This window comes from Puccinia triticina, chromosome 2A, assembly GCF_026914185.1.
Source record: "Puccinia triticina chromosome 2A, complete sequence".
In the NCBI taxonomy this organism is placed as follows: Eukaryota; Fungi; Basidiomycota; class Pucciniomycetes; order Pucciniales; family Pucciniaceae; genus Puccinia; species Puccinia triticina.
In genome coordinates, this window is record NC_070559.1 from 6,838,800 (window position 1) to 6,980,690 (window position 141,891).

The following is a 141,891-nucleotide window of genomic DNA, read 5'->3' on the forward strand; positions in this document are numbered from 1 at the left end:
CTCACTCTTGCATAAATTAAGCAATGTGCATGGAAATTGAATCAACCAGTGCATGATTCTTGCATGAGGCACAGCTTGCCTTGAGATCTTGCATCTCAACTGCAAGCAGTTTCTAGAGTTTTTCTTGCAGTGTTTTCTACTTACTGGTGAGTATCTGATTGATACTAAGAGGTTCCAAGTCTCCCGAAGATAACCCTTTCGGCGGGTTTGGTTGATTCTTGTTTACTTTCATGAAAGGGGAATTTGCACAGGTATCAACTCAGTATTTTGGATCCTGTACTCAGTTTTGTGTACCTTAGACTCACTCTTGCATAAATTAAGCAATGTGCATGGAAATTGAATCAACCAGTGCATGATTCTTGCATGAGGCACAGCTTGCCTTGAGATCTTGCATCTCAACTGCAAGCAGTTTCTAGAGTTTTTCTTGCAGTGTTTTCTACTTACTGGTGAGTATCTGATTGATACTAAGAGGTTCCAAGTCTCCCGAAGATAACCCTTTCGGCGGGTTTGGTTGATTCTTGTTTACTTTTTTCGTGTAGTTTAAAAGACGTTAGGACGTGGCACTGATTGTGTAAAAACTCTATTTTGAATCTCTGTAGTTAGACTCATCAACAAAATGGCTATTCCCCGTTCACCTGTCCTCAGCGGTGTGAACGCTAACTGAGGCGGTCGGACTAGCCGTGTTGCCCCTCCTCCTCCATTGAACGGACTGGAATATTCTCCAGAGGAGCTCGAATCGCTTGATAACGAGCAATGTCTCTGGATCGCGGAACATCCTTGTTTTTGGATGCCCCGGACCCCTTTTTGTGAGGATTTGGACGATGACTTCCGTGACCCTTTGGAGTCTCCTGCTGGTGGTTCGAATGCCACCAATTTGACAGATGATGGCGACACCACCATGACACACGATGACAGGACAGTGAAGGGGAAGGCCCGTGCGACTGATAACGGCTTGGGTCTCTCTAATATTGCTGGGTTGTCGGTCAACGGTTCCGGCCCCCTTCCTTCTTCTGTTCCGCCATTAACTCTCCCGGCCCCGCGTATGACCGACGATCATAACTCAGCGGCTCTTACTCGTCTCCATGAAGAAACTGTTCGGCGTGCTGCTTTGGCTGGAGCCACTAGCAAGGGCCAGTACGAGACAAATGCTGGCCGAGTCTTCAAGGACTGGTCTTTTATGAATTGCCCCCAATACAATGGTTTGGTCAAAGTTGATGTCAAACGTTGGATTGGGACTCTTCCGGCTGTTTTGGATTCTTGTCAAGCTCCGACATTTGGCACCTTGTTGGTTTTCGTTTACTTGAGCACAAGGCTTTCCTGGATTACGAAGATGCCATCAACTCTGGTGGTCGCCCTGGCAATTGGGCCGCTTTCTGCCGTTGGCTCCTCAAACTTAATCCACTGTGTGTTTCGAAGGACTTGATTCTCAACGACTATGACCGACTCTATCAGCAACCAAATGAGATGGCTCAGTCGTTTTTTCAGCGCTTTCGCCAGTGGCAACACAAGGTGAAGAATTATGGCTTTCATTACGAAGCCAGCTCTGGATTTGTGACCCATTTAAACCGTGGACTCAAGGAAAAAGTTAAGGGGATCGTGGCGATGGAGCGCCGACGTGGGACTCCTCTCAGTTTTGACCAGATTGTGGTCACTGCCTTGGAAGAAGATCAGACCTATTGACTTTGCACCGCCAACTCCATCGCCTCCGGCTCCCGCAACAGCAAACGATCTGCGGATGCTCCTGTCGCCTCATCTTCCAAACGTACTGGCGGATCTGGTGGCAATGACGGTAACTCTCGTTCATGTTACAACTGCAGTAAAGAAGGCCACCTCAGCTTGAAGTGTCCTAAACCAAAGACGGCCAAGCAACTCAAATACAAGGCAAAACGCTCTGGAATTACTGGCAATGGCTCTGGCTCTGGCGCGGGCGGGTCTTTAAATGCTTAGTTGGTGAGGAAATGTCTCTCCCGCCGACTGTTGTATCCTCTTTTGTTTCTGTTGTAAAAAGTTGCAATGTTAATACACTCGTTGAACCAGAAGAAGATGAGCGCCCCCGTGACACTTGTAATGTGTCAAAAACGACTATAGTACCTTTGTCTGATTGCCCAAATATGGGGACAGAACAACTCCCTTGGGAGTTTGTAAGTGTTGACGCATCTTGTGATGTAGTCTTTGATGGTTTGGGTTCTGATCGCCCCTCCATAAATGTCTTGGCTCATGAAAGCAGCCTTCACAATGATTTTCTCCTCCGACTTGAGGGACGCTTAGCTAACGTCCTTTTGGATACAGGTGCCCGCTCATCTTACGTATCTCTCTCTTTTCTCTCTGATCGGGGTCTTAAAACGGTTTCCGCCGATACTCCATTCTCCGTTGCAGGAGCTTTTGGTTACGTAATTCACAGTTAGAAGATGTGTAAATTAAATCTGATCTTATCTGATCATGCATACCCCGTCCTCTGTCGCGCAGCGCCCCTCTCTCAGTATGATGTAATACTGGGTCGAGATTGGATTGCGGCTAACGTTTCTAGGACGAATTGGGTTACCAACAAATGGGTTTTGAAATCACCCGATGGGCAGCTATTCTCCTTTTATCCAAAGTCCTCCGACTGTTCCCCTTCCTCCATTCACACCCTTCAAACTTTCGTCAGCGACCCGGAACTCATTCCGCTCTCCCGACGAGCTTTCCGCCGAGAAATGAAGAAGTCCTCGACTCAGGTGTTTGTTTGCAGTATTGTGGAAGGAAATCTGAATGTCCTTGGTCCTCGGGAGGTCCCCGCGGCTTCTCTCCCGACCGTCTTCAGCTCTTCTGAACCGTTTGGCTCTCGACTTTGCTCTCTGGTATCAACATACAATTCTCTTTTTGCCCCAATCGACTCTGTCTCCCACAAGGAACGAGTAATTGAACATCTTATTGATACTGGCGACGCGAAGCCAGTTTATCAAAATATTAGACAAATGTCTTCATTGCTTCTCCAGGAACTCAAGACTCGGCTTCATAAGTTGCAAAGCACCGGCTTCATCCGGCCTTCGACTTCCGCCTGGTCTTTGCCTATCCTTTTTGCAAAAAAATGCTAGTGGTTCTCTTCGGTTTTGCGTCGACTATTGCGCGCTGAAAAAGTGTTTTGATTCTCTTCAGGGCGCTAAACATTTCTCAAAAATTGATCTTCAGCAAGGGTTTCATCAGATGAAAATTGCCCCGGCTGATGTACCCAAGACGGCATTTGGGACAAAATATGGACACTATGAATGGCTTGTTATGCCGTTTGGACTCGTGAATGCTCCCAGTACTGTAACCCCCCGCCTCCGGGGTGTCACAAGAAGGATCACAGACCGCCATTGACTCCCTACTTAGTCCCTCCAGCCCTGCTCCCTCCTAGCTCAGCAGGGAATTACTGAGACTTCCCCCGAGCTAGGTGAGTAGCATTTCTTCCCCTTCCCTTCCCTTTAATTCTTCAGTTGTATGTAGGAGGGAAGTACTGAGACTTCCCCCGAGCTAGCTCTTCCCCTGCAATATAACAGATAGTGGTTCTAGAAAGCTGCCCCTCGTCCCCTCGCCCCTCAACCTTGTCTAGTGAAGCGCTCCACAGCAAGCTCTTACAAGTACCTTTCAGAGGATGATGACGCATATACTACGTGAGTATATTGATGATTTTGTTCAGGTTTATCTCAATGATATTTTGATCTATTCAACGTCGGAAGCTGATCATGAAATGCATGTGAAAACGGTCCTCTCTGTCTTGCAGGCTGAAGAACTGCAATGCAGTGGACATAAATGTTCCTTTGGCCTTGAGGAAATCCAGTATGTCAGTCATCTTGTTTCTCAAAATGGGATCCGTCCAATGCCGGATAAACTTGAGGCGGTTGATAGTTGGCCGTGTCCATCGAATGTTCACAATGTGCGTAGTTTTCTGGGCTTATGCGGATTCTACAGACGTTATGTAAAGAATTTTGCTAAGATAGCCTCTCCCCTGCACGATTTGACAGCAGGCAATGTTACGAAACGTCAGGTTGTGAAGTGGTTTCCTCTGCATGAGGCCGCTTTCCTGGAATTGAAGAAAGCCTTGGTCACGGCTCCTGTCCTTCTCACGCCGGATCCTTCTAAACCTTACATTATCGAGACGGACGCTTCTGACTTCGCCATTGGCGCGGTTCTCCTGCAACTTGGCCTCAACAACAACAACCATCCTGTTGCTTTCGAATCCAGCAAGCTAAATTCCGCTCAACGGAACTACCCTGCTCAGGAACGCGAACTGCTCACTATCATTCACTCTTTGCACAAATGGCATGTCTATCTGGATGGCGCGGTAGCCACAACCATCGTCTACACAGATCACGCCTCTCTCCAGTATCTTCACTCCCAGAAATTACCTTCTAAACGCCTCTCTCGGTGGATCGAGGAGTTCTTGGAAATGGATATCAAATTTAAATACAAGAAAGGCTCCAAAAATATTGTTCCCAACGCTTTATCTCAACAATCCAATCTTCTCATCATGCAGGAAGTTTCCAACGAGCTCCACCCCTCTGATTGGCCCCTGCTTATCCCTTATATTTTGGACAACACCCCCATCCCTTCTTTTATCTCCGACGCTTTGGTTGAGACGGCTAAGGAAAACATGAAATATTCTTCTTATGATGCCAAAGACAAGACTTTACTCTACATAGGACGTCCCGGAAGAACTGAAAAGTCTTCTTTTATTCCTTTCCTTCATTGTTTGGACTTGCTTACTCAGGTTCATGACTCTCTTGGCCATTGAGGTCGAGACGCAACTGTCAGCCACAGAGTACATGTCACAGTACCTTACACGTACCAAGTATCTGCAATTTTTCACATTACATCTAGTACATTCCCTTACACCTTTTATTACATATGTATATCATTAGATACAAGGTTAAGAATTTACTCTTGTTATACATTACATTATATATAACCATATTTAAATACAGTTACCATAATGTAATGTTGTTATGAGAGTTAATTTACGTGCAAACAGTAAGATTACAATACATGGTAATATTACTGCACATGTGAAATACCCCAAGACAGGTATCACTCATTCATCCCCTGTTACGCCTCAGCACTGCCAGCATATTTGGCTGCGTTGAGTTCATCCCAGTTTAACTGGGATGCACTCAACCAATTTAAACTTGGTTGATCTCAACCAATTTAATATAAAACCAAGGGGGGTACCTTGGATTTATATTTCATCAGTTGAGATTGCCCAAGTTTAAATTGGTTGAGTACATCCCAGTTTAACAATTTTGGTTATAAATCGCGCGACTCATGACTGGGGGTGCTCGGGGTATAACACCTCATTTATATGTGTTTGGGCCGGCCAGTTATATCGTAAAATTCATTACTCGGTATAACGGGAAATTTATTCCCCCAGCCATTCCAGAAATAGAGGTCCCAACCTCTATTTCCGGGAAATGGCTGGCCCATGGCTAAATACATATTTATGTACTGGCCAGTCATCTAGGGAGTACTACACAACCTCCCAATGACCGGTCAACCGGTCATCGAAGAGCACGCATCAACTTCTGGATGGCCGGTTTGACAGGCCATCCAGAGGACACCCTCTCGATGACCATTCAACCGGTCATCGAAGAGGACTTCACCTCTTGATGACCCGATCTGAGTCTTTCCGGCATCCGATCTTGATGGGACGTTGTTGCTTATGAACACCAAGTACGAGTGGTTGAAGTGAAAGCTGAAGGTTCTAATTCTCAACCCTCCAAGAAATTGGCACACGCTCGAAGAGGTCTTGCAGCCCCAACAACCCTGCACATTTCACCTTCTTTGAACTCTGATCACCGCGAGAACAAGTGTTCTACCGGCGAAGTCCCCATCAACATTTCAGCTAAATGGCCCTACGGATCTCTTGATATTAAATGCAAAAACTGCTTTGTTGATTCTGACTTCCAACTCAGCATTGATTGGGCAAGTCGCATAATAAACGCCGGCATCAAATGTATCAACAAACTCATGAAAAGCTTATACCGGGCTGAGCAACAACTTATTGATTGAGAAGGATTCTACACCCTCTCCATGACTGGTTGAAACCAGTCATCAAGAGGGACTCTACACCCTCTCGATTTCCGGTCAACCACTCATCAAGAGGGTGAGTCCCTCTTGATGTCCGGTCAACCACTCATCAAGAGGGTGAGTCCCTCTCGATGACCGGATCAAGGAGTCATCGAGAGGGACCGGTCAAGCAGTCATAGAGGGATTCTACACCCTCTCAATGACTGCTTGACCAGTCATCGAGAGGATGTAGAATCCCACTCGATGACTGCGTGACTGCTTGACCGGTCACCAAGAGGGACTCTACACCCTCTCTAATGGGCAACAAGGAGGAGAAACCAGTGGTCTTGGAGCAGCAAGAAGCTGTGAGTTGACACAAACAGTCTGCGAGACTGAGAGAGACACAAGCACACCTAACACAATGATAGAACAGAGGGTGAGTGAGTGAGAGACAAGTGGAAGTGAATGATACTAGGCATACCTGAGGTCAAACAGATGGAAGGTGTGTATGAGTTTGAATTGATAATGACAATGAGATGAAACAAATAACATAGATGAGTGAATGAAACGATGAACAAACCTTGGAGAAGCAAGAAGCTGTGAGTTGACACAAACAGTCTGCGAGACTGAGAGAGACACAAGCACACCTAACACGATGATAGAACAGAGGGTGAGTGAGTGAGAGACAAGTGGAAGTTAATGATACTAGGCATACCTGAGGTCAAACGGATGGAAGGTGTGTATGAGTTTGAATTGATAATGACAATGAGATGAAACGAATAAGAGCATCTCTAACGGAGCCGCGACTGGGTGTTCGGGGGCGAACTTTGGCCGCCCGGGTTCCTTTCTTGCGCGCTAACGGACCCGCAGAACGACCCTGGGAACATTGCCGGGGGCAGTCAAACCCGCAATCACCTGCTGACTTCTGCGGGTCGCCTCCCAGCCGCAATCGACCAGACACACCTCCATCCACTCGACTTCATTGCCAAAGAAGCTCAACATGGTATCAACAAACGCACCAACTCCTACTCGAAGCTCGCCAAGAAAGAACAAAATATGTATGCAATGATAACCGGGTCTGTTCCGGTCACTGAGAGGAGCAAATACACCTCTCAATTACTGGCTCTCTTGGCCAGTCATCAAGAGCAGCAAACAATCACCTTGATGACCGGTTCTCTCCGGTCATCGAGAGGAGTAAATACTCTCCTCAATGACCGGGCCCGTTCCGGTCATCAAGATACGTGCTGGTCCTCTCCAGTCATCGAGAGGAGTAAACAACTCCGCTCAATGACTGGACGGTTCTCTCCGGCCATTGAGAGGTGTATAATATAAGATAACTCCTCTCAATGACTGGTCCGCTTGGGTCATTGAGAGGAGTATTTCCTTTGTTTGCTCCGGTCATCAAGATACATGCGTCCCAATGACCAGAACGTTCTGGTCATCAAGATACATGCGTCCCAGTGACCAGAACATTCTGGCCATTGATGTACATGCATCCCGATGACCAGAAAGTTCCGGTCATCGAGGGGAGTATGTTATACTCCTATTGATGACCAGAACAAGGGTGGTGGGTGATGCTGGAGGAGTGATCTGCCTGTCTGATTGCGGGTTGAACTGCCAGTCCATAATTGGAGCTGAGCCGCGACTGCTGTGACATGTGCTTGCGGGCCGGGGAACGCAGGCCAACTGCCCCCCGGACCGTTGGAGATGCTCTAACATAGATGAGTAAAACAACAAAGAGAAACAAAGTTGGTTTATATAATCTAGGTTAGGTTTTGGGAGTCTCATCGTTGAAATTCAAACCCGCAACATCTTGAATCCGCAGCACGGTCTATGAGAGAATGACCGGCTGACCTAAGCCTCAATACTCTCAATATCCGGTAAACCACTCATCGAGACAGTGTAGAATCCCTCTCAATCCGGTCATCAAGAGGGACTCACCGTCTCGATGAGTGGTTGACCAGACATTGAGAGGGTGTAGAGTCCCTCTTGATCCGGTCATCGAGAGGGACTCACCCTCTTGATCCGGTCATCAAGAGGGACTCCTTGATTGGGTCATCAAGAGGGACTCCTCGATCCGGTCATCAAGAGGGACTCCTTCATCTGGTCATCGAGAGGGACTCACCCTCTCAATGAGTGGTAAAGATGGCAATTGGTACCCGGGTACCGCCTGTTTTTTGGACTCAGATGAACACCAGGTACCGCACCCGGCACCGCCTGGCGGGTGCAGGCGGTACTTGAGGGGGGTACCAGCGGTACCCGGGAGTGTGCAGTGAAGCCAATGTGTCTCATCCCAGCCATCCTCATCCTCTTCTCTCCCCCTCTACCATGCCACACCTCTCTCGCTACCGGAGGCTCCTCCGCCAACTCGCAACCACCCGGCTTGCTGGAGGACGACCTGCGCTGCAGGGTGTGCCCAGCAGCAGTCCAGCCGGCGCTCGGCTTGGCTTGTAAGACTTGTGTTGCTTGCGGGTGGATCACATGGTCGAGGAGTGGGCTGGTGAGGTGGTGATTGGAAGGGCCCAGAGGGCAGTGATCGGATATGAGTGAGCAAAGAAGGGGAAAACCCCCGGCTCGAGGCCCCCTAGCTCCCTGGGTATAAGGCGGGTACCGCTAGCGGTACCCGGGTACCCGCTGGTTTTGGAGACAAAACAGACACCGGAAACCGCACCCGGCACCGCCCAGCGGGTGTCTGGCTGGTGCAAGCGGTACCCGCCCGCGGGTGCCGGGTACCCCCAAACAGGTACCAAATGCCATCTTTAATGAGTGGTTGACCGGACATCAAGAGGGACTCACCCTCTCAATGAGTGGTTGACCAGACATCAAGAGGGACTCACCCTCTCAATGAGTGGTTGACCGGACATCGAGAGGGTGTAGAGTACCTCTCGATGGAGAGGGTGTAGAATCCCTCTTGATGGAGAGGGTGTAGAATCCCTCTCGATGACTTGTCCGGTTGTTGAGAGGGTGTAGAGTCACTCTTGATGACTGGTTGGGTCATCAGAGGTGAAGTCCCCTTTGATGACCGGTTGAACGGTCATTGAGAGGGTGTCCTCTGGATGGCCTGTCAAACCGGCCATCCAGAAGTTGATGTGTGCTCTTCAATGACTTGGTGGACCGGTCATCAAGAGTGCATGTCCTTCCTCTTTGAGACAGGTTGACCGGTCACCAAGAGGGTGCGTAGTAAGTACTCCTCCAGCCTACATACATATATAGCTCTGCCTGCCTTGGTTTGCCAAACAGTCCTGTTATAAATGGACTCAAATGTATTCTGGAGTGGATGTGCCAAACAGACATGTGATAAATCTGATGATTTTTTGATTGGGTTTATTACAGTTGGATTTCACATTGGGTGTTATGTATTTGATTATGCAATTTATCATATCACACTGGGCGTCCAAACAAGGCCTTATAGTGGTTTCAACCACATTCCAGTTGTGTTCCAGTTGACTTCTGCATGACTTCTAAAGATGGCAAGTGGGTACCCGCCAGCGGGTACTCATTGCTCTGGCGGGTACCCGCTCCACGTGTACCAAGTACGGGTCCGGGTGCCTGTTTTTGCAACATTTTCAGGCGGGTACCCGGGCACCAGGGTTTGATACCCGCCCGCATCATATTGTTAGTACTTGAGATATCCCCAGCTGCGGCTCCACCAGCTGGCCGAAGGGATTCATCTGGGTGAGCTGGTGTATCTGCACCATGAGCCCGCCAAGAGGGATCCCTCTGGACTAGCTGGCACATGTAAACCTGCTCGGAGAAGAATTACGTATACCTGCCCACCAAGAGAAATCCCTCTTGGCGAGCTAGTGCATGTACCTGCTCACCAACAGGGATTCCTCGAGGTGTCGGCGAGCTGGTATTTGTATGGAAAACTGCTCGCCGAGAGGGATTCCTCTTGGCGAGCTGGTGTGTGCATACCAGCCCGCCAAGAGGGATCCCTCTCGGCAAGCTGGTATATGTATACTTGCCACCGAGAGAAATCCCCTCTTGGCGGCAGGTATACACATACCAGCTCGCCGAGGCCCAAGAGGGATCCCTCTTGGTAAAATACATACCTGAAAAAAAAACAGAAAGTACCCGCGGTACCCGCCAAAAAGACCCGGGTACCCGCCGCCGCGTGTCCGGGTATCAAGAAATGGCTGAGAAAGGAGCGGGTACCCGTACTTGTCACGGGTACCCGGGTCTACATGGCCATCTTTAATGACTTCTGGATGGTTTATGCATGAATCCAGGATCAGTTTTGGATCATTTGTGGATTAGTTCCAGAATGTTTCATTAATTCTTAAACTACTTTCATCAAAGCCATATAGCACAGTTACAAAAGGGTACAGTATGGCACTCTCTGGAGAGTGCGTCAAAATCTTCCCTGGTGATCAGTAGAGCAAATTTATCATGTATAAGTCAACCCAAAACCACATTGCCACAAAAGCGGTGAAACCCTGAGGGTTGCACATCATAAATTTGCCCATTTATGACATATAATGGTGCATCAAAATGGGGCCTTATATAAACTGTTTAACAACAATGAGGGGAGAGATACAAAACATTTCAGAGATAAGTTCAAGAGAGAAAAAATCATACGCAAAAAGGCGTAGTATGCAAGTGGACAAGGTAATACAGAACAGGTGAGCCAAAGTTGTTAGCTCCTCCCTTAGTGAGGATGCAATTGTAGCAATAACTGTCTCAGATAATGCGAAGCTCCCTAACCAGTTGAGAATGATAAGCCTGGCAAGCTTCGGTTGAAAAAAGTGCGGATGAAGTTGGTTCCGACTGGAATATATGTTAGAAGTGTGAATCAGTTTTCTCAACCGGGCGGCTCGACGGGCGGCAGTCCTTTCTTCTCCACCTCGACGAGGAACTGGTTCGCGTCGTTCATCCGTACAGCGTCTTCGTGCACCTTATCCAGCCATCTATAACATCGTCCAAACCCAGCCACTCATCTGGCATGAGAATTCACCAAACCCCTCTCTTTTTTTAAAAAAAAAAAAAAAAAAAAAGAATTGAGGAAAAGCAGGACTGGCCTTTGAAGTAAACTGGCGTTGTCGCTTCGCAGATCTTTGATCTTTTGTTCTTGTTGGGTGTACTCTAACTGCAGAGTCGACAACTCATCCTGCAAGATCTGTCAACAAAAACGGGCGACAGAAGCGGAGTCAGTGGGTGTTTTTCTTACTATGTAGGAAAGAGAGAGAGACAAGATCTGCGAATAAGAAGATCAAGAAGACTGTGGATCGAACCTGGACGTTCCGTTCCTTCTCTCGCATGACCTCGGCATGGCTAGCGACCCGCTCCCTGAGTCTAGCAGCCTCGACCCTTAACAATCTAGTTTCCTCAACCTCGGCTCTCGACCGCTCCTCCCGCTCCCTCAACGCCTCGTTCATTACCAACAGCCGCTGCGCGTTCTGCCCCTGGGTCTTATACACGCTCGCTAGCTCGTCGCGTAACGTGCTCAACTGACTCTCTAGCGAGGCGGTGTATGCTCGGGCTACCGAAGAGCTGTCGTTCGCAATCACACAAAATTGGTCGACATCAGATCGCAAAAAAAAAAAAAAATCTGTCGGCATCTTTTTGGGATAAGAAGGCCCTTCTGAGGCCCGCCTGCTGGTGAGTCTTAAAGCACACTCACTCGCCGCCGCCTCCGCCTCCAGAAACCGTCCTCGATCCGCCACCGCCACCGCCGATCGAACCCGCAGCTTTCAAAAGCGCGCCGTTGCGTTCTTTGAGGATAGCTGTTTGAGAAGCGAGGCGACGGTCTGGTACACCCAATGGAATTACAGCATAATCAGTTAACCCACGAGAGAGAATGCGGTGTGTTTTTGAAGTGATGAGTGTGTGCGTGTGTACCCACAATGGTCGATGATCAAGTTGAACGCTTTCTCGTTCGAGTCCCGCGCCACGAGCCCCTGTTGGATAACGTCCTGCCAAGACATGCGGAGTGTCGTCAATAGCTTCTTGAAGTTGTGATCATTCGTCCGACCTTCCGCTTAGGATCGCTCGAAGCTCGTTCGTGTTGGGTGTGAGTGTGCTGGTTTATGTATGCGAACTTAACAACGTCCCTCGAGACTTCGGGGGTGAACTCGCGAAGCGAGCAAACATAAACCCGCCAAGTCCTTATTTTGAGTAGCATCTGGATGACTTCCCATCACATCTGGCACCCTCGCAGTTGCCGATGTAGACCCAAAAAGTTTAGATTTTTCCAGGGAAATCCAGCTGTTGGGTCTCCCTGGAAGGCCCTCAGATCTCGGCGGGAAGTGACCCACTTGGAGGACTTCCCTTCAATCTGGGAACCCTTTCCAGACCTAGATCTGACCCAAATTTTGCAGGGAAATCTAGGCTTTGGGACTCTGGGAGCCTCCCAGATCGCTCGCAGATTGTGACAAGAGGTCCTCCTACCTTCCCGTGCAATCTGGGACCCCCGTAGATGTTGATTTAGACTCTACTTTTTAGGCTCTAGATCACTTGCGGGAGGCCCGCAGATCTTGACAGGAAGTAAGTAGAGGAACTTCCTGTCAATTTTCAATAGATCTGGAATTTCAGATTTCGCAGCTGGGAAATCTGAACTTTGGAACTCTGGATCACTTCGGGGATCTTCTCAAGGAACCTTGGGATGGGCAGGAGTTGAGAACTCAATGTTGCTTTAGTCTAAGTTATCATTAAATAAAGACATTGTACCGAAGGAAATCTTTGTCGTTTCTCATAAAACAAACAGAATCAAAAGAGAAGGTAGTTGATGAATTACACACTAAAGAAAGCCATGGGCAAACGATAAGGAGAGAAACGAGTAGCCAGGAGAGGAGGTTAGAAGCCTTTGACAGGTTTCTTACCAGTTGAGCTTTTAGATTTTTTATTAGGGTGAGGATTCCCCTTAGCTTTGATACCTTTTTTCTTATCACGGATCTGATCCTTACGAGCCTGGATATTTTCGTTGCGCTTCTTTTGTTTGTCTTCCTTAAGTTTCTCGACCACCTTGATCCGTTCGTCCCACTGATGTTTCTTCTTCTTCTTCTCCTTGGTCTGTTTCTTGAGTGCCTTCTCGATTTTTTTCCGATCGTCCATCACTTTCGTCCCCGAAGCTTGTAGATTAGCCTTTTCCCACTTCTTGCTCTCTTCAGCCCTCTCCCGAGCCTCCGGCGTCAGTTTCTCCAGGTAGGCTTCTCTCCTATCTAATGCCGTCTTCGCCTCCTGGGGTTTCTTCGACGTCCATGATGGGTTTTTGTGTCCGTGGGAATGGGCTCCATCAACTGCTGATGACTGTTTCAGATCAAACGATAAGGAGGAGAAAGCCAGATCGGGTTCGTGTGCATGAGCGCTATTCTTAGTCGACGACTTCGATCCTTCTGCCGCTGTAGGACCTGCAGCGTGTTTATCGGCTTTCGAAGGGGACGGATCAGGCTGGTTCGATTTCGATTGTAGAGCTGGGTCTTTCGAAACTTCTTTTTGGGGTTGAACGTCTTCACTAGTCTTTCCACCCTTCTGTCGATTTCCAGAACCGGAGGGAGCGTTAGAGGGTTTAGAAGATGAGCCAGCGGATTTCTTCTTTTTGAGTAAGGTTTGTTCCAGTTTGAGTTGTTTCTCTTTCGAGCGTGCCTCCTTCCTTTCCTTCCGTCTCCGATCGCGCATCTCGCCTCGTTTTTTTCTCTCGAGATTGAGAAGAGCGTCTTTGCCGGTCAGACCGACAGAGTCGGAATTTTCCGGTGACAGGTTGGTTCGCTGAGAAGTTCCTTGAAGGACTTCGATGCGTTTTTGAAGTTTAGCTTGTAGCTCGGCCCGAGACAGTTGAGCGGCGGGCGAGACGGTATCCTTGGTTGCTTCGCTTTCCTCATCGCCATCCGGTAAAGTTTTCGTGGTTTTCTGGCTCGACTGTGACTTGTCGCCAGCGCTCTTATTTAACCCTTGTAGTTGTGGAATCGTAGGAAGTGTGTCGGGGTCATACTATTGGGAAGAGAACGGGCGATCAGCATTTTTGATCGACCCAAATAAGCTCGGATACGAACCTTGGCGCGCTTCTGGAGTCGCTTGGCTTCGGGATCAACAGGCTGATGATATTTCTTATTTTTCTTGCCGGATTTCTGAGTGTTGTTTGGGAAGGTGAGTGAGAACTGCTGCTGGGCGATATAGTATTTCGGCGGGATCATGCGCATCAGTTCTTGAAACTGCTGGTCATGGGCCAGTATTGAAGCCTACAGGAAAGGTGGCCGATAAAAACAACAAAGGCCGGTCAATTGGAGATCAAGTATGAGATTAATATCAAGTTAGAAAAACAAACCCTCAGAGCCTCCAGTCCATTGGCGTTTTCCGATTCCATCGATTATAGACTTCCAATATGTACCGGGTGAAGTTTGATGTTGACACTTGTATGTAGAACTCCGCTGGGTCTTCAGCGTGAGCAGCAGGCAAAACAGATTTCAAGTGTCCGTATTGAATACAGTATTGCATATTGTATATTCATAATTGACCAGTGCACTCCAACTTGATGCCGAAGGTGCGAAGCGCCAGGAAGCGCCCCCACCGGATTCGCGCCTCCAGGTGGTTCACAGTTCCCAGATGAGTTTTACTCGGGAGCTGTCGGCGGTTTGTCTCGTAGGTCTGAAGGACCCGCGGAGACTTTTTCCCTCAACAGTTATGTATATGATTCCGTTAAAACATCAGGTGTGCTCCACCTTGTTTGCCCGGAGCTATTTGGTTGCGTATTTCCCCTATATAATGGAGTCAAGTTCGGGCAGCAAGGACTGAGAGAAAACCATTCATTCATTCACAAAACCTTTGCACAACCAACCCCTACTTTCCCTGATCATCCCAAAAATGCTACCCACACTGTGTATAAGCATTGGGAAGTTAAAAAATGTTATCGCAAACAGCTCATGACAATCAAGCTTCACATCGTAGCTCAACAACCATCTCCTACCCTCTATCTCTCGTAATCTTATTGCTCATAGTTGGGGTAGCTCTGGTTGAAGGGGCCGCACCTTCTCTCGGAGCTTCTGCAAGTCATGCTGCCTCCCACGTCAATCACACAACAGAGGCTAAGGCCCCATTTGGAGCCAATATAAATATAGGTGATGTAATCATTTGTAAATTCAATAAAAAATACAAAACTCAACATAAAGAATCCAATTTTTTTTGTAGGAAACCTACAGTACTGGTCTCATCAACTATGAAGTCAGATTTAACTGATTCAGCCATCTTCAGCACCATAATACCATTATATTGCTTTGTTTTGGTCAAAAGTGATATAATGGTACTACAGTACTGAATATGGCTGAATCAGTTTAATCTGATTTCATAATTGAAGAGACCAGTATTGTAGGTTGCCTAGAAAAAATATTTGGAGGCTTTATGTTGAATTTTGTAGTTTTCATTGAATTAACCAATGATTATATCACCTATATTTATATCGGCTCCAAACGAAGCCTAAATGTGAAGAACAGGCCGGGGTTTTGATTGGACAAATGGGGAAGCCGGACGTTTCTTTTGATAATTTGAATGCACCCATTAAAGACCAAGAAATCCTACAACCTGAAAAACCCAGTTTTGAAGAAACACCTTCCAAGGCCGCTGGACAACCACCAAATGAAAAAATACCCAGCAGATTGACTTGTATAGTTAGATTCTTAAACAAGCAGTTTAACAGACTGATGGAATGGTTTAGGAAGAAATTGGGTCCTTCTAGGGATTCAGGGCAGAAAGGTCAATGTAAGTTTCCAAGACTGTTGATTATTCTAATCTGTGAGAGAAAATCCGGATCATTTCATTTATTTCTCAAACCATTAAACTACCAATTGCTGAGAAAAATCATGTGATGTCTCTTCTGGCTTCTTACTTAACCATCCAATCTAGCTGTCAAAATGGAGAGAGAGAAAAAACACGAGGAAAAACAAACCCCATTCATGCAGCCCAAAGAATTCAATGTTCCCTTGGAAACCCAACATTTCACTCTAACCAATGAGAAGGCAATACCAGAAGAAACCCAGCCATCAGGGCAAACTGAGCAGCAAGATTTGTCTTCCAAAATCACACCTGTCATTATGAAAGATGAACAAATGGGCACAACCATGGCACAAAATAAAATTCCAAATCAATACCAGAGTCCAGTGCAACCTGAAGACCACAATGCTCCCTCAAAGGAAAAAACAATCCCAAGGAAGTCTAAACTCCAATACAGTCCCACCAAAACCAAAACTCTCATTGAAAACAATGAGAAAATGGGTTCTGAAATAGCAAGAAATTCAATACCACCAAATTACCTGACTCTAATTGACTCTGACAGTGAAACCCCAAGTGATCTCTTTGTAACAAAAGATTTCATAAAAAAAGATGAAAACAATGTCTATAGAGCACTTGCCCACCTTAAATACAATAATCAAGAGGAACATCAGCTCATTGCAGAAGATATAGTGAATGCCATCAGTAAAAACCCAATGCATTTTGCAAATTATAAGATATCTCCCCAGAATGAAGATGAATATCTTGATATGATCCAGGTGGATGACATCAATCATGGAAAAATTCGTCAGAGTGGAACCAAGGGTGTCATATTTGATGCCTTTTCATGGTTTCATCAAATTGGATTTAGTGTTGCACCAAGGAAAGCTACTGTGAATGAAGGTCATGCCTTTAGTAAATTCATGATATCCTTCATAATTCTTGCCCTAGAATCCCCAGTAATTCTGATTTGATTGAGCCCTAAATAGTGTATTGATCCCTTGAACACCATTTCATCACACTCTCCATACCATTGCAACCATACCCCTTTATATCCACCCCAAAAATACAGTTTTCTTCATTATTTTTAAAAAATCCACAACTACCATGAAAAAATATCTTTATTTTCACTCACTACAAACTGTCAGCCAATGTCTGTAGATTTACGTTTGGTTGATGATGTGAGATATGCAAGGCTGATGTTCAAACAGTGATTTGGATATTTATTGTGAACAGGCAATCTTGAGACAGTGATTTGAGTATGTATTGGAAGATGAGGAGGAATGATATTATGTGTCTTGTCTTGTCTTTGATTTCTGGGGAACATAGAAAAGAGCAAGGGAAACCTAATATAAAGATGAGGAATGATGTAAATCTATACAAGCACATTATGACTATAATGAAGTGAAGGTAAAGTAACTGAGGAGATAAATATTGCAGACTGTGTAGAAAATATAACATTAACTTACTGGAAGTGTGTTGTATTTACTTGCAGATTGACAGTGACATAAACCATCATTTCAAAATTCACATTTTTATTCTCAAAATAAAAATGTTTTGTGATTCATCTCTTGTATTCTAGTTCAATCTTGGAATCCTAATTCAATGTTCTTTGTTTTGGTTAATTTTTTTGGGATCCCTTTGTATCATGCACACACAATCACAGACTTCAAATTTGGTATATGCATGGATAAATCAACAAGGTGTAAAACATCTTTTGTGGGATTCACTTTGAAAAAAAAAAAACTCAAGAAACTTCTGTCAGTTGACATGCAAGAACCAGGTTTGTACTTTGAAGTTTTGTCCAGCTTCATTTCATCTGGTCTTACATACCAGCTTATGTGCTACTGTGGCCCCAATTTGGTGGATTTCCTACTAAGGAAAATTACCAAAACCTTAGCTACAGTGCCTCAAAATTTTACAGCACTGAGTTAAATAACCTCTTTAAGAATGGCTAGCTTCTAGGAAGTACCCCACCAACAGAAGCTAGTTTTGAGGGGGTGGCGGCTTTTGGACATATCTCCTACTAAGGTACTTATTATCCGGCATATTCATAACTTTTTTTCCCACCACATGCATAAAAATTTAAGAGGACAGAGAATTATGCACAAACTGAACTTCTTGAAATTTTTAGTAATATTGTGTCATCAGAACATGTGATATAAGGGGTGCACGGTGGGCTTACTAGGCAAATGACTCCTAACTGTATACCTTTTTGGTTACAGACCCAAATTTTCTGAGAAATTTCATGAATAATTTAATGTTAAAAATTATGCACACCATGAAATTCTTAACAATGGTACCACCAGGAAAAAAAAAATAGTCACTTGATGGCAAGTGACATGATGCAGCTTTGGTTTCTGCTCCAGAGCTACTCCAGCGCTGCTCCAAGTCTGCTCCACCAGCACTTGTAGAGCTTGCAGGACTGCACCAGAGCACTCAATGTGGCACAGTCAGCTGATCCTAATTTTTTCCCAGGAACAGGTGATGCTCATCATAAGCTGAGCAGTAGGCATTGACTGAGCCTGGGCCAAAGCTGAGCATTGGCTGAGCCTGGGCCACAGCTGAGCATTGGATATTCCAAGCCTGAAACAAATCCAAGTGTCAGCTAGACCAAGAATATTCCAAATCTGAGCATCAGCTTAGCCAACAATGGTCCAAAGCTGAGCATCATCTTGGAAAAGGCTTGTGCAGAGCTTAGGATTAGCTGGGACAATACTGTTCAAAAGATTAACACCAGCTGGGCCAAAATTTTTCAAAAGCTGAGCATTGGCTGAGCCAATGCTGGTACAAAGCTGAGCATTGGCTGAGCCAAGGCTGTTCCAAAGCTGAGTATCAGATTTTTTGAGACTATTCAAAAGATTAATATCACCTGAGCCAAGGCTGTTCCACAGCTGAGAATCAGCTGAGCCAAGGCTGGTCCACAGCTGAGCATCAGCTGAGCCAAGGCTGGTCCACAGCTGAGCATCAGCTGAGCCAAGGCTGGTCCACAGCTGAGCATCAGCTGAGCCAAGGCTGGTCCACAGCTGAGCATCAGCTGAGCCAAGGCTGGTCCACAGCTGAGCATCAGCTGAGCATCAGCTGAGCCAAGGCTGGTCCACAGCTGAGCATCAGCTGAGCCAAGGCTGGTCCACAGCTGAGCATCAGCTGAGCCAAGGCTAGTCCACAGCTGAGCATTGTCTTAGCCAAGTTTGGTCCACAGCTGAGCATCAGCTGAGCCAAGGCTGGTCCACAGATGAGCATAAGCTGTTACAGGAGTGGTCAGACTCAGAATCTGAGCATTGGCTGGGCCGAGATTTATCCAAAGCTGAAAATCAGCTGAGTCAATACTGGTCCAAAGCTGAGCATTGGCTGGGCCAATGATAGTCCTAATCTGAGTCTAAGCTGAGCCATGACTGGAATAAAGCTGAAAATAAGCTGGGCAAGGACTGGTTCTGATCTGGGCAACAAAGCTGAGCATGAGCTGGGCACCAAAGCTGAGCATAAGCTGGAAGCTAAAACTGAGTATCAGCTGACCAGAAATGGGGATCAGTGGTGCCCAGCAAAAACTGAGGATCTCCTGTGGAAATTCTTAAACTGGTTAGATGGTGGGTAGATGGTGGGTAGATGATGGGTAGATGGTGGGTAGATGATGGGTAGATGGTGGGTAGCCCGCTGGAGCTGGAATGATGTCACTTGTCATCAAGTGACTATTTTTCTTTCCTGGTGTATCCCATGTTCTGATACCACACCGGTGTGGTATCAGAACATGGGATATAAGGGATGTGCACTAGTAGGTAATATGACAACTGTGAAAACCTTTTATCTCATTTTCTGACATTCCAATATGGCCAAGAATTTCATGGCACATATAGTATACATAATCATAAGTTGTTCCTATTAACATATCTCACATCTCACCATTGTATTAGCATATTCTAGTTATATTCACAGTTTGCAGTCCGCAGCATACTTTGAAACCTAGTTAATTGTACTTAGTCCAGTCCCCATTTGTGTTACTGTTTCTTCATTCAACTATTGTTTCAAAACCCGTTCACCCTGCTCACTCTTCAACTGCAAACTGTATAGGTCCGTTTCCTAGTTTCACTTTGTCACAGCTCTCAAGTCCTCATTCTCTTTCTTTTATACTCTCCCTTGTTTTTAGTTTTGTCCGTTGTGCTCCTGTCGCTGCCGCTGTCCGCTTGCTTGCTCACAAGCTCCTCAAACCCTTAAGGTTAGTATAAATGAACTTCATTCAACTATTGTTTCAAAACCCGTTTGCCCTGCTCACTCTCCAACTGCAAACTGTATAGGTTTGTCTGTTGTGCTCCTGTCGCCGCCGCTGTCCGCTTGCTTGCTCACAAGCTCCTCAAACCCTTAAGACTTTTTGTCCAATAGTTCTTAGTAATTTTCCTTAGTGGGAAATCCGCCAAATTAAAGCCACAGTAGCACATGGCTTTCCTGGGGTGAGATAATGCTGCGCAGCTCACCATGTTCCCTTCAGAGGTTCTTCTGCATGCTGTAACACTTTGGGGGGTTTGGGCGCTGCAGTGTGGAAATATAAATTTTTCTTTGTTTTTGCCATTTTTTGTGAAGGTAAATTTTGAACTTCCATTCTCATCTGGATAGCGGAATTAATTTTCTGACTCCCAAAATCTCCCTGGACCAATGTTGGGTCCTGATGACCCAGCACGGACGTTGAAATCCGGTCCTCCGGACGTTTGCGGCGTTTTGGGAGTCAGAGAAGGACAAGAGTGTTTGCCTTCTTGAATTGACAATATCTAGCTCGTTGACATCCCCAATTGTACTATCTGGTCTCTGCCTACCTTTGGATCGGATAGCCGAAGCCTGCGGGCGCCCGCTCACGGCCATTACTGATTTTAAGGGGCCGGGCCAATATTAAGATGATCTGCAAAAGTGGTGTCCGCGCGCGGCCCCGGGCGGCCTCCTGGACACTCGGCGCAATTGGCATCCTGAAAAAAACCCCGGTATAAATGCGGAAAAGGGGGTACACTCAAACCAGGGACCCCCTGGATACCAGATTACTTTACCATTAATCAATAAAGAGGCCTCTTACATTACTTGCAATGCCTCCATTTGTGTGTTACTGTTAGCAATAACGACGGCAAAATAGTTACATATACTTTACAAAAATCCATCAGATGTTGCAAAGTAACTGCCCACTAGTGATTCCGGCCTCTCACACCTCATCCTCTATGTTCATCACAACAACCAGTCCAACGGAATGGACATGCTCCCTGACTTATGAGTAGTAGCCAAACAAATTCCCTCAACAAAAGAAAAACAAAAGAGCGGTCTGAAAGAGTAAAGTTTCAAGTTAATTGGGACCAGGAGGGCCGCCGCCGCCGCCGCCGCCGATAAGCGCGAGTTTTTTGTCGCGCCCACGGACCTTGCGGTGTGTGAGTGACTTAGAGTGGTGAGTCCGAGCGCGACCAGACGAGGGTCCTCCTCTCGGGGCGTCTGTTCCGGAAGATCTTGGATGGCCGGACGAGGAGGCAGAGCCGGTGGGGTCGGTCGGGGCGGATGGCCCGGGACGTCCTCCCCGGCCGCGTCTATTGCCGCCCCGGCCCCGCTCTCCTCCTCCTGGACCTCCTCCTCGACCCCTCTCTCTTCCTGCCCGCTCGCCCCGCCCGCGACTGCCGTCTCCACCTGGATCTGCCATCGCCGTTCCGCGGTTATTCGGAGCCTGAAGGGCCGTCTGGAGCCGATACTTCTCCAAGATCTCATCCTTCTGAGGCTGCTCTCACACACACAGAGAAACACAAACAGTCTACAACATGAACAGCCGAACAAAAATAGCAATGCTCGATAGCGAGAGATAGACAGACGTTACGTTCGAACATGGTCTTCCAGGCCTCGATCAGGTCGTCCTGTTTCGTAGACAAGAGCCGGTCTTTGAGCGCGAGTCTGCGCTTGGAGCCCCGGGCGCTGGGCAAGAAGACGGCGGGGTCGTCGAGGTAGACGGCGCAGAGCACGGCCTCGTCGAGGCTTCGCGCGTCCAGTCCGCTGCTCTGCTGCTCCGGAGCAGCAGCTTTTCCCCGCGCTTGTGAGCGTGCGGCGGCCGGGAGAGGGGACGACGGACGCGACGGCTCTTCGGGGTCGGAGAGGTCGTCGCCGTCTTCGTGTCCGACCTTGAAGCGATGATCATCATCTGAGAAAATATCCACGACTTGTTCTAAAACGCGCTTTGTCTTCTCATCTTGCGCGTCTTCTTCATCATCCGAGTATATGACTAGCTCGCTCCGCTCCGCTTCCGCCGCCCTTTCTTCGTCCTCTATCCGCTCTAGTCGCGCCTTGATTTGATTCTTCATCTCCTTCGTCAAATGGCTCTTGTCATTCATAATCTCGTTTTCATCTAACCTGTTGTGTTCGAGATGTTCAGATCAATGAATATATATACATATATATATAGATCTTTTGTGTGCGTGTGTGTGTAGAGTGGAACTTACTTGATTTTTCCTATCCTGAGTAGATTAGGATCCATTCGCTGCTCATCGAAGATATTTCGCCTGTTTGCGGTCGGATCATCAGGGAGTGAAGGGTTGACTAGGGGAGAGTGAGAGGGGATGAATTGGGGGTCACTGAAGCTTCGCTCGATCAGGCGTTGTGCGCCTTGCTGAGCGTCCTGGAACTCAGCATGTTTCTCGATGATCGATCGGAGTGTCTGTGGACTGGCCAGATCGGGGAGGACGGACAAGACCTCATTGACGATCGATGTGAGTTCAGGACGGTCGTTGTTTTTGGTGGGTTGGTGGCCATTGTAGATCTTGAATATCGGATGGTCCTCCGCTGCTGAGAAGAAGGCTGCGAGAGGGTCCTGCTTGGCCTTGGAGTTGTTTGTGCCGGTCAGTTCTTCGAGATCGCGGATTAGGCTGGGATAGTTGAGATAGAGCTCGGTGAGCAGTCTGGTTGACTTGGAGCTGAGTAGGCTGAAGAGTTGCTGTTTGAGTGGGCTTGAGTCGAATGCGACGGTGGCCGATCTGAGCCTGGGGATGATACCGTGCTTGAGGACGTGGATGATGATGAAGAGTAGCTCTCTTCTGATATCATGTGCGTTGTGCTGTTGGCGTTGTTCCTCTTGCTCCTGTTGGGTGATCAGTCTGGTGAGTTCATTGAATGGGTTGATGTCTTCCTGATGGCTTGATGTGTAGTATTCTTTGATTAGGCTGGGATGGGAGAGTGCGATGAGTCGTAGCTGGGTTGCTTGCAGTAGTTCTGGTGGGTTGGCTGCACACAGTCTCTGGGCGAGTAGTTGGATGTGTATGCTGAGTTGCTGTTGGAGTTGCTGGTTTCTGTTTAGGTTGTCGGCGATGATTTTCTGTATGACTGATTGATTTTTTTCGGCATAGCTGCTGATCAGCTGGACTATCAGCTGGGGTGTGAGCTTTTGTTGTAGTCTATTGAGGTTCTCGGCCAGTCTGAGCAGGCTGTTTCTGAGTGCGTCGGCGTGAGTTTTCCGTCTCAGTACGCTGGTCAGCAGTCGTTGGATGTCCTGGCCGAGTGGTTCTTCGACGTGGCTGAGTGCGTCGAGTCGCCGGTTGAGTTGCTGGATGGTTTCGTCCATCGTCGCTCATGGAGTCATCGTGGCTGCTCGAGCCAACGGAGTCGAGCTTGCATCTTCCCCGGGTGGTCATCCCGGGTAGTACATACATACTCCGGCGGATCCTGAGCACAGCATGGTAACAACTGGGTTACTATAGAATTTTAAAAAAACGTTAGAGCTTCACAATAGAATTTTAAAAAAACATTAGAGCCCATTTTAAGGCCTTGATGCAACGGTGCCACACTTAGCTTGATATGAATTTCTGAGATATTACTGCTGAGAATTAGAGAAATCAATGAAGAGTTTGTTGGAATTTGGGTAATCAACAGCGAACCTTTCCCACCTTTCCTAGAGCTTTGGCCTAAAGGTTCTCAATTCTCAGCTCAGTTGGCGATGTGTAACGTTTAAATCAGAGAAATGAAGGGTTTTCAAAGCTGTGGAAACTTGGCATCAAAAAAAACCTGTCCTATTTCTCTTAGAAGCCCACTCAAGGTCCCTCTCAACTCTGAGGGACAATCCTGCCGACATTGTTCACGGGGATGGGGACTTGTTCAGTTCTGCTGAATTTTGGTGCCCGTTGTAATTCCTTTCTTTTTTGTAAAAAAAAAGTATTTTTTCACTAAGCAAACAATTCCCGGGTCGGAAGTTGGAGAGACGATTCGCAAAGAAAGCTCCTTGGTCCTGGCGACCATCTCATACGCTATTGCTTTGTTGCAGGCTCATGATCGTTATAGAATGATAAAGGACGCAGCTAACGAGATGCAATAAGAAACACGACAACGGCTCAAGAAGGAAAAGAAAGTAAAAGCAAGATTTTTTTAGAACTCTAGAACCTGAGTCGTTGATCGATAACCATCAAAGATACAAACCCCATTCGTGGGGACGTACTGGCGCGTGATCAGCTTGATTACTTCCTGAGAAACAAGGCCTCCAGCCATACTCCCAATGTGAGGGAGTTCGCTTCCCGCCGATCTGACCCTTTTTTGAGTAAAGAAAGCCGATGATTGCAACGGAGCAGAAAACACAAATGAGCACCCACCTCCCCCTCCCCCAAAAAAGAACGTAAATTAGATGCTTACATTTCCTTCAATACTTTCTGTAGTTTTTCAGGAACTATCTTATCCTGCGCATCATCCCTCGGGGCAACCCATCTGCGTGACTTTAACCAGTCGAGTGAGTATCTCGTAAGCTGATCCAAGTCGTGGCCTTCCCCGCCTTTGTGCATCCCAGGATATTCACCCCGATAATGATATCGAGATGTGTCCTTGTATTCCGACCTATAAGAGGCCATGGCCTCGAACGCCACATACCAAGTTGCGTGATATTCTTCATTCCCCGGCTGACATTCTCTTCTAAACTGGGGAACTTTTTCGATTGTTTTGGGGATGAGACCAACAACAGCAACAACAGAAAACGGTTTGACGAATTTGAAGGAGCTCACTCAGGTCTTTGGGGTCTTGATCAACTCTGCCTCCCCGGATCACACGTATGTGGGCGGAGTTTTGTGCAAAGCGCTCAACCATCTCGGGAGAGACATCGAACTCGCGGGGGTTAAGCCATTGCTCAAGGTCTTCGGTATACTCCCGTCCCTTGTCTGCATACTCCTCTTGTAGTGATCCTATCACCTCCTTAACGATCTCCTTGAATCTTTCCAGGTCTTGCAACGCTTGCTGGTGATAGATCAATCGCATCTTGATGTTGTTCTTGGTATCGGCCTTCATGTCTGGGAGGGCGCCGGATAAGGGTAGTTGGTGGGTCGGACTTGTTTTAACGAATTCTCGCAAGCTTCGCACAAGTAACCAAAACTTGGAATCAAACCAGGGTATCTCATCACATTGAGGATCATTGAATAATTCTTCAATGTGTCTGGGCACCCAGCAGAAAGCGTTGCCAGTTAAACGATAGCTTTTGAGTTACGATTAAGGCTAGCCGAAGGGGAAGAGAAACAATGCTACAGTCTTTGGTCGGTTGACAAGCTTTCCCAACTAGTCCCACTGCTTCATCAAAGTTCCTTTCGTTAGCATCTCGCTTATCGGCGAAGATCATTTCCTTTAATTCTGCTTGCCCCGCTGAGTTTTGAGGTGACATCCCACAGTGCTGTAATCGAAACCAAAGATAAGGCTCTCTTCTTCGTTCGATCCGAGCAAATTATGAGATATCACTGACTTTAGATTTGAAGAGTTCCAGGAAGTGGATAACAATCACAACGGCCGGGATAAGGAAGTATGCACTCCTCCCGATGACCGGAACGAACCCTTCCCTTGATGACCGGGTCGTTACGGTCATTTGGAGGAGTGCATATTCCCTCGATGACCGGAACGAACTGGTCATCAAGAGGAGTATCTACTCCTCAAGATGACCGGTTCGTTGCGGTCATCTTGAGGAGTACATCTTCCACTCGATGACCAGTTCGTTCCGGTCATCAAGGGAGTATGCACTCCTCCCGATGGCCGGAACGAACCGGTCATCTAGAGGTAGATATGATGACCGGTTTGTTCCGGTCATCTTGATGAGTACACCCTCCTCTCGACCACCGGTTCGTTCCGGTCATCTTGAGGAGTACACCCTCCTCTCGATGACTGGTTCGTTCCGGTCATCGGGAGGAGTGCATACTCCCTTGATGACCGGAACGAACTGGTCATCGAGTGGAGGATGTACTCCTCAAGATGACCGCAACAAACCGGTCATCGAGAGGAGTGGATCCTCCGGTCATCTTGAGGAGTAGATACTCCTCTTGATGACCAGTTCGTTCCGGTCATTGAGGGAATATGCACTCCTCCAAATGACCGTAACGACCCGGTCATCGAGGGAAGTGATTACTCCTGCGGTCATCGAGAGGAGTAATCACTTCCCTGGATGACCGGTTCATTTCGGCCATCTGGAGGAGTAACCTAAGGACATCGAGGGGAGCTCTCGATGATCAAACGGACCTATCATCGAGGGGAATACATTGCTCCCGATGCCCGGTGTGTATTGCTCTGGCTGACCGGTCAGTACCGGTACCAAGGAGTTGATTAATCTGCGGTCCCATGGTACGCATTGTGGACAGCTCGGATTTTGAACTCCGGGAAACCGTGCAGGGAAAATAATCCCAACAAACCGGTATTTTTGGGGGCTCGGAATCCGAGCTCCTGATCCGCGGAAAGCTATGGTACGGGCCCTAAGTCCCTCGATCCGAGGCGCGCGAGCGCTGTCGCGAAGCGACCCTCCGAAGGAGGGACTTACGCCCTACCTCGCAAAACAGTAGGCAGCAGATGTCTGTTTTCAGCCTTTTTTGCTTGTCCCTCCATTGAGGCTACGCAAGGACAGCTGGGGCCAAGTCAGCTGCTTCAAGAGATAGCCAAGAAGCATGGCTCTCTGCTGGTATCTTTCTTTTACCTGTAACACATGAGCTTGATTTTTTTTAAAAAGAATAAGAGCTGCTAGGTTTTGACAGGTGTCAAAAGTATGGCTTTGACCGAGGCCTGTTTGAACAATGCCCTCCCAAAACCCATGAACTCCTTTTTATTTCATTTGGGATTCAAGAGTGTTTTTGGAGGGATCCGACCTCAGGAAGGTGGAAAGTGAAAGGGCAGATGTAGGCGGACAATTCTGTCTGCTCAGATTTTCGATGGCTTTTACTTGAGTTGAGATATCAAGAGTTGAAGATTTTGAAAATTTTCCCCAGCCAAATGGGATTTCTGCTGCCTACTGTTTTGCAAGGTAGGGTGTAAGTCCCTCCTTCGGAGGGTTGCTTTGCGACAGCGCTCGCGCGCCTCTGATCAAGGGACTTAGCTAAGTTTGGGATTATTACCAGGCTTCAATTATTTTACATGGCCGTTGGGGCGAACCTGAATGTACACAGCAGTTGCACATTGCCGCCGAAGCACCCAAAGTTTGGCCGTCAATTTGATGGACGCGCCCCAGCCATTCATGACCGTTCACATGCCGGCCTCCGGTCAACCGTCAAGCGGACCGCCAAACTTGGCGGCACCCCCGCCAATGCGCAATTGGGCAAGCGGCTGGCAAAAGTAAGGGTGGCTCAAACCCAGTGGCAGTTTGCCGTTGAACCCAAGCCCCCCTACAAAATTGATCAGGGCCATTTGCTCACTGTTTGACCACAATTGCCGGCTGATCACATCACCCCGAGCCCAAAACCACGCTCACTTCCAGATCCACTGCTGCTCACAGCTCTCCAATCCCTTTTGGCAGACATACTCGGGTCAACTCACAAGACACGCTCACTTTGGTTTTACGGCCACCTGGGCACTTTTTTTTTTGTTTTTATTGAATTTTACAGTTTTTAATTGCGGCAGTAGACCTTGGTAAAAGCCGGTAAAGCCCTTGTTTTTGAATACTTTCTTGACACAATCCATGCTGTTCTTGTAAAGAAGTTCTCCAACGACTTTACTACACTGGTTTTGCATACGAGTCTTCACAAGGTCGATTGGATACACAGTTGTGGCTCCTACTTATACAGACAATGAGTTTCATAAGACGTTGGAAATGTACAGCCGGTAAGGGAGCGTGCAAGATTAGCCGTCAATCTAATGGTTTCGGCCAATACGACACTGTCGGAATGTAGCTTACAGGCACCAGCAATCCCACCCAGTCCAAAGTTGTAAATCGATTTGCCTAATCCGTGCCAGAAGGTTGTTCGGCGTTCCCACATTGGATCCAAGAGCATGCCGAAGTCAGCAAGCCCAAGACGCGCATTCAATTCGCCCATGCCAGCAAAAGGAAACAATCAGCTCACTCGAATTCTGTGTCTGGTTTTTTCAACAGAGTTTGGAAAACCACGAAATCGTCCCAGGTAACTTTGCCGTTCTTCTTGAGATCGGCAATTTTGAATAAAATCGAATATTGGGATTTATGGATCTTATGAAATGTTTCATTCGAGGGTGCAACTGCGTTGATGAAACCGTCCTTGTTCAAAAACCTGTCAACATCAAGCTCAAGGATCTCAGCAGAGGTGCTTGCTCAAGACGATCGAGTCTGTGAGTGGAAAACTGACTTTGTGTCTGTGCTTGTGTCATCTTGGATGGCAAATTGTTCAAACTGATTCTTCCAGCGATCAAACTCAGTGCGTTCAGCGAGAGCAACTGCGTGGAGGGACAATGCAACACCGTTTCAGATATCAGTTCTTATGCGTCCACCCACGACTGGCACTTAGTAAGGCGAGCAGGACAAAGCAAGAACGGGACAAGAGCCGCGTGATGGGGAGCTCGAGTCAGCCATGAGCTCATCAAGGCGGGTGATCGAAGATGGCCGGCAAGACGGCAAGAGGAAAGACCCCAAGATGGCTTACAGGGAACCTTGACAGGCTGACTTGGAGTCTGCAAGGAGCCGATGGAGCCAAGCAAGGTGCGGAGCTCGATGGAGGATGCGATGTGGAGGTGGGCGTGCTGTGGATGGGGTGTGGGCCGGGCAAGGAGGAGGCAGGCACAAAGGGACACGTATGTGGGTTGGTGAGGGTGGGGGAGATGGAGAGTGGCGGTGATCCGATGAGCGGACTTAGAAAAAATGAGGCGGGTGGATGGGTGAGGGCCAAGGGTGATGTGTCCCTCTGATGGGCGGACTTTGTCTTGGCCCCCTCTGCCCTTTTTTTTTGGTTTACATAGCAAACGGGAGGAGTTGTCGAGGTGTTGGTTGCCCATCGTTGCCAATCTGCAGGCCGTTAGTGAATGTTGACTGCATGTTGATGCTGTGGCCGGCGGCGGATCGTTGGTCAGGTGATTTTGCCGGCCATTCAACTGGGGTAAAGTCACGGGTTACTTACCTGACTGCAAAATCCGGCGGGTTGGTTGGTAGTTTGGTGGTCATTTTGCCGGCTGACCGGAGGCCGACAGGTGGGCGGTCAATCAGGCGGGTGTTTTGTCTTTGACGGCAGTTTTGACGGGCAAAACCTTAATCCGTGCAACTGCCGTGTACACGGCGGGGGTACTTCCTGCCGCGACCTTGGGTGGATCTGACGGGTTGCGCTTGATCCGTGAAACGGACGAGGGATCCACCGTGGATCCAACAGGTCGCGCTTGATCTGTGAAACGGACATGGGATCCACCGTTTCCCACATGATTGTGGGCACGCTGTAGGAGATGGACAGGGGTCTTGATTCCTCGTCACTCCAATGAGAAAACTTCAGTGGACTCTACGCAAGGAGATTGAATCTTGGTGGAGTCCATGAAAGCACTTTTTTGTGTGCGTCAAAACCACATACTCCTCTTTTTGCTATGTGGACTCCACATGCCCCAACTGGCTGTTGATTGGCAGTCTCATCACTTGCCCAGTTAGGTTTTGATGCCCCAAAAAATTGGCAAGCCCTGATCTCCAAGCTGCCTCTTGGAACCAAGGCCTGACCAACCTCAACAACCAATTCAACCAAGTTGAGTGTCTCACCCCTCCCCATCCCTCTCCCAGCCCAGGTCTGACGTTGTGTGTGTGTGTGTGTGCAGATCAAGAAGGAGTACGAGTGGTCGGACACGGAGTCCATTGAGGGCTTGGAGGCCTCCAACGCCACCGCCACGCCCGGCCAGCAGGTGCGGGCCGACTTTGAGGAGATCATGGACGACTTCCTTGGCCGCTTCAAGGTCCTTGGCGGCAAGATGAAGCCCGTCATGGCCGGCAACTCCCCCCTCGATAAGCTCAACACCCTCTGCTCCAAGCTCCTTGGCCCCGCCGCACAGCCCAACTGCCACCTCAAACGCCGCGCCGTCAAGGAGCAGATCCTTGCCAAACTCAAGGCCGACCAACATGCCCACGACTCCCGGCTTGCATTGCCCTCCCAGGCTGCCATCAGGGAACGATACACCACCCTTGATCGGCACGATCACCAGGACAAGTGGGACTGCCAAACCATCCTGTGTAAGCCCTTGCATTCCTCATACCCCTCCAAAAAAACCCACTGAAGCCTTTGCATCTGTTAAGCTACTTATTCCAACCTGGAGAACCACCCGCGAGTTATCAGGATCAGGGACGCGATTGGTGCTGCGGAGCGCAAGCCCCGGGACAAAGCTGTTGGGGCGCGCGTGGAGCCAAAGATCGGGATTGACAGGGCCATGGGGTTTCCCGTCATCAACAGCCACATGTCTGCTTTGCAGGACCAGGCCGACAAGGCCAGCGATGGCAACAGCTCTGGTAACTATGCCTTTTTTGGAAGGGGTGTTGAGGGTGGTGACACTGACTCTGGACACCCATTCCACGACAGACTTGGCCCGTGAGACGCTCAAGCGCAACCGCAACAAAGCCCCCAAGACCAAGCGGGCGCGCCCAGTGTATGCAATTGTGAAGTCGGGATGATCGGGATGAACAGGCCTCTTCAATCTTTGATACAAAGCATATTGTAAATTTCTCTTCCCTCTTTTAAATTTGTGTCTCTAGCTCTTCTTCTTGTTATTTGATGTAATGCATCAGCTGTTACCCCCTGGGAACAGCTTTCAGCTCAGACAAATTTCACCCGATGAACCTATATTTCTGGTCAGAGATAAGGTCAATGAGCCCATCTGATGCATGGCCCCACGTGGATCCAACCACTTGTTGGATTGTGGATGGGGAGGCTTTGATGTGTCCACAGAAAGCTCATGGCATCCGTGGATTTCTTGGGTTGATCCCGTCAAGGCCACCCCTGAGATATGGGTGGTGACCTCGTGATACCCTGGACCGTCACCTGCAGGTCCGACCTCGCGCACGGGTTCCCAAGGAATCCTCGGAGATTTGCAGTTAGGTGCACGTGGAGGTACTCCCGGGGTGTAGCCTAAACAAAGATCACCATTATAATTTGGTTGTGGATTTGCAACAACAGCAAAAAAAAAGTGCAACAAAAAAAAGCGACCAACATGCCGAGTAGCCTCCCCGGGAAGCGGGTGCTTTAACTGCTGGAACGGACCAGTCATTGAGGCTCAATGACCGGAACGACCTGGCCATTGAGGAAGTTGTGTGTTCCCCCTCCCCGTGGCCGGTTGTACCGCTTGGTGCTCATCTACATGTGTCAGCATATATCGGCGATCACGCTTGATGGCCAGGTAGCTGGTCCGTACCGGTCATCAAGGCTGAACTCTTGATGCCGGGTGTGTATATTAGCACTCTTCACGTAAGCTAAACATCAGCAAGATTGAAATAAATTTTATCCCATTGTGCCAGCCAATTTGGCTGGGAAAGTATGCTGATGTATATCTCTCACCATGGTCATAGATTTCTTATGTGAACAGTGCTATTCTACTTTCTCATACATCTGGCCATTGAAAGGAGTGTGAAATTTCCTCTCAATGGCTGGGGTCATCGATAGCAACACACTACTCAATAGCCGGCCATCAAGAGGGTGTACACACTCTCATCGATGGCCCGTCTATTCCAGTCATTGAGGGGAGTGTGAATCTCCTCTCAATCATTGTCAGGTACACACTCCCTTTGTGACCTGCCATCCGGCCTTCAAGAACAACTCACCAAGCCTTCAATGGCCGACCCCAACCGTTCATCAAGAGGGGATCAAACTACTCCCCTCAAAGAACATTTCATTCCCGCCATTCTGGTCCATTCCAGTATGACCAATACCCGCGCCGGGGATCGGTATCGGTCATACTGGATGAGATCCGCCCGCGGCTGGGTGGGAGGGTGGGCACCTGAGATGGTCAGCATACGTACTCGACATTTTTTTTGTGTGTACATAACCATGGTGATTCTACCAAAGCAGAATTGCTTAGGCTAGATTCATCTCCCCGGTTGGATCAACCGGGGATCAACTTGACCCGGAGCTTGGTTTGGAGCTAGTGGGGTATAAATCTAGCCCCCACTAGTCCTCGGACTAACTTTTAAAATGAATATGCATCATGCTCAATGGCATGAACTCTATGTGTTTAGGTGCCAAACACATACCATACAGGCACCTAATCACATAATCTCTGACAGCCTCGGACCTCCCAATCTACACCAATGTGGTCAGCCACTCAGATTAGCTTACTCCGACCGTAATCCAAGCTAGTTAGTCCAGACTAACTTAGCAACGGATGCGGATGCTCTAAGAGCATCTCCACCGCGGGTGCTAAACTGTGTTGCCAAATCTTTGAGTTTGGCGACTGGGGCGCAGTTTTAGCAACCTGCAGCGAGGCAGCTTTGCACCGCAAGTTGCCATGATTGGCAGCTTGTGGTTGTGAAATGTGTGGTTTTGTGTTGCTGTCGGGGGAGAAGGTGAGAGTATCACATGAGAGATGTGTGATACTTGCAAGGGTGGCGCAAGGTTGGGGTTCTATCCTGTTTCCAAATTTGCAAACAGGATAGCTACCTCATTTTGGGATCCACTGGTGAACAATTTCATTTTTGGCTAATTGACTGGTCTCTAATTGTGGATTTCTCATATTTGATACCCCCTATTGTTATTCCCAAATACAGCCCAATACACTAACAGTTAGTGTATCCAAAGTTTCTCATTGAAGATCTTGGGTATTGTTATCCAGGATACACTCAAAATACACTAACAGGTAGTGTATTTCTTTCGGATAACCAAGATTTCACTGAAAGTTAGTGTATCAGAGTTAGGATAAAAATCTTCTGCACTACAGTCTCTGTTATTTCATGGTTTTTGGCCTCTAGAAAATGATTCTCAAAACATTATGTCCTACATTTATTTTTTTGCAACTCAAAACCAACTTGACTACCAGAAATATCAATACACTTAATACACTTAAGGTGTTCAAAGTTGAAATCATAAAATTTTCAATACATAAAATCATAAAATCGTAAAACTTTCAAGTGATGATTTTATATGTACCATTCTAGAAATATTGCTCTAATTTGAGTGCTTAGGTGGAACATATTTTTTTCTGCTTAGAATTTTATGATTTTATGGTGTTTATATGATTTTATGCAAGACAACTTTGAACACCCTAACTGAAAGTAATTTTATCATTAATTGCAGAGATAAAATATCAGTTATTGTATTTTTTATCAGGAATAACAACAGATAACAATCATAAGAATAGGATTTGGTTATTGTTAACCTGACATATTTCAGCTACACTAACAATACAATAACAGATAAAAGAATAACATCAAAAATATGTATTGTTATTGACAGAAAATCATGTGGATAACAGTATTATGTGTGTAGTGCAGTGGAAAAAACTAACAATACAGTTAGTGTGTCAGCCCACCTTTGGTTTTTGCAAGCATGTCCAGCAGCTCTACAAGGGGCTTGATGGATGGTGGAGGGCTGTCTGTCTGCACAAGAAGCTAGGCTTCAAGGCCGTGCCACTCATGAGCCTGCCTGGGTAGTGGTTGATGTGTAATAAGTGATCCTTTGAAAATTGGGGGTTGGCCAAGCCTTAGGTGCGTCAGGATTCACGCCAAAGCTCGACTCTTGGGGGCAAGACTCTCTGTGAGACAGAGACCCTGCGGGACCCTCCTCCAGAGAGGCTTTGTTAAGCTTGGGTGGGATGCCAAACCAAGCTTAACTAAGCCTCTCCTTTGGAGACGCCCTCCTGCAAGCGGGAGGGTGCTTGCGCCGCGCAAGCACAGGGAGGGACTTGTGTTAAGTTTGATGCCAAAGGGACATGGGATATCATCATTTCCCCTGTCCCCCCAAAAATAACCTACATATCTGCTTATTGAAGGACTTCCTGTCAATCTGGGAACTCAGATTTTGTGGGGAAATCTGGGCTCAATCATCCCAAATCCTAGATCTGCCTAGATTTCCCTGTGAAATCTGGGAAAATCTGGGTTTCCAGATTGGCGGGAAGTCCTCCATTACACTCCCAAAATTTTGGGGACGGTCAAACGTAGCCTTATGTGATGTCACACACTTACCTAATGGGACCGGCTAAATGCACACCAAATGTATGGTGTGCCAGTGAGGTATATTGGCGTGAAATTAAGTCCACACCAGCGCCAGGGTCTTCCTGTCAGACTACACCAATTGAGTGGTGTAGCTGCACTACAAACATTATGTAATTTACATGCATGTATAGCGGTTCAATGTCATGGTAAAGCGGTTCAACATATAGCGGTGGCGTTTTTTTTGAGTACTACAAATGAAAATTATTGAATTGAAAAAGAATTTGACTTGGTATTGATCAAAATTTATAGCTCATTAAGCACACAATGCATCTTTTAAAATTTGCCATTAGCAGGATTTTGCCTCATTATCTGGAATATAAGTTGGTTTGCATCAGTGTGTAATGCCACAATCAGTGAGTAGAGTGTTTTTCAATGAAGAAAAATTGGGGACCATTTTATTTACAGTTGCAGCATTTTTCCACACCAATGTGCATGCTTGCAGCCTAAATAGCGGGATTTTCACCTGTTTTTGCAGTTTTGCGCCAGTGTGTAATGCCACAATCAGTGAGAAGAGTGTTTATTAATATGGCATATTATTCAATGGAGATTATTTTGGAACCATTCAATTTACAGTTGTGGCATTTTTCCACCCCAATGTGCATGCTTGCAGCCTAAATAGCAGGATTTTCACTTGTTTTTGCTATTTTCCACCAGTGTGTAATGCCACAATCAGTGATTGGAGTACTTATTATGCAAGAGTATTCAATTGAGAAAATTTGGGCACCATTTGATTTACAGTTGCGGCATTTTTCCACCCCAATGTGCATGCTTGCAGCCTAAATAGCAGGATTTTCACCTGTTTTTGCTGTTTTGTACCAGTGTGTAATGCCACAATCAGTGAGAAGAGTATTTATTATGGAAGATTATTCAATGGAGAATATTTCGGCACCATTCAATTTAAATTTGCACCCTTTTTCCACACCAATATTGTGCATTCTCCCAGCCTAAATAGCAAGACTTTCACCTGTTTTTGCTGTTTTGCACCAGTGTGTAATGCCACAATTGGTGAGAAGAGTATTTATTATGGAAGATTATTCAATGGAGAACATTTGGGCACCATTTGATTCACAGTTGTGGAACTTGTCCACCCCAATGTGCATGCTCTAAGCTACTTCCATTCCAGATGATGAGGGAAAATGCTACTAATGGGCCATTTTCAAAGGTGCATTTTGACATGAAGATGTAACATTGAAACTATACAAATTCAATTGCTTCTTCAATTCAACAATACAATCTGCATTAATTTAAAAAAATGCAACCACTATATATACCATGACTTTGAACTGCTATACATGCATGTAAAGTACATAATGTTGCGAGATTTTGAGGCAAAACTAGATTGTACATTTCAGCAAGAGAAAAAGGAAAGAAAAGGAAAACAGAGGAAAGAAGAAATGTACCTAGAGGATCGGATAGAGCAACATAGACAACAGTAATGACAAGAAGATAACAGAAAAACAAAAAAAACTGGAACAAGAGACTAAATAAATAAGACATTCAGTAGATAGAAAACAGGGAGATGAAAAAGGGACTGAGCACAAGGAGGAGGAGAGGAGAGGGGTAGTCACCACTAATCTTGATTCCTGAAACTGGTGATCCCGCAACAGCGACTACAGAGATTGAAGATTGATTGATCTTTCTGTTGTTTGCTGAGTGTGCTTGGGTACTTATTGGTTCCAAGCGGGATGAGGAGAACAAAGGCGTGTGAGCAGAGGCAAACTTTGATTTGTGGCTGGCTGTGCAGATGTGCAGAGGAGAGCGCACAGCGGAGAGCGCGAGTTCTTTCCTGAGATTCTGACAAATGTTTGTAGTGGTGTGCTCCTGAATCTATGGACAACGCCCGCCTCCTGTTACACTCCCGGCAACTAGACATGAGGAGGAATTTTTGACAGAAAGGCCACTGGGGCAAAATTAGACAAAAAAAGCCCCTCTTGGCTGGAAATTGAACCCGAGACCTATATAGTCAGTTTTTCTTTGGGGCAGGCTTTAGGCACGCCAAAAAATTCTGAGATGCACGCCAATAGCCACCGCAGACCGGCCATTGAGGGGAGGAGGGCTGGTTTTGGCGTGGCGGGGTGTTCACTCCATACCACCTGGAGTGCAGGGTTGCGCACTCCAAATGGGGGCTGGTTTTGGAGTGAACCATCCTGTTGTGCACTCCAAATGGGGGCTGGTTTTGGAGTGAACCATCCTGCACTCCAAAAATCTTGGAGTGGTCAGGAGTGCACGCCTTTTTTGGTGTGCATCTGGGAATATTTTGGCGTGCCTAAAGCCTGCCCCTTTTCTTTCCAGGCAAGCCGCAAATATACCAACTACATTAGGAACATCTGGGAAAAAGAAACCAATTTAGATATGTATTCAATGATTTACATGAGGAGCATTTTGCAAAAAAAATGTCCCCCGGATACGTGTTACATGAGGCAGCTTGGTAGGGGCTCTCTGGGGTCCTGGTGTTCCTGGAAAGAAAAACCAAATATTCAGGGTCTTGGGTTCAATTCCCAACTAAAAAGGCTTTCCAATTTTCCTCTTGTAAGAAGTATACAAGTCCTGCTGGGCCTTTCTCCCAAAAAACCCGGAATTAATAGAATTATAAGGCAGCTTGTTCAGGGCTTTCTGGGGTCCTGGTGGGCCTTGCTGCATCCAGTAGCATCCACCAAAAATACCCTCCAAAATCCGGCTCTGATGCCAAGACAAGAGCTATAGAAACCCCAGTCGTCATTGTATCACGGCCACTCAATTGTGTCGGCGTCTGAGAAGGGTGATGAGATGAAGGAAGACACATGGAGTCAATGTGGCGCACATGCGTGATGTGCTGTGATGTGGGTCGTGTAAATTTGGCAAGACACAACGAAAAAACATGGTCAATATGGGGATCGAACCCATGACCTTGGCATGTACTACCCAGGCAGCAAGCCCGGGTATTAGTACCACGCTCTACCGACTAAGCTAATCGACCCGTGCGAATCAAGCGCAGAACAAGGAATTCGACCCATCTGCCAGGGATTTTCATACCTGACAGCTCTGCTGTCGATGACTCCGAATCTCAATCGAATCCACTCTTTTCCTCTGAACTGGGCAAAGCAAGACACAGGGGCACGGCAGTGGCGAAGCTGGACACCATTAGGTTATAAATGAATGACATTGTGCATTGGGCTTGTGGTAGCATAGGCAAGGGGAGAAGGAGGACAGAAGTGGATGGGAGTGGTGGCGGTAGACAGACAAGACACAGAGGTGATGACAACGCAACTCATCTTCTCAGGGGGCGGACAACTGAGAAGGGAGAAGGAAACACACGAGAGTGGCTCGACTGGATGGACAACGTATAGCGTCTACTCGATATTGATGAAAGACAAACACATGAGAAACGGCAGAGTGGAAGGGGGCCACAAGCTGATCGACTCGTTCTTCGAGGTCTTCACAAGGAGATAGATGGATACTGGACAGGATTAATCAAGGAAAATTATGAGCAGGAGGAAGAAAAGTGGCCGAACGAGTGTGATCCAAAGTTATCGAGCAAACTGGTAAGAATCGGGGAGCTGATCTTCGAAATCCAGGGTGCGCTTCAGACCAGCAAGAGGAGGACGAGAGAGGTTCGGGAAAAATGAATGTTTGTTTGACGGCTATGCTGGTTGATTGGTTGGGCATATGATCGTGAGCTCGAGTAGAGGGGGCAAGTTACTGATGAGACGTTCGGGATATGAGGGTCTTGGAGGTAGCGGAAAAGGATAGTGATCGGGGAAGAGGGGTTGACTTGGTAGGAGGTGGAAATTCCGGTGAAGGGGCCGCTAGGGAGGGAGTGAGGTGGAGTTTGGGGTAGATTGCCGTCATGCAATGAGGGCGCTGCTGGTCGATAGAAAGTGGGGTGGTGCCTTGAAAGAGGGGTGAACCAGGGCATCGTTAGGGAGTGACATATTTTAGGATTTGTTTTTCGAGTCTTCGAACATTCGGATAGTATTGTACACTGGTCGGTTATACTGAGGGTTCTTCGGCTTCGAGGCTGACCTTTGAAAATAGAATAGCGTAACTTGAACAGCAGGAGAGACGGACGTGATGAGGGGGAAAAGAAATAAGTGGTTTGGAGATGGTAATGGAATAAACTTGCTAATCACAGAGCAAAAAAAGAAAGAAAATATTGGCTGAGTGGTTAGACGAGCACCATATTTTGGCGGGATAAGTATATAATCATGACTCTAGAAAACCCAAGTAGGACGAGGTAGAAAGATCGAACTATTAATGCATATTGTGACAACTGTTGAACTTGATCGCAAAAATGCAAAATGACGACGATGTACGGCTCGAGTGCTGAAAGAGCTGGAAAAGATAATAATAGGAATCGGACAGTCAGTCAATGGCTCAACGGCCGAGGAAATAAATCATCTTGGAAAAAGGTAGGGCGGAATTTACTGTAGAAACTATCCCCTGACAAAGGAATAGAATTATCAAGCTGCCGGAGCGATCCCGCTCGGCGCTCGATGAGCCCCGCCACCCCTGCCTCGATGTGGACCACCACTACCTCCTCGAGTTGACTTATGGTTAACACGTGAACTATTTGGCGGCGGGGCCCCGTTGGCATATTCGGTGGGTGTCGCATGAGATAATGAGTCTATAGGGGCAGCTTTTTGGAAGGTGAGCTGCTGAGGCGGTAGAGTGGGTTTATCATGCGGTTGTGGGACGTGAGATTGGTCCGAAGGTTGCTGGTTGGTCTGACGTCCGTTACGATGAGCCTGGTTTGATTGCTGATGCTGATGACCGGCTTGGTTGGCATTTGAAGAAGGTGCCGATGAGCTTCCGTGTGTGGGTGTGCTCGAAGGGGTGTCTTCAATCCCCGGTGCGACATAGAGGGCTTTGTCGATCACGGCGGGTATTGGCTGGATCTCAGTTCCAAGCTCCTGTTCTATACGATACAGATCAAAGCGATTCTCGTATGTGATCTGAAAGAAGATACTCGGGTCAGTGGTAATCAATCTCCAGTAACAGCAGTCTGCCAACTTACCAAGTTGATCGCTATCCCACGATGTCCAAATCTTCCCGATCGACCGATACGATGTAGGTATGTCTCAGCATTTTTGGGGAAATCGAAGTTGATTACGACATTGACCGCCTGAATATCGATACCTCTTGTGAGGAGATCTGAAGAAAACAAAAAGGGTGCGAGTCAAAGTCCGTAATACGTATTCAAAAGTGACTGTAGAAGATAGACTTACCGGAGCATACGAGGTTACGACAAACCCCATTTCGGAAGTCATGGAAAACCCGATTACGGTGCTGCTGGAGCATTTTGGCGTGTGAGTAGAAACAAGAATAGCCAATGTCCGTGATTTTACGAGCAAGAAGTTCGACTCGATTGGTCGAGTTACAGAAGATGATGGCTTGATTGATTTGCAACTAGGAAGCAAACCAGACGACTTAGTACTGAGGTTTAACACTACCAACTCGAACGGAGTAAAAGCGGATTTACTTTGGAGAAAAGCGTGTTGAGACAATGCACTTTTTGGCGCTCTTCCAGGAAGGCGTAGTATTGAGTGACACCTTGAAGTGTGAGTTCTTCCATCAAGTTAATTTCGTAAGGCTTGATCATGTGCTTGTCCTACAAGAAGTGATGCAGTTTGAGAGTGAGAATCAAGACCAGCAGCTGTTGAAAGCGAATCCCAATCACCTTAAAATCTTTGACAATCATCGGGAAAGTAGCTGAGAAGAGCATGACTTGGCGCTCTTTGTGCAAAAATGATAACAGCTGCTCGATAACAACTGTGAATTCGGGGCTGAGGAGCTTGTCAGCTTCGTCCATTACAAACGTCTTGCATTGACTGAGATCAGCAACACCCTTGCTGGCGAGGTCGAGAATTCGCCCGGGGGTGCCGACAACAACATGGACAGCCTCTTGTAGACGGAGGATGTCGTCTTTTAGAGTGGTGCCACCTGTCGTGACCATGATTTGGATACCGGTGTGCTTTCCCAGGGTTTTGCATACCTGTGATGTTTGGAGAGCTAATTCGCGGGTAGGTACAAGAATGAGAGCTTGAATTCGATTGATTCGGACGTTTGTTTTTTCGAGAGTAGGAATCACGAATGCACCGGTCTTGCCCGTTCCGTTCTGAGACAGGCGCCAAGGCAAAAAATCAGTGATTTTGTTGTGACCAAGGAAAACAGGGAGCAAATCACTTTGGCTCGGGCCAGGATATCCCGTCCAGCAAGGGCAATCGGGATGGCTTCTTCTTGAATCGGTGAAGGTTTCTCGAAACCGGCTTCGAAGATGCCCATTCTGTGAAACGGTCAGCCGCCGTCAGTCAAGTTGAATAACAGGAACCAGTTCTGTAATAGCCCAACGCACAATAGATCACGGCGGAGATAAAGATCTTCGAATTCGATGCCCTTCGTCTTGGTGACATCCTGAAAAACACAGTTTCCGGTTTCAGTCTTACAGAAGCTAATCACACGTAACGCTGGGCCCAAGGAGTCAAAAACAAACTTCTGTTTGAGGACGAAGATCTTTCTGAGGTAGGCTTAATTTTGATTTCCAATCTGGATCACTGAAAGGGGGAAAACTGACTCAGGAATGATCGAGGCGCAAAGATGAAGAGATTCTGAAGAAGACTTACAGCGACAGATCAGATGCTGATGAGCTTGAGGCAGCCATGGGATTTGCGAGATGCTAGTCTTGGGGGGAGTGCTGAGGCGGCGATGGGTGTGAGCAGGACGTGAATGGATTATGGTCGAAGAGGGGTGAGATAAGGTGAAGGTTATCTCGTGATGGAAGGTGAGCAGGGAGGCGAGTAGGGTGCAAGTGAGATCGGACGAGGTGGCGATGCAGTGGACTACTCGGGGGTTGATTTGACCACAGGGTTCGGGGGCAGTCGAGCGATTGGGGCGTTGGACTGTATTGAAGAAAAACGCATGCGGATGATCAGTTTAAAGACCCCAAGATGTTTAATGTGTAGGGAAAGCGCTGGTATCAAGAAAAGAAGGTATTCTTGATTGAAGGAGCATGCTGGAGTGAGAGCCCATGAGAGCGATCATACAATATGAAGTGCTTGAGTGCAGAGGGGAGAGTGTGCGGGGCCTGCAGAAGCTTGGCCGACGAGATGCACGGCCAGTCAGGTTGCTGTTGGGTGGAAGTGATCGAGTGATGTGGAATGCGATAGGCAGGGCACCCGAGTCACTGGACAAACTCCAGGTAAGAGGATCTCTGGGGGTAGGGGATGATACTGGAAAGTGTTGGGCAGGGTGAAGGTAGGCTGACAAGGAGGGGGATCGGAAAGGAGGGGGTGAAGAGAGGGAAGGAAGGATGATCGAGGGGGTGAAGGATGACGGCTGGAGAGGGGTCTGTGGATGACGATGTGCTGATTGAAGCTCATGGCCCCAGAATTGGATGACGACTTGTGCATATTTACATACCACTCTGCTTAGACACCGGCTAATTGGTCTGATGGGGACCACTTTATTGGCAGAACTGTGGCTTCCTGGAGAGCTCAAACGGTGGATTTATGTGAATGACAAGGAAGATCAAGGGACGGTCATGGGTGAGTGATGAGGATGTGGAAGCGAGGTGGGGTGAGGATCAGAGAGAGAGTGGATAGGAGGGGCTGATTGGCTCGATCGATGGCAGCGCAAGGCTGAGTTTTGGCAATTAAATAGATAAATAAATATTTAAATACTAGGTTGATGTTTGAGGGATGCGGGGAAGGAGGGGGCTCGGGATGATGGGATCGGAGGAGAGGGTGGGCAAGAGCGGGAGGGGTCGGAGGATAGAAGGATGGACAGCTACTAGTTTTTTACGGTCGATCGGCGAGACTTACGTGGAGGGGTGCAGGCTGGGGGAGGGTTGCTTGGATGGTGGTGGTGGTGCTGAGTCGATGGGCTTGAGGAGTGTGGTGGGCTCTGGAAGCGAGGGTTTTATGCTCCGGTGGGGTCGGCGGGTGAAGCGCACCTTCTTCGATGGGCGAGTGAGTGGGTTGGCTTGGAGGGTTTGTCGGGGGAGCGCAGAGAGTGGTGATGGTGGGTGCTGTCTGAGTGGTGATGGCGGTGAGTTTTAGCTGGGGATGGATGATGGATGGATGACGCAGCTGGTTGTTTCGAGACCCTGAACGCAGGACGAGGGAACGAAGGTCTTCGTGGATGGCAAACCAAAGGAAACAAAAAAAAAAACTCAAATCGGAGAACAAAACCACGGCTAAAACAAACGACACTTTTAAGCACAAAAGTGTGTGAGGCTTAGGTAAGCCCGCCTCAAGTAACGGGTTCAATGTCATGAAGGAAGACGATGGGAATCCCCTGAGATTGTTGTCAGACGTCCAGAAACATGACAGAATCAAGAGTGATACCATATCTTCACGCTGTAGCCATGGCACAAGTCTCAAAGGTTACACATACGACCACTCTTATGACTCTCTGCAAAAATTACAGTCCAATCTACGTACTACAAATCTCATAAAGGCTTCACAACGGATGTTGACTGTCAACTGACTTGAATTAATCCCATAACCAAACTGGCTTGACTTGATAATATCGATGATGATTGCTCTGCAGATTAAGTCCTCTAGACGGTTTAACGGAAGCAACATCACTTTATGTAATATTAACACTGGTTTCAATCAGCTTTTTCCAAAGTACATAGATACCTCTAACTTGACACAAGTCCCCCCTGGTGGGAGGCTCGCTGTGGCTGGCCGCGAAGCGGCCCCTCCCGCAGGGAGGGACTTGTGCACAAAGTCAAAATTTTGGCTGAGAAAGAAATCACCAATGGCTGGAGGAAAAATACTTAGCATCACCCAGCCTCCCCCTCAGCTCCTGTGGACCTGCCCCAGAGCCAAATTACACTTCTCAATCTCAGCTTTCAAATGGCACTGGTCTCATCTCCCCAATCCTTATCATTTTTGCTGTACTAATGTTTTAAAAATGAAAAAACACAAAGAAATGTAAACCAAGGAATTACAACCATCATGCCTTGTGGATATTGGATTCACAAGCCTGCAGATATCTGAAGATCCTACACCCGTGGCCATCCAATTGTTGCAGATAGGATATTCAATTGTGCATATTATCAGAAAATCCAAAACTGGATCTTCAGTGCAATGGAATATCCTCCAGGATTCCTTTGACCTCCAAAACGGATTCCTTCAATCAGTTTTGGAGTTTATGGCTCAAAAACTTGGGGGAGGGTGCCCATCAGTACTGCCAAGAAAACTGTCTATTCAGTTTTTCTTGTACATATTTTGGTGAATTTTAAATTGTGTTTTTGTGTTTTTAGGATTGAAAATCCTTCCTTTGTCTGCCAGCCTACAGACATTATTCATAAGCCTCTCCTACGGAGAGCCCTCCGGGCGGGGTCCCCCGGACCCTCCGTTCGAGAGGCTTAGTTAAGCTAGTAGATACCTCAACAAAGCATGAGTACATAATTATGATAACATGACAATTGCTTGTAAAGAAGAGATATTCAAAGTTATATAGGTGGGGCAATTTATATAAATATATATATATATAGTTTCAGCTATCTTTCAGAGGGTAGAACTGGAACAAGTAAATTACATAATTCTGTAATGTTGGTTTTAAATATCTAGACAAATAATAGGGGTTATATGCTGTTGTATGGTAAACACGGAAAGGGTTTGATTTCAAGTGAACAGAAACTGCAACAATGGGTCAGCTGTGACATCCTGCCAATCAGTGGCCATGCTATGTACTTAGTTTAAAGGGATCCAGTCTGTTTTTCTCTGTCTTTGACTGTGCTACTTTGGAACAGAAGCAAGATACTAGTATTATAATGCTTGAGTTGGCATGATAAATCCAGTATGTGGCTGCTGCTGGTGCTAGAAATTATATACAGTTGGGAAAGGAAGCCAAGTGAAATAACTTTACAAGCTTTTACAAGGTGTCCAAACATTGCATCACACCAATTCAACCAAGAATCAAAGGATACAATCACTGTGTACTCAAACAATGAACCAGCATAATTGTTCAATCATTGATAAAACAAATCAGGATGGTATTGAACTTCAAACACTCCAAAATTTTGCCCATTTTATAGATTCCTTAAATGTACCTCAATATTCACAATCATTCTTGAAAGTTGCCTAACAAAACTACATGAATATATAAACTCCAATGGGATGTAATCCTGTTCTTGCATACAGCAGTTACACCCCAGAGTATTTTAGCCAAACTAGCAAGTTAATTAAGGCCCCTTTTGTCAGATATTGCAAGTGTAATAGTTTTTGGTGGACATTCTGTGCTATAAATCATCAAGTCCACCAAAAACTCATTGGTTGTCACCAGAATCTATTCTACTTCCATATATCACTGACAAATGGAGCCTAAACCAATCAATTTTCCAATTACCCCAGCCGGGGTTCTTCCTGCAGACTATCCTGACAATCGCTGACTTGGCCGCCCTCAGGAAAATAATTTACAAATTCTGCATACATGGTGACCAGGGAAAATAAACAAAAAAATGGTTGGCCAATCAGTGTTTTTTTCTTCCAAAAATGTAGCTTGTTGAGATTCGAGATGGTCATTTTGCATCCATCGGCAGGTACCCGCAACCCTTCAGCAGGTACCTGTGTACACTTGCAGGCACCCATCGCTGGTTATACAGACCTACTTCCTTGAAATTTTACCAAAATGGAACACCCCTCACCCGCCATGGGTACCTGCAAGGGCACCGGCTGAAGGGTGGCACTCAGGTACCCGCCTATGGGTGCAAAATGGACATCTCTTGTTGAGATATGATGATACCAATCAATTAAAAAAATTGATAGTAATGAGAAAATGTTCCTAGAGGCTCGTGTATCAAGGAACTAAATCAAGGTGTGGATTGATATTCATTTTTTCCCAGATAGCTCCCTGGTGTCTCCCAAGAATGATATGGCTTCAGAACTCTAGCATACCGCAGGAATAGGCCTTCCCCGACCATTTGAGCATTCCCAAGCATAATTCTCTCACATGGAGCCACTCATGTTTGAGAAATCGCCGGTGCCCACCGCAATTCATAGCTTATAATTTGATGCGGTATTCCGCTTAGTACACTCCTCTCAAGCTTTCAAAAGATAAACTTAATTTTATAAAAAATAGGCTAGCTAAGCCAGGCTCTTCATTCGTCTTTCTGTGGAGCTTGGGAGAGGTCGAGCACCGGCTTGCCGTCTCTCAAAATTGGAAACCTTCCCGTCGGTTCTGCAACCCCTCCGGACTAGATTTAGTCCGAGTAAAACTAGATTTCCCGGTGGTGCTAGGATACAGCTCTCCTAAAAATCTGGTTTTACTCAGACTAAATCTGGTTCTTCAGGGGCTGCAGAGCCGACGAGAAGTCGACCATTCCCATGGGCAAGCACCCCATCTTTCGGGCCGTAGCACTACTTTAAGTGAAAGGGGTTTTTTTTTCAAAGAATTCCTCCCCGTGGGAAAAATATGTAATAATTGATACTGTTGGAGGAGAATATGAAATTGATAAAATAGTATTACAAAAACTGCCGATGGCTTTAGTCTCTTCTTAACTGTTTTTAAATATCAAGTAAATTCAATTTTGAAGGGACGAAAATGGTACAGATATGGGCTATTTATGAACAAGCTATTGCACAAAACAACGTAGTTGGACGTGTCTCTAATGTGATTGGGAATACTTTGCTGATCAAGGTTTAGAATCTCCTTTCTGAGCTCCTTTAGGATTCCCTTTAGGAGTTACTTTAAGTGTTTCTTTAGGAGCTGGAAGGCCGACGACGATGGGTCTGACAGGTATGGGGCCTGCTACTTCGCCTTGTTTGCAGAAGCCCGGCCTGAGTGAGTTTATTTGTGATGCACATTCAGCACAATAAGCCGCCTAAATTCAAATATAGATTATAAAAGTGTCAGAGTTTGTTCAGATTGTGTACTTTTTTGTGATGGTTGGGTGATGCCGTTTTTTGATCATCTGCGAAAGCAATGACTGTGCACTCACCTTAGGAGCTGAAAAGAATGGCCGCTTGTTGGCAGCCTGTTTATTCATATGACCTTCTAATTTAGGATCACAAAATTCCAATGCGTCGATGTTTGGGCAGGCTTCAGTCCTGGAATAAAACCAGTCCCAAATTGAAGGATGGATGGATGATTAAAAAACAAAACAAAAAAGTGAAGAATTATTTATCAAGTGACATACCTTATAGTCTTGTAGGTAGTGAGTATAGAGTAAAAAGCCCCAGCGTCCGGGTATTTATCTTTCATTTCGGTAGCACAGCCGGTGGTCAATTTTGCAGCGGCAGAGGCAAGGGCCTTGTCACTGCATTCGGTAGCTGCACACATGGTCTTCAACCAATCCTAAGAAACAGCGCCAGAACGGAAAAAATTATTCATGATTGTCACTGTGGGTTCTAAGAAGAAGGTTGGAAGAAGACAGGACTACTGACCTTGATTGGGGTAGACACTGAATCCCTGGCCAAGCGGATTTTGACCATCCCGAGGAGGTCCGCGCAATCACCCACATCCTCAGTCATTGAGGCGGCAGCTGCGTGACAAGTTGCGGAGAGCTCGCCGCGATTGGAGGCCAAGCTTGCAGCCACGGTCTTCTCCATTGCCGACGACGGATTCGTCACGGTGCCGCCTTTGTTCGTCACATCCAAGGCATTCGTCGTCGCGCCAATAACCGTCCTCACCCAGATGCTCACCATGAGCACTGACATCAAGTCGCGTAAGAAAACCATTTTTATGCAATAGAAGAAGTTGAAAATCGATGCTAGATTGTGATGAGATGAGACTTGTTGCTGTTATACACACAGGCTAATGAAAAGAGTTACTTATTTTATACAAGCTGAACGATGCGGAGGTGTTCCGGATGGTAAGAGGTTGGTGTAATATACTGGGGTGAGGGAACATGCCTCTTTTATAGTAGACTATGGACAGTCTCTCATAAAGCAAGAAACGCCGGATGAGAACCAAGGGTTGGGTGAGCGCGATGAGATTATGGGCATCGTGGCTATGCCCTTTGTGCAGGCGCGGACGACAGAGACCCTGCTTTGACGGAATATATTAGGCTTGGCCCTTGGGGCAAGAGACGGCATGGTTACTTGTGTTCTTCTTGACGGGACGAAAGCACCTTGCCGAACGACGACCTCCGACGACTTCAGCTCTCGGCTTCAAGCTTCGGCTAGGCGTTGGTGTTCAATTGCGAGGCTTGGCTACCACGGAAGTTTCAGACCGCATCTTGGGGTCGCGCCAGCCCATGCAGCGAACTTTTGTCAGTCCCTCTTCTGAGGGGCGGGCAGGGGCCCCTTGCGCGAACGCGTGAAGCGCGAGCCGAAGGAGGGACAGAGACCCTGCGGGGCCCTCCTCCAGAGAGCCTTTGTTAAAAGTTCGCCCATGCAGAGCTGTCCGATTCCAGGGACTTCAGAGATCACCCTACCATTTTTTGTTCCCTTGGCGTGCTCTGCTCAAAGATCATGAAAATTATCACATAACCAATGCCAATGCATTGGCCAAACCGAACTGTAATTGACCGGTGGCACCTGAGATTGAGAATGAGCAACATAGAGCAGATCGACTTTTCTGCCGCGAACCAAAAAAAAAAAAAACCCCTACACGCGTCGACACCCCAAAAACCCACCAACCCCCTACTAACATCAGAAAAGTTCTTTCCCCCCCCCCATCCCCTTGGGCAGCTCATGCTTCCCACTCACCGCCCCCCCGACCCCATTCGACTGTCCGGCGCGCCTCTCGCGGACCACTCGGACATGATGGAAGATTTGGAGGCCCGCCTTCCTCCCCGCCCGATCAACATGCCCCCCGCGTCTAGTCTTCACATCTTGCTTACCAAGACGTTTGGCGTACGTGACGAAAACGGCTCGGTCACGCTCGATGCCAGACTCGCGGACTTGGTGCTGGAACTCTCGGAGAATAACGAACGATTGGTCCAACGATTGGAGTCCACCGTCGACCAGCTCAACGCCAAGGTCGATGCCAAGATCGACCCTATCATGAAGAAGATGGCCGAGTTTGAAAAGCTCTTCGAGACTGGTCCCAAGCCGGCGGCTCCTGTGGCCAAATCTTTCGCGTCTGCGGCCTCCGCAGGCCTTACTGGTTCAATCCACGCGCCGAACACGCGTCCTCCACCCGCCCAGACCATTGCCTCACTCAAGCCGAAACGGGTAATCATACACTCGAATCCGGCAAACACCACCCTCAAGGACGTGCCCAAGTGCGCGCTAGTCCAGAGAGCCAATGAGGCGCTAGTCAAACTCGATGCCAAAGTCGATGGAGAATACGTGGCCATTCGCGGCGCCAGCATGCTGCCGTTGGGGGATGTGTCGTTCTACACCAACAACCGAGCCCACCAAAAGTGGCTGATGACCAACAAACAAAAGTGGTCGAAGGAAGTGCATTCGGACTTAGAGGCCACCCCGAGTACATACTCTGTGATGGCGCACGGTGTCCCTAAATCTTTTGACATCAGTAACCCGGCCAATGTGAGCTTGCTCGCCTCCGAGAACAGCTTCCAAGCTTCGGACCTGTCGCGTGTTCAATGGATGGGTTCCAATGAACCGTCGGCCAAGAAGGCAGGGTCCATTGTCCTGTCGTTCGTCAACAAGGATCTGGCCCGCCGCGTTGAGCAGTCGGGTATCTTTTTGAATTTTGATTTCCACCGAACTGAACGTTTCAAGCCCCGACCTCCTCAGTGCTTCAAATGCTTGCGAATGGGACACTTCGGCAAGTGGTGCCGTGAAGATGCCCTCCGCGCGAAATGCGCGGGCAAACACCCAACAAATGAGTGCCCCGACGGCATCGGAGGAGTCAAGACCTGTGTGCTTTGCACTGCCGGCCTCAAGAACAAGATCGTTGGCGTCACCGGCGTTGATCATACTCCCTTCAGCTTAACTTGTCCCTATAAGAAGGGATGGTTCGACAAAAAACCCCTACCTTCTCAATGATATATACAACCAACGTAACTCGCGACTACACTCAACACCAACCGCAGCATCCCTCTCAAGTCTCCCCGCCAGATTCTCCTTCTCACATTGCCTCCGCCAATGCCCTTCTTCATGACTTCAACGCTTCTTCCCCCTCTCAAAACATCAACCCCGACGCCTTCTCTCTGCTCAATTTGAATTGCCACGTCTCACAATCAGTCACGCTAAGTCTTTTGAACTTGTCTTTTTCTTTTGATGTTTTACTGCTTCAGGAACCTTGGATCAACTCATTTGATCTCTGCCCGCCTCAACATGCAGCTTTGCGCTCATATGTCGCTTATGAACATGTGCCCAGGTGCTGGAACAAAAGACATAAGACTGTTATCTATATACAGCGGTCGATCCCCTCGGAGTCAATAAGGCTACTCGAGGGGGGTTCCCAGACTTTTGTTGGGGTGGAAGTGAAACATCCCTCCGGGAAGGTCTTTCGGCTCCTGAACATATATAACCCTCCGTCATCCTTTTCCGCAATCCCCGAGTTGAAGAACTGGCTGACAAAATTTTATTCTCGACAACAGGCGATGATTATCGCGATGGATGCCAACCTGCATCATCGGCATTGGAACCCTCCAGGAGTCCGGAAAGTCGAGCCAGAGGCCCAAGATCTGCTAAGTTCACTTTTGTATTTTGGTTTTCGTCTTGCATTGCCAAGACACATCCCCACTTTCTTTTCATCCAAGGGTAAGGGATCCACAATTGACTTGATTTGGGCAAACTTTTTAGGTTCCAAGCTGGTTGCCTCGACGGCTATCTCAAGTGAGAACTTTGGGTCCGATCACCAGGCGATACAGATCCAGCTCACAATGAGGCGACCATCTCCATCCTACCACTGGAGGCTCCCGAAGTGGTCGGAGTTGGATAACGGGAAGATTGATCTCATTACTGCTAAGTTATCGTCCTTTGCCTCTGAGACCCCAGAGGACCCAGACACACACGCCAAGAAACTAACACTGTGTTTGAAACAGGCCCAGGAGCAGCTCGGGCGCAGGGTCCAGTCCAATAACGCCAAGGCAAAGGTTTGGTGGTGTTGCGAAACCTTGGACCCGGTCCTTCGGACTCGCAACCGGGCACGGAAGTGGATGCTATTGGCTAAGTCCCCTGAAGCCTGCGAATGTTATAAGCAGTGGAATGACTTTTTCCTTTTGCTTGTTAGATCCCTGAAGCAGCAGAAGTGGAGAAGGCTCCTGGAGAACCCAGAAGAGGGAGATCTCTTTAGGGTTCTCCACTTTTCTTCAAAATTGTTGGGAGGGGAAGTCCTGCCCCTGAGGGGTGAGGGCGGCGCAATAGTGCACGACAAACACCAACAGGCTGAGTTACTTTTCAAAGGCACTTCAGTGACTGATACACCGATTGATCTATTGGATGTGAATTTGGATTTGTTGTGTAGATTTGGCAGCTATCCCCCGATATCGAAAGAGGAAGTTGCTTCAGCAATCCAGCGGGTCCGTCCGAAGAAGGCCCCAGGGATAGATGGAATTGCCAACAAACTCCTTAAGTCCTTTTCCACTCCTCTAGCAGACAGTCTGGCAAAATTGTACAATAGCATACTAATAAGAAGCAAATTCCCGGCCTCTTGGAAAGTTGCAGTCACGGCGATTATCCGGAAGCACGGTAAACCCGACTACACTAACCCAGGGGCATATTGCCCCATCGCATTGCTCAGCACCATGAGCAAACTGTTCAAACCCATTCTTGCCAGGCGTCTCACGGCGTGGGCCAAAGAAGCCGGGGTGCTTGCTGACGGCCATTTTGGGGGTCGCAAGGGGTCAGGGACGGAGGACGCGCTCTTTGCCTTCGAACACTGGGTCAAGTCAAAATGGAGAGAAGGGAAGATTGTGGCGGCATTGTTTCTTGATGTGAAGTCGGCGTACCCTTCAGTACACCCCGACAGGCTCATTGACTACCTTTTCCGTTTAAAATGTCCGACATATTTGATATTGATCATTGCTAATTTTTTGAAGGACAGGGCAACAACAGTTAGACTAGACGACTTCACCTCGACGGTGTTCCCCATCAAAATCGGACTTCCTCAAGGCTCCCCCCTTTCTGTGATTCTATACATCTTGTACAACAATTCGTTGCTGATCAAGAACTTCTGTACTACCCCAGATTCAGTCTCAATAGGCTACGTGGATGACGTGGTCCATTTGGTCGCAGCAAGCTCAACGGAGGTGGCCAGAGGATTGTTGATTGAGGAAGGTCGACGTTCGCTTCGATGGGGTGATACCCATGGGGCGATCTTCGACCAAGCCAAAGCTCAATTCCTCTGGCTGTCCAAAGGCAAGGTACCGGAGGAGGATTTCCCTTTCGGGGCTCAACGCCTTAAACCAATGACGGATGTCAAATGGTTGGGAGTATGGTTGGATCAGAAGCTCCTGTTCAATAAAAATTTCAAGGCCTTGGAAGAAAAAGCTCACAAAACATTCAATCAGCTAAGGATTTTCGGCAACTCACGCTGGGGCGCCAGGGAGCCGGACAGATTGAAACTGATCAGGAGTGTTTTGGTTCCTAGAATCACCTATGGCGCAGCGATCTGGGCGACTAAGCCTAACAAGGGGAAAGTCGAATCATTGGCCAACAAGGTTGATCGTTTGACGGGGATTTTTACTCTTGGGGTGTTCAAGTCAACGTCTTCCGAATTTATCCAGGCGAGATCGGCGGCTCGTCCTTTTTTTGGTGAAGTTATCAAAACGAGCCTCTCTTTTTTCTACAGAAAGATAATAACGGTGAAAGCTAGTAATGTTGTTCGATCGTTTATTTTGTCTAGCAGGGCCGACTCAGGCGCCCGTTTCCCTGATGCGGCCAGAGCCGGACTATTGGCAAAACTGGTGGACGATGCCATTGCGATGGGTCCGGAGCGGATCCACCTCTCGTTCGATTTTGATCCCCGACCATCAAGGGAATTGGTGTACACAAACTTAGGGCTGACGAAGGAAGACGCATTATCCTTGGTTAAGTCCCTCATTTCCTCACATTCTCTAGATCCAGAGGCGTTATTGGTTTTCAGCAATGGGTCTTTCCACCCGGAGAAGGGAGGAGCGGGCGCGGCTATTTGCCCGACTCTGAACGTTTTCAGCGCATATTCCCTTGGGAATAGGGCGGTCCTGTCGAATCACGAAAGCGAAGCAGCGGGGCTTTTAGCCGCTATCAGGCTGGCCAAGGAGCTGTACAGGAAATCGCAACATCGGCAGGTGTTCATCTTTGTTGATAATCAGGGTGTCATCCTGAGGACCAAGAATCCAGTCGCTCCGAAGCCAGGGCAATGGTTGTTTTCTCAAATTAATGAGGCCATCGCAGACCTCCCAGCATGCTTAAAGGTCTCGTTCGTATGGTGTCCGGGTCATAAGGACATCGTAGGCAATGAATTGGCAGATCAATTAGCCAAAGACGCGTTGGAGTCCCCCTCAGCGCAAATTTTGGACGTCAACAGCAATTGCAAGAAGGTCTTTCGCAGGATGGTGGAGGGCCTATCCATCGTAAAGCCGGCGCCCTCTGACTTACCTATGGGCTACAGCGCTCTAGTCAATCAATTGGATTCAGGTCATTGTGCGCTGAAAAAACATCTTTTTCGTATTTGTAGGGCCTTCGATCCTCTTTGCCCAAATTGTGGGGCCAAGGAGACGGTTTCTCACCTGATGAATTTCTGCCCGAAATTTAAGGGTCAACGGGCGGCTCTTCGAAAACAACTTCGACACTTTAAAGTTCGATTCAGGGCAGAGAGATTAGACAAAATCCTCAATAATCGGAAAGCTGAAGTGGCTTTGGCAAATTTCCTAAGCAAGACAAGTCGATTTCAAGAACAACTTCCCCCTCGATGATTCCCATTTCTCGTCTTTTCTTTTCCTCGCGATTTTCTTTTCTTCTTTGTTTGTTACCAATTAAACATGTTATGACCTCCAGACCTCGACTTGATTTCACTCTCATTTTATGTGTTGTGTAGTAGACTTTACAGTTGTTATTTCCTTTCATCATGACGTCTCTAAGATTCATAGTGAGCAATGCCAAAGGCCAAATTTCACTCAAAAAAAAAAAAAAAAAAAAAAAAGAGCAGATCCCAACGAAGTCTAAGAAGGTTGCATGCTGGAATATCCCAGGTCCATCATCAAATCCTTGAGACCGATTCATAAGCAAGATGCTAATCCCCAAAGCACAGATGGGCCCTTCAATTCCCATTAAAGACGAGCTGATGCTCAAGGCTGCTCGGGTACATGTATGTGTTGCCAGATCTATATGGCACATTCTTCATCCAAAAAGCAGTCAGCATTGCAGGAAATATGTATTGAGTGCCCTGCCAAAAAAAAAAAAAAAAAAAAAAACAGAGAAAGGAAACCTATGTAATCTAATCTATTTAAACAGAGGCATGCATTATATCTAAAACTAAGTGGAATTAAGCAGAAAGTTTTCAATAGCGTATTGTATGTATGTAGATAAACAGGCAATGGCCAAGAAATCAAAGATATTAGGCCCGCAGAGAAAAAAAATACTTATCTGTACACATGACGAGCAGGCAAACATTCAAAGAACCCAGTAAAAAAAAGCATGATTAATAGAAGCGGGAAGACTTAACAGAGCGTTTGGTAGAGTTTTTCTTATGCGAGTTAAGGTGATGGATAGTGCGACGACTTTTGGTAGCTGAGGAGGGGGCGGGGGTAGGGGTGAGGATGGCCGGGTTAGCGAAGATGGCGTCGATGACGTTCTTGGCTAGTTGGGAGGTGATATCCTGAGGATGTTCGTGGTGGGGGGGATCTTGGTGACTGCCGAGGAGTCCGGAGTGGGTGGAGAGCTTGAGCATCGGCTGGGTTTGTTGCTGCAGGGCTGACCCGATTCCTCCCCCTCCCATTAGTCCATGTGTTTTCGTCGTCGATAAGCCTGCAGGCTTGTTGCTCGTCATGCTGAACTTGTGCTGGCTCGAGCCTGATGATATTATCGATGAGCCTGGAGAACACGTGTTCGATTGGCGTGAATTAAAAACTTGAGAAAAGGAACAAATGTTTCATTTAAGGTTTGTTCTGTTTTCCTTTCCACTGTTTGCTGATTTTTTTTTTGTGGGAATACTCACTCGATCTAATGTCATCCGGTTGTGATAATGCTCGAGCCATCTGCACTTCCGCATACGGTGCACTGATGTTGGTTGTGGAGATAGTACCGAGACTTTTGGCTCTGGAAGTTTAGTGAATAAATTGTTCGGAATCTGAGCACTCAGAATTTTTCTTTTTGGTAAGATATGCAGGATGTGTAGATGACTTACATCTTGAAGGGTGTCATACCACCGAGGTAGTCCATTTGGATCTGAAGCTTGAGACTGGCATTAGTCTTACACTCTCTCAACAAGAACTTGGCCTTTTCGATCCGACTGGAATTATTATTGTTATTATGATGGTGATGATGGTGGTGTTCGGGTGGAGGCCGATGGAGGTTGGAGTGCTCTTCGACGATGTTCATGATAGGGGTGTACTGGCTGAGATCGATATCGACTGAGCCGTGTCGACTGACGACCCTCCTGCCGAGCTCGTTGACGTGTTCTTCCTTGATGATGATTGTCAGGATGCTCGGTTGGAGGATGGCCTGTTTGTCGAGATTGACGGAGATGGGACAGTGGAAGGCATGTCGGAAGAGGACCGAATGGTTCTTGATCTCGTGGTAATCGGTTGCTCCACTGGGCTCTGATTTGATGGGTAGCTCGACTAGCTGGGTTGATGATGGGCCTGGCTGGTGTGATTCTGGTGGTGGATGAAAGTCAAAGTGATTATTATGTTCGATGGCTTGGCTGGTGTTAGTGGTTGCCTGTGTGGCCGTTGCTGTTGATGGTTCCTGGGTGGGCTGGTTGAACTTCCACTTGATCTTAAACCTTCCGTTAAGCAGTGGGATATTGATGAGCTGGTCGATGGTGATGGTACAGTCGAAGTGAACCGATCGACTGAGATGGAGTACTCGGTTAAATTTCTCCATTAATAAAATCTGTCTGGCTCCCAAAGAGAAAGCAGGGTGATTAGCGAAAGATGTGAATCGTGATTGGATCTACTATAGTAGATGAATAACTTACCAGTGATGTATCCTCAACCAATTGGGTTCCTTCACCAAATGCCCATCTTGGGCCTCGGCTGCACTTGGAACGAACAAAACAGTGGTGTGACAACATCCACTAGCACCCCCGATTCCGGGGAGTCAAAACGGTCCGGGGGAGAGAGACCTGACCGGTCATGGCGCCTGACTGGACTAGTATGACGCATGAGACCAAGTAATAGCTCAACTGAACAATCAGCTGGACAGATGGAATTCAAACAAAATCTACTCCGGACCATCATAAAACCATCCCACAACAGATTCGCGAGGCCAGCAGCAGCAGCATCCCATCATACGCTGGCCAAGGCTATCACTTACACCCAGAATGGCGATCCAACCAAAGTACTTAAGTCATTCCATTCTTATAACTCCTTTTGATAGATGAACAATTACAATCATGAGATGGAGATTGATGAGAGAAAATATGTTAACTCTGTCTAGGTACTGGTCCTGAAGAAATTCACACTGGGGCCTCCGAAGGGAAACGAATTGGGATTGAGATTCAGATTGTCTACTCTGAGTATGAGCGCTTCCTCGACTGTCCAGGTGCACTAACTAGCGAAGAATCGAGATTATTAAAGCAGAGACTCAATTTTATTTCTACGTCCGGGGAAATTAACCAACAGACCCAGCCGACATAAGTTATGCACATTTCTAAAAAGGCTAGTAAAGGCTTGAAGACCTAATGATCACAAGACTCATCTTTCTTTTTATGATCATGATCAAAAACCACAGACACTATTCAAGGGCGATATCCATGGAAGCCCGAGATAAGAAAGGATCTGATCAAAGACGAGCAGTTCTATGTCGCCGGGAATGAAGGCTTGGCTGAGGTGGTTAGCTTGGGAGCCGAGGTAGATCCAAAGCATTGGAAAATTGGCGACTGGGGTCAGTTCGAGATCGTCTGCCTCAAATTTCAACCAAAAAAACTCAGGTGTTCCTTGATCGACGCCTCTCGTCCTTACACTTGTGGCTACCGCAAACACCAATGAACAAAAGTCCTCATGGTACGTACTTCGATTCCACCATCAAAATCGAGAGAGAAAGAGAGAGAAAGCGTAGAAATGGCATGGACGGGTAAATAACGAGCTATTCATAACTTTTTTTTTATCGCCCAATTCATAACGCAAACACGCATCCGCCGACCTTGATTTGTGTAGGGAAAACCGCAACTAGGAACATGGCAATCGCACACAAATCTTGCGGCCGAAGATGTGATTAAGCTGCCGAATTCAGAGCGTCTGAGCGAAACTCAAGCGGCAACGATGTCCGTCAACATGTCAACGGCCTACCGCATGATCAAAGACTATCTCCCTCAACCATCATCACCAGGTATTATTGACACATACTTTCTCGGCGCGCTGTCCGACTCAACAGAAGAGATTTACCTCCTCTTCCAACTAAACAGATACCTGGATCATTCAGAATGGAGCCAACTCGAGTGTCGGTCAATACTTGCTTCAGCTTTGTAAAGCGTGGGATTTAGGATGCATCGGCCTGATCAGAGACAGGTGCACCTTGAACATTAATCTTGTGTCTGTGCGTGTTTGGTGAAAAGCAACAAACTAAACACTTGGTTGGATCTTCCGCAGACCGAACGTTGAAGACCTCAAGCGGTATTTAACTCGTCTGGGATCGGATAACAAAACAACGATCATGACTTATGAAGAGCTGACCGAGCGGCCGAAACCAAGCAAGCCGATCACCTTGGGTCTCAATTGTGTCAGTGGGAATGCCGAAACAGTTGGGATGATGAAATGGATGTTGAGTGGGAGTCGATTAAGTGAGTAAATGTCTCCGGAGCGGCCGCTTAGATCTTGGCCCATCTACAATGCAGAGCAACTCAAATGGTAGGGGACCTTTTCTGAAATGTGGACAGTCACCTATGGAGGGATGTCGATGAAACCGTTGGTCGTACCCACCTCACTCCTGATCTTTCGGAACCTCAAGCTGGAAGGCTTCATGCTCACCAATTGGCGGATGAAGGCCTCTAAGATCGCCTACAGAGAGATGCTCGAGGACCTTGTTCGCTTGATCGACCGCGGCCATTTGGTCGAGCATGAAAATGCCACCATCGTCGATCTCCACAACGATCAGGCCGAGAGTATCGTCCGTGAAACTGTCAAGGAAAGTATGAGCGGCCGGTCCGGGAAAAAGTTTCTCTTTCGGTTCATCTGAACGCGCTTGCCTTCAGTGCCACTCAAGTGTACCCCAACTCGCTGCTTGCTTCAGATCTTGAATCATGCGTAACGTTTTTAAGCCTGGGCTTACCCCCAAGGGTTCTCGCACCGATGTACATAATGCCCCGATTCTAGTCCGATCGTAAATGAAGCTTATTTGGATAGCAGCTGACCCGACCCACGATTGAAAAGGGCTTGTTCGCTGAGCCCTATGCACTCCTTTCTTTTTTGGATGGCTGCTTGCTAGTTGCAATGGGGAATTGAAACCAAAACTTTTCTCTGCAAAACAAAAATTGAAAAAAGGTTGTTATAAGGAAGATAGGAAACAAGACAGATGAACAGAAATCCACAGGAGAAAGACAATTGAGCGATTTTTTATGGGTCTCATGTAGAGAAAACAAAAGTTTGGTATGTCCGGTTGGTAATGGGCAATATTATCTCAGCTCTGATCGAGAAAAACAAATGGCGTAAACAGAAAGAATGGCGTCAGCAGAGGTTTGAGAGGACAAATAGACGATATCTGACGAACTCTTGCTCTCGAAGAAGCCTCTCAGATGTCGAAGTTGCCAAACACACATATAGAAGAGGACGACGATCTGAACGAGACTCCACCAGACGGCACGCTGGTTAGTTTTTTCTGAGAGATCACGGAACTGGATCTCACGCTCGCGTTGGAACTGTTGTTCGCGCCGGATATCCTGCAGACGGTTATTGAGTTCCTTGACCCGTCCAGCGAGGTCCTTGACATGTTCCTTCTCGTAGTCTTGGTCCATCCGACTCTCTCCGACGGTAATGTCGAGATGCATCTTCACTTGCGGCGTCGAGAACCATCCGCCCGTGTAGTTCGTCCGTAAACAGATCATGTGTTCTCCCGCTCCATGCGACGTAAATGTAAACTTGCCCTCCGGAATCCCTCGCGTATTGACTACCTTCTCTTGAGTTTCTACCTCCTGTGTTTTGGTTCAGATAAAGTTAGGTTACCCAAAGATGATGGAAGTCAATATGCCTAGATTCCCTTGAGAATTATACAATGAATTGTGACTGAACTGTGACGGTGATCTGTACGCCCAGTTGAGGGTTGACATGATAGATATGTTTTGTGTTATCGTACTCCTCGCCTTTGTATTTGCCTGTTTCGAAAGTGTGCGTATTCCGCGTAAGCGTGAGGTGGGTGAGGATGGCGATGGGGGTAACTGTACAAGGGGGGGAACCTGAAGCATACCATTGACGATTGTGTCCAGAGGTAGGTCTTCAATGAAGCATCTTTGAGCACCCGCATCGAGGTAGAAGTAGAGCGAGTTGATGAGGCCGTTCGAGATGAGAATCAGATAGATCGGCACCGCGATCAGTTTCGTTGTCCGCCAAGCCATTATCTCGATCCTTTTCTCGGAAACGTATGTCAATTTAGCCCTTCCTTGCCCGATTTCCTTGATGTAGATTGGCAGTCGCTGGTGGTGAGCTCTTCAGTATATGATATGCTGGAAATTGGAATCGTGGAGTCAGGTCTTGGCACCACCACTAGATACAGGCTCCACTCAACCGACGTGTCTACTGGGTCTGTCCCCTTGTCGACTGGTCCGTGTGAAGACGTCCAGCTTCCGCGCACCTCCACGTCTCTGACCATGAGCGGGACTTGCACAGCAGCGATCCGGAATTCAGCACAATACCAAAATATTATGCCTCTCCACCCTCTACTTTATTGTTGTAACTTCTGCAGTTTTAGGAGGCATCGGTTGAGGGTTGGACCATTGGAATCCTCTTGTTTCTGAGGGGGAGAATCACTTGCGTTGAGATAGCCCTACTGCCTGTTGTATGCCTCTACCAAAGCTTCAGCCCATAGCTGGTGTTGGGGCAGTTCACATTGGAAAATTTCTCATTATACTGAAGCTGGTCATGAAATTGTCATAAAATCTTGACATGTCAAGAATTCATCATTTGCAACATTCCACATAGAGAATGTCAACCGGTACCACTCACACCTGCCGCTGTCGGGTGCGGACCCAGTACTAGGTACAACGTTGGCCAAAGAAAGAGCAGGTACCCGGTTCTACTTTGACATTGTCTAATTTCACATGGAGTTAATTTCTATGAATGTTTCATCATCAGCATCCGTAAAATAACGTTAAATTTACCATATCTTCAGTCTCACTGGTACCAGCATGTAAGCATTTCATAGGTTCAACCTCACTGAATACCAACTATGTATAACTTTTGTGCTTGATATTTGTAATACCTTGTAGTAGTCACTGGAAATGCATATGTTGGTCAAGCTTCAATCATCCACCCGTGTTCCCCTCAACAGCATGGACAGTTTTCTGTGGCCTGCTTAAGAGCAAAGAGTTCACCGGTGCTCCAGTGGAGCCAATTCATCCGTGTAGGAAGTAAGGCTAATCTTTTTTGCCTAAGTAGATTAAGAAGATTTCTTTTTGCAAGTTTGACATCTTGTTTTCCTCAAAAACCACACATTTTGAATCAAGTTGTTTTGGGATGACACATTCCCTTTTTTTTTCCGGACGGTGTTGCGGAGTATTGAAATTGCACCTTGTTTTGGCAAACATTTGACTTCGGCTTGAACTTAAAACCACCGGATGAAAATTGTACCGGTAGAAAAACCTTCCTTGGAACATTGCAAAGCATGACTAAGGGCAAGTTGCAGGAAATTAGACCATATTTCATTCAAGCCCCTCTTTCACTCCTGCCTGCGGGGGACAGAATCAGACCCTCTGGAATTGTGTCAAAAAGACAGCTTAGTATTCAAGCACCTATTTCATTTCAAAGCCCCTGTCTGCGGAATAAGGGAATAGCACCCTGTTGAGTTTTCGACCAAAGGGCCCAAAAAAAGGGGTGGAGAAGCGGCAAGGATATTCTGGACAGTGAGAGGAGGATTTTCTCACTGGAACGGCTCAAGGGCGGAAAAAGAAGGAGAGAACCAATGAGTTGATTACTCTGGACTAGGCTATGGTTATATAGACTATGTACATGGCATCAACTTGTGGGTGAGAGAAAAATGAATAAAAAATGATAATGAATAAGAAACTTCTCAACTCATTGTAACATGTCAAAAGGTACATCAATATCCCCAGCAGAGAGTGCACACACAAGAGGATAAGAAGGATTTGGGAAAGTTTGACAAACTAATCTAGGCAAGGAGCAAAGTCAACAAGGCTAGTACGGCGAGAAAACATGACCACTAAATACAAGCAGACCATAATGTGTGGACTCATAAGTGTAGAATATCTTTGATCTGAAAACAAGCCCGTAGAGGAGGATAAAGTAGGTGGAGATGGTGTGAGGAGAAAGTGAAGGGGTTTTAGGGATGAGTGGAAAGACAGAAATCCAACACACCCTGTATGTAAAGCTTTTTCCCTTCAATATGCTGAGATGATCAGGGCTGAAAACAGCAGGCACAATGCGGGGCGGTGTTTGAGGTTCGTGGAAGGATCATAGATTGCATGTTAGACTAGAACATCAATATAGAAGAGTGAAAAGAAGAAGAGGAAAAGAGAAGAAAGAATGAAGAAACTATAACCTACCTGAGAACAGCAGGCACGATGTGGGGCGGTGTTTGAGGTTCGTGGAAGGATGAGGAAAGGAGTCCTTCCACGCCTGCTGCCTCAGGTAGTCTACATACAACATGTAACAGAACTGTGAAATGAATAAATGAGAGTGACATGTGAGAAGCATACAAAAAGAAACAAAACCTGAGTATAATAATCAACACAATACTCAATATTATAACCAAAGATTTGGTTAATTAATTTTTTATTTTGGATACAAGTCTTGATTGGTTATACTCACTTTTTGCTGAGACTTGATGCAGAATGAGCTTTATGCAAAGTAAATATAAGCAATAGGGACCAAAAAATAGGAAATTTTGCAATTGAATTTCTTTGGAACTCTCAAACATCTACCCTCACTTTAAACATCAAGTAAAAATGCAACTGTGGCATGATCTCTTGTTAGCTTTTTTCCCTCTTTTATTATCTTCAACTTCAGGTGCTCCGTTATTCTCCAAACCCTTAAGCATAATAGAGAATGCAGCTCTGGGAGATGGTAGATATTTTATTCCAGAGGATGGAGCCAACAGTGTAAGTGGATTGAATAGGAGTAGATCCATAATTTTAATGAAGAAATTCAACAAGTCTAAGGCCCTTGGTTTTCCTATTTTGAAAAGGTCAAGCCATTAGCACATCAACAAGAAAATGATGAGGATATAGTAGGAGAATTCCTACTTCAATGCGCAAATGAAGTTCTGGACTGTCTTAACAAAAACTACCACGTGGCATTCACATTTAAATACGCTACAGGAAGTTCTTAAGGAATTTGAGGTGTGTACAAGAACATTCCGAATAGAAGGTAAGCAATCCAGAATGTAATGATTTATGCTGGTTGTAGCTAAGGCCAATCATTGCAAAACCCTCTAAGGTGCTTGCATTTTTCAAATGATAGATATCATGTTTGATCTCACAAACAGGTACAGTTGCGCAAGGCAATAAGCTGTGCTGGCGCGCCTGCAAAATTTACATTTTGCACGCGGGCCCTTAAGTTGTGAGGCCCATGGGCTCAAACCACAAGCTGAACACATTTTTGTGCGTTTCAGACCAAGGGCAGTCCAGAAATATCTCGGCTAAGGTTTCTGCCCAGCCCTTTTTTTTTTTTTTCTGACCCGACTTTACGGACCGGCTCTCAAAGCTTGCGCGCAAGTACATAACTATGGCCTTAGGGGCGTATTTATGGATATAAGACACCCATAAAGCCATATTTATGCAGTAAGGCCGACCATCTACATATGTATGTATGTACAACATGGCTCCGCATTGGACATGCAGGCTGGGCAAGACTCTTCAGATGGAGGAAACAAAAAAGCGAGTGACATTTGTATTTATGTATGTATATTAGGGAGCAATCAAGTGAGAAAAAAGAATACATAGCAAGTGACCTGAGAAACAAGGGGTTGAATCAGGCATTCATAACCTCTAAATCCATGCAAGCTCTTCTGGGGATACACCGATGCGAGCTGTATTTCTTCATCAATATTTCTGATTGGCGACCGGTATAGCCTTGCCGATAAACTGAGAGCTGCCGCTCGGTACGGCGGAAATATTTTCGGATGGTGACAGTGGAGCACGATTGTCTTACTTTCTCAAAAAGTACCTTGCAGGAAGGGAATGTTTTGGCGGTGTGAGATTGCTTTCGGTAAGCTAAAAATATGATTGTTAGAGATTTGTCAACTGTATGGTTAATTGAATAAGAATAGGGAATTATCGATCTGGATGCAGTACTCACATTCTTTGATAAACGACCAGAATAGCTCGATTGGATTTAATTCACAGTGGAATTTGGGTAGAAAAAGGCAGATGTGCCCTGCATCTTCAATAATCTGTTGAAGCAATGGTCGTTCGTTGGCGAAATCCGATTGATGTGATAAAATATTTGACCAACAACAGCCAACACTCTTGGCAGTTAGGTTTGGTTGGTTTGACATGTCCTCCGGGCGGTGACCTTCTGCAACCATAAGCTCCTCAACGCATTGTTCTTCACTCAAGAAGTACCCAGTGGCTTCGGCTTGTCGAATAAGTTTTTCTGAGCGGACCAATGCGTGCTTTCGCGCGTTAGACTTTGAACAGACATCACATCGGAGTTTCAAGGCTGGTTTGCGTTCTTTAAGCCGTAAATTATTATAATAATCCCAGAGGCCACGTTCTTCCAAGATTACTTGGATTCCTTTTGGCTTTCCAGCTCGTTTTGGATCGGGGTGCAAAGAATCATAAACAAAGGTTTGAGCAAGGCCACGGAGATGTTGTGGGATGTGTGGATCATCACACGGAATTACTGAATCTCGTAGTCGTGATTGCTTGCCTCCTGGACTGAGATTCATGTTTTGAACTCTCAGAGCCGACTTCGAACAAGCGCCATGTGCAGATGAGCAATCAAAAACAAAAACTGCTTGACAGTTTGGATGAAGTAATTCAAAAATTGGAATGGCTTTTTTAGCAACCTGATGGCACAGTTGCTCCATGTCCCACCATTTATCCCCATTGGAGCCCAGATAAATGATGGTGGCAGCATCATCAGACTCGATTCCTGTTCCTGCAAACTGCTCTGCCGAAAGTTTTAACCTTCCGGTGGTCTCCAGGATAAAATCAGAGATGTGAATAAGACGTCCGGCGCTCTTCGACCGTAACTCAGTCGTACCAGGAAGTAACCAGGAAGATTTAGGCTTCTCTTTGGCGTGAATTGTCGACTCGTCATGGTATATGAATACCGTTTCCTTCCCATCACCTAGTGCAGCGGGGTCAACTTGAGGAGCCATATCGAGATCGTCACCACCATAGATTCTGGATCGCTTTCGATAGAGGTCAAATTCTTTGATGTACTTCTTTCTAGCCTCGATCACATCAGGTCGCTCGTGTCCGTCAAAGTATAGACATTTCCGATACTCTTGAGGACGATATCCAAGCCTGATCATCCAGCGGGTTGCAGTTTGGCGACTGAGGCTGCGATTAATATCAAACTGAGGGAAAACCGTATGGAGGGTGTATTCGCGGAAAGTAAGTGGAGTCACCTGTGTAGGCCAAGGATATTTTAATAAACAAAGTACTTTGTGAGAAACAGGTGAAACAAAATTGCTCACATGACCGGGGGTTTGAGATGCTGCCCAAGTAAGCAATTCTTTTCGGAGTTTGGCATTGTCCAGTAAGGAATGATGAGTCTTCCTATTGCCTCGTTTCACTTCCGAGAGAGACTTATTGTTGATCACATGCCTAGCTTCAAATTGAATGGAACGAGCAAGATAGATTCCACTTCTGGCTTTTGGCGCAGTTCCGGAAGCGAAAGAGCGTTGGTTGATAGCGGCTTGGGCAGCTGCAAGAGATGCAGCGGCACTGGGAGCAGGGGTTCCGTCAAGACTGTATTTCAGGCGAAGATTATTAAAATGATACAAGTTTTTGATCATCAGTTGAGGGAACTTGAAGTTTTTCTCCTTCTTCTCTTTCCTCCTGTAGGTTGCAGTGGCCGTGTCGAGCGCCGAATTGAGTTCCTGCCACTTCTCACGAGCTTTTCTGTCATTCGTTTCTCCGCTAGTAGGCTCTTTTGGAGCTGCAAGATATTTTTCCAGTAGCGAATCAAGGCGATCATCAAGAGATTCAGCTTCTTGGTTTAGAAGACAAGCATCATCAGATTTGTGGTGGATGAGACCAGTATCAACAGACGTGCGATTGACAAGACCAGCATTGGAAGATTTGTGGTTGACACGGCTGCTATTCGAAGGATTGGAATCATCCAAAGTAGCTGATTCTAGGTTGGGATCGATTGTGGGATCTGCTTCTACTCGAACAGGCTGATGTCGGATGAAATAATTTTCAAACATATCATTTTTCTTGCCAATAGCTTCAGTCCGCCGTTTTTTCCTATCAGACTTAGTCTGTTTGGGGAGAGAGGCTGGGACAAGCCTTTTTGACGACAAATTGGGGTTCGGAATTGGCTGCTGATAGGATTTCTTCCCTGATTTCAATTTCCGTGCGTTAACGACATCATCACTAGCAACCGCAGTCGTCGCACCAGAGAATATGGGCCAGAAGTATTGAGCCGATTCTTCTTCATCGTCTTCCGTGTCGCTATCCTTGTCTGATGTTTCATTTTCCATCGCAAGATCGAAGCAACGAACGAGGTCATTGGCTTGGTTTCTTGCTTCAATTTCAGCTTCTTGAAAGGCGGAAATTTCGTTGCCTTTGCTGTTAGTAGCAATCACTATTTCTAGACCAAAAGCATTTTCTTCAACTTCGACATCAGTGGTGGTTGGTTCAATCAGGTTAGCGGCGGTCTGTTCAACATCGGTCGCGGAGGTCTGTTCAATGTTGGCGGAGGTCCGTTCAAAATTGGTGGTGGTCTGTTCGACATCGACAGCGGTCTGGTTAGCATTAGCCGAGGTCTGTTCAACAAGATTGCTGTGATTTCTTTGCTCAAGAATTTCTATGTCATCGTCATTGCTGTCAGAATCAATAACTATTGGTTTTGAATGACACTTCACATTCTTCTTGGGCGGTTTTCGTTTCTCAGCTTCCTCCTCTCTTTTTTCCCTATGGCGCCTTCTTCGTTGACTCTTTGCAGCTTGTGAGATTCAAGTCATTTTTGAGGGCTGATCTGCATGAATTTTTGCACAGACATGAGGTTTATCAGAGGTCAGCTATATTTATCTTTGCAGTGTAACCCAAATTATACATAAACAATAAAAAAACTTGCCTGTGGGATTATCGGTGATGAACAATTTTGGAGTTCCCGGTCTGCCTGGGAGTCTACACTCAAGCTAATTTGGAGTGTGGCCACTCAAAGAAAGTGTGTTATGGCACGGATTTGGAGTCTCCTTGCTCAAAAAAGCCACCCGCAGCAAAATGCGGGAAAAAGATGACCCCTCTACCTTCCGGACCCCCAAAAATAAATAAAAAATCCCCCCCCAACTGTCCGGACCGAGAAAAAAAAAGAACAGCTTATTGCCTTGCGCAACTGTACTTCCGAGAATACAACCAAAACGATCAAGATGAAATGGATATCATATTGAGGCCCCAATTATAAACATTTTTTTGAGATATTTTTGAAAAGTTTTTGAACTTGCCCAAAAAAGAAATTGAACTTTTTTTTGACACTTTTTAATTTCAAAAATACTGCAGATGCACTCAAATACACCCAGGAGGTGTGTTTGAACCATTTTTGAAAAAAAAATGTTTTCATTTTGTTTTCATTTTGTTTTCAAATACTTTTCAGTTCATTATCAAAAACTTTTCAAAAACATCTCAAAACGGTGTTTATTATTGGGGCCTCAGGACTAGCCCAAATTTGTCACCAAAATTTTATGAAATCCTAGGGAAGATCAAGCAGATTTCTTTCAAGGCTTTTCCTCAAGGAGTTCTTTATTTCAATGATTCTGGAGAATACAAACAGAGATACATAAGGATCAGTACTCAATTCCGCCTTGCTTTTCTTAATTGCGTTTTTAAGAAGCTTGAGTGGCCGATATCTGGACAGCCACATGCCAAGGTCTGTGATTCGTCCTATCAAATGGAACAGATTAATAGGCGAATTGCACGACTTGCCTGCTGGCACCTTAACGTTAGGCAAGTTGACGATATCCAATTGCGAAAGCTGGCAGAAAGTAAAATGGAATCAACCCTATCTAAACTAGATGCTGACGCAAGGTTCCAATATGATTTGTGGTAATGTACCTTTATGATGAAGCCAAGTATGTATTTATGTAGAACAAAAAAAATCGAAATCCGCATGTTGTCAATATTCAAATTTTGATCATCAGTGAACTACTCAGATTGGATGAAGATTTCAGTTACGCTATTTAAGCAAACACCTTGGCTTGAATAATGCGCCGAGATCAGTTTTTTAATCCCGGAGCACCTTACTTGTTTACTGAGATTACTTTTTTTCGTCTCACAAGAAGCTCTCCCTTGCCCTTCCCTTACAAGAGAAAGTTTATGTTGTAATTGCTCATCGGAATATCGAATGATTGGTTCACGAGGGGAAAAAATGCCAAGCTCAGGCTGGTGCAAATAAGATTCCTAGCACAGCCGATACACCGTTGCCTAAGCAAAGTGTGTCGAATACGTAAGGGAAGATCGACCCATTTGATTTCATGGGCCAAACAAGTAGCTAACTATGCTCATCAAAGTAGTGGAGAGAGAGACGGGTAAGGCTGCAGAGTGTGTAGACAGATGTTATATTTCTCCTGCACAGTTTGTTGCCCATAATGTAAAAGGTAAAAGACGCATTGCTCAACAGAATTCTTGGTGATATCGCTAAACAATGAATTTTTTATCTACCAATTGGATGCAAGGGTGATGGTTGTGATTCGAGATTCAAGCAAGCTGGGTGCAGTGATGGGGCTATGTAGTTAAGGCACCTTCAGAGTTTAACGAGTTTGTTGGAACATGTTTTGGCAGGCCTTGAGTTGCTCGAGGTAGTAGCTGCAGCTGTTCATGTCGTTCTTGGTGCTTTCGAGACATCGGGTGAAATCTACCGATTCGAACAATAGGAGAAAGAATCAGGATAAAGGGGTTCATCAAGGGGAAGGAAGTAAGATGGGCTGACCCTTGGCAGCCGTTTCACACTGGCCTCCCATTTGGGGCTCATCGAATGCCTTCGACTGGGTGGCAGCAACCGGGGCTTCTTCCTTCGAGCCGCCACCACCAAACAACATGCTCGAAAGACCTTGTCCCATGGTGTGACCGACGGCAACACCGGCAGCGGTGGATGCCATCTGGCAAGACATATGTGTCAGATGTATGGCACATGACGTAGCCCCACAGAAATCACTCACTTGACCAAATAATCCGGGACCGGATGAGGTTGGCTGTTGCATAGCAGGAACGGAAGATTGTTGAGCAGCAGGAGCTGCTGGGGGACGAGCTTGCGCAGGTTGATGAGTGGATGTGGATGCAGACCGAGTTGAAGGGCGGCTACCACCGCTGCTGCTACTGGAGCGACGCTGGACATAAAAAAAGGCAAGCAAACGATTCAATAATTCAGGATGATTCCTGCTCGACAGGGGAAAAGGAGAACGAACTAACAGGCATGATGCTTGGTTGGGCTGATGTTGGTGATGGGTGCTGTTGTGACTGTTGGTATATCGAGGTCGGCGAGTTTTGTGGCGAAGGGAGCGGAAGGGGCACATGGGATTTGTAGGATAGTGATATTGAATATTGTACGGCACAGCCTCATTGTTTCGCACATCAAATTGAATATTGTCCAGCGCGGATTGGCCTCAAATTTGACGCCGCCGCGGGGCGAACTGTTAGGAGTTGAGATTGCCAAGGTTACAAACCCAGACAAACATCAAGGTTACATACAGCAGTTCCGAGAAAGCTTGCGCTTCTGGACCTGCGATTTTGCCCCCCGAACTCGACTTCAGCCACCTGTATTGCCACCTGTATGGCCGTTGCCATACAGGGACATGCATTTGTTGCAAAAGCTATCCTTGTGATAGCTAGCTTTTAGCTTTGGAGAGTGGCACCGTTGGACTCCTCGTCAAATTGTGAGTCCAGTGGTCCTCCACTCCCCTGCGCCCCGTGTGGCATGGCAGGGCACCAGACTGCCCAGTCAGGCCCCACAGCCCTGTATAACCCGGGCTGTCCAGAATACAGGGGGGATGTGGCTGAAGTTGAAGTTGAGTTCGGGGGGCAGAATCGCAGGTCCGGAAACGCAAGCTTTCTCGGAACTGCTGTAACTATACTTCTCATCTGTATATAGTTATGTAGTTTTATCCGCACGTTCCCACTTGTACTGCGGCTGCGCCCGAACCAGTTGTAGTATAGTCAGCTCGCCCGGTACCGGTTCTACTCTTTCCTCACCAAGAGTTGGACCGATACCAAGTGTGCCTGAGCTGATCAAGGCGACGTGATTCTTATCGTCAGGTTAGTAATCAAAACACCGAGAGTTGGACCGATACCAAGCGTGCCTGAGCTGATCAAGGCGACGTGATTCTTATCGTCAGATTCACCCCTTCACAGGGTTCTTATACAAACTTAACACAAGTCCCTCCCTGTGCTCGCGGTCCCGCTTGCGGGAGGGACTTGTGCCTTTAGAGCGTCTCCACCGCGGGGGACTATCTGAGGGACTAAATCCCAGGCTCGCGCGACTGCGGCGCATTTTTAGCTTCTCGACCAAGGTCTCTTTCACACCGCAAGGTTCCCAAAGTAGCACCTCCAGGTTGTGAAACCGGCTACCCCCGACTCCCCAATGGCCAGTCAGCACGAGAGGTGCAATACCGATGTCCGGTCAATACATGGCAGCAATATACAGTCCTCTCAATGGCCGGTACTACTACTGACTGGCCATTGACATGCAGTCCTTTCGATGGCCGGTCAGTACCGGCCATTGAGATGCAGTCCTCTCAATGGCCGGTCAGCACCGGCCATCAAGATGTAGTCCTCTCAATGGCTGGTCAGTACCGGCCATCGACGTGCAGTCCTTTTGATGGCCGCTCAGTACCAGCCATTGACTTGCAGTCCTTTCGATGGCCGGTCAGTACCGGCCATCGACTTGCAGTCCTTTCAATGGCCGGTCAGTACCGGCCATCGACTTGCAGTCCTTTTGATGGCCGGTCAGTACCGGCCATCGAGATGCAGTCCTCTCAATGCCCGCTCAGTACCGGCCATTGAGAGGTAGTCCTCTCGATGGCCGGTCAGTACCGTCCATCGAGATGTAGTCCTCTTGATGGCCGGTCAGTACCGGCCATCAAGATGTAGTCCTCTTGATGGCCAGTCAGTACCAGCCATCGACATGGCTGTGCGAGTCACTCGATGACCGGTCAATCCGGTCATCAAGAGGAGATGTGTGTCCTCTTGATGACCGGTACAGCCCGGTCATTGAGAGTTGTGCGTCCTCCCGAGGACCGGCCAGCTGTGCCGGTCATCGAGAGGTGGTGACTCCCCTAGATGACCAGTATAGACTGGTCATCAAGAGCTGTGCATCCTCCCGATGACCGGTCTGTACCAGTCATTGAGAGGTGGTGAGTCCCCTTGATGACTGGCACAGACTGGTCATCAAAGGAGGGTACTGTACTGCTGAGTCCCCTCAATGTCCGGTACCGGCCATTCATATATTTTTTGTGTGTACAATAGTCGGTTCGGCCAGGACGGCCGTTGATACGTGGATGTCTGGGGTTGGGGATATCGGGGGTTGTGTGCGGGAAGGAGCGGAGTATCACAGGCCTCCGGCTGTGTGATATGTGTGTCAGAGGAGCTGGGAGCTATGGTGTTGCAAGCGCGTCTGGGCACTTACCCAACTCCCGCTTGGCCGAGTGCCTCCGGGGGTTGGGTATGTGCCCAGCGGGCTTGATCGGGCAGGTTGCGCGGGGGGCAGAGCTTGGCACACAGCCAAGTCCTGCTTGGCCGAGGGGATCTGTGAATTGGCATGCAACACGCCGGTCATCAGACAACGGCCCTCGTCTCTGCCTCGAAAGGCAAGAACGATGTGCCCTCAAGGAGGGGAAACGTTCTCCCTTCTCAACAATGACATCGCACATCAGACATCAACAAGGGAGCTTTTCCTTCTCGATGGCCGGTCTGTAGGCTGGTCATTGGGGAGGAAAGACTCCCTTCGCGGTGGTCAATACTTGTATCAATCATCAGGAAGGGAGTCTTCCCTTCTCGATGACCAGTTTGTAGACCAACCATTGAGGAGGGAAACTTCTCTCCTTGATGGCCGGCACAGCGTTTGGCGTGCGTGGCACCCTCACTTGAACTCGGCCCAGCGGGGCTTTGTCCCGAACCACCCCAACTTTGGACTGTGCCAAGCGGGGGTTGGACGTGTGCCACCCACGCTTTGGGATTGGCCAAGCTGGCTTTAGGGTTGGCCACGCGCGCTTGGCCTTTTTTCGGCCGAACTTTGGTGAGTGCCCAGACGCACTTGCAACACCATATAGTGTCCTAAATCTGGTCTTGGTTTAGCTCCCCGGATGGGTTTTCCTACTTTAGGGTAGCCTTTAGCGCCTCCGGTGGAGGAGCTAAATTGGATCTGGGGAGCTAAATTTGGTTTAGTCCCTCAATTTAGCTCCCGCGGTGGAGATGCTATAATGTCCAACATTTGGCTTGAGGCTGCCCAGCCAAATGTTGAAAAAATCCTTCTAACCCCCATATCACCGCATACCCCTCTGATTTTTTCACAGCCTCCGGTACCATTAGAATCAGCTTTTGTTTCTACATAATCTCATGTGTCCAAAACAACATCTATCACCATCTACTGAAAAAAAAAATGATGTAGAAATTCCACCTGGGAGCCTATCCGGCCTGATCTAAACCGGATAGCCAGTCCGGCCTAAACACATGAAATTAAGGTTTGTCATCATATGTCAAACCCTGTGGGACTCCTCGCTTATGCACTCGAGAGACCTGCCCATATTAATCCAATACTGGAAAAACCGTGAGAGCGTGTCCTACCTCAACCTTTGGATAATCCGATGGCTTCTTTGCATCGCTCAGGAATAGCCCTCACCAGAATGGCCACTGAGCGGCCAGTTTTTGATGGTTCTACTTGAAAAAATATGTACAGGACAGCTCAGATTGAGAGCTATAACCTGGCATATGGGGCTTTGAATTTCAAGTTGAGAGGGAGAGGGAATAGAGATGTAAATACAAAATATGTGATTTTCTGCGCAAAACCCTGTCAGCCTCAGGCAAAGAATGTGACTTTAGTCCTAAGCCTCTCCTTCAGAGACGCTTCACGCCTCCTTGGAGAGGCTTAGTTAAGCTTGGCCGCGGGGGGCTGTTGAATATGTAAATACAAGGGAAAGCCCCCAAATTTGGGGTTCCAGGGGGTGTTGAAGTCATAGGGGTTTGTAAATCACAGCAAGGGCATAGCCCCCAAATTTGGGGTTACAGGGGGTGTGAAAGTCACAGGATGTGAAAGGCCCAAAAGGGAATGGGACAGAGCAAAGGAAATGACATAAAATTTTCAAACCTTTGATGATGCAATTTCAGGGTGACTATGCATTCAGTCAAAGGAGAAACCAAATTTCAACTGAAAAATAGGTCGAAAAACAACATTTCAAGTGAAACCTGGGTGAAATAGGGGCATTTTATTTTGGGAAAAGACACAAAATTTGTTGCTGAAAAAGCAAATATTTGGAAAAATGGTGATGAGAGATACTCAAAAACTCTTAAGATGTGAGAGAAATTCCTTTTAAACAATTTTTGAAGTTTATTATGAAGGCTGGCCACTTTCAGGCTGTGGAATCACTACCTTAGTAGTTTGGCTTGACTTGCTTCTTGACAATGCAAAACACAGGTTCATGATCAAGTACAACACCAAAATTACCAATTTTTTGACCTTGAGATTTATTGATTGTGAGGGAGGAGGCCGGATTGACAGGAAATTTCTTGTGTATGAGCTTGGAAGGCAGTCCAGACAGCTCCAGACTTATCTGGGTCAGATGTGAAAGGAATGTGACTCTGAGGGATGGGCACAGAATCATTAACTCTGTTACCTGACACAACTCTTGTGTAAATCACATTTGGGCCCAACCTGGTTCCATTACAAAGTCCCATTGTCCAATCAAGGTTCCTGAGCATTATTATTAAGCAATTTGGTCACCTGTTGGGAGTTTGTAAACTCTTTGATCCACATTTGTAGCATTATCAGTAAGCCTTATTCAATGAGTGATTTGGATTTATTTCAGATGGAACAAATTCAAACTGTTGCATGAGAGGATATTAATGGTGAAGGATTTTTTAGATTCTTTGCATAAGTCCTGGAAGTAGATCTTGACCATGAACTCTGTGGTTTTCAAACTGATTTTCTGTGTCATATATGTCCAGCTGTAAGAATTTGGGGAATTCCTGTGAAAGTGGAAGCAAAATTCCAATGTTATGGTGAATTGTACCCTTCACCTTGAATGTATGGATACCTTCACCTTGATTTTTGAGTGCATCTCTGGTTGAGGCATTGACTCCAAGAGATGTAAATGTGAAGTTGCTATTTATCAAGTGGATGGATAGAATGAGTTGATTTCCCTCAGGTATATTGGGTTGATATGTAATTTTGAAGATCTGAAGCAATTCAGGGGGTGGGGGTGGTTTTTATAAAGTGATCCTGCCTTGGTGGCAGCAAAGTTAGGTTGTTTATCCTGTGAAGATTATGGCTTGACACTTCACACAACATCTCACTGCCCTAAGTTTCTGGCCTGAAACCAGGAGGATCAGTCCAACACCATGCATTTGGTCTGTTTACATGATTGTTGAAATATTTCCAAAGGAAGGTTATGTGAAATCATGTTCAACCAAATTTCCAGCAGGAGGATCATTTAAAAATCCTGCTCTTGAGACAAACTTGAATCAATTTGTTCCTGAATAAGGCCCAAATCAATTTCAGGTGGGTCATTACAGTTTGCGGGTATTTGCACAGGGGATGGATTTGAAGAATATTCATAAGTTTGAAATGGACTCTGCATATTTCTTGGTGAAGCACTCTGGGAGTTGAGCAAGTTAAAAATAGACAACCTGGAGGTGTGGTTGCCATGCTGGGATGGAGATTTGTGTGAGTTGTGTTCAGATTGGTTTTGTGGTTGAGGATTGATATTGTAAGAAGATTCATGATTTAGATGATACTGTGCTTAGATTGGTTTTGTGTTTGACAATTGAAAATGTCAGGAGATTCATGATTTTGATGATACTGTGTATGCGGTGTGGTGATTTATATAGGCGAGCGTGGTAGAATGTCCACGCGGGGATAGCACGGGCGGGAATGCACAAAGCCGCTCAGGCATAATGCATTCCGGTGACATAAGCACTGAGGATGAGGTCAGGAAAGCACACTAAGAAAGCTTACGGAAAGTCACGCGCGGACTGGAATGCACGGATTGCGGATTGCGGATTGCAGAATGCGGATCACGGACTTCGGATTGGGTATTTGGATCGGAGCGGAAAAGACAGGGCTGGACTGCGGCGGGACGACACACGTGGACTGGTAGCAGCGGCGCGTCAGCGGGTGAGTCACGACAGCCTAAGCGGGCGGAACCGGGGTGGAGGCGGTGGCAAGAGACCGACTGATGGGGGTTAGACAGAGGACAGTGGGAGGTCAAGTGTTGGAGAGGAGCGGAGTCTGGGAAAGTGACAAGCGGGATAGCGGCCGGATCTGGAGGACTAGTGCGGGAAAGTGTCAGAAGTGCGGGATTGGGTGGGAACGGCAACGTGCGTGGAGGGAAGGACGGGAGAAGGGGGATTATCCTATCATCTTACGGAATACTCATCATTTTGTACTTACAACTACAAACGTACAAGAGTTATTAGAGGATTATTGGGATCTTATCTTTACTTTGAGAGTTACTTGCGGATTTTGTGCTTACAAAGTGCGGAGCTTTATTCACTTGCGGATTATTACGCTTTAGATCAGGCTCAGTAGAGGAGCGCTGAAGGCTAGCGGAAAGTAGCAGTGCGGAGCCAAGTTACCGACAATCACACAGCCCGGACAATAATATTCTTGAAGGAGGCAGTCAGTGGACATTTCCACCAACTAGCCAGCTTTCATTCTCACAGCGGGGGTCTGTTGTCAATGTTGATGGAAATTTGGGGATGAAGACCACTCATGATTTGGATTATTTGATTTTTGAGTATGAGGAAAATCTTGCCGCTGATAAATAGAATGTTGGTGCTCCTGCCACAGAGAAAAAGAACACGGGAATGTGAATATTGCTGGTAATGATGGGAGGGCAAGAATTGATGATAATGGGATTGTTGAGAATGAAGAGAGTGTGAAAGTTGATGATGATGGGATTGTCAAGCATATATGATGAGGGGAATTATGTAGGTGTTATGTGTGAGCCTGAGTCTCTATAGTGACAGCAGGACACAAGAAATGGGGGGGCAATAGTTGGATTTCTTGGGATAAAGAAATTACAACTATAAAAGAAAAAGAGAGAAAGAGAGAGAGAAACCAAGCAGGATAAGAAGGATGAGAAGTACTAGGTTATTCTAGTGGGAATGCACGTCCACTGGCAATGCTACTCTTCAGAAGAGTGCTGCTAATCTGTGCAAGAAGTGCTACAGCTTCCTCTCAGGAGGGTATCTGGATTAGATAAGTCTTAATCCAGCCACAGTTTTTTAGACTTCTCTCTGGACAGTCAAGGTTCTTAAAGGGAAACCTGAGGGACAGCCCTGAACCTAGATTTTGAGGCAAAGGCCTGATGATAAGAAGGGACAGCCCAGTAATCAAGATGGAGGCAAAGGCCTATAGATTTGGAGGGACAGCCCTGTGATCAAGGAGGAAGCAAAGCAAGAAGAAAAGGCAGATCAAGCAAGACACAGAGTTGTACCTCTGAGATAATCAAGGTTCAGTGAAAGAGGTTACTAACTGTCAATATCCTAGGCGCCTGTGACGGTAGGTATACTGGGAGTAGAGTAGGCTCTTTGGTGGTGATCCTGGGGTTATCTGGGTGGTGGTTCTGGTGTGCTGAAGTCTGTAGATCCGCCTCAGGCAAGGGGGATCCTGACTACGAAAATTTTCACAGTTTGCTTATGTAATTTACATATGTACATGTGGTTTGGCGCGCCTGGTAGCGCTGACACGTCACAACTGCGCAAGGGCGCCATAACTCAGTAACTCAGGGAAGGAGTATAGTTACAAGGAATTGATAAGTTGTAACTAGGGTTAAAATTACATGAGGAAACAGAATATGAAGTCAAAACAAGGTTATCTCTTAAGATGAAAAAGATATAAAGTAATTTATATGTAACAAAGGTAGAACAGGCAGCTTTTAGGTCAGCTGTGATGACTCTAAGGCTGACATTCCCTACCACCAAAAAGGTTGGATTTCTGTAAGAAATTAAACCACAGGGTTAGACCTCTTCTCACTTCTGAATTTCCTGAGAAGGATAGCAGAGTCTGGGATGTCTTTCTCAAGGAGCCATTCATCATGATCAGCACTCATACCTTTGTATCTAGCTAAGTACATCATAACATCTCTGTTTTCCACTCTCAATCTCTTGTCTCTGAGAATCTTTTGTATGACTTTACTCTGAGGGGTCTTATCCATGGGGGGAATGACAACTTTGACTTTCTGTCTCAAAGGGAACTTGTCTGGATTGGGGTCTTTGTATGGTTTCACCAAGCTGACAGGAAATGTGGGATGTTTCCTGCTAAACTCTTCAGTCAGTATCACTTCTACAGCATTCTTCCCATGTAAAGCTTTTACAAGGAATGGTCCAGTGAAGGAGTCTCTCATCTTCTTAGGGCCAGACAGGTTGTTGAAGTTTGCTGTGGATATTAGGACTTTATCACCAACTTTAAAAGATGGTTCTTTGTGACTCTTGTCCCATCTCTCTTTGTTGTAAGATGTAGCTTCTGTTATGCATTGCTCAGCATGTTTTCTAGCTTTCTCAAAGATCTTTCCATAGGCAAGAGCAGTAGGATGAATGTCTACAGAGTCTTGCTTCAAGAAATTCCTGGGAAGGTTTGGGATCCAGCCTTTTTCCAGGATGGCAGGAGGTTTTCCAGTGGTTGAATGTATGCTGGTGCAATATGCTAGCTCAAGGATTGGTAGAAGTGAAACCCAATCATGAGTGTAACCATCATTGTCTTTGAATTCTAGACCATATGCACAAAACCTCCTGATCATATCTTCAAGTGTTTGAATCATCCTTTCAGCTAATCCATCAGTTTGAGGGTGGTAAGCAGTGGAGAAAGAGAGTTTTGTTCCTAACATACTATGTAAACCAGTCCAGAATTCAGATGTGAACTTAGGGTCTCTATCAGAGATGATGATTCTGGGGATGCCAGTCCTAGGCATTACTCTGTTCCAAAACAGAATGGCAGTGTCCATGGCAGAGTCATCCTTGAAGCAGGGTACAAATATAGGGGTCTTAGAGTATCTGTCCACTATTACCAGACAAGCATTGAAACTAGCAGCTCCTCCAGGGGACAAGGAAGTTACCCAATCCATGTTAATAACATCCCATGGTTTTGAAGGTTCCTCAATTTTCATGAGCAGTCCAAATCTTTTGCCTGTGGCTTTATTTGCTTTCTGGCATCTATCACAGGAAGAGCAGTATTCACTAGTGTCTTGTCTCCAGTTATCCCACCAAGCAGTATCAGCTACTTTTTCTAAAGTCCTATCTTCAGAAAGATGACCAGAGTAGACACTGTCATGGCATTCATGCAAGATGGTGTTGATACTTTCTTTGTCAGCTAGGACTAGGACAGAGTTGTGTTTCTCTCTGAAGTAGATGAGGCCATCAAATATAGAGAATCTTCCTTCATCATATAGCTTTCTCCAAGGATCTTGTAAGGAATTTTTTAGCTGGGCATCTTTAGCATCTTTCAACAAAAGTTCAGACAATATGGTAGTGTTCTTGTCCTGCTTGTAGCCTTCTCTCACTGAGTCAAAGAACTCATTCTTGAAAGTAGAGACATGTATGCCCATGATGGGGAATCTATCATCATCCTTGTCTTCTGGGTCATAAGCAGGGTTACTAGGATCATTTGGTAAAGCCCACCTGCTCAGTCCATCAGCATTCTTGTGAATATTCCCATCTCTGTGGATTATGGTCATATTGCCTCTGTATTCCTGAATAGCAATCTGCCACCTGAGCATATGTCTGTTGGGAGTCTTCATGTTCAGCAGTGATCTCAAAGCTGTGCAGTCTGTTACAACATGAAAGACACTGCCATCTAAGTAGTAATGGAGTTTTTCCAGGGCCCAAACCAGACATAAGCATTCAAGTTGACTAGCACCATATCTTGTTTCACTGTCCTTCAGTTGTCTGGATATGAAAACAATGGGTCCTTCTTTTCTCACTCCCTCAATGACTTGGACTTGATGTAAAGCAGCACCTAGACCAGTCATGCTAGCATCTACATATAGTGTGAAGGGATGGGCCCAGTCAGGAAACAGTAGCAATGGAGCTGTGGTCAGTTTCTCTTTTAACAAGTTGTAGGCTACTATTCTATGATGAGTCATCTCATATATGACATCAATCCTTGTCAGTTCAGTCAGAGGTTTTGCTATCTCTGCAAACTTCTCAATGTGTTGTCTGTAGTAACCAGCAAAACCAAGAAATGATTGCATTTCTTTCCTACTACTAGGCACAGGCTTTTGGAGGACAGCAGCTACTTTATTCTGGTCTATTCCTATGGCAATACCAGACACAAGATGGCCTAGAGCTTTGATCTGATCAAATCCAAAGTTACACTTCTTCAAGGAGATTTTCATGTTCATGTTAATGACAACTTTCAGGATCCTGTCTATCCTACTGAGGTGTTCCTCCCAGGTGTTTGACATAATGATGATATCATCAATGTAGATAATGACCCACTTCTCATCAATTTCCTTTCTGAATTCAATGTCCATCATTCTCTGGAAATGAGAGGGGGCATTTTTGATCCCAAAGGGCATTCTCAGGTACTCATAGATTCCTTTGTGCATGATAATCCTGAGTAGATGTCTGGAATCTTCTGCAATGACATTCTGGTGAAAACCTTTGAGTACATCCATGCTAGTCAGATATTTAGCTTTGGCCAGGTTGTTCAGAGTCTCACAGATCTTAGGAATGGGGTATCTGTCTGAAGCAGTGTAGGAATTCAAAGCTCTGAAGTCTCCTACCATTCTGGACTTTCCATTGTGCCAGGCAATGATTACAGGAGTAGTGATCTCAACTACTTCATTATGACCAACTTTCCTTAGAACATTCAGGTTTACTAGCTCTTCAATGTGTTGCTCAAGAGCTTCTCTGCTTTTGGGGCTGGCAGGATAAGGAGGTCTTCTGAGGAGAGGAGGATAGGGTCTCTCAGTTGTCAGCTTGATATGAACTTCATGACCTTTAATGGCACCAAGGGGCTGGTTGGTGTTGGAGAAGGCAAAGTTGTTATTGTAGAGGACTTCAAACAGCTTCTCTTTTTGCTCAATAGTCAACTTATCACTGAACTTGGCTTCACAGAGTTCTTCTATAATAAATTTCTGCAGTTGAGGATGGGACTTCTTTACAGCAGAAATTTCATTGGAAGGGCTCATTTTCTCCAGATGATGAGACTTAAAGCTGAATTTCTTCCTCTTGTTCTCATTCCCAATGGTAAAGAATCTCTCTTTGCTGTTTGTGATGTCAAAGCCATAAAGAGACATGTAATCATTTCCAAGGATAAGATAGTTAATTCTTGCATTTCTCATGACTACAAATTCTGCTAGAATTCTAATGGAACCTTTAGTGTGAGGAAAAATCAAAGCCATTTCTATTATGCCCATGGGCTGTAATTGGTCACTACAGCTGTGAAATTTAGCATGGTTAATTGGCATGAGCTTATTTTCCCATTCTGGTAATATAGAATCTAGCAATTTGTTGCTGATGATTGAGCAAGAGGCTCCACTATCAAGAAGACATGATTGTTCTCTGGATTCAATGAGGACAGTAGTAAGATTTGCTTTTCCAGTAAGATGAGCTTTTCCTCTATCAGGCTTACATTTCATCAGTCTAGCATCTTCTATGTGGGAAGACTGACAGGATTTGTCCCAGGTCTGAGGTTGATGAGTTTCAGCTTGAATTTCAGCAATGGAGAAATCTTGGTTTATTTCACACTCTACAGCATGTGCTCCAAAGTCAAAATCAACTAATGGATCATAATTTGCACCATTTCCATTGTCCATGGCAAGAATCATGTGATTGGTTCTATGATTCTCTTCTTCTTCATCTAGTTCTGATTCAGATTTATGTGGTTCACCTTGATCTTCTCCATTGTCACTCTTGGGATCATCATCATCATCCATTCCTACATTATTGATCCTGTTCTTCTTCTTAGGGCATTCCCTGGAGAAGTGGCCAGTTTGTTTACAGAAATGGCATATAAGTTTTTCTTTCTCAGGGGCAGAGACAGGATTCTTTTTGGTAGAGGAGTCAGTTGGCTTATCAGTTTTCTCAGGGGCAGGATTGCTTCTCCATTGGGATCTGTTTGGAGTGTTATAATTGTTTGTCACAGGCTTGTTCCTTTTCATGACTCTGTCTATAACCTCTTCAGCAATTATAACCATATCCTCAAAACTCATTTCAGTGGCATCTCTTTTGTATCTGCTTTTAATAGCATGCTCAAGGTTTGGAGGGCACTGCTTTAAGATTTTCTCACAAATAAGATACTGATTGAGTTCAGGTTGATAAGCTTTCAGTCTTTCTCTCTGATTACCAAACCATTTGTGGATTTTCCTCCCATCATAGGTGAAGTGATCATTCTCAAACTCTTGTTGCATTTTCCATTTCCAGTTCTCAGTGCCAAACTTAACTCTGATGGCATTCTTCCACCAAGCCCAAGATTTGTTTCCATATTCATCTCTAATGCCTAGGTACCAATTCCTTGCAGTGTCAGTTAACAAGATTGTTAATCTACTGATTATCATGTTATCCAGCATCAAGTAGTCTCTGACTAGGATATCAGTATTTTTAATCCAAAGCTCATGATTGTAAGGCAATTCTCCAGAGAATTTCTCCCAGTCTCCATTTTTGGGGATACTTTTCCACAGTTCTTTCCTCATTTCAAAGTCTATTGCTCCATGATCAATGTAGGGGAATTCCTCTTGGGTCTTAGCGTCAGGAGTATTGCTAGCAGGTTTAGGAAAGCTATCTCTTGGTGGTCTCTGGGGTTCAGGAGTAGGAACAGGAGGAGGTGGTCTGTGTTCATGTTGTTGCTCATGGTGGACATTCTGGAAGGGATTATTGTATAAGAGATGAGGGGGATGGTCTCTGTCATCTGGTATTAACACTGAATCCAGCTTTGAGCTCACAGTGTTTACTACAGAAGATATGTCACTGAATCTTCTCTTAGATTGTTCAAATCTGTTGTGCTCATTGGCATGAAGGTCATTGATCTGATTACCAATGGAAGTAAGATTGTTGCTCACTTTCTCTTCAAAATCTTTCAGATTTTGGCCAATTGTATCCATGTTAGAATGACATTGTGATTCATTTACCAGAATCAAATCTTGAACAGTCTCAAACTTATCATCTATGTGTTTCTTCAGTTGTTCTAACACATTGTTATTCACTGTGGACTTCTCTCTGGCACTTTCACCTATGTTGTTCAGGATTTGATCAAGCAAAAAGGGAATGAATTCATTTTTAAACAGATCAAGAATGGAATGATTCAGGACATCTTTAAAATTGCTGACACAAGATTCAAGAAGAGTACCAGGGATGGTTTCAACAGTACCAGATAATTCAGAGAGAAATTTAGAGAACAAGACTTGTAATTTTTCTTCTAGAAACAAAGGACCATTTCGAGACATTTCAGAGTTAAGATTATTTAGAAAAAATTCTCTATTTGAAGGATCAGAGAGGTTATCAATATCTAAACTGAGGCCTAGAGGTGAATCACTGCTTAAGGAACTTTTAGGCAAGGATTCATCTAATAGGGGCCTCTCCCTCTGGTTCTCCCGCGTCCATAGCCTCTCCTCACTCCTCTGGTGGCTCTCATCAAGTATTCTCCTATTTCCAGAACTCTCTGAGTGTCGTCCTGAGGGCGTCTCCAGTTCCTCCCTGATCCTCTCCAGTTGCTTTGAGGATGAGAGGGGTTGTGGCCTGCGAATTCTTGCGGCATTTGAGGATAATGGGGTGGATTGTAGCCGCCAGTTTGAAGATGCGGGCTGGGGCGGAATAATTGAACTACCTCCCGCGGTATAGAAGCTGGTGGCGGCCTCACTTGGAGCGTCTGCGGCGGTGGCGGCGGCGGCAAGGGAGTTCCTTGATAGTGTTGGCTCTCTAGGCGCGGCTGGGATTGAGGCTGCTGTTGAAACTGAGCCTGGTTGGAGGGGATAGGACCCTGGAACTCCTGCGCTATAGCTCGTAGCTGAGAACCCGTGGGTTCTGGCGTTGGCGTCGCTAGAATGGGTTGCTGGCTGGCGTGCGGCACTAAAGCTAGCTGCGAATGAGGCCGGGATACTTGCGCCGTGGAGTTCTGCGGACCTAGGCCGTTGTTCTGGTTCATTAGAGAAACTTCCAGGTTGTGTAGCTCGTCTCTGGGTATCCATTCTTGACAGAGACGGATACCGTCTTTCCTCCCAACTAATTCTATTATCATTTCCTGCGTCATAGCTGCTTGGGAGAGGAGGCGCCTCATGGTTAACGTGTTCTGCGCCTCCCTGGCGCGGACAAATAGGTCGAACTGTTCGTTGAACATGCTGATGAGGCTGGAGAGCTCTTCCTCTTCCGGGATAAGGTCCATGGGACCGGAGGACTCCTCCCGTCGAGGGCTCTGAGTGTACGGAAGGAGGGCTAGATTGGGCGGCGCCGTGGATCTCATGCCCTCTGGGTTGATAGGCTGGGAGGGCGGTTGACTCGTCGGAGGAAGGTTCACCGTCAAGTCTATCTGTTCCCTGTCGATAGGCCGCGGAACCGGCGTGGATCTGCTCGACGCTAGGGCTATGGAAGTTTCCCTCGGCTGGTATAGGGCCGGAGGGATCCCGGTATCTGGGGGGAGCGGCTCCTCTTCCGGGAGCTTGAGGAAATCCTCCTGTAGAGGCGGCAAGGCTGCTTCTAGCCCTTCGAAGCCGTTCTTCGGCGGCTGGGCTAAGGCGGTACCGGTGGCGGAGCTCTTTGGAGAGGTCTCGGCCATTTCTAAGGTGAGGAGGCATGATGATTATATGTAAGAAAAGAGGGTAATTAAGCGGTAAAAAGGAGGATTAAGGGTTGTTTAAAGTTAAATACCTGAAGATCTGGATTTAGCGGAAATCCTTTTGCTTTTCCTAGTAGTAGAAGACGATTTTTTCTTGTTTTCTTTTGCGCTTGGCTTCGCAGAGGAATTAGAGGTCCACTCGGCTATGTTAACAGGAGCTACGGTCTTTTTTCGACGAGTTTTCGGCGCTTTTGCGGTAGCAATAGGAGTCCACGCGGTGCTACTAATCAAATTTCCGTTACAAGGATTTGCTACTATTTTGTCGTCGTAGTTTTCTTCGTCTGCGCTATTCTGCGCCGTCAAGAATTTTTTTACGGTCAACTGCGGTAATTGTAGATGAGAAGCAGGAGAATCTTTTGAGCGTACTCCGTTTTTCTCTATCTCCTCTTGATTCGAAGATATGGAGGGTTCTGGGGAGGATAAGTCCGACGAAGGGGTGAATAGCGGCACGGAGGAGTCGCAATTCTGCACTTTCACGAGTACACAAGACGTAAAAAAATTTTTTCAAGGGTTCAGTTAGGAAATTTATCAATATAAAAGCAATTTTAGATAATTTTGGGAGAATTTCAGCGTTAGTAGGATATGTAGAAAAATTTTTAAGTGATTTTTTCGAATTTTAAGAGTTTTTTGTTTGATTTAGTCAGGATGATCAGTCCTTTGGCTTTATAGCAGTCTAGAATTATGAAAAGGTGAGTAATTTTCCCGATGAGGCCCCCAATTGTGAGCCTGAGTCTCTATAGTGACAGCAGGACACAAGAAATGGGGGGGCAATAGTTGGATTTCTTGGGATAAAGAAATTACAACTATAAAAGAAAAAGAGAGAAAGAGAGAGAGAAACCAAGCAGGATAAGAAGGATGAGAAGTACTAGGTTATTCTAGTGGGAATGCACGTCCACTGGCAATGCTACTCTTCAGAAGAGTGCTGCTAATCTGTGCAAGAAGTGCTACAGCTTCCTCTCAGGAGGGTATCTGGATTAGATAAGTCTTAATCCAGCCACAGTTTTTTAGACTTCTCTCTGGACAGTCAAGGTTCTTAAAGGGAAACCTGAGGGACAGCCCTGAACCTAGATTTTGAGGCAAAGGCCTGATGATAAGAAGGGACAGCCCAGTAATCAAGATGGAGGCAAAGGCCTATAGATTTGGAGGGACAGCCCTGTGATCAAGGAGGAAGCAAAGCAAGAAGAAAAGGCAGATCAAGCGAGACACAGAGTTGTACCTCTGAGATAATCAAGGTTCAGTGAAAGAGGTTACTTACTGTCAATATCCTAGGCGCCTGTGACGGTAGGTATACTGGGAGTAGAGTAGGCTCTTTGGTGGTGATCCTGGGGTTATCTGGGTGGTGGTTCTGGTGTGCTGAAGTCTGTAGATCCGCCTCAGGCAAGGGGGATCCTGACTACGAAAATTTTCACAGTTTGCTTATGTAATTTACATATGTACATGTGGTTTGGCGCGCCTGGTAGCGCTGACACGTCACAACTGCGCAAGGGCGCCATAACTCAGTAACTCAGGGAAGGAGTATAGTTACAAGGAATTGATAAGTTGTAACTAGGGTTAAAATTACATGAGGAAACAGAATATGAAGTCAAAACAAGGTTATCTCTTAAGATGAAAAAGATATAAAGTAATTTATATGTAACAAAGGTAGAACAGGCAGCTTTTAGGTCAGCTGTGATGACTCTAAGGCTGACATTATGATTGTTGAATTCATGCAGATCAATTATCAGTTTAACATTGCTTGAATGAAAATGGTGTCTGTAAGAGTCCTTTTGAGCAATCTGCTTGAACGGGCTTGATTATTGATGTGTGATAAGAGTCCATTCAAGCAATATGGTTGAGCGGACTTGGTGAAATATGATCACCAAGTCCGCTTGATGAGTCTGCTTGAACAGACTTGACAACATGACTCTGGAGTCTGCTTCAATGGAGTCGCTGGTCTGTTCAAGCAGAAGAGCAAACTCTCTTACCAAATCCTTTCAGAGAGTTGCACCAGGAGTCCTTTCAAGCAGAGTCAATTCAGAGGGAACGGACTCTGCATTGAACAGACACGGTTAATACAAAAAAGTATTGACACCGGCGTTACTTGCATACCAACGCCGGTGTTACTCGCATACCGACGCCGGCGTTACTCACATGACAGGTATTTGTACTGGTTTGTTTGGCCCCCAGAGGCCATTTCTTTAGTTATATGTAGATTGAAGTGGAGGTAAAACTTACCTTGAAAAAACAGAATCAAATGAAGTCTGCACCATGAAAAAAATGATGTGAATAGGTGTCAGGTGACATTCAGTAAAATGTGTTGAAATTCCAGGGGTACTCCAGCATTACTCCCCCTGAATAAAAATTGCCCTTTTGTCATCATCAGGGGTTTCTACCACTTTTCCATAAATGTATGGTTGGAGTTAGCTTCACATCACCTACCACCTAGTCCCCTCTGGTTTTTCATGGTGCTGGGTGGTTGAGGTTGGTGTGTGGATGATATTTTGGCTGGGATGATTTGATTCGTACTTCAAAATCAGATGTATTTGGTTGAGAACAGGTATTTTTTTGTCTTATACACTTTCTTAGCCAATAATTGTACCACAACTTCCTATTATCCTAAAGAATTGTTCTAGATGGCCGAAAAGGTTGTTTTTTATCATCCACATTGCATTCATGAGAGCTGTAAGGAATTGCAAGAGCCCGCTTCAGAGAGTCAGGGCTCTTCACTGGGAACTCAGGGACACAGAGGCAGGGCCTCAAGCGGTTCTAGAACCGCGGTAGGATGAATTTCTGGCTGGCTCGGGAGAGATGTGAAGGCAATCTCTCTGTTAGTCTTTATACACAAGCAGGTCTGATAACAGGGGAAAGAGGGAAAGAGGGGGTTTTGGAAAAGGAGCTTACCTGGCTCGGGAGAGATGTGAAGGCAATCTCTGCCGAGCCAGGAGGGGCGGGGGAGTGGTTGGCTTAAGTAGGGGATCCTTTGGGATCCTGTGATCCTGTTTGTGACACCTCCGAGGGGAGGGGTTACAGGAATAATGGCCCATCTTAATTCTTTTTCTTTGAGACTATTGATGAATTGAGTGGCTTGCTTGATAATTTGGGATTCTGAAATTGCCAATATGCCCCCAGAAAGTCCCTCTTCTTTGGATATTAATTCAATAAGATTGAGTATCTTGATTTTAACCCTCTTCTTTTGTACAGAATGGCTGAATACATATCTGTCAAAATCTAATTTAACCCTATTTTTCTCACTCTCAATCTTATCTATAGCTGGAAATTTGTTCTTGCTACTTTTGAGAAATCCTGGAAGCTTCAAGATGGAATTTTTTGGTGAAATGGTTGGAGTTTTCCTTTGATTTTTTATATGAATTGCATTTGAAGGAATTACTGTAGAGAAGTGTGTTTGTGAAGGTTTTGATTTTACAATGAATTCTTTTGAATCTTCATGCCTAATCATACTTGATGGTTGCAGAAATGATGATTCTTGTGTGCTGTCTATATGGTAATCTTAAGCTTTCATCTTGCAAGGGGAATGTTTGAGTTTTCAACTTTTAAAACTGGATGAGAAGTTTATGTTTTAGGTTCGGGGATTTCCTGAGTTTGCTTCAAGTGGGATATAGGGTTTCTGACTGAATTATTGCTCATTGTAAGTTTTTCTGTTTGTTGATTTGGTACACAACCACCAAGGAGACCAGCGGAGACCAGATGATCATGAAAACCAAAATTAGAATCATTGGTAAATTCTGATTGCTTATCAGGATGCCCATTTGTTCTAAGAATTTCATTTTCATTATTCTTTTTGTGTCTCTTCAAAGGAATTGGTGATATTGAATGTGCTGAACCTCTTTCCTCTCCAGGTTTTTCATTCAGATCAAGGCAAGTTCTACAAGGATCACTGATATTGGGGGTTGGAAAACTTGAATGACCCTCAAAAGGTTCTTCTTTTATGGAGCTGAGTTGGCAGAACCTGCTTGGGTGGCTGTTGTGGATTGCAAGTGGCTCAAATTTCACATTAACCTTCTGATGGAAATCTTGGGTAGCTTTGCAGTTGAAGATTAACAAGAATCCTATGTTAAAAGGATGCATAGCTGGGTGCATACCAAGTAACAGAATGCAAAAAAGTTGTATTTTGTTTTCTTGTCAGATTGTACTTGGCGGCTGTTGTCCAAAAAAGCTGAGTCAATCTTAAGGCAAATCACTGAACAGACAGAAATATGAAACACCACTTTTCAACTTCACAATCCAAAACAGTCATTCCAGCCCCCCTCCCCCATATGCTGTCTCTTACATAGACTTTTATTCAAGTAAGCTCAAATATGCTGTTTCCAGTCAAAATTAGATGGCAAGGTATGCTCATGTTGAAAATTTTGACTACTGCCAAGTACTTGGCCAGCTACAGTTTCAAATTTCCAGCACTTTCCAGTCAAGCCGCCAACTGATTAAAACCAGGTAAGTTTGGTGACATTCATTTCCCAGAAGTTTTTCACCCCAGATTTCATTACTCAGACAGTTGTATCATTTGGCATGTGGCCCCTCTATGGCCCTCAATGAAGCAGTTTCCCAATGGGGACAAAACACAATTTCACAGCAGAAAAACATTGTTCAATTACAGAACTGCATGTTTTTCCAGTGCAATTTCCATACATAATCTACCTTCATCCAGATCCTCAAAGACCTAAAATAGATGATGCAACAGAACAAGTTGAACAAATGGAATTTTACTGCCTCAAGGAATACTATCAAGAGATGAAGAAGAAATTCAAAGAACTTCAAGAAAGATTTGTATGCTGTTTAAATCAAGTTCAGAGGTGTTCACCAATTATGTCCCTCAGTTGTAGGTATTTCAGCTGGAATTGTTGAAAATTATCCACTTTGGCCCTCAGCAAGCTAGATAAAAAATCAAGGGATTCTCACAATCTTCTTTGGGATCAAGTAGAAAACCTCTTCCCCATTTGTTTCTCTTTTTGAGATCTCTAGACAGATAGCACTTTAGTGTGCCCTTTCTTCCTAGAGCATGCATATATATTTTAAAATGAATGATTCCTTTCAACTCTTTGACCTACACATTGGGAAACTCAGAAAATTGCACTGCCAGCATAATTAGCTGGTTTTTATAGGGTTATCTAAGTTGAACTGGGATGAACACAACCAATTTAAACTTGTTTGATTTCAACTGATGAAATATAAATCCAAGGTCTTTGGATTTATATTTCATTGGTTAAGATAAACCCATTTTGAATTGATTGAGTGCATCCCAGTTAAACTGGGATGACTTCATCCCAGCCAAATATGCTGGCAGTGTTGATAATTGGATGAAAAAATGTCAAACCACATACTTTTTACCAGTATGCCCTCAGAAAGGTTTGTTCAGAAGGGCATAACCTGTGAAACCGTATAGCAAAGGGCTTCCATGGAGGGGTATGTGGTTTCACAATTTGACTGTATCTAGGCCCCCCCCTCTGGCAAAGCAGCCTAGCAGGTCCATTGATTCATGAATAAAATAGGGTGACTAAAGTTGGTTGTGTCCAAATTGGACATTTGCAAGCTTGTGTCCACATTTTTTCTTGAACACCAACTGGCAAAAAAACATTGAAGAAGGCTTTGGAAGATCTAACTTGTGCTTACTTACAAAAGTGCATGCAAGTTCAATGGCCGACTTGAAACCCTAATAGTCGCGCAATAGTGGAGGTCCGAGGACTTCCCGTTGAGATCTACAGACCCTGCATAACCAGATCTGCAGCCCCTGGGATAGCATTTCCCCGCAAAAATTCATGGTTTTCTGGCTGCAGATTTATTTCTGCAGGGGGCTGCAGATTGACAGGAAGTCCTGCAGTCTTGAGTTGGTACATACATAGCCATTTTTTGTCAACATGCCTGGTTTGTTCAGCCAATTTCAAGCACACTGGGTCACAAACTTAGCTAAGTCCCTCAATTGGAGGCGCGGGAGTGCTGTTGCGAAGCAACCCTCCGAAGGAGGGACTTACACCCTACCTTGCAAAACAGTAGGCAGCAGATGTCTGGTTTCAGCCTTTTTTGCTTGTCTCTCCGTAGAAGCTACGCAAGGACAGCTGGGGCCAAGTCAACTGCTCCAAGAGGTAGCCAAGAAGCATGGCTCTCTGCTGGTATTTTTCTTTTATCTGTAACACTTGAACTTGATTTTTTAAAAAAAATGTAAGAGCTGCAAAGTTTTGACAGGCGTCAAAAGTATGGCTTTGACCAAGGCCTGTTTGAACAATGCCCTCCCAAAACCCATGAACTACTTTTTGTTTCATTTGGGATTCAAGAAAGTTTTTGGAGGGATCCGACCTCAGGAAGGTGGCAGGTGGAAGGGCAGATGTAGGCGGACAATTCTGTCTGCTCAGATTTTTGATGGCTTTTACTTGAGTCGAGATGTAAAGAGTTGAAGATTTTGAAAATTTTCCCCAGCCAAATGGGATTTCTGCTGCCTACTGTTTTGCGAGGCTCCCGCGCCTCCGATCGAGGGACTTAGCTAAGGTCGACTGGCTCAACAAATTTGATCCGTTCATTCCTGGTGGCATGGCCTCGGAAGTTCGCATTCTCATTGGTAAGCAGCTTGCACTCATTTGTATCATTCAGCTCACCTCAGATTCGGCGACAGGCCGTTGATTGATTGATTTACTCGCATAGTTGGAACAGGTGCAGTGGGTGCATTTTATGGATCTCGATTACATCGGCCCGAGGAAGGCGTGAAGGTGTCGTTTGTCTGTCGCTCCAACTACGAAGAGGTCAAGGCCAATGGGATAGAGATCGTGAGTAGAACGTTTGGGAAGTACACCATGCAACCTGCGGATGTGTTCAAGTCGATCGACCAAGCCGCCCAACTGGGACCATCAGAATCTGGGAGCAGGTGGGATTTTGTGATTCTCTGTACGAAAGTCCTACCAGACAGAGTCGACGATGCAGTATTGCTCTCGCCCCTTCTCAGAGTAGCCAACGACCACGACCGGCCTCCACCGACCTTAGTACTCATTCAAAACGGGATAGGCTTTGAGGATAACCATCGGCAGAGACACCCCCAGGTACCCATCCTCAGTGCTGTCACCGTCGTCAATGCTGAACAACTCAAACCCAACTTAGTTAGACACAATCGCTGGACTCGCATTAGTATAGGCCCCTATCTCAACTTCTCGTCTTATCTTGCGCATCCTCATCCTCCGATTAATCCTCAACTGGGAATTCATTCTCAATCTCAGTTGGAGCTCTTGGTTAGTTTACTACGAAGCGGGCAAATTCATGATGTTGAAATCTATGGTGAAAAAGATCTTCAAATCCTTCGTTGGCATAAATTAGCCATCAAGTCAGTATGGAACTTCCCCCTCTCCGGTACTGATACCAACCGACAAAAAACCATTTTCATATTCGTATGAGTTGCTTAGGCAAACTAATCCAATTGAAAATTTAAACTTCGATCCCATCAGTGCATCGATGAACCCGACATCAATCCTATCAGGCGGCCTGCCATCATCAGAAATGGTGAAGAACCCTCAGCTAAGATTACATCTTCAGGGATGTATGCAAGAGGTGTTTGAGGCGGCAAAGAAGATATTTGGGATCGAGAGTTTTCCTGCTAATTTCGCGAGCATCGAGCGGATCTTGCAGTCGACCGAGAAAGCCGGTGAAAGTTCGACAATCAAGCCGTCGATGTTGGTGGATTGGGAACTCGGAAGACCACTCGAGATCCAGGCCATCATGGGCTTTCCGATTCGGATCGCCACTCGCGCAGGCGTCAAACTCGCCAGGATTCAGTCCATGTACGCTTTCTTGAATCAGCTCCAGCTCGCCCGCTCCAAGAAGACTGGCTTGTGCCAAGCCAGAATTTGAAATTCTGGTATCACTGTTGCCTTTCCCCATGTTTTACCCAAACAATTTCATTATCCATCTTCGGGGCCTATGTATCCAATGGCAATGCTCTTCTCGCTCCAGAGATAGAGTTTATTTTACGTATTTATCTTTATCAGACAGAAATTCAAATGAAATATCGAAATACGAAGGTTACCTGGAAAAGCGTATGAGCAGCTGAAGTTATTGACCCAATCTTCCTTCAAAATTGTAGTTTTCTGTGAATATTAAGATCAACGTTATCTAATGGCAGCAAACAGACAACTCAAAACTCAAATGAGATTGGAATTATTGGGCAGTAAATAAATGATTCCTGTTATTTCTATGTCACGTCTTCAAACCTCCTCACGAGGTGGTTTGAAGCGCTTGCCGAAAAAAAAAGAGTTAAACATTGAAATATCTATTGCAATAACTTTCAAAAAGCAGTCTCAAAAACGGTCTAAAACTGTTCATACAACTGCCTTCAAGCTAGCGGTCAAAGTAGAAAAAATGTTTTGGGGGCGCGGGGTTATAGACAAGGGTAAGGGAACTGTGGGATTGACAAAGCTGTTCCAGATCGGAGAAAGTCGCTCCACTCTACTTAGTTTTCACCTTGCCCTGTTTTTTCGATGAAGGAAGCCAGTTGACCGGGTTCTTGTTGTAGCATGGCCAAGGAGGGACAACCACCTGAGGTAAAGAGCGAGTTGAGGTGAATCAGTTAAAAGTTAATGAAGGCTTTGCAGGCTTCCATTTGATCTCTTGAGGCCGGCAGGGCAAATAACTTACCAGGAGAGCAGTTAAAAACCCAGCGCCGTAGATTCCGAATGTCAAAAGCATGGATTGCAAGGCATATCCTGCGACCAGTGCGATAACCTAGAGATCAAGGAAACAATAGTCAGAAAAGGTGGGATTGGGAAAGGAGAGTATAGGTGCTGGAGTTGGGGATGCTCAACAGTTGTGAGTGAAAGGATCAGGTTGTTCAACTGATCAGCCTTCCTTTGGCCTTCAAAGTCAATCTTTCCTTCAAATGTGGCTTTGAGTTGGTCGACGTAGCCATCAATAGCTTTTGAGAGAGCATCCATTTTTTTGGCGAACTTGGAGACGGGTTTTCCTTCGAGATACCGTTGAAGTTCGCAGTTGGGTTGGTTGTTGTTGTCTTTGAAGTACCTTTGGAGGTCGCTGTTGCTGGTTGCTGGACTAGAGTGGAGTACCACGATTCGGTGACAGGCCAGCCGTCACTGGGACTCATGGCCTGTTACTCGTTTCATGCCTGTTGACCAGGTGTCTGAGCCTGTGACATCACATGATAATATGTACATACATATTTACATCCTGCGGTGTATGTACATAAATACATAAATACATAGCTGTTGGTTCGGGGTAGCTTTCGAGGGTTGCTGTAAGGTCGGGGCTGACCGGGATACTCCCCGATACGAGGTTGGACCGTTGTGAAGATGCAGAGAGGCGGTGTTTGGAGAATCAATGTACCGAAGCTTTGGACCTTATGTCGGACGATAAAGTGCGGGATTCATTTTTCAATCGAAATCTTAGTCAACCTACTTACAAAATCTCGTGTTTTCCTCTCGATTTCTGTCAAACAAAGAAGCAATTTGCGCCTGAAGAGCTCCCCGAAGAACATCCCAGTGGTGATGCAGTCCTACGAAGTGAAGCTTCCAACAATCCAACAAAACTCTTGTGTCCAATGGAACGATGTCGGTGTATCATTCTTCGAAAAGATGTCGGCCGGTTGGTCACCGTAAAAGAGTGTCCGGTAAGCGATCCTATCTTAACATTCACGCGATAGATCTTTCCAACAGGCTCTTTCTATTTAGCTTCCCGCACTCCCAGGCCACGTCTCTACAGAACAATCGACTCAGTGTTGGCTGGTACCCAGTCCGACAAGCTTCGAAAACATCGGATTTTCAAAACCAGTCGGACAAGTCGCAGGGAACGAGAGACGATGGTTATCATGTGGTGCTTGTGACTTTGGACCGCTGGGCTGGACAGAATCACGGACAAATTTGGCAAATCAGTTCTCTAATAATCCTCAGGGTCACTTCGGAAATGTGCTTTTCTTGTTGGGATGTAATCGAGTGTTTGCAGATGAATAAGTCAGATGATACTCCTACACCTCCGCCCCACTGAACCTCCAGATCATTCTTCAAGATGTATCCTTCCAGCCTCATACCGACCCCCTCAACAGTCACCAGTTAACGTGCCGGTACTTTGTGTAGTATTTTTCATATTTTGTCAATGCAATCAATACAAGCAGCATGTCTAACGTTCAACCATTAATCGATACTGAGCTTTCAGTTTCGGCCAGGGGGACTTGGACTATCTACGCCGGTGAAGGTCCTCATTCGCCTGCGTGTTCTGTTCATCAACCGTTCATGTATGGAGGCGCTGGACCGACATGTCGGACAGCTTTTTGTTTTTTGCAGTGTCTTGAATTTTTTTGCATTGACATTTTTTTTATACAAATTCATTCTCCAAGATGGCCAGAAGCCATCGGATTATTGGTTTCCAATGTGCCACAACCACATATACAGACCGATATGTATATTAATATGTACAGTGGGTCATCTAATGTTTTTGGCACCACATTTTTGAATGCAAAAGCTCAGGCCACAGCCTTTAAGTCATGATATTGGCTACAGGGGTGGAAAATAAGTTCCTAAGAATGATTATGAAATAAAAAAAAAAGTAAAAAGAAAAAAAGAAAAATGTGGAATTTTTTTAATTTCTTGCAAATTTCTCAGAATTTTCATTACTGTTCAAACCAAGGAAGGAAAAATTGGAGAGAAAAGTATGCCATACAACAAGAATGATAAAAAATGAAAATTTTTGAAACCATTGCCAATGATATTTATTGGATAAAATAAAATGAGTCAAATTAGTGGTGATTTGGGCTACAGTCCCTCAGTTCAAATGAAATTGGTTGATAACCCATCCACCCAAAAAATCATTGAAGATGGGTTCAAATTTTTTCATTTTTTATCATTCTTGTTGTATGCCATACTTTGCTCTCCAATTGTCCCTCCTTGGTTTGAACAGTAATGAACATTCTGAGAAATTTGCAAGAAATTAAAAAAATTCCACATTTTTCATTTTTTTATTTTTACTTTTTTTTTTATTTCATAATCATTCTTAGGAACTTATTTTCCACCCCTGTAGCCAATCTCATGACTTAAAGGCTCTGGCCTGAGCTTCTGCATTCAAAAATGTGGTGCCAAAAACATTAGATGACCCACTGTACATAAGGGCTATTGTGGCAACTCTACCTACTTTCTGCACCACATGGGTACAAAAGCAATGCCTTTAACCATACACAAAGGCCATCTGAGGATTTCCTACAAGTCTTACAGCTTTTTGGATGTCCTTGCAGAGGTTAACGGCTTGTTGAGTGGACTTGGGTCCCTGCGGGACGGGACCCGTTGACTCAGTCAACTTAGAGTGATTTGCGGAGGCTCCCTTTGCAAGGGGTACTTCGCGTCAGCCAGGCTGCACCAGGCCCTCCGAAGAGAGTCTGGTGTAAGTTGGCAAATCACTTGACAACCATTTTTCTTCTTATCCACTGGATAATGATTTTTTTGCTGGAATAAAAGGAAGAGGTGGTCTCAATTCCTCAGCTTATATGCTCTGAAATGCTGTTCTGACTCTCCTGGGAACCTAACCAACCCCCAATCAAGTCAGAGAGGAGCATGATAGAGAGAGCACAATGTCAAAAGGCAGCATGTAAACAGCTTGACCAACTCTTCAGGGCACCTAACCAACCCCCTGTTGAGTGATAAAGAAGTTGCCAAGAATGATGGGGGGGTTGGAGCGGGTTAAAACAGAAGAGGTATATATAGGAACCAGGCTGCTCTCCTGCCTGGTGAGGTACTTGTACTATTACAGCATTTATAACCAATCCTGACACTGACACATGTTTGAGTACTGCTACCATTGTATACATACACTTATACAGACTGATACTGATCCCACATGTTTGGCGGATGCTTGAAGCAGAATGTGAGGGCTGGGCTACTGCTAAGTTTGCTATATATAGGCTATGAAGATAATCCAAGAGGATTTCTTGCCGATTGCTTGAATAGTAACCTTACTTCTAATGTTTATTGCTGAATGCAATATAATAAGAGTTTGATTTTCTTGGATAAAGTTTTTTGAGGAAACAAAGACAAAGAATATCTTGATAAGGAAAAGAGAAAGAAGGAGGGAAAAACAACATTCAGAGTTGCAAAGTAACAACCAGAGCAAAGACAATCCAATGACGATATATTGTGAAAATATGTCATAATGAACATGATCTAATCTAATTAGTCAGACCATACACAAACGCAATTGGAAGGCATTCCGCTGCCCAATCAAAACTAAGTCAGCCGCATTACTAATCACAAAAAAATCGGCATAACTTAAGAAATAAAGTATGTAGGAATTGTCCTGATTGTTACAAAATAAGGTCAGCCTATTACCCTGAAAAAAATTTCACTCAGAAATTGTCTTGTCAACAACTTTCTTTTTCTTTTTATTTAATTCATTTTGAATTCAAAAGTTCTCTAAGTAAGAATTAGCCGCCACGGGAATGTGGTTCTGAGAGACCCACGTGTCCTCACCTGGTGTAGAGTTCTTCCAAGAGATCAAATAATCATAATTACCTTTCTTTACCGCCCTGACGTCCAACACAGCTCTTATCGCAGTCCAATCCACTATTTCTTTATCAGCGTTATATTTATCCTTAACACCCAAATTCAGGCACCGTCCTGCAATGTCATTAGGATTTACGTAGCGAACTAGCAAAGAGACATTAAAGACAGGATGCAGCTTTGGATTGTCTCTCAACAGATCCAACTTTACCGCGTTCAAACCAACCATCTTGACCACACTAAAAGGGCCAATATACCTATAGTCTAACTTTGAGTTAATACGACGGGATTGGATGAACTTGCGGCAAAGTAAAACTTGATCTCCTTCAGCGTAGACAGGCGCATCTCGCCAACCATTATTGTAGTAAGCCGATTGCTTGACGCGCGCTTGATGCAGGCACTCCATTGCCGTCTCTTGTGTGACCTGCAAATCTTCCAAAAAATCATCCAAACCCTTTCATCCAGTATTTTTAGTCATCATATTAAACCTAGGATGAAAGCCGTAGTTGAAGAAAAACGGAGAAATTTTCAAACTTGCCGAATCCATGTTGTTGATAGAAAACTCCGCCATTTCTAAACACTTATCCCAGTTATCCTGGTAATAAGAACAAAAATCACGTAAATAATCTTCAACGACTTGATTCATTTGCTCTGTTTGACCATCAGTCTGCGGGTGATAGGCGGTGGATAGAGCCAAGCGTATATTCAAAGACTTCATCAAACAAGTCCAGAAATTACTCACAAACGTACTCCCCCTGTTGGAAACAATTTTATCTGGTAACCCATGCAACTTGAAAACATGTTTCCTAAAACAATTAGCCAAAACCGCTGAGGAAGAAGCCTCTTTGCAAGGGATGAAGTGAGACATCTTACTTAAAAGATCAATAACCACCAAAACAGAATCAAACCTGCCAGCAATAGGCAGCTTGAAAATCATGTCCATTCCTATGACGCTCCATGATTTTGGATCATCCACAAATGAAACCAACTTGCCATCTGCCGCGCGTTGCCTTGCTTTCACCCTTTGACAGGAATCACAAGAATTAACATACTTAGTAACAAAAGACTTAATACCAGGCCAAGAAAATGTCCGCATCATAGTAGAAAGAGTCCTAGCTATACCCGGATGTCCTACCGCCGGCGAATCATGATAGAGAGTTACCAACCTAGACCTTGCGGTCGTAGGAACAAAGATTCTTCCTTGATGCCAGTAAGCATTATCAGCAAAACAAACCCCGGTCAGTACCTTCTCCTCCGCGGAATACAGACCCAAAAAATAATCCAACAACGCACGCGAAGGACGCTGAAAGAATAAGTCATGAGAAGAAAATGGAGTTTGAACCTGATCAGCATCATCCTCATTAATCTCACCGCAATCAACCATCCGCTTGACTATCAAGTCAACATCCGTACTCATCCTACATCCATCGTAATAGTCTTCTCTTTGACTAGGCCTGTCCGCTGGATTTCTAGACCCACTAACATGATATATCAACATGTTGAAGTTTTCCAAAAACAAGGCCCAAAATGCCTGCTTAGGAGGCAAGTATTTAGCAGTTCAAAAATACAACAAGTTAGAATGATCTGAAAACATCTTAACAGGATTTGCCGTTCCCATCAACCATACCCGCCATTCCTGACAAGCCAAAACTATTGCTAGCAACTCAAGATCAAAAATCTTCCACAAACGCTCCCGCTCCAAAAGTTTGCGAGAGAATTAGCTGACTGGCACATAATCCCTGTCAGAGTTTGGCTGACTAAGAACCACCACAATTGCGTAACCCAAAGAATCTACATGCACAACTCTATCCCTATCAAAGTTAAAATGAAGGAGGAGTGGTTCCTTAACAAACAAACTTTTCAAAGCTTCAAACGCTCCAACAGCTTCATTTGAATCCAAAAATTTAGAATCACTGTACTTTTCTTGCGTTAGCGTAGTCAAGGGTCCCGCAACAGTCGAGAATTGTGCAATAAATTGTCTATAAAAATTTGTAAAGCCCAAAAACTTACGCAGACCCCTGACAGTTGCTGGAAAAGGCAATTCCTCAATTTTCTGCAGATTTGACTTATTCATCTTGATCCCCCTGTCAGTAATGTCAAACCCTAAGAAAGTAACCTCACTTCAAGGATAATTAAATTTCCCAAGAAAAATACTCAAAGTTTGAGGTTGGGAAAATCATTGAAAAAAAAATCACTCTGTACTGAAAAAAAAGCGCAAACTGAGCGTGCTCAGCCAAAAAGATAAAAATGTGTCAGACTGAGTAAAAAACAATGGGGCACATTTTTGGGGTGATTTGTTGGATGGGCCTGCACAAGGCCCGCATGGGCCCCTAACAGGCCCGTTGGGCCCATTGAAGAAGTAGTATTTGTTTGGAATTCCAATGCTCTGCTAAAATGTGAAATGGGTCAAACTGAATAAAAAACATGGGGGTACATTTTTGGGGAGACTTTTTGGACGGGCCTGAATGAGGCCCACATGGCCCCCACAAAGCCCACTGGGCCCATTGAAAGAGTAGCCTTGGTTAAGAAAGCATATGCTCAGCTAAGAAATAAAATGTGTCAGACTGAGTAAAAACCCTAGGGGCACATTGTTGGGGAGACTTTTTGGATGGGCTTGCATCAGGCACATACGGGCCAACAGGGTTCCAAGTAAAAGGAAAGGGCTTGGACATATATTCTGTGAGTGCACAAATGTCATACAGATGTCAGTAGCCCTTCAATATCTTCTGTTGATTAGTGGTCAATTGGTACTGTTCTGAAACATCATATGGGCATTCTTAACCAAGACTACTTCTGGGTTGGCCGAACCAGCTTTGGGTGGGCCCTCACGGGCCTGATGCAGGTCTGTCAATAAGCCCTCCCCAAAAGTGTGGCCCCATGTTTTTTACTCAGGTTGACACATTTTTGTTTCTTAGCTGAGCATAGGCATTCTTGACCAAGGCTACTCTTTCAATGGGCCCAGTGGGCTTTGTGGGGGCCATGTGGGCCTCATTCAGGCCCGTCCAAAAAGTCTCCCCAAAAATGTACCCCCATGTTTTTTATTCAGTTTGACCCATTTCACATTTTAGCAGAGCATTGGAATTCCAAACAAATACTACTTCTTCAATGGGCCCAACGGGCCTGTTAGGGGCCCATGCGGGCCTTGTGCAGGCCCATCCAACAAATCACCCCAAAAATGTGCCCCATTGTTTTTTACTCAGTCTGACACATTTTTATCTTTTTGGCTGAGCACGCTCAGTTTGCGCTTTTTTTTCAGTACAGAGTGATTTTTTTTCAATGATTTTCCCAACCTCAAACTTTGAGTATTTTTCTTGGGAAATTTAATTATCCTTGAAGTGCCTTAGAGCAGAAAAACTTGCACTTATTTAAAGAAGCTTACAAAGAGAATTCTCGTAATTTCTGTAGAATGCGCCCCAAATCGGTGAGATGCTGCTCCCTGGTCTTAGAGTAAATCAATATATCATCAATATAAACAAAGCAACAGACGTCCAAAAACTCTTGTAACACATGTTGGATAAACTGCTGAAACGTAGCAGGAGCATTTTCCAAACCAAACGGCATTACCTGGTATTCATACAAACCCCACGGCGTGCAAAAAGCCGTCTTCCATTCGTGACCTTCCGCCACCCGTAACAAATTAAACGCCGCCTTGAGATCTATCTTGGACAAAAACTTACAACCCTGCAAGTTGTTCAATAAATGAGCAATAACCGGCAGGGGGTAGGAGTATCTAACTGTCAAACCATTCAATATCCTGTAGTCAACACAAGGGCGATTTGCCTTCCCCGGCATCTTGACGTAAAAGATTGGCGCCGCCGCGGAAGAAGAAGAAACTCGCATGAAACCTTTTGCCAGGTTATTGTCTACATAAGCTTTTAACTCATCCCTTTCAGTCTTACTTAGATTATACATTTTACCAAAAGAAGGAACAGCTCCTTGTTTCAAGTTTACCTGACAATTGAATTGGCCCCAATGAGGTGGCAAATCTGCCAAGCTCTCAGCAACAAAAACGTCTGAAAATGTATCTGTAAGCAACCTTGCTTCATTACATAAGGAAATCTCAGAAACATTCTGTACAACATCATACATTACAATATCTCCATTGGAACCACCTACAAAGGAACCAGAATCTTTTAACCAAAAATTGCCTAGTATAATATCCGCTGATGATAACTTGGTTAAGTGTAGCACAACCCAAGAAAGAAGAAAAGAGTTGGAGTCGGTTGGAATTAAAACATTCCCTTTTACATAAGAAACAATATCACCCGACAAAGCTGCTGAACCGTCAAAGGACTTGCATTTCAAACCGACCACCATTGGAAAGGTTTCTAAATTAATCTTCTTGGCAAAATTAATGTCAATGAACAAGGCGGATGCACCAGAATCAACCAAAACCAATACATCAGCCTTCCAATCATTTTTGATTAGCATAGACCCTTCAAAAAACGGTTGATTATCAGACCAAACACATTTCTTAATGTAATAAGAACACTTACTGTTTGAACCACTCATCTGCTCAGCCATGCACAAATTAAAGTAAATCTCGCCAGCCAACAAATCTCCCACATTGATCACATCCGCCGCCAAGGAAGGGTTGTCCTTTTTAGCCAAAGAATCTGTTGCCTTCTTTTTGAAAGGCAAGCCATCAACCTCAGCAAGATATTGCCTCTTCTTGCCTTTGCCCTTTCTGTCCGGAGGAGGTGAAGGCGAGTTACTTGCAGCCGGTTGAGAAAAAGGCTGGGATCGAGTCGGGGCTTGAGTCGTGGCTGGAACGTCTGATCAATTTTCAGGGGCCCAAATTGAATTGCTTTGACTTCCACCGCGCTTCTTCCTTCCCGTGAGACCACCCCATTCCTTCCAAAACGCCAACATATCTGTCATATCCATTTCTATATCTTCCCCCAACACACAACCTTGTCAATTATTGAGAGAATACTGTTTTTATTGGTGAAACAAGAACCAGAACTAATAACAAAATTATCAGAAACAATGAGAGAAATAGGATAAGAAACATGAACAAGGAGAAAGAGCATACTGCAAAAGTTGTAGTTTTTTGGGGGAAGTAGAACAGACAGACTCAAATAGATGATGTCAAAGAGAGAGTAGTAGTAGACACTGTGAGAGGTTTGGAGAATAGGAGACAATTGGTGAGTGAGGGGAGAGGCGATAGAAAGGTGAAAGTTGTCTGTTCTCACCAAATTGGAAAGATCCAATTGATGATGTCGAGAGATAGGGTCGGAATGACCAGAACCGCCGAAGGGGAGGTTGATGTCGAGTTGAGTTGGAGTTGAAGTCGACGGGATTGGAGAAGTAGAATGAGCAGGGAAAGGAAGAATAGAACAAAAGAGGGGAAGAGTCGAAGGCGGAGGGAAATCTTGAGGACTGAGCAGAGAGGTTTGAGATCGAAAGAAGATCGATGAGCTGCTAAAGATCCAGTTCGGTGAGCTCAAAGAGCCGTATTTATAGGCGAGGAGAGTGAGGCCGGATTGTGGTTCTGATTTTTTGGAATTGGTTGGCTTGTGGTTGAGGTTAGGAGGTTACGGCCGGGTTGTGGTTATTGAAGGGTTTCAGGAAGGTTGATTACCGGATTGTGGAATCAACAGTCGGAAGAGTCGACAGTCGGAAGGGGAATCAGAGACATGTTTTGACTGTTGATGGAAGAGAGTGGAAGAGACAAGCAGGGAAGAGGAGAGTGAGAGAGACGAGCGGGGAGTAGGATCGGGGATTGAGTTTGAGTGTCGGTCGCGGAGCTGCGGAGAGGTTGTGATTTCAACAATTATCATGCGCGTCGTCGAAAGTTCCTCCACAGCAAATAAAGATTTTCCGCTCTACACAAGCCTTTTGGAAAGCTGAGTAAGAAAATCCCAAATCCTTCATTGCTGCCGTGACCTCATCTAAATCCATTGGCTCTCCTTCAGATAGCTTAACCGGGACGGGTGGTTGTCGGGGTGCCAAAGATTGAGCAGTTTGATGCCTGCCAGCAATACGTTGACGCAAGTCGAATTGAGCTGGTGGTTGCTGCTTTTGATGAGAGCAAGGGTCCAAAATCTTGCTGACGCCCGCAATGTTTCTTGAGACAACCAATGCTATTGCCTGTCTCTCCTCCAAGCCCACAGTTTTGTCCCATGGTCCCCGGAAAAGCGCCAACTTAATAATGTTTGGATCAATAGCTTTGTTGTAAGCCAGGCATACTGTTTGCTCGGCCAACTTCAAAGGGCGTAACAAAGCGTTAAAGATGATATTGAATTCTTCAATCAATTTCAAACCCTGTCGAGCCGAATTAAATGCAGACTCCGCTTGCTCCAACTCATGGAAATTAGCAAAAGTACGCTTGATAGTTTTGAGGAAAGATTCAGAATCATGCAACTCAGTAATTACGTAGTCCATTCTTGAAGAAGCTTGCAAAGCCGGAAGATCCAGAATTGAAGCATTTTTTGATAACAATCCAAGCCACCACGTACAAGACGGAACCTCTTCATCCATTCGTCCAGAAGCAGGTCGGAAAAAACCCAAAATCCAAAGAATTTTCTGTTTTTCTGTATTGAACTGATCTCCTATTTGCTCAAAGGTATTGCAAATATAGAAACATAAGTTGTTAGTCTTGCAAGGCATGCCAGTGAAATAAATATGCGGCTCATGAGGAGGTTCAATAAAAACTTTAGGGCAATCAGTTGATTGCACGCCCACATGCTCCAAACAACCAAGTCTCCCAAACAACCCTTCATGGACTCCATCCACAACACCTTGTAAATGCGCCATTGATTCTTGACTCTTGGTCCGGAATTTGAGCAATTCAGCGTGGAAGATTGACTTCACATTATTCACGTTGTTTTCCAAAGAATCAATAGCCTTCTTGTCGTGTTGGGCTTGAGTCAACGGTGGGCCAGCTACGCTAACCGTAGCGTAGCGGAATTCCGCTAAATTTTAGCGTAGCGTTAGCGGAATTGGGCCTCTCTGCGCTAACGCTACGCGCAAAGAGTGCGCAGCTAATTTAGCTGTTAGCGTAGCGTTAGCGCAGATGCGCGCAATTGCGCTAACGCTACACACGCAGGGCGCGAAAGCGCGCGCGCTACGGTGCGCCACAGTGCTCTTAGCTGAAAAAAGGACTTTTTTACGCTAAAAGCGCTGTAGCGCAGCGTAGTGACTGTAGCGGCGCGCTAACACTAACAAACAATTGGCGCGCTGTTAGCGCCGCTGAAAAGTAGCGCAGCGTAGCGGCGCTAACAGCGCGCTAACGCTACTCAAAATGGGCGGGCGCTTTTTGCCGCTACGCTAACGCTAAGTGGCCCTGTAGCGTAGTGTAGCGTAGCGGCCCACCGTTGCTTGAGTATTCAATAAAGCAATTGAAGCCGCTGGTGATTTGATCAGGGTGGATTGATGACTGTTATCGACCCTTAAGTTAGACAACAATGTGGCGATAAAGGCCAGAGAAGGGCTTAGGCGGGTGACTGCGGCGAGGCAGTCAGATGGATCGTACCCGGTACAACTTTGTATATCATTAGATTAGGTTTAGCCCATTGTATCTAGTTTATACACGTTGTACCGATCTCCTTTTCTCTTTTCTTCACTCATCTCATTGTCTTGTCATTCCGCACCGCACCTCAATAGGTGCTTAGTTCTCCCTTCCTCCCCAACTTGTTGTCGGCCTCCCATCACGGCCTCCTTAGCTCACAGCTGCTGTTCTGGTTTCCTCAGGTTTGCTTGTTGTTTCCTTTTCTTTCTCTGTCTCTTTCTCGCGTTCTTTCTTTCTCACTATGCAATGCACTCATCTCATTGTCTTGTCATTCCGCACCGCACCTCAATAGGTGCTTAGTTCTCCCTTCCTCCCCAACTCGTCGTTGGCCTCCCATCACGGCCTCCTTAGCTCACAGCTGCTGTTCTGGTTTCCTCAGGTGCTTGGTTCTCCCTTCCTCCCCAACTTGTTGTTGGCCTCCCATCAAGGCCTCCTTAGCTCACAGCTGCTGTTCTGGTTTCCTCAGGTTATGAGCCCAGCGTAAACGGGCTACCGAGTCCTAGGAGTACCCGATTAGACCCTCCCCTTCCTTTCAATTCAAAACTAGCACCGTGGCGGATCAAAACTGCAAAACTTCCTATCAAGTTCCCGATCCGTCATCACAGAACCAGGCGGAGCCTTCCCTCAAGCCAGAAGACACAACTCCGCTAGCATCCAGCATCTCTTATCAGTCTGCTGACTCTGAATCCAAAGATAAGATTGAAACCTCTCTTATTCCTTCATTTCCATCCAAGCCCATCCCCCCATCTCTCTCTACCGTCATGAGCCTACCCAACACCACCAACATCAAACTTGTCACTGACAAGCTCAACAAGGACAACTTCTCAAGTTGGCGATGGGCAATGATCACAACCCTTGGCTTCAAGGGACTGGACGACTACATTCTCATCAACCAGACTGAAGAAATGAAGAAGAAGCCGGAGTACAATCAGCTGAACAAGATGACTACAAACTTCATTCGGATGCATCTCACCACCAACAACTTGGAGCGTTTTGTTTCCGACGTCAGGGTCTTTGACGCCAAGGCACTTTGGGACGCAATCGAGGCGCACTTCATGGCCAAGACCATGGAAAACGCCGCCAGTGCCATGGATAAATATTTTGATATCCAGTTTGATGAAGGAGACATGGACAAGTCAATCAAAGAGACTCGCCATGCTTATTGACTGCTCTGCAAGGTTGGTGCTGCCAAGTTTGGTAAAGCCGGTCTGACCGCTACGGCGGTGGTCTTTGCCCTACGGAAACTTCCACCCTCATTTGCGACTTTTTGTACCTTACAGTTCAAGGAATTCAAGGACGAAGACGTGGTTGAAATGGAGACTTTTCTCATTGCTCTCGAGAATGAGGTTTGGCGTCAGAAAGAAGCCCAACTTCAACAGCTCTCCCTTTCCACGGCGCTCGCGGTGTCTCGACTTCAAAACCCCCCGGAGGCATCCAAGAGGAAGGCGCGCCGAGTTCAGTGTCTTGGCGGAAAACATAATCCAGATGCCACCCATCCCGAGTCCGAGTGCTTTCAGCTTCACAAGGACAAGGCGATTGCTTATCATCAAGCAGCAATCAATTGGATGACGGGTGCGTCGAACTCCAAGGCCAATCTCAGTGCAACGGCCAACCTCCAGGATGCCATTGTCTTGGACAGTGGAGCATCCGGCCATTATCTCAAACACAAGGCCTACTTCGTTTCTCTTTTGGAAACTAATTCCTTGGTCTTTGGCGCCAACGGCGCAGTCATTCCCATCCTTGGCTTTGGACCGGCCATCATTCAAACATCCACCGGACTACTTCACCTCAGTCTGGCGTACTATGCGCCCAAACTATCAAACTCCCTTGTCTCGTTGACTCATTTCATTCGACTGGGATACTCACTGCTTCCTGCCGCAAATGGCAACCGCTTCGAATGCCGGAAAGGTCCCGACGTTGTCTTCATGGGTTCCACAAGCGAGAACGTTCTCCTCATTGACATGAATCCGCTGAAAGCGCTCTTGGCCTTCTCTCTCACTCCTCTCGATCTCCATTGGGCCCTCAGTCATCCAAGTCTATCCTATCTCAAGAAGGCCTATCCCGATCTCGATCTTCAATCGCTTGAGTGTGAGGTTTGCGACTGCGCCAAGATGCATCATCAACCCTTTAGCAGAACCTTTCCAACGTTCAGCTCCCCGCTCGACTGCATTCACATGGACCTTTGTGGGCCCATCACTCCTACATCTCGGGGAGGAAATTGCTATTTCCTGAAGATCATCAATGGCTTCACCAAGTATCAATTCATCTACCCCATGAGATGTAAGTCAGACACATTTAGTCTCTTCCGCATCTTTCTAAATCAGGCTGAGACTTTCTCCGGCCACAAATTAAAATTAGTTGTTTCAGACAACGGTGGCAAATTCTGCAACCATCAGTTCAAGGCCCTATTTGAAGAACAAGGGATTCAACATCTCACTTCGGCTCCCTATACTCCTCAACAAAATCCGCTTGCCAAACAAGGGAATCAAACCACCATCGAGAAGACTCGGGCGTTGCTAATGACCTGTGGGCTACCGCTTGAGTGGTGGGGGGAAGCGGTGGTGCTGTCCGTTTATCTTGAGAACCGCTCTCCCAACAGCTCCATTGGTTTCGCCTCACCTTACGAGAAATGGCACGGCAAACAACCCGACTTGGCCAACCTTGTTCCTTTTGGCTGCAGGGCGGTGGTGTACGAGGAGAAGAAATGGAGGGACTCAAAATTCTCTGCTTCTGGGATTGAAGCAATCTTTATTGGCTACAATGGTCACCACCACTCGTTCAAAGTCTGGATTCCTAAGACCAACAAGATTGTTGTCTCTCACCATGTTCAGCTTTTCCCAAAGACCTTCCCAATGTTCGACCAATCCGCCCCAACAGCCTCCCCACCGGTCCTCTTCGAATTTGACGACCCGGGCCTTCAGGCTATCCACCACTTGTTGGCCTCTCCACGAGTAGCTTCCGAAGGAGAGGAACATCATTTCTCAGACCTCGAACGGACTCCTCCTCCGCCCTCCGAAGATCATCCCCTGCCTCCCAAACCCCACCCAGCTCCGAGCCCGGAGCCGAGTCCCAGCCCTCCACCGCCGGCATCTCAGATCCTTGTTGGTCCAGCCTCTCAGAAGAAGGGCTACGCCTACGTCCCGCATTATGACGTTGCCCCGAAGAACATCTCTTCAGATGTAGATCAAAGCAATATTGTCACTGGATCTCAACGACATCGGGCGCTTGTCATCGTGGGGGAGCCGTCGTTGCATAATGACCCCAAGAAGTATGGTGACATCCTCGGGCGGATCGATGAAAATGAGTGGTTAATGGCGGTTGAGGTAGAACTCGACAACATCCGGCGTCATGAGGTATGGGTGGTGGCACTGAAAACACCTGGCTGCCGTGAACTGGACACCACCTGGGTCTTCAAACAAAAGTTTGATGCGGACGGCAAGCTACTCAAATATAAGGCTTGTCTATGTGTCCGTGGGTTCCGCCAGGTGGAGGGTGTCAACTATAACCGCACGTTTGCCCCAACGGGCCGAACTGCCACTCTACGCATCATGGTCTGTCTCTCAGCCGAACTCGACTTCGAGGTTCACCAGATGAACGTCAAGTACGCTTTCCTCAACGGTATTCCCAAAGAGGAAATTTTCATCAAGGTACCAGAGGGCCTTGGTGTGGAACTTCCACCAGGGCACGGACTCAAGCTTCAGAAATCATTGTACGGTCTGAAGCAAAGCCCCCGGTGTTGGTACAAGGCTCTCAAGGAATTTTTTGAGTTGGTTAACTTCGCTCCTGCTGCCGTTGAACCCTGTCTCTTCTGCCATCAAGACACAACCAAACCTTGCTTCATTTTTGTCCACGTCAATGACCTGGTGATCATGGGTCCTGATGTGTCATTCCTCAAAGACAAAATCAAGGCCTGGTTTGAGATGGAAGATCTGGGGGAGTGCAAGTGGGTCCTCGGCATGCGAGTTACGCGCAACAGGTCCAACAGAACCATCACGCTCAGTCAAGACCAATATGCAAGAGAAATTCTCAAGGAGTTCGGTCTCCTGAACTGCAAACCAGCCTCCACTCCACTCCCTGGCAACGCTCTTACATGCCCGGTCAAGGATGAGCCGGTCGACTCTGGCTTCAATTATTGGCAAGGGGTAGGTCTCCTTCAGTACCTATTTCAATGCACTCGCCCTGACCTTGCCTTTGCGGTCAGCTACTTGTCGCAGTTCCTCAATGCTCCAAAGAAAACGCATCAAGAACAGCTCCTCTTCACGATGCGCTATGTCCAGCATACAAAAGATTTTGGTCTGACTCTTGGGCGTGTAGGTGCGCAAGCAAATCGACTGGTAGGCTACGCCGACGCCAGCTATGCCTTGGGATTCAATGCTGCCACTTTCGCCGGGAGCGTTCTCCAACACAACGGTATAGTCGGCTGGCAATGTCAAAAGCAGGACGATGATGCCCCCCCCCCTCTCCACCACGGAGGCGGAGTATTGGTCATGTGCTGCAACTGGTCAAGATATCAGGTGGGCTCAACAACTACTTGAGCAAATCTATCCCCTTCTTAAAATCACTCCCTCTTCAACTCAACTCTTCTGCAACAATCAAGGTGCGCTTGCCCTTCTCAAGGATTCAGTTTATCAACATCGCACCAGACACGTCAATGTTTGTCATCATTGGCTCCGGTATCATATTGACACCGCCAACAACTTCAGCTTTCAGTATGTCGGGACCAATGACAACATTGCCAATTTTCTCACTAAGCCGCTCAAACCAAAGAGGACATGCGCGGCTATTGCTCAAGTCCACCTGGGGAACGTCGAATTCACCAATGCTCACACCGCCTAGTGAGCAGGGGAGGCTGTGGCGATAAAGGCCAGAGAAGGGCTTAGGCGGGTGACTGCGGCGAGGCAGTCAGATGGATTGGACCCGGTACAACTTTGTATATCATTAGATTAGGTTTAGCCCATTGTATCTAGTTTATACACGTTGTACCGATCTCCTTTTCTCTTTTCTTCACTCATCTCATTGTCTTGTCATTCCGCACCGCACCTCAATAGGTGCTTAGTTCTCCCTTCCTCCCCAACTCGTTGTCGGCCTCCCATCACGGCCTCCTTAGCTCACAGCTGCTGTTCTGGTTTCCTCAGGTGCTTAGTTCTCCCTTCCTCCCCAACTCGTCGTCGGCCTCCCATCACGGCCTCCTTAGCTCACAGCTGCTGTTCTGGTTTCCTCAGGTGCTTAGTTCTCCCTTCCTCCCCAACTCGTCTTTGGCCTCCCATCACGGCCTCCTTAGCTCACAGCTGCTGTTCTGGTTTCCTCAAACAAACTCAACAATTCTTCCTGTCCCCCGGTCAGTCCCACGGCAGATGGAAAATCTTGTTCAGCCGGAATCGGTCAAGGTGAAAAGTTTCCCCCACTTGGGCCAGCAACCGGCTGTAGATCTTGAACGCCAGGAGTTGGTCGGGGAGAAAAATTTATAAATGATGGGGAATTGTGATCAAACATGGAGGGTGTGTTGACCGAGAAAAACGGATTGGGTTGAGCTGGGATCAGCATTGGAATTTGCATTGCCAGTACTTAAGGGGGAGAAGGTGTAAATCGTGGAGAAACTTGGACCGGAGTGATAGGGGAGATTACTGATGGTTCAGACATAACTTTAAAATAGCCAAAAATTTATAATATGTATTTAATTTTGAAGATTGAGATATAATTGTGAGGGCTGGGCTACTACTCAGTTTGCTATATATAGGCTATGAAGATAATCCAAGAGGATTTCTTGCCGATTGCTTGAATAGTAACCTTACTTCTAATGTTTATTGCTGAATGCGAATGAACCTTGAATGTTATAAGATGATTTGTTTGTGTATAACAAGAGTTTGATTTTCTCAGATAAAGTTTTTTGAGGAAACAAAGACAAAGAATATCTCAATAAGGAAAAGAGAAAGAAGGAGGGAAAAACAACATTCAGAGTCACAAAGTAACAACCAGAGCAAATACAATCCAATGACAACATATCGTGAAAATATGTCATAATGAACATGATCAAATCCAAATAGTCAGACCATACGCAAACGCGATTGGAAGGCATTCCGCTGCCCAATCAAAACTAAGTCAGCCGCATTACTAATCACAAAGAAATTGGCATAACTTAAGAAATAAAGTATGTAGGAATTGTCCTGATTGTTACACAGAAGCAAGGAAAGATGGCTAGATTCAAAAAATGAAACGTGACTGACCAGAATATCTGGTTCAGAGCCATTTTTGTCTAGGGGTGTCGGCTCAGGCACCATGTTTGGCTAGGAATGTCGGCTCAGAGCCATGGTGGCTGTTTTGTCGCGCCAGAGGCGCCGTCAGACCGAAACCAAAGTGGCCGGATTTTCGCTCTGAAAGCATAACAAAGGCTACTTTGTTGGTTCATTTGTCCATTTTGTCGTGGATTCACCGGCATTTCACAAAAAAAACACGAATTTGGCCGTTTTTGTTGGTCCAGCGCCTCCATATTCATGGGCATGTGCGCCCTTTTACCGGACCTCCGCTAGACATGAGCAGGAATGAATGAATCTCGATGATACTTGTTTCCTTGTTTTTGACGGTGTGCAAAACTGCAAACTGTCATTTAAAAATCCATACGGTTTCTGTATATATGAAGAACATTCAATGTGTCCCTGATTGAGCCACCTGAGGAATGTGTATATGTATTTCGCTCTTCCCCTTCCCAGCACCTCCACCAACTAAACAAAGGAAGGTGCTTACACCATGGGCCATCCAGGACATCCATTGGTTGGACCAATGGTCGCACCTTTGGCTGTCTGGCTCTTGTGCAGGGGAGTCCATCCTTTGGACGGACATTGTACTTCCCTTGTGTTGGATGGTTTGGACAAACCATCCCATGTACGGACCAGGGAACGTTCAGTGGATGATTGAAGGACCATCCGCTGGATGGCTCCAAACTCCAGTGGGCCTCAAAAGATGAGCGGCCTGGCTAGCCAGCACGCAGAACCACTCGCAGAGGGGGTTGAACGTGCGACCTGCTGCACATCTGACCTGGGGAGCCTCAATCTCCCAAATATGCCACATAGACACACTGCGGGCATCTCGATGTTGCTACGGACCGCAGCAACATCTGATGATTCAGTGGGGATTCAAACCCTGCGCTACAAGTATTGCAGCAACACTTGGCCGGCTGTCCATCAGCCGGCCACCAGGGTATGTACACACAACACACCTCTTGATGGCCGGCACAACAACCGGTCACCAAGAGGAATACACACTCCTCTCAATGGCTGGCCCAAGGACCGGCCATCAGGAGGAGTCCTTGTGCCGGCTGTTGAGAGTTGTCCACACTCTCCTTGATGACCAGCATAACAACTGGTCATCGGGAGGAGGAGTCCACACTCCTCTCAATGACCAGCACAAGGACCGGTCATTGGGAGGAGGAATCCATACTCCTCTCAATTCCAACACATGCCGGCGTCAAGAGGAGTACATGCACCTCAATGCGCGGTCTGTGCCGTCCATCTAGGGAAGTGTGTATGTACTCCTCCCAATGACCGGGCCTTGGGCCGGCCATCGAGAGGAGTGCATACTCCTCTTGGTTACCGGTCGTTGTGCCGGCCATCAAGAGGTGCCTGTACTCCTCTTGACGCCGGTGTGTGCTGGCATCAAGAGGAGTGTGGACTCCTCCCGATGACCGGTCCATGAGCTGGTCACCGGGAGGAGTGAGAGGAGTGTGTAATCCTCTCAATGGCCGGCACAAGGACTGGTCATTGAGAGGTTGTTATGTACGTACTGCGGTGGCCGGCTGTCCAAAGGCAAATCAGCCGGCCAGATGTGGCTGCAGCTGACGCTGCAGTCTGATATGCAGCGTCATGATGTTGCTGCGGCCCGCAGCGACAGCAAGATGCCGCCAGTGACAGCACCTTGAAGTGCGCCCACCTTCATCAGAGATACACCAAATCCGACAACACCCCTTCGCCGCCCAACAGTCTATTGAACACTCAGATCAATTGCACAGTCTTGATCAAGGGTGTCCAAGAGGTTTTTTTTTTTTTTGGTGTCCATTGGACACCCTCATGAATCAAGGGTGATGTGCATGTTTCTTGCAATCATTGGACACTCTCAACCAAGAGTGTCCGCTGGGCAACTTGTTTGGTGTCCATCGGACACTCCGGCTGGAGTGTCCGATTGTTGGAGCGCACACTCGCATGAAAAGCGTCCATTGGACACTCCTGGAGGAGTGTCCGATGGATGCTATTTTTTGGGTGTCCAAATGTTGCTTTGGCCAGCAAAGCGGCACTTGGACGCTTTTTGAAACCTTCCAAGTGATGCTTTTGCCCCTTAGCGTCCATTGGATGCTCCCAGAGCATCCTCTGGACACTTCCAGGGCAAAAGTGTCCATTGGATGGGGTTGTTTCCCAGAAACCCGCCCCGTGGTGTACGCAGTCAAATCACTACAGCCCCCCCCCAGGCTTCACCGGTGTGTAGGGATGAAACCGGGTCGGGTTCAGGTCGGAAAACAGTGCCCGAACCCGACACGGAATTTAGTGCGGGTTGGGTTGGGTCGGGTCAGATTTGAAAATATGCTGCCCGAACCCAACCCAATGTCTTACTGTTTTGGGTTGGGTCGGTTTCTGACCCAACGGGTCTTGGGTCAACCCGACCTATTAGGCGCCAAAAACCCCCAAATTTACTATTGGAGGCGTTGTAGTTGGGTCACAGGCCAACCCAATTAGAAAATAGGCTGCCCGAACCCAACCCAAAAATCTAGCGGGTCTGTGGCGGGTCGGGTCAAAAACCAGTTTTTGTGACAAAAGCCGACCTGAACCCGGCCCCAGACCCGACACGGGCCGGGTACCCGCCGGGTCAACCCAACCCACTTTCATCCCTACCGGTGTGATGAGTAGATTTAAAAATTAAAACATTGAAAACTAGTTAAAATACATATTTCATATAAATAGGGAGTTGAAAAATAGACTCCCATAAATTAATTTATTGCCTCCCAAAACTTGTTTACGTCGCGGGGACCGCCTCACAACGTCCACCCCGGGTCTGCAAGACCAAATTTTGACCCGCACAGATCTTGGAAGTCAGACAATTAATTCTGCTGTCCAGAATGGGAGTCAGAATTTTAATTTCACAAAAAATGCTGAAAAATAAAGAAAAATTTATACCTCCTCACTGGGGCGCCCAAAGCCCCCCAAAATCAGCAGTCAGAAAGTGCTCTCAAGAGCACATGGTGAGCTGCACAGCATTAGCACACCCCAGGAAATGGGTGTGCTACTGTGGGTCTAATTTGGGGGATTTCCTACTGAGGAAATCCCCCAAAGCATTAGCTACAGTGCCCCAAAGCCTCCCAAAATGTTACAGTGGGCAGAAAGACCTCTGAAACCTTGTGAGCTGCTTAGAAGTAGCAAAGCCTAGGAAATTCATGTGCAACTGGGGGTTTAATTTTGTGGATTTCCTACTATGTAAGGATATCTGCCAGAACCTTAGCTATGGTGCCTCAAAGTGCACCAAATTTTGGATCATCAAGTTAAATACTCTGTACCCAAATAGTGAGCTGCAAGTGGCGGAGGGACTAATAACTGTGACGGAGGCGATTAGTAGTAGATATGACCAAACGCCGCAGCTGCCTCAAAATTATTCCTGTTGGTGGGTTACTGTATTGCAGCTAACTATTTGGATGCATAGTATTTAACTTGATGATCCAAAATTTGGTGCACTTTGAGGCACAATAGCTAAGGTTCTGGTGAGGAAATTGGCCAAATTATGTAAGATTACAGAGCCAGACCCAGACCTGCAACAACCCACAAGGAAGCTCGCGCGGTTAGCCAAAACCACAGACCAAGCTGCACAAATAGGTGAGCCCCCTCTAGCAGTCCAGACCCAATTACTAGCTGACAAGCTCTGCTCTCTCACTTGTAGATACAGTAAACTTAAAGGAAACTGCAACCGGTAAGAACTGTTCAAGCTATGGCCGTAGGTTGAAGAGATGAGAGATGACCCAAAGGAAAAACAACCTCGAGGATGCTCAGAGGACAACAACAAAGGGGGCCAAGGAAGCCCTCAAGGAGGGGTAGAAGCTGCTAGCTTGCGTGGCGGAAAAGCGCACATGCTACAAGAGGTTGTATGCCGTAGAGACCTCAGGGAAATGCGCGCAGAAAGCAGATGAGTTTATTTCTGTCTAAGCCAGGGATATATAAGCTATTACTACAAGTGGAGGGGCCAGAATGTGGGACAGAAGGTGAACCATGCATATGCAATCTGGAGGGAGTGAGGGAGTGACAGGGAGAGGAGAAGTGTGACAGGGAAGGGAAAGAGGAAGAGGGAGAGACCGGTGTAAGACTCAAAAGTGGTTGTGAAACCCTTTTGCTGAATGGAGAAGGGGATGATGGAGGTGCAAACTCTGCCCTTCTATACTATCAGATAACAAGACCCACCAAGCTAAGCTTGGCAAGTTTTAATCAAGTGATAGGTCTGGTCTAGTTCCAGATAAAGTTGTTCGATGACAGGTATGTGAGATTTGAGAGTGAGTTCAGTAGTTATTTGCAAATATAAGGGTTGTAGTGATGGGTGAAGGTGATGGTAAGTGTGAAGGGTGGTATGTAAATAACTGGGGAATACTGAGCTGAGGGAAAAACAACCGGGGGGGGAGAGAGCTCCTTATATAGACAAATGTGAGGGATTTTAGCTACAAGGGGGACCCTGGATGAGGGATTTTAGCTGGTGGGCTGCGTACAAGTGGTGTCAGAAGATACTAAATACAGGCAAAAAGTGGGGTGAGAAATGAAAGATGATGTCATACTAATGCAAGGAGTGCATAAACGAAGCGGGGAAATGTCAAATACAGAAGTACTTCATGCAAGGGGTGCATGAGTGGTGTCAGACTAATGCAAGGAGTGCAGAAATGGGGTCAGAAGACTGCATGCAGCTGCAAGGGGTGCATAAATGAGGCGGGGACATGTCAAATACAGAAGAAATGGGGTTGGTCCCCTGCATAAGCAGTGGAGATAAGAGGGATAGAAAAGAGTATGTGTTTGGCTGGGACTGAGTATGTGTATACCTGGGAAAGGTGACTTGAGGGTTGTGACAGGTTGATGACTGGGGCTGGCCGTGTCCATGAGGGTCCAAGAGGGTGTAACTTCCAATCCAGCGGTGTTCCAGTGACGCTTCCAGTGGTGAATAAGGGTAAAATTGGCCGTAGAATCCATTTCTGAGGTCCATTTGGTAGTATCTTGAGGCGTATTGTGATTAAATATGTAGTATAGAAAAAACTTTTGATTTTTCACTTTTCCGTCTACCACACCGTTAGCACTGGAATTTCAACAAGAACAGACCAGACCAAGCCTCCAAGTACATTGTAGGACTTGTGTGGGACACTAAATATAATTTGGTGAAATATCCGCTGAGGGGGAAATAAATTGCTTAATAGGTTGAAAGGCTATTACAACTTACGGGTGGTTTGAAAGACCTGCCCCTCTAATAATACTATGCAAATATCTAAGAGTCTTGTAATCAATATTTATAAAGATATGGCTGATTCCAAGATAGATCTTACTTTCATGTAGTAATCTCTATCAGACCTAGATCACTTGATTCAACAGGCTAGCAAATTTGTTATAACTTCTTTGCTTGCAGGAAATATACTTACTTTGTTATACTCGTACTACACATTACTAATATGCTGTTTAACTCGAATCCTTTGTTGTGTTATGCTTGGTTCTACTACTTCCAAAACACTAATACTGCTACTAAACTTCCAAACTACTTGTACTAACCACTAATACCGCTAATAACCGCACTGCTGACTAAACTACCATATGTGACCAAACCTCTCTAGGCTGATCCTAACTAAACTAACTAACCACTTGTGACCAAACCTCTGTAGGCTGATGAGGGGGGAAAGGGCCTCCTTATATATTGAAGGGCAAGGGATTTTTGCTCCAGGGAAGCTCCTCACAAGGGATTATTGCTGCAGGGGATCTCCACTACACAGCACTCTCATGCATGTACTGCACTGCATGTACAAACAATGAGGGGTTTATGCTGCAGGAGACAGTCAGCTACACAGCATCTGCATGCGTGTGCTGCACTGCCTTACAAACAATGAGGGATTTATGCTGCAGGAGACACCTCCTGTACATCTTATCTACCTGCATATGATGTGCTATATGTACAAACAATGAGGCATATATGCTGCATGAGGCACTTGAGCTACATAGCACTTTCATGCATGTACTGCGCTGCATGATGTCATGTGTTGCTATGCAACCAAGCCACCTTCCATCCTCTTCCACACACTCTGCATCCACTGTCTAACCTGTTCCATCCCCAATTTTGGGGGTCAAGGCCTCTCCTCCCATCTTGCTCCTTCTTACCTCCTTCCCCTGCACTGTATTACACACTCCCTCTACTATAATACCTCTGCAATGTGCTTTTGGCATTGTCACGCATATGGAACACCACAACGTGCACAAGGAGAGATAGAGTTGAGGCCACTAGAGCTCCCAAAGCCTATACTCTTAGATCCCTTGTAGACCGTATTGGAAACCAGACACAGGCCTCTCTACTTGCTAGAATCACGGGCATAGCCATTCACGGTAAGCAGTTGTCTTCCCTTTCCAGGAAGAGGCCCAGCAAGCTAACTTGAAGTGAACTATGTTTGCCAAGCAGACCCAGAACCAGCTCATCCGTACCAGCAGATTAAGACCAAGTCATATGTTAAATGGCTTCTGCTCTGGTGAGTTAAACTAGAAAGAAAAGAAAAAGCAAAAGCAGAGCAGAGAATTTGTAGCTAACAAAGGCGCACAGTATTGTACAACCTTTGTTAGACCCAAAAAACTTCCACCAACATCCAAACCTTAGAAAGACCACAAGCAAGCAACTAGATGTCAATAGAACTGAACCAAGCAACCATCTGCGCTGCTTTCAGGTAAAAAAATATTACAGTTTATTTTCTTTGTTTTAATCTAAAACTTTGTATTATAGAAGATTAAAATAAAGCAAATCAATTCTTTCAGTTGCTCCAAAATTTTCAAATTAGACCCCCAGTTGCACATGAATTTCCTGGGGTGTGCTACTTCCAAGCAGCTCACTAGTTTTTTATAGAGGTCTTTCTTCCCACTGTAAAATTTTGGGGGGCTTTGGGGCGGGCAGTTACATTATCAAGTTATTCATTAATTTTATCTGTAAGTTAGATTTTGGTGGCCTATATCTTTGTTTATTGGCAATTCAAATAAAACAAAGATTTGTGTGGTTATAATGAATCATTTTTTCAACTTTGGAGACATAGGCTTTACCTCTCACTGCAAAAATAACTTGGTCAACTGCTTGCAGTTGACATGCAGGATACTCAAGCCAAGCTGCCATTGTAACTCCACATGAATGCAGAAGTGCCTTTGTTGGCACAGTCACTGTGCAAGGTGCACAGTGACTGTGCATTGAAGCTTTGGTTGAGTCAAACCTTGAGTAAGGCTGGTGTAACACCACAAGCTTCCTCAGAGTTGCCGCATGTCAACTGCTCACAGTTGACACAGTTTTTTTTGCAGTGTCTATAAAAAATTAGGGGCAGGCTAAATCCACACCAAAAAATTACTACATCCACTCCAAAAATGGAGTGAACAGTAGTCCACTCCAACTTTCATTGGAGTGACCCATAGTCTACTCCAAATTTTGTTGGAGTGAACAAAATTACACTCCAAAAAAGCCTGTTTTTTGGAGTGGAACCATGATGCACTCCAAAAATTTTGGAGTAAACCCAATTCCACTCCAAAAATATTTTCTCTAAGGTAAAATGATTCATTTTTTTTGGAGTGCACAGATTTTCACTCCAAATTTATTGGAATGTTTTTCAACAGTATTGCAGTAAAAGAAGTAAGGGTTCTTAAAGAGGAATGAAACCTTATGTCAGCATCACATGTGTATTTGAAATACATCAAAAATGATGTATGTAAGATGTTTTCAGTTTCTACAATGACTAAAACCTGAACCAGAAATAAATTCAAGGGGATTAACTTTGGTTGGTTCATGTCACCTGCCTACTACTGCCCTAAAGTTTTCCTGGTACTCCACCCCAAGAACTTGGAATATACATTTTTCAAAGTTACATGCAAGTTTCAATTGTACAGATTTAAAATTGCATTTTTTTAAATTTGAGAAACCTTAATCCACTTCAATAAATTTGGAATGAACATCTGTGCACTCCAAAAAAAAAAAATGAAAAAAAAATTGCTTGGAAAAAATAGTTTTGGAGTGGAATTGGGTTTACTCCAAAATTTTTGGAGTGCATCATGGTTCCACTCCAAAAAACAGGCTATTTTGGAGTGTAAATTTGTTCACTCCAACAAAATTTGGAGTAGACTATGGTTCACTCCAATGAAAGTTAGAGTGGACTACTGTTCACTCCATTTTTGGAGTGGATGAAGTAATTTTTTGGTGTGGATTTAGCCTGCCCCAAAAATTATCCCTGAAAAGAAATCTGAAATTAGTTATCCAAGCAAATAGTTATGGATAACTGAATTTTTGACCTAGATTTAATGATTAAAAAGCAGCCAGTGAGCCAATATGTAAATACAATGAAGGTATTTTAGGAGGGCTATCAAGCAACACAAAGATGCAATAACAACTCTATTGCACATCTCTACAGCTTTCTACAGTCAGTTGCAGACATATTTTCATCTGGATAACTGCCCACCCTCTATTAGCAGGTTGATAGTTTTGTTGCTCTTGTATAACCATGCCTGTGACTCTGTATCTAATTAGTTCTTGAAGTAACTGCTTCTTTCCAATGTATGAACTGTATGCTCAGCAGCAGACTGGCAAAAACTTTGATGTTTGTTTCAAGATATTGATGGACATAAAAGCCGGGGGTGTTGTCCCCAGACAGATCCCCCTTACAAAACAGAGAGATTTTGTTAATTACAGGCATTGGTGAAGAGTTAGCTATGTGAGCACTTTATTCTGTTTTTATTCTGTACAGCATGTGATTAATTTTGAAAAGGCTAGGGAAAATTCTGAAAATTATCAACCTATAAATTTACATATGTATCATTACATGGTAAAAAGATTATGGCTACTGGGTCTGCATTGCAGGTGCCTCCTGGATTAAAATATGATTTTTTCTTTTCAATTTTCTCTAGGTTCAAGGAGAGCCCCAAAAGACTCAGTTATTTTTTTTTGTTTTTTTTTTTTTTGGGGGGGGGGGGCTATAAAAGGTCATTCTATCAATCCCTCAAAAAATATCTCAAGAAAAGCCAGGTGTTTTTTTGGGGGGAATTCACAGTGCACAAAGAGCCGTGCCGGAAGCGCACGCTGGGGGCTGGACTTCAAAACAACAACCAACCCACAGTGCACAAAGAGTTTTCTGCAGTGGGCGAAGAAAGTCTGTTTTTTTATTTCATAATCATTCTTGAGAACTTATTTTCCACCCCTGTAGCCAATCTAAGTCTGTGGCCTGAGCTTGTGCATTGAAAAATGTGGAGCCAAAATCTTTTGATAACCAACTGTACATACTGTTAGAGCAATATCAAGATTCAAAAATATGCCATGGTCCAGTAGAAGGAGGTTTCAAGAATAGATCTATCTAGCTGATGTAACTCAGGCACAAGAATCAAGAAATTTGTTTTTAACCACACAGAAGGCTCAGTGAGCAGGTCTTCAGCCGTTCAACAATGGGAGGCAGAAGATGCAGCAATTATTTGATTTGGGTCATGATAAGAAATCTGTACATGACACACATGGGTTGACAATACCACCGATGAATGGAAATACATTACGATTGGTCATCTGGCGTTGCTAATGGCTTCATTTGCCTATATCGCTGTAAACGTTGAGCAGGGTCCAAGTTGACAAGAGGAAATGGTTGCGAGTGCGATGAATTGTGTATCTCTTGACCAGTCAGTGATTCCAATGGAACTCTATACATCTCTGCTAACCTTTCACGAGCGCGTTGGATGACACTCCATTTGATAAGATACGAGAAACAGCATATATGCTCAGCCTTCTGGTTGGTGATTTGATCTGAGAAAGAAAAATGTGCTTTGAGCTCACCTTTCCTTAACATTCAACGTGGAGCTAGCAACCCCCAGAACGAACTGCCAATTCAATCCAAAGTCGGCGTCTCCTTCGCTTTTGGGATCGGTTGACTGGGTTGATGTCTTTTGAGCGCTCATCGATTTAGCCAGTTCTGGGTAGATCGGGCTCAAATCAATTCGAACATCCAATTCATTGAGAATGCGCTGGCTTACTCTTGTATCTCTTTCCTCGTGTAAAGATAGGAATCGAAGATGTGTGCGGTGGATGAAATTCATAGAGGTCATTAAGCAATTGCATTAACGTTTTCCGGTTTTGGCCCACTAGAGCATCCGTCTTCTCGTCCTTCGCTACGTTATCCATCAAAGCACTATCTGCATCTTCGCCACCGGAACATTCTCTTTCGGTGCGAGTCACCAGCGCACTTAATTCTTCATTTAAAGTCCATTCGGGTGCCGGACAAGATTGGAGAGGTAACGGCCATAATGTGAAAGAGGAGGCGGTTGGGTCAAATATCCGGACTTCTGAATCGTCGGTATTTGTTCCCAGATTTTCCGGAGCGGGTGGTGGAACTTTGAGGTCTTTGTTTGCCGGCTGTTTTGATGACCTACTGTCTCGAAGGCCTCCTGTCCGTCCCCAATGCACCAGAGATCTGGAAAGGTCTTGAGATTGTTGATGAGCAAGTTGTAAAACCGTATCCCACAGATCCCTCTCGGCGTAATCATCCTTTTCATAACGGCGGACTGCTTGTATGATACGCTTGTCAATTACTTCTTCATCCGCTTGGGATTCTTCAACTTGAATTTCTTCCTGATTTTCCGCAGGAGCTTGATTTTCGTCCAGGTTTTCTCTGGCGGTTCTTGCTGCATTGTCAATTTCCCGGGGTTCTTCGAGGCGAGACTCACTGTGCGATTTCGAACGTTTTCTTTTGGGTGTTCTTGGCTCCTGATGTTCGCCAGACGAAGATAATCGCCTCTTCATGTTATTTCCGATGGAGGTGGGCTGGGAGGACGCTGCATGTTCAAAAAAAGAAGAAAAGAAAGGAGTGGCAGGGAGATCTGAGGCTGTTACCCGGGGTTCGGGATGGGGTCTGAGGGGCCTCCGGAACCCCAAACCCCGGGGAACCCCAAAGCCCCGGGGTTTACCTTTTTTTCTCTCCAATTATTCACGTTGGGCTTCGACTAGCAAGATTTTAATTACAATCATGCGCGTTAAATGCCAGCTCTTGCTGAAAGTCGGACTCCCACGGCCATTTCTAAGCTTTTCAAGCTTGCTTTTTATTGATCAGCAACACCAATTTTAGTCAGGAGCATAAAATGCCCCAATGTGAACCGGGCCATTATCACCACAGTGGGCCATGGTCTGGTAGCCTGATTTTGCCCTAGTTAGGGCTAATGTGAGCATAAATGTGGGTTTCAGAGGTGTGTAACGGATAGTGGAGAGATTACAAATTACAATTTTCCACGTCACCTTATTCTCAATTAAACTAAAAAAGATGAAGAGACAGCCCTCCAATCTACTCTTGTCTCAGCCAGCTCCATTGTCAGCCACCAATTTGATTGATCTAGACGACAGTGGTGAAGAAATTACTACATCCCAATGTAACAAACTTGGTTGGGCCGGAACTATTTTAAGCCAGTGGAACCAAGGCTATATGTCAAGTTGATATCAAGAAGTGGTCAAAGTCAACTTTGAAACACCAAGTGAGTTAGATTTATGGGAATTTTTTATCCCTTTCTAATTTTTGACTGACACACACTGAGTTTTCTTTTCAGGGGGAGCTTAACAATGACTCCCTCAAAAATACACTTGCATATTTTATAGCTGACAGTGATCTACCTTTTGCTGTGGTTGAACAAAAGTCATTCCATGAACTTGTATCCCTGCTCAATCAAGGGTGCCTCTGAGTCTGATGACCAATTTCAGCTGATCTGGGATCTCCAACCACCTTGTGCAACTTTATCTTCAATCACCGGAGACAATCAAGTTAAATTTTCTTGCAAAGCAAGATGTGATCTCCTTTACAACTGATGCTTGGACTGCTCCCAATGTCACCACTTTCATGGCAATAATGGCTCATTACATTGGCAAGAAGTTTGAGATGAAAGACCACTTTCAGTGTCACATATAAAGGGTATGTATTCAGCTGTGGACTCTTCAAATCTCTTGAAGAAGGCTTCAATAACTGAACAAGAAATTTCATTCAGGCCAACATACAGGCAAAATGTTTGCCAAATTAATCTATGTCATGCTTCAAAAGTACAATTATGCAGGAAAAGACTGCATGATCACTGCCAATAATGCTTTGACCAAAAATTGGATGTGTCAGCACCTTTCTCTTAGGTGACGCGGGGCTGATGGGTTTTCCAATTATGGTCACACTATAGCAAGGCTAATTAGTGGCCAGTGGAAATAAGTCCAACTCAACACTATAAAGCGGAGGGACTAGCAAAGGTTGGCAGGTTTTTATGTGTATTAATCTGGGGGAAGATCTCTCCAGAAGAAAGATCCCCCCTTTTATATTACAGGGACCTGATCCTCCTTTGAGTAAAGGCCCCAGAGGGATCCTTAAATCCAAGGAGGGGAAGAGGTCCACTGAATTCAGAGGTGGGATTTACATAAATAATTATGTAATCTCTCTATCTGTGCATAGTTTGTTCTTAATAAAGGTAAATACATAAAGAGATAAGATTATCTCTCTCTGTATGGAAAATATGTAATCAATGTGAAATACAGTTGATTGCATACTTAAAAAAGTGTGAAATATTATGGTTTGATCCATAATAATTGCACATGGAAGTAAAAGGTACATTTTTAATTCAATGACAGGGAATCAAACTCATGATGTCTCATAAATGTGTCAAGTATTAATGGAGTCTTGAACCATTAGGTTACACAGCGGGCAATCAGATGTTGCACGCATCCCGCAGCTACACCCAAGCGAAGGGGACCCCCTTTACTTGGGTGTTGCTGCAGGCTGCGTGCAACATCTGATTGCCCGCTGGGTTATATGAAATGTACTTTCTATTTGTAGACACTGTGGTGATTTACATGGGCAGGCGTGGCAGAATGTCCAATCAGAGGTAGCGCGGGCGGTGTGGTGTTCCATATGCGTGACAATGCCAAAAGCCCATTGCAGAGGTATTATAGTGGAGGGAGTGTGTAATACAGTGTGGGGGAAGAAGGGAAGAAGGAGCAAGATGGGGAGGAGAGGCCTTGACCCCCAACATTGGGAGTGGAAAAGGTTAGACAATGGATGCAGAGTGTGTGGAAGAGGATGGAAGATGGCTTGGTTGCATAGCAACACATGACATCATGCAGCGCAGTACATGCATGAAAGTGCTGTGTAGCTCAAGCGCCTCATGCAGCATATATCCCTCATTGTTTGTACGGATAGTACAGCATATGCAGGTAGATAAGCTGTACAGGAAGTGTCTCCCGCAGCATAAATCCCTCATTGTTTGTACATGTAGCACAGCATATGCAGGCAGATAAGCTGTACAGGAAGTGTCTCCTGCAGCATAAATCCCTCATTGTTTGTACATGAAGCACATCATGTGCAGGTAGATAAGATGTACAGGAGGTGTCTCCTGCAGCATAAATCCCTCATTGTTTGTAAGGCAGTGCAGCACACGCATGCAGATGCTGTGTAGTTGAGTGTCTCCTGCAGCATAAACCCCTTGTTGTTTGTACATGCAGCGCAGTACATGCATGAGAGGCTGTGTAGTTGAGATCCCCTGCAGCAATAATCCCTTGTGAGGAGCTTCCCTGGAGCAAAAATCCCTCACCCTTCAATATATAAGGAGGCCCTTTCTCCCCTCATCAGATGTTTTCGCCATCAGCCTACAGAGGTTTGGTCACAAGTGGTTAGTTAGTTTAGTTAGGATCAGCCTAGGAAGGTTTGGTCACAGTAGTTAGTTTAGTCAGCAGTGGTTATTAGCGGTATTAGTGATTAGTACAAGTAGCGTAGAAGTTTAGTAGTGGTATAAGTGTGTCGGCAGTAGTAGAACCAAGCATAACACAACAACAAATTTGAGTTAAGCAGCATATTAGTAACGTGTAGTACAAGTATAACAAAGTAAGTATATTGCCTGCGTGCGAAGAAGTTATAACAGATTTGCTAGCCTGTTGAATCAAGTGATCTAGGTCTGATAGAGATTACTATTTGAAAGTAAGATCTATCTGGGAATCAGCCATATCTTTATAAATATTGATTACAAGACTCTTAGATATTTGCATAGTATTATTAGAGGGGCAGGTCTTTCAAACCACCCGTAAGTTGTAATAGCCTTTCAACCTATTAAGCAATTTTTTTCCCCCTCAGCGGATATTTCACCAAATTATATTTAGTGTCCCACATGAGTCCTACAGCGGGAATGCACAGAGCGGCTGAGCGTAGAGTGCATTCCGGTGACATAAGCACTGAGGATGATGTCAGAAAGCACACTAAGAAAGCTTACAGAAAGTCGCGCACGGAAGGAATGCACAGATTGGGCGGATCTTGGAGTGGAAAGACAGGGCTGTACTGCAGCGGACTACACTTGTGGACTGGTAGCAGCGGTGCGTCAGCAGGTGAGCCAAGGCAGCCAAAGTGGGTTCTGCCAGCGGGTGGAACTGAGGCGGAGGCGTTGGTGAGAGACTGACAGAGGGCATTGGAGATAAGCGGAGTCTGGGAAAATTACATGCAGGAAATTGGGCGGTGTGGTGATTTATATAGGCGAGCGCGGTAGAATGTCCACGCGGGGATAGCGCGGGCGGGAATGCACAAAGCCACTCAGGCAGAGTGCATTCCAGTGACATAAGCACTGAGGATGAGGTCAGGAAAGCACGCTAAGAAAGCTTACGGAAAGTCACGCGCGGACTGGAATGCACGGATTGCGGATTGCAGATCACGGATTTCGGATTGGGTATTCGGATCGGAGCAGAAAAGACAGGGCTGGACTGCGGCGGGGCTACACACGTGGACTGGTAGCAGTGGCGCGTCAGCGGGTGAGCCACGACAGCCAAAGCGGGTGAAACCGGGGTGGAGGCGGTGGCAAGAGACCGACTGACGGGGGCTAGACAGAGGACAGTGGGAGGTCAAGCGTTGGAGAGGAGCAGAGTCTGGGAAAGTGACAAGCGGAATAGCAGGCGGAGCTGGAGGACTAGTGCGGGATTGAGTGGGAACGGCAATGTGCATGGAGGGAAGGACGGGAAAAGGGGGCTCATGGATTTTCTCATCTTCTACCTTATCCTATTAACCTATCAATTCTTAGGGATTACTCATCATTGTACTTACAACTACGGACGTACTAGAGTTATCAGGAGATTATCTGGGATCTTATCTTCACTTTGAGAGTTATTTGCGGATTTTGTGCTTACAAAGTGCGGAGCTTTATTCACTTGTGGATTATTACGCTATAGATCAGGCTCAGTAGAGGAGCGCTGAAGGCTAGCGGAAAGTAGCAGTGTGGAGCCGAGTTACCGACAATCACACAGCCGGACACTAATATTCTTGAAGGAGGCATTCAGCGGACATTTCCACCGACTAACCAGCTTTCATTCTCACAAGTGGGGGTCTGGCCGGGAACCCAACTTTGTGTTGTTATTGGATACTCGGGAACTAGACTCGTGCGGAAACATTGACTGAACCCTTTGGAAGACAAATTCTTTACTCCAGGCAACAAAGAAGCTCAGATTGGATCAGGTGGTTCGGATAGCGGAGACACAGTAATTGTGGAAAACGGAGAAGGTTCTTCTTCAAGACCAGCCAAAACACAATTGTGGTTGGGATTAGCGGGAGGACCAAGACTAGGACAATCATCTTTTTTGTCGGTGCAGAGTCAGTTTTCACCTAATCAGTCACTCGCAGCAAGGAGGCGACAGCTGTACCAGTGGAGCACTCTGAACGACCAACCAGCGGTGTCAACTGGAGGAACGACGAGCGGAACTTACGGCGTTCAACCAGAGGAGACTGAAGACGAGACCATGGAAGAAGCACTAGGTGGACCACGACCTTCTGCTCCTGCACCAAGTGGAGCCAAGATACGGCCCAGGGGTTATCCGCACCTTAAGTTTTCAGAGGCGGAGGTGGAGTGCTTTATCAACCGGTTCAAAAGAGCAGCTCTCCAGGAAGGTCTGACGGATGCGGATAAAGTGTACCAGGTGGTCAACTTCTTTTTGGAGGGCGAGGACTTGCAGGAAGTGGAGGACATGAAGGGGTTCGAGAATAAGGATTGGACCAAGCTCAAGGAGGAGATACTTGAGAGGTGGGAAGACCGCGGACCTAGGTATTGGGAGAGTGACTTGGAGAAGGTGGCTTTGGAGCGTGCGGAAAAAGGCGGTGTTTGGACAAGAGTGGAGTACGTGTCCTACATTACCAGTTTTGATCAAGTTCTGCGGTATTTGGAGCGGAACAAGATTGTGACGGCCAATATGGGTACAACGAAGCGGATTTTCTTGAAGGGATTTGATCAAACCTTCATGGAGAAGGTGCTTTGGGGACTCAACAAGCGGGGGCTGATGGTCAAACCACGACTTGCAGGGCCAAAACTGTTGCCCAGCATGAAGGAGTTGCGGTCTGCTGTCAAGGCAGAACTCAAAGTGCTGGAGCTCATGAATGACAGCCAAGGAAATGCGGTTGTGAGGGCGGAACCGGCTCCGCAGGCGCTGGTGACGGTCAAAGATGTGAGTGAATTGGCGGACACGCTGAAGGAGCTAAAACTGTTTATGCAGAAAGCGGCGCACAAGCAACCAAAGGAGCAACAGGCGGCCGTGGCACCAGCAGCCGCTTCTGCGGCTGCTCAGACGGAAGGTGCTCCGCAGGCTGGCAGAATACCGCCGTGGAGGCAAGGACCTCCGGTGTGCAACTACTGCAAGGAAACCGGCCATATGCGGAATCAGTGCGAGTACTTTGAAATGGATTGGGCTGCGGGAAAGGTTTCCTTGTGGGGGTGTGCTTTCTTTTGGCCGGATTTTACACCAGTGGATGGACCGATTCCGAGGGATGTGGTGCGGGCCGGACAACCTTTGGCAAAGGGAAAAGTGAATATTGGAATGGTCAAGGGCATGGTGTGGAAGCCGCCGGCAGTGGCCAGTAGTGTGGGGTGTGTGCAGATGAGGGAAGTCTTCTTAGGGGAGCGCTTGCAAAATATGGATTTGGATCCCGCTCCTGCGCCTAAAGCCAGAGCGGAGCCAGTCAAGCAGCTTCCGGTAGCTCCGATGGCGGGGGGCAACAAGAAAAAGGCGGCAGAGGTTGCACAACAACCAATGGGCGCGGAAACCACAGTAGCCCTTACCTTGAGGGAGCTGGCGGCAATTTCCCTGGTGATGGCGGACAAGATGATTAGCGTGCTGAAAGAGGTGTCAGGGGAAAGGAAGCTCGCAGCGTCAGCTGTTACCACTAACGCGGAAACGGCAGAGGTTAAGTGTGCGGAGTTTGGACACTCGCTGGATTCACTTCCCATCCTGCCGTCTACGGCCGTGTCCTGCCCACTGGGATACGTGAGTATCAGGGTAGGAAGCTTCACAAAATGGGCCATGATTGACACGGGGTCCATGATCAATATTCTTCCAACGGACCTGGCGACGGAGGCCAACTTGGTGCTGCGGAAAACTCACATAAAAATCTGCACAATGGGCGGGTTTACCTGTGAAGTGGACGGGATAGCGGAAGCGGAGGCTGTGGAGGTGGCGAAAGTGGTCAAGAAGTTATTGTTCTTGGTGACTAGGTCTCATGAAATCATTCTTGGTCAACCGGCTCTCTTTGCTTTTCAAGCGCAATTGCGCTTCTGCCCCGCAAGGCAAGAGGAAGTGATGCGGGTGGGAGGGACTCATGGGAAGCAGTACAAGACAATCATCTGCCAGCCTCAAAGCGGAGACTGGGTGATCACGGAGGTGGGCAACGGGGCACCGCATCACTGTGCGGAGCCTCCCGCGGAGGATTTTTAGTTGTCGGCCGAGCTATCCAGGCGGAGGAAGCCTTGACTCAACCTGGACGGTTGACATTTAAGAAGCGGGAGGGTATTGGCAAAAGGACGGAGAGGCAAGTCAATACCAAAGTGAGCTTTCCATTGTGTGCATCTCTGAGTGTGGAAGGATCAAAGCACTACCACAGCGCCACTGTGGTGAGCCGTGACAAGGGTGAAAGCGCTGCGCTTCAAAAAGCGCAGCGCAGCGGTTCTGGTGGCCGCTGCGCTGCGCTGAAAGTAGCGGCCCCGCCCGCTGCGCTACCGCTTTTTGTGTCTGGCAAGAAGCGGGAACCCGCTACTTTCAGCGGTAGCGCAGCAGAACCATTGCTGCGCTACTGCTTTTTGACCTGGCCGCGTAGCGCTTCCCCGCTGCCAGACAAAAAAGCGCAGCGGCTTTGGTGGCCACTGCGCGGCGCTGAAAGGAGCGGCCCCGTCCGCTGCACTACCGCTTTTTGGGTTGGGGAAAAAGCGGGCCCCCGCTATTTTCAGCAGTAGCGCAGCGGGACTGGCGCTGCGCTACCGCTTTTTGGGCTGACCGCGCAGCGGTTCCCTGCTGCGCTGCGCTAAAAGACCGCTTTTTTTGTAGCGCAGCACAGCGTTTCAGCCTTGGCCGTGACTCTGCGACAGGAACAAATGACAAGCAGGAAGCGGGAAAGTTGGTGCGGAAATCGGGAACTGCGCGGCGGAGGCGAGCAGTGTACAAGTAAGTCCTCCCAAGTATGCACTTCCAAGTCGGTTGTCTACAAAACCCTACCATTGTGCCACAGCCGTGAGCAAAATGAGAAGTCCGCACAGGGGTTTGATTGTGGCTAGGACAATTGGTGACGACGGAGAAGAAAAAATGGGGCGAGTCAATGGTGGGAGGTACAAACTGGTGGCAAAAAAGGTGCGGCCACGGAATGTGGCGATGCCGCAGGAGCTCAACCCACCATTGAGGGAGATCAAGTGGAGTTGGGATCCGTTCAAGACACCTCTACATTGGGTTCCGCCAAGGTTTGAGCCGACAAAGCGGATTGCGGCGGAAAGGATGGCCAGTCTCAACTTTGGGCCTCCGGAATGGCTCCACGAGGAGGAGTTCCACTTGCTGGCAGAAGCCATTACGTTGCAGGAGAGAGCGTTGTCATTTGGACCAGAAGATTGGGGTTTGCTCAAGCAGAGTATTGGGGATCCTTATCAAATACCCACGGTTCCGCATGAGCCATGGCAGATACGGCCCATCCCTATACTGGCGGCAATTTGTGGAGAGATGACGGAACCAAGGGTGAAAGCGCTTCGCTGCGAAAAGCGCAGCGCAGCGGAAATGGGGTCGCTGCGCTGCGCTTTTTCACAGCGCGTGTGCGCTGCCGCTTTCGCTTTTTGGCGAGTAGGATTTTTATTTTCATTTTACAGCGCACTTTCCCAGCGCGGCTACAGCGAAAGCGCGCTGTAATTCAGCGCAAAACAGCGCGCTTTCGCTTTTACAGCGCCATGAAAGCGCGCTTTTTTTGGATGAGGGGAAGAATCTTTTTACTCGGCAGTTGGGTATGTCTACTGGCTGTGGTAAGTTGTGATTTTTGTAGACAGGATGAATGTGGAAAAAAATTTATCGGAGTAAACAAGATTACTTGTATATCCTGCACTAACTTAATGAGCATAGGCTATGAGAATGAATTAGTTATTTATTTTTTTGAATTTTGACCGGCTTGTTTCTTGGTTTCTTTTCGGTTCTGGGCGTGTGGGTGCTGGCATCAATGATGGCCTGGCAACTGGAGAAATCACCCTCTAAATTTACCTTGTTGCGTAGCCACATATGGCTACTGATGCAACGCTCGATAGATCGTATGGAAAGACTGGCCCAACCAGTTCCACAAACTCCAGCGGCCGCCGAAAACGTACGCTCGACCGTAGCCAAGCTTGCTGCACAAGCGAGGTAGTCCCGTGCCAATGACGCCATCACAGGGAAATCCTTCGAGTGAGCCTATCGGTACGGAAGATTCAATCTCAATCAGCAATCATCGAAGAGGAGTTTAAACTTTGATCATGCTGACCTTCCACCATCCCAGTACATCACCTTTTTGGTCCATTGGGAAGGCTCCGTTATTATAACGTTCAATCTCGGTATTCACCTCAATTTTTTGGGAGTCTTGAGGGTAGAAGTTGAAATCGTCGTTGTCTGAATCCGGTTCCGAATCAGATTTGGTATGATCAGGGTCCGATTGATCCTCTTTATGTACCGGTGTCTTTGGTTCGGCTGACTTGATGAGAGCTTCCCGATGTTCAAAGATCTGGGAAATGACGGTCTTGATCCGGGAGACTTGGTGTTCAAATCGCTTGGCGAAGATCATCATTCGCCAGGCCGGGTGGAGGAAAGTTGCCATGACCACCGTGTCACAGTTGATGGCGAGATTGATGTACTTGTTTGTAATCTTAAGCATTGGTTCAAACATTGGCTCAAGTGGAGTCAAGGTGGCCGCCGCCTGCTTCTTCTCGAGAGAATCGCGAAGCCGTAAATACTCGTACATCGTAAGGGAGAGCTTTGGTCCATCCCCCTCCATCCGTTTCGTCATCTCCAAAAAATCCTGTAGATTATTAACCAAGATGTGAGAAAAATAATATTCATAAGCTGCAATAGAATGAATCAAGCAGCGTACTTTCAAAACTGAGTTTAGACTAGCAATGTCCTCCCATTCCGCAGACGCCAGCTCGTACCCCTTAAAAAACCCTTTCTTTGCTGCAGTTTTCCCAGCATACTTGTCGATCTCATTTTCCAAGAGTTGGTTGATGACCCTTCTTGCCTCGTAGGCTCGTTGGCGACTGTCGTAAGCAATATTCCAACGAATCCCATATCCTCCGATAACTCCGCGTCCCGTGTAATTGCGCGCGGCAGCCCAGAGCTTGAACTCTGCTTGTTTTTGGGGGGAGGAAGCAATCCTGCGGCAGATGTAGTCAACCTGGAAAGTAAACCGTTAGGAGTAATACTTGAATATTTCAAATTCAGGGAAACAAGGGCTTGCCTTTTTTAAAGTGAGCCCAATACCATCTTTATCATTCTCATCATGACCATTTTCCTCCCAGCCAAGTTCATCAACATGGGTGGCAGCTTCAGCATCATCTGGATCAATATCCTCCTCGCCATCGGAGACCGGATTTTCTACTACAATTATATCTTCACCGGTTGGGTCTTCCTCCTCGGGGATGGAATCAAGCAAAGGGAAGTATTGATCAGACTTTTCAGGTCTTACCATTACCTTTGAAAGCTGAAGGGCCTTCAGACCAGCGCCTAGAATCAACGCGATGACATGGCAGATGCATCGGTGATGATTCTTCTTGACATTCCAGTGAGTCAAGTCGTGAGATTGAAAGATTGACGCCACACCACTTGCCATTGTAAAATTGTTGCTCCCCGAGTCGGTTGTCTGGGCTAGAACGTAATTAAATTGTAAAAAAATTAGTTGAGGCGAGGGAAAGTGGAGATGGGATAAATATACATATCTTATTGTGTAATTTATGCTTGATCAGAACGTTAGCAAAGGGAGCAGCCAAGTACTTCCCATTGTGATGCCACAAGATGTACTTGATTGCTAGATGCTGAGAAACATACTTCCAATCCTTTGTTATGTAGCAGCAGCTGATTCCCACAAAGGCCTTATGGCTTCCCTTGGTGGTCCAGACATCGGATATGAGGGATATCATCGATTCGGATTCCTGACAATCAAATTTGATTGGAAATTGATTAATTACAGATTTTCCAATATATGGTTAGGAGTAAAAGAAGGAAATGAATACCTCGATTGACTTGATAACTTGAACTTGTTGTTCAAGTTAAAGTTTGTGGGCCACCGATGCAGCCCATACTCTCGAATGCAACTTGGTGTTGTGCATGGCGTAGTCAAAGCACACTCGGAGGAGGTAATCTTCAATTCGGATCCAAGGGAGAGATTGACGTACGATCCAGATGACAAGGAGACGATTCAAAGTATCATTGTTGAATTGGCCTTTGGTGGTGTAAGCAATAAGATTCCCAACCCCTGCCGGTTGGGCCTCAGCCTTATCGATGACAGCTTGGGCAGCGCTTGATGGGAGATGGGCTCCGGCCGCAATAGCATTAGCACGTCCAGGGCATGGCGGTCGAAGAGATCCTTTGATATAAGTACCATCACGATGGCACTTCAGGTTATAGCTTGATCGAGCCTGCGCTTTAAACTCGTTTGGGCACCACCTGCAGCGATTTCCCTTGGACGACAAATCCTAAAAATTCACCGCATGGATGATAGAGTTAAATGAGATGATTTTATATTTGAAATAAAATAGAAATCATACCTGTTTGGGTCCTTCACACAACGGCCAGAAGTACAGTGAGACATGATCAAACCCATCTTTGTCCTTGCTTTGATCTGCTTTTCGTACATTGGCCACTCTGTTTTCATCATTGGAGTCCTGTCGAAGATTGACGGTAACCTGCTGACCAGTTCGGCTGGATACTTGAGTTGGTGCCTGCGAGTCCAACTAAGAATAGAAAACCCAATTTTAATATTGGAAAATTATAATTCATTGAAATGAATAAGAAATTTACCTGGCTGGTGCCTCCCGAACCAAGTTCAAGGTGTTCCTCCTCAACATCAACTTGATGATTAGTCGAGCGGGATTGCTTTGGCTTGGGCAAAATTGGAACCAGAGCACGTCGTGAGTCGCTTTGTGTGGCTATAAAGCCTGGTCTGGACATGGGGGTGCGGATGCGGGAGGATTCTCGTCGAGTTACAGATTCAGGCACAGTGTGGGAATGGTCCGTGGTATTGGGGGGTGTCGAAGGTACTTCTTCCATGATACTGTTTGAGTCGGCCAGGCCCATGGTGCCCAATTGTGGCTGGGGGATAGGGCGGAAGCAGCAGGCTGGTGAAGCGGTCGGCTTTGTTGTTGGTCGCTGCGGCCATTCAGCGCAGCAGCCTCTTGAAAGCGGCCAGCAGCCTGGAAGCCGCTGCGCATCTATAGCGCAGCAACAGCAACAAACAGCAACATACAGCGCCGATGCAGCGCATGTGCGCTGCGCTGCGCTTTTTCGCAGCGAAAGTGCGCTTTTCTGCGCTGCGCTTCCGCTTTTTGCCCCGGAGGGAAAGCGCAAGACCGCTGCGAACAGCGGTAGCGGCAGCGCAACCCGCTGCCGCTGCCGCTGATTGGAATTTACTCACAGCGGGGGTGCACTTTTTGCGCTGCGCTGGCCGCTTTTCACAGCGCAGCGCAGCGTTTCACCCTTGACGGAACTGGTGCAGGAATGGTTGCGGACGGGGTTGTATGAGCAATCATGCTCCAGCTGTTCTAGTCCGATCTTTGCGGTAATTAAGCAGGATAAGAAGAGTCTGCGGATCATGCACGACTTGCAACGGCTTAATTTGGTCACTATACGGGACGCTGGATTGCCGCCACGCATAGAGGAGCTCATTGACACTATGGCGGGGAGGGTTTGCTATGGTCTGGTGGACGTTATGGGCGGATACAACCAGCGGGAATTGCATACGGAGTCAAGGCCGCTGACGGTGTTCAAAACGCAACTGGGGTGTTTGCAGCTTACCCGGCTTCTGCAGGGGGCTACTAACTTGGTGGCGGTGTATCAGGCGCAGATGTCCTGGATCCTTCAGGATGAGTTACCCCACACGGCGCAGATATTTATTGATGATGCGGCCGTAAAAGGACTGAGGAGTGACTACGGCGGGGCAGCGTTGGCGGAAAACCCTAATATTTGTTGGTTTGTTTGGGAGTACGCGGTGGCTCTGGAGCGGGTTCTGTTCCGGATTGAGGAAGCGGGTCTTCCGGTTTCAGGGAAGAAGTTTGCAGTTTGTGTACCAGCGCTGGAGTTCCTGGGGCACAAGGTGTCTAGAGACGGACGGCGGGTCGCAGAACCTAAGCGGAATAAGATACTGGATTGGCCGACACCACAGAAGGCGTCTCATATCCTGCAGTTCCTCAGGTTATGTAGTTTTGTGCGCATGTTCATCGAGAGGTTTGCGGAAATTGTGAGTCTGATGCGGAAATTGACACGCAAGAATGCGGAATGGAACTGGACCCAAGAATGTGACGAGGCGTTTGCAATGCTGAAGGACATAGTAGGCAGAAAGATCTTGTTAAAGGAACTTGACTACAATAGGGGCGGAATCTGTTTGGCGGTGGACTCAAGTGAGTTTGGTGTTGGCGGAGTACTCACCCAGGAAGAGGACAGGAAGGATCGGCCCGTGCTGTATGAGTCGGTGACGTTTACAGACGTGGAATCACAGTATTCTCAGCCAAAGCTGGAACTGTGCGGAGTGGCAAAAATTGTGCGGAGGTTGCAACATATACTGTGGGGCGTCTATTTCGAATTACTGGTTGATGTGGAGGTGTTGGTGCGGATGATCAACTGTCCGTCGTTGTCTAATGCCCCTATGATGCGGTGGGTGGCATTTTTGCAGTTGTTTTCTTTGGAAGTGGTGCACGTGCTGGGCAAGGCATTCACGTTACCGGACGCGCTTTCCCGCATTCCGCTGGGTGACAATGAGGATTGATTTGCGCTGGCGGAACAGCTGGATGTGGAGCGGCGGATTCTTGATGTGCAAATGGCAAAGGTCGCAGTCGTGAAGGAGGGTGGAGGCTTGCCAGTGACCTAGATGACGAGGTACGAGTACTTGGTGGTGTTCCTGACAACTCTTTGCTACCCTGCGGGAATTGGGCAGACAGTTCAGCGCTGGATCAAGCGTAAAGCGGCGAATTTTTTTGTGCATGAGGGCCAGCTAGGGTGTTGGAGTGCGCCGGTACACCTGGTGGTAGTGACACAACGCATTGATCAGGAAGCTGTCCTGTGGAGCTTACACGAGGAGTTAGGTCATAGAGGCAAAGCAGAGACCAAGCTGTTTGGCTATGTAGAAAGGTATCTTGTCAAGAACAACACGGTTTTAAGCGCTGGAAACAAACTCACAATCACTGATTTCAGGCACTACTTGATCATCTTCAATCTTAAATCTGGTATGCTTAATGGCTTCCCTACCAAACCTGTTGAGAAAACAGATCATGATTAATCACTGATGATGGCAGTAAGATAGAGAGTGAAAACAGTGAGATCGTACTTCAAACATTGCAGATTGGAAAAAACCTCAGGGGCTCCCTTGTTGCTGAGGCAGCTGAAACTATTGGTGGGTCTTTGGCAGGTGACGTTTTTGGCATTTAGGTTTATAGCCCTTTGGCTGACACTGCAGACTTTTTCAATGGCTGTTGTAGCACTCCTCCTGCAACATATAGCTCTGTTCTGGGGGCGCCGGGACTGTATGATTGAGTTCAGAATCATTGGTTTTGTAAGCCTTTCATGTGGCAGTTTTGACTTCCAGACGGGGATCTCGTTGATCTCTGAAGATTTGACAATGTTTTTTGGTCCAGTGCAGCAGCAGTAGGTGTGAGAGGATCTATTATTGTTTGTTGGCAGAAAAGTGTTGTAAATCTGTGTATCTTTGCATTGGGGTGTGAAACCCCTGGGGTTAACTCCCTTCCCTGTGTGTATGCCCTTTAAACCACTTAAGGGTACCCAAGTATTCTTATTTTTCATTAATTATTTCATAATTTTCTTCTGTTGGAAGGAGAGACCCCAGTACCTCAAGAAAATTTCACAGAGTTGATGATTACCCGCTTTGACATGATATAGAAAAAAAAACGCAGAAAATCTAGTTCTTCTTGTGCAGTGCACAAAGAGCCGTGGCGGAAGCGCACACTGGGGGCTGGATGTCAAAACAACGACCCCCATAGTGCGCAAAGAGTTTTCCGCAGTGCGCAAAGTAAGTCTGTAAAAAAAATGTGGAAATTTTCAGCTAATTTGTTGCAAATTTCTCAGAATGTTCATTACTGTTCAAAACAAAGAGGTAAAATTGGAGAGCACAGTATGCAGGCAACAAGCTGAATGATAAAAAATGAAATTTTTTGAAACCAAGTCAACCCCATTGGATGACTTTGTGTCAAGATCTGCGGGCCTCCCAGCATAGGTCCCATTGTTTATTGTGAAGAACTGAGGAAAAGGGAAAAAATCTAGAGTGTGATCAGCATATCGGGTGAAAATGGAAAGAAAAAGATCAGGGATCCACGAATCTGGCCAGAGCCTTCCCTCGGCCGGATATCCGCAGGCCCATTGCTATGATCCGGCTGTTCACCAAAGGATTAAGTTGAGGCTCCAGTGATCTTTCTCTTCATGGACGATCCGCCTGCAGCGAGAGGATCTATTGCTTTGAGTTTGTTGATCTACCGACCGGCTGTAGATAGAGAGTGCGCTGTGAGAACGCGCATCACGGCAGTGATCTGTTTAAAGATTTGTCCGGTTTCTTTTCGTCCGAGCCTTCGAAACACGCCGGTTCCGAGGCCGAGCACCCTCTTGACAATCTACTTAAGGTGATATGTACTTGGTTCTCTCTTTGCCTAGGAAATTTGGATTCCTTTCGATCATCTGCCGCCATGCATCGTCTCAATCTCAATAAACTCACATCCGCTCCGAGGTTCCTCTCCAACTCATTAACACCCTCAAATCGTCTCACTTCACGATTCACAAAATCTTCTCAGAACTTACGCCAACTCGCAACGGCTACCAACGATCAAGTACTTCGGAAAGCACCTTCCCCTGTCGATGGATTCGTCAATTCAAATAACAGCTATTACATCGAAGAGAGTCAGCCTCATTCAGAATCTTATCGCAGAGCTTCCCTTCGTTCCTGCTGCACAGGCTGATCATGATGTATCTTTGTGATCGAATATAGTGTATCGAATGTGGAGGAAAGATCCAAGTTCGGTGCACGCATCCTGGAACGTCTATTTCTCTGGCTTGGAAAAAGGATTGCCTTCCGAGTTGGCATTCCGACCTCCTCCTGGGCTCGTGAGCATGCCTCAGCCTGCTGGCGGGGCCCCAATGTTGGCAATGCCTGGCTCCGGCGGTGAGGTAGAAGACCACATGAAAGTCAGCACTTGGCTTTCCTTATGTACATCCTTCTGAATTTCACATTTGACCCATTACAATCTGACGTGTGCGTCTTCTTTCACATATCTTATAGATTCAACTTTTGGTTCGAGCCTACCAAGTCAGAGGACACCACATCGCCAAACTTGACCCTTTGAATCTATCGGAGGCCGATCTTGAGACTCTCAGACCGCCTGAAATGGACCTGAAGCACTACGGCTTCGATGAAAACACCGATTACGATAAAGAGTTCTCACTCGGCCCTGGTATTCTGCCTCTCTTTCACACCAAAGATCGTGAAAAAATGAAATTGAGGGAAATTATCGACGCTTGCAACCGAATTTACTGTAAGCATTGAAATCCTCATCTCCTTTCTGCCAGTGAGCACATTTAGGGCTGCGGAAGGATTTCATTGGACTTACAACCACCTTTGCATCATAGGCGGTCACATCGGCTTACAATACGTTCACTTACCCGATCGCAAGGAGTGCGACTGGATCAGAGAGCGAGTGGAACTACCGGTCCCATGGAGCTACTCATTAGAAGAGAAACGGATGATTCTTGATCGGTTGATCTGGTCTGATTCATTTGAACGATTCGTAGCCTCAAAACACCCTAACGAGAAGAGGTTCGGACTCGAGGGTGGCGAAAGTCTGATTCCAGGTATGAAGGCTTTGATCGATCGATCGGTTGACGCAGGCGTCAAGAGTATCGTCATTGGTATGCCCCATCGTGGCAGACTGAACGTCTTGTCAAACGTGGTAAGGAAGCCCATGGAGGCGATCTTTAACGAATTCGCCGGCTCAGCTGATGCGTCTGAAGACGGTGGAGGTGATGTCAAATATCATCTTGGTGCCAACTACGTTCGCCCGACGCCTTCCGGAAAGAAAGTGGCGCTTTCTCTAGTTGCCAACCCTTCTCATCTTGAAGCCGAAGACCCCGTCGTGCTAGGCAAGACCAAAGCCCTGCAGCACTTCGATGGCGAAGGATCGACTGACCACGCCATGGGCATCTTGTTACATGGTGACGCAGCCTTCGCTGGTCAAGGTGTGGTCTACGAGACCATGGGTTTCCACGATTTGCCTCATTTTGGAACTGGTGGCACAGTCCACTTGGTGATCAACAACCAGATCGGCTTTACCACTGATCCTCGGCAAGGCCGCTCGACCCCCTACTGCACAGATATCGCTAAATCCATCGATGCGCCTATCTTCCACGTTAATGGTGACGATGTCGAGGCTGTTACCTTCGTCTGTCAACTTGCTGCTGACTGGAGAGCCGCGTTCAAGAAAGATGTCGTCGTTGACATTGTCTGCTACCGTCGCCACGGGCACAACGAGACTGATCAGCCCAGCTTTACACAGCCGAAGATGTACCAAGCCATTGGCAAACAGCCATCTACCCTGAAAATCTACACCGATCACCTGATAAAAGAAGGGAGCTTTTCTGAGCAGGAGATCAACAATCACAAAGAATGGGTATGGGGCATGATGGAGAAGGCGTACGAGGGCAGTCAACATTACAACCCCACGTCGCGCGAGTGGCTTTCGAGCTCATGGGACGGTTTCCCATCTCCTAAGGAACTCAAAGAAAATATTCTCGAGGCCCGACCTACGGGAGTAGAAAGGAGTGTGATGAACAAAATTGGCGAAACGATCTCTGGAGGATGGCCAGAGAACTTTGAGGTCCACAAGAATCTCGGAAGAATTCTCAAGACCCGAGGAAAAACGATTGCGGAGGGTGACCAGATCGATTGGTCGACTGCCGAAGCCTTGGCCTTTGGCTCACTGTTATTGGAAGGTAATCATGTCAGGGTTTCGGGTCAAGATGTCGAACGTGGTACCTTTTCTCAGAGACATGCCGTCTTGCATGACCAGAACACGAACGAAAATTACATCCCGTTGAGTAACCTCAAACCCGAGGGATCCGATCCTGTTGGCCCCTTCACAATTTGCAATTCGTCCTTGTCCGAGTTTGGAGCTCTAGGATTTGAGTTGGGATACTCGTTGGTTGATCCTCATCTACTTACCATGTGGGAGGCCCAATTCGGCGACTTTGCCAATAACGTCAGTTAGCTAATACCTCGATAACCCTGAATCCCAGTCCAAGCTGATGATAATTTCCCAAAAACATGTGATTTGTAGGCCCAATGTATCATTGATCAGTTCATTTGTTCCGGAGAACGAAAATGGTTACAGAGAACTGGATTGGTGATGTCCTTACCCCATGGATACGATGGACAAGGACCAGAACATTCGAGTGCCCGTATCGAAAGATTCTTACAGCTCTGCGACGACGACCCGTTCAAATTCCCGACGCCGGAGAAAGCCCAGCGAATCCATCAAGATTGCAACATGCAATTGGTTTACTGCACGACTCCTTCGAACTATTTCCATGTCTTGAGGAGACAAATCCATCGCGACTTCCGGAAACCGTTGATCGTCTTCTTCTCGAAATCGTTGTTGCGACACCCCTTGGCCAAGTCATCGATCAGCGAAATGGAGCCGGGTACATTTTTCATTCCTTTGTTGCCTGAGCCTGGCTTCTCTGGTATGGTCGATAATCATCAAGTCAAACGTCACATAGTTGAGTCTTTTGTCATTGCCTAAAATGGTCAGTTCATGCAGCTTATGGCGTTTTATATGCAGTTCTGCTCCGGTCAAGTCTATTACACATTGGTCCAAGAACGCGAGAAACGAAACGTAAGTCGAGTCGAGTTTCCTTCAAACGGAGACAGTCGGATCACAACCATGTTCCCCTCGATTGACTTTCCTGCTTTGTCTCGCCCCGCCTCGTGCCATCTGGCTTTGTAGATTAACAATGTAGCCATCACTCGACTCGAACAGCTATCTCCAGTGCCATATTACGAAATCGTTAAGGCTCTCGAGACTTATCCAAACAGTGATGTGATGTATTGTCAGGAAGAACCTATCAATAGTCAGTTGATATGTTCCCAAGAATTTATTGTGGTGATGCTGACAGTCAACCCTATCAATTCGACTAAATTCTTATGTCTCAGGCGGTGCATACTCGTACCTAGCCCCTCGATTGGAAAATGTGATGAACCAAACGGAAAACCATGCCGGAAAGAAAGTTTTATACGCTGGTAGACCCCCATGTAAGTGGAACTATCTACAGACGCTACTATGTTTCGACCTTGCTCATGATTGTTTGTTGGTTTCAGACGCTTCCGTGGCTACTGGCTCCAAGAAGATCCACAAACAAGAAATTCAAGTCAGTCTGGCTCTTGCTTTTCCTTCCACTCATTCTCCATTGCTAACCCAATCCTCCTCCTCTGTTTTGTTATACAGCAATTCCTTGACCAAGCGTTTAACGTGTAAATATTCTTCGCATCACTCGTAACATTCACATATAGATCAGAAAGAAAAAATAATGTGCTTTTTTTGTCTTCTTTTTTCTAAATATGACAAAAGGGAGGAAGAAGAGAAATCGGGGTTTTCTTTATGGATGTAAAACATTTCTTTCCATTCTTGAATACTCATACATAAATAAGCCCTCATCCCCTCCAAGAATCTTTTTCTCGTATATATTAGGTCATTTTTTTGTTATCATGATTGTCATCAAACTATATTCAGGAGGGTATCTACAAAGAATAATGAAGTCACCAAGGTTTTGCTAACATACATTGTATTACATACATATGGTAGTAAACACATGTATCTGGTTTCTTTTTTCTTTTTTGTTCTGAAAGAAATTTATCATTCATTTGAAGTTGAGACTCTTTTTTCACACATGGATTGTACTGAAGGCCTTCTTTGGAGCTGATATGATGGGTGAATTGCTGTCAAGATCTGCAGGCCTCCAAGAAGTGATCTAGAGCCAAAAAAGCTAGGGCTTTGTTTGGAGCCGATATAAATATAGGTGATATAATCATTGGTTGATTCAATGAAAACTACGAAATTCAACATAAAGCCTCCAAATATTTTTTCTAGGCAACCTACAATACTCATCTCTTCAATTATGAAGTCAGATTCAACTGATTCAGCCATATTCAGTACTGTAGTACCATTATATTGCTTTTGGCCAAAACAAAGCAATATAATGGTATTATGATGCTGAAGATGGCTGAATCAGTTAAATCTGACTTCATAGTTGATGAGACCAGTACTGTAGGTTTCCTACAAAAAAAATTGGATTCTTTATGTTGATTTTTGTATTTTTTATTGAATTTACAAATGATTATATCACCTATATTTATATTGGCTCCAAACAGGGCCTAGATTTCCCTGCAAAAATCTCAACTTTTTGGGTCTAAACCAACAATGGTGTTCAAAATTGCATAATATTTTTTTACATAAAATCATGAACTGCAATTTTGGCTGGGAGATGTCACTTTAAGTTTTATGCACGCTGACATCTCCCAGCCAAAATTGACTTTATGATTCTATGTAAACCGTGACATATGCAATTTTGAACACTTAAGGTCTTCAAAGTTGAAATCATCAAATTTTCATTACATAAAACAATGGTGAAACAGATATGATGCGCGCATCGATATTGGGCCATATTGCATCGACGATACCGCCCGATACTGTGCATTGAATCACATCGTCTTGGAAGGCCAATGTGGTATGCATTGTTCAAAGTGCATCACTTGAGCATTGCGATGCAGGCTTTTTGTTGGATGTGCATTGGTTTGACCGATGCAATGCCAATAGATGCAACACCAATATTTATTGGTCTATCTGCGCATATATGGGTCGCATTGCATTGCATCATCTCTACAATGCGATGTGAGGTTTTCCCACCCGCTGTTTCTATCAAGCGATGCCATGCATTGGTTTTGCGATGCGATACAGCAGGTTAGCAATATGGTGCATTGCCACAACAATGTGATACCGATAAATGTGCAATATCACATTGTGTTGCATGTGTTTCACCATTGCACAAAATCAAGAAATCAGAAAAATTTCAAATGATGATTTTATATGTACCACTTTAGAAATGCTGCTCTAATTGGAGTATTTGGGTGTACATATTTTTTTCAGCTTAGAATTTTATGATTTTATGGTGTTATGATTTTATGAAAGTCAACTTTGAACACCCTAACCATAAAGGTCTGCGGGGGTCCCAGATTGCATGGGAAGTCCTCCAATCCAGTGAGTTTTTTTACTTCACATCCACTGTGCCTTTGTAATATTGCATGGCAACTGGCAGCAGTTTCTTGAGTTTTTTTCACAGTGAACGTATGTGACATCTGATCATGCCTGCCAAAACATGATCAATGTCACAACAATCCATGTCATATTGTGCAATTATATTGGCTCCAAACAAGGCCTGATGTTGATTGATGTGTTGAGTGATTCTGTTCTTTTCCAGATCTTTGGGGTTCCATTTGGATTGAACCCAGCATCAGATCACTTTAAGAGAAAGTTTTTCAATCTAATGAGGAATCAAGGAAAGCAATTGCTATTTAAGTTTAGGAGGATGATCTTGCTCTCACTTAGCGTCCCGCAGCCACCTGACTCTCCTTCAGGATCACATCCATCCAAAACACTTTGTAAATCAATCTTCAACTGTGGAAGTCAATTTCAACAATGTGGTCACCAAGCAGTTTCATCCAAATGACCCAAACCAAGCACAAACCCCGGCAGAACATGCAGCTTTTTCCCAACTGGGCCACCCGATTGAGGTAACTTGCGGTGCCCAAAACCAAGGTTGTGATTTGAGTCAGACTACAAGACCTTGGCAAGCCTATTTCACTCCTTGGTGAAAGGTCTGAAGACAGAAGAGATTGGCATGCTATGTGTTGAATAAAATTGCTGAAGCAAAGGGTCCTGTGCAAGGCTGAACAGCCCTTTGAGTTTGGCATACATAGGGACTCCAGAGGCCCCAAAGCAACCTGCCAGCCAGTGATTTGAAAAATTTGATTTGAAAACAAAAGATTGAATCCCTCCGCCCAAGAGGGCAAGCTATGAAACCTACCTGGGCAGAGAGGTGAATCATCAGGCAACACTGGCCAAACTCATACTATAATTGGAGGCCTGGCAATAAATTTGGGAAAACAACTTCCAAAAATTGGGACAACAACACTGAAAGAAAAAGTTAAGAAACTGCAAGAAGAGGGCATGTGAGAACTCCCAGCAAGCTTGTGGTATTACACAAGCCTTTTTCAAGGATTACTGTCAACCAATCTTGAATCAAACTTAGCACAAGTCCCTCGCCTGCCAAGGGGTGCGGCGCAAAAGGCCTCACACAAAGTGCAACCTCCCGTCAGGGAGAGACTTGCATGCAATCCCTGTTTTTTGGTGTGAGAGCCCCATGTACAGTTTGATTTTTTTGCAGGTGGCCAGCTTTGTGCCCCCAAAGAACCCAATTCCCACAGGAAATGGCTGCTGCCCCTGCAACAGTTGAAATTTGCACTCCCCCTCTTCAAAATGGTGGCAGTCATAGCAGGATAGCTCTAGAGTCTTGGTTCATAGTCTGAAGAGCAGTTAGAAAAAGGTTTCTTTTTGAGAGCTCAGCTGATGTAAGCAAGAATACAGTATTCCATGCTGTGTTTCAATAGATTGAAACAGCTTTTGATACAAAGCCATATGTATTTATGATTTTTTTCTCTCAATATGGGTTGATTTTCTTGGTGTTTGAAGAATTCAAACACAAGGATCAGGAAATATATTGGCAGCTA

At 46.2% G+C, this 141,891-nt stretch overlaps 17 protein-coding genes across 17 annotated transcripts; 4 read left to right on the top strand and 13 right to left on the bottom strand.

The window, feature by feature from the left end:
* Positions 1-10,822: 10,822 nt before the first annotated feature.
* Positions 10,823-11,945, bottom strand: PtA15_2A725 (uncharacterized protein; the record flags this gene model as incomplete). Its single annotated transcript, XM_053166775.1, has 5 exons — positions 10,823-10,928; positions 11,040-11,137; positions 11,253-11,511; positions 11,642-11,768; positions 11,864-11,945. The coding sequence occupies 5 exons, from the start codon at positions 11,943-11,945 to the stop codon at positions 10,823-10,825; spliced, it is 672 nt and encodes a 223-aa protein (XP_053017963.1).
* An 868-nt stretch (positions 11,946-12,813) lies between these two features.
* Positions 12,814-14,320, bottom strand: PtA15_2A726 (uncharacterized protein; the record flags this gene model as incomplete). The annotated part of the gene is made up of 3 exons (XM_053166776.1): positions 12,814-13,947; positions 14,010-14,195; positions 14,282-14,320. 3 exons carry the CDS (start codon positions 14,318-14,320, stop codon positions 12,814-12,816), a joined length of 1,359 nt encoding a protein of 452 aa, XP_053017964.1.
* A 6,576-nt stretch (positions 14,321-20,896) lies between these two features.
* Positions 20,897-23,281, bottom strand: PtA15_2A727 (uncharacterized protein; the record flags this gene model as incomplete). The annotated part of the gene is made up of 5 exons (XM_053166777.1): positions 20,897-20,954; positions 21,107-21,269; positions 21,367-21,454; positions 21,546-22,077; positions 22,167-23,281. 5 exons carry the CDS (start codon positions 23,279-23,281, stop codon positions 20,897-20,899), a joined length of 1,956 nt encoding a protein of 651 aa, XP_053017965.1.
* A 797-nt stretch (positions 23,282-24,078) lies between these two features.
* PtA15_2A728 (uncharacterized protein) lies at positions 24,079-24,981 on the bottom strand (the record flags this gene model as incomplete). Its single annotated transcript, XM_053166778.1, has 3 exons — positions 24,079-24,238; positions 24,340-24,625; positions 24,702-24,981. The coding sequence occupies 3 exons, from the start codon at positions 24,979-24,981 to the stop codon at positions 24,079-24,081; spliced, it is 726 nt and encodes a 241-aa protein (XP_053017966.1).
* Positions 24,982-29,482: 4,501 nt separating this feature from the next.
* Positions 29,483-30,535, top strand: PtA15_2A729 (uncharacterized protein; the record flags this gene model as incomplete). Its single annotated transcript, XM_053166779.1, has 5 exons — positions 29,483-29,525; positions 29,590-29,621; positions 29,698-30,100; positions 30,164-30,373; positions 30,444-30,535. 5 exons carry the CDS (start codon positions 29,483-29,485, stop codon positions 30,533-30,535), a joined length of 780 nt encoding a protein of 259 aa, XP_053017967.1.
* A 7,090-nt stretch (positions 30,536-37,625) lies between these two features.
* Positions 37,626-37,958, bottom strand: PtA15_2A730 (uncharacterized protein; the record flags this gene model as incomplete). The annotated part of the gene is made up of 1 exon (XM_053166781.1): positions 37,626-37,958. One exon carries the CDS (start codon positions 37,956-37,958, stop codon positions 37,626-37,628), a length of 333 nt encoding a protein of 110 aa, XP_053017968.1.
* Positions 37,959-38,502: 544 nt separating this feature from the next.
* PtA15_2A731 (uncharacterized protein) lies at positions 38,503-40,700 on the bottom strand (the record flags this gene model as incomplete). Its single annotated transcript, XM_053166782.1, has 9 exons — positions 38,503-38,994; positions 39,057-39,193; positions 39,268-39,448; positions 39,522-39,650; positions 39,720-40,157; positions 40,226-40,325; positions 40,395-40,453; positions 40,533-40,593; positions 40,663-40,700. The coding sequence occupies 9 exons, from the start codon at positions 40,698-40,700 to the stop codon at positions 38,503-38,505; spliced, it is 1,635 nt and encodes a 544-aa protein (XP_053017969.1).
* Positions 40,701-40,878: 178 nt separating this feature from the next.
* Positions 40,879-44,484, bottom strand: PtA15_2A732 (uncharacterized protein; the record flags this gene model as incomplete). The annotated part of the gene is made up of 3 exons (XM_053166783.1): positions 40,879-40,938; positions 41,860-42,069; positions 44,443-44,484. 3 exons carry the CDS (start codon positions 44,482-44,484, stop codon positions 40,879-40,881), a joined length of 312 nt encoding a protein of 103 aa, XP_053017970.1.
* A 1,199-nt stretch (positions 44,485-45,683) lies between these two features.
* PtA15_2A733 (uncharacterized protein) lies at positions 45,684-46,728 on the bottom strand (the record flags this gene model as incomplete). Its single annotated transcript, XM_053166784.1, has 4 exons — positions 45,684-45,872; positions 45,990-46,098; positions 46,188-46,345; positions 46,435-46,728. 4 exons carry the CDS (start codon positions 46,726-46,728, stop codon positions 45,684-45,686), a joined length of 750 nt encoding a protein of 249 aa, XP_053017971.1.
* Positions 46,729-53,530: 6,802 nt separating this feature from the next.
* On the bottom strand, positions 53,531-54,936 carry PtA15_2A734 (uncharacterized protein; the record flags this gene model as incomplete). The annotated part of the gene is made up of 3 exons (XM_053166785.1): positions 53,531-53,958; positions 54,047-54,147; positions 54,236-54,936. 3 exons carry the CDS (start codon positions 54,934-54,936, stop codon positions 53,531-53,533), a joined length of 1,230 nt encoding a protein of 409 aa, XP_053017972.1.
* Positions 54,937-55,215: 279 nt separating this feature from the next.
* Positions 55,216-57,228, top strand: PtA15_2A735 (uncharacterized protein; the record flags this gene model as incomplete). The annotated part of the gene is made up of 8 exons (XM_053166786.1): positions 55,216-55,392; positions 55,492-55,570; positions 55,786-55,938; positions 56,050-56,057; positions 56,211-56,382; positions 56,459-56,561; positions 56,643-56,833; positions 56,930-57,228. 8 exons carry the CDS (start codon positions 55,216-55,218, stop codon positions 57,226-57,228), a joined length of 1,182 nt encoding a protein of 393 aa, XP_053017973.1.
* Positions 57,229-57,664: 436 nt separating this feature from the next.
* Positions 57,665-58,600, bottom strand: PtA15_2A736 (uncharacterized protein; the record flags this gene model as incomplete). The annotated part of the gene is made up of 3 exons (XM_053166787.1): positions 57,665-58,180; positions 58,278-58,360; positions 58,453-58,600. 3 exons carry the CDS (start codon positions 58,598-58,600, stop codon positions 57,665-57,667), a joined length of 747 nt encoding a protein of 248 aa, XP_053017974.1.
* An 8,543-nt stretch (positions 58,601-67,143) lies between these two features.
* Positions 67,144-67,807, bottom strand: PtA15_2A737 (uncharacterized protein; the record flags this gene model as incomplete). Its single annotated transcript, XM_053166788.1, has 4 exons — positions 67,144-67,247; positions 67,323-67,491; positions 67,552-67,719; positions 67,802-67,807. The coding sequence occupies 4 exons, from the start codon at positions 67,805-67,807 to the stop codon at positions 67,144-67,146; spliced, it is 447 nt and encodes a 148-aa protein (XP_053017975.1).
* A 22,978-nt stretch (positions 67,808-90,785) lies between these two features.
* Positions 90,786-91,270, bottom strand: PtA15_2A738 (uncharacterized protein; the record flags this gene model as incomplete). Its single annotated transcript, XM_053166789.1, has 3 exons — positions 90,786-90,875; positions 90,975-91,061; positions 91,142-91,270. 3 exons carry the CDS (start codon positions 91,268-91,270, stop codon positions 90,786-90,788), a joined length of 306 nt encoding a protein of 101 aa, XP_053017976.1.
* A 567-nt stretch (positions 91,271-91,837) lies between these two features.
* PtA15_2A739 (uncharacterized protein) lies at positions 91,838-92,333 on the top strand (the record flags this gene model as incomplete). Its single annotated transcript, XM_053166790.1, has 2 exons — positions 91,838-91,944; positions 92,006-92,333. The coding sequence occupies 2 exons, from the start codon at positions 91,838-91,840 to the stop codon at positions 92,331-92,333; spliced, it is 435 nt and encodes a 144-aa protein (XP_053017977.1).
* Positions 92,334-118,101: 25,768 nt separating this feature from the next.
* PtA15_2A740 (uncharacterized protein) lies at positions 118,102-119,342 on the bottom strand (the record flags this gene model as incomplete). The annotated part of the gene is made up of 3 exons (XM_053166792.1): positions 118,102-118,288; positions 118,380-118,515; positions 118,577-119,342. The coding sequence occupies 3 exons, from the start codon at positions 119,340-119,342 to the stop codon at positions 118,102-118,104; spliced, it is 1,089 nt and encodes a 362-aa protein (XP_053017978.1).
* Positions 119,343-134,746: 15,404 nt separating this feature from the next.
* PtA15_2A741 (uncharacterized protein) lies at positions 134,747-138,716 on the top strand (the record flags this gene model as incomplete). The annotated part of the gene is made up of 11 exons (XM_053166793.1): positions 134,747-134,957; positions 135,046-135,242; positions 135,337-135,589; positions 135,684-137,308; positions 137,387-137,827; positions 137,891-137,944; positions 138,056-138,179; positions 138,262-138,360; positions 138,427-138,476; positions 138,554-138,579; positions 138,677-138,716. 11 exons carry the CDS (start codon positions 134,747-134,749, stop codon positions 138,714-138,716), a joined length of 3,120 nt encoding a protein of 1,039 aa, XP_053017979.1.
* Between the last annotated feature and the right edge of the window lie 3,175 nt (positions 138,717-141,891).